This window comes from Mesoplodon bidens (assembly GCF_964165515.1).
Source record: "Mesoplodon bidens genome assembly, chromosome: 2".
NCBI classification, from domain to species: domain Eukaryota; kingdom Metazoa; phylum Chordata; class Mammalia; order Artiodactyla; family Ziphiidae; genus Mesoplodon; species Mesoplodon bidens.
The window spans coordinates 130,447,815-130,591,993 of record NC_138177.1 but is presented as its reverse complement, the minus strand read 5'-3'; the positions used below and the strand labels follow the sequence as shown (position 1 = coordinate 130,591,993).

The 144,179-nt window shown below is 43.0% G+C and overlaps 2 protein-coding genes and 2 pseudogenes across 7 annotated transcripts in view; 3 read left to right on the top strand and 1 right to left on the bottom strand.

Moving 5' to 3' along the window:
• Nucleotides 1–31,131: 31,131 nt before the first annotated feature.
• Nucleotides 31,132–31,860, top strand: LOC308611977 (CDP-diacylglycerol--inositol 3-phosphatidyltransferase-like; annotated as a pseudogene). The gene has a single exon. The product of its transcript is annotated as a CDP-diacylglycerol--inositol 3-phosphatidyltransferase-like (transcript).
• Nucleotides 31,861–43,012: 11,152 nt separating this feature from the next.
• Nucleotides 43,013–113,200, top strand: AK4 (adenylate kinase 4; the record flags this gene model as incomplete). 4 transcript variants are annotated; one of them, XM_081223878.1, is made up of 6 exons in its annotated part: nucleotides 43,048–43,198; nucleotides 43,668–43,939; nucleotides 76,729–76,848; nucleotides 105,340–105,512; nucleotides 108,775–108,893; nucleotides 111,516–113,198. In XM_081223878.1, the coding sequence occupies exons 2-6, from the start codon at nucleotides 43,795–43,797 to the stop codon at nucleotides 111,628–111,630; spliced, it is 672 nt and encodes a 223-aa protein (XP_081080004.1). In that variant the 5' UTR covers nucleotides 43,048–43,198; nucleotides 43,668–43,794. The 4 variants fall into 4 exon arrangements, with proteins under 4 accessions (XP_081080002.1, XP_081080001.1, XP_081080004.1 ...); XM_081223877.1 differs by having other exon boundaries at nucleotides 43,048–43,249; XM_081223876.1 differs by lacking the exon at nucleotides 76,729–76,848 and having other exon boundaries at nucleotides 43,013–43,198; nucleotides 111,516–113,200.
• Nucleotides 110,261–111,468, bottom strand: LOC308612657 (nuclear nucleic acid-binding protein C1D-like; annotated as a pseudogene). The gene is made up of 2 exons: nucleotides 111,434–111,468; nucleotides 110,261–110,722 (listed from the first exon to the last, which is right to left on the bottom strand). The product of its transcript is annotated as a nuclear nucleic acid-binding protein C1D-like (transcript).
• Nucleotides 113,201–142,395: 29,195 nt separating the features above from the next.
• DNAJC6 (DnaJ heat shock protein family (Hsp40) member C6) overlaps nucleotides 142,396–144,179 on the top strand; it is a 153,170-nt gene continuing 151,386 nt past the window's right edge. The window contains exon 1 of the mRNA XM_081225989.1: nucleotides 142,396–142,620. Coding sequence (XP_081082115.1) covers nucleotides 142,506–142,620 — 115 coding nt within the window. The 5' untranslated portion in view covers nucleotides 142,396–142,505. The remainder of the gene's footprint in view (nucleotides 142,621–144,179) is intronic.

Below are 144,179 nucleotides of genomic sequence, written 5' to 3'. Positions count from 1 at the left end.
AAATCTCTGTTAAGTCACTCAGTGTATGGCATTCTGTTCTGACTGCCCTCGAAAACTGATATACATATGATCTGGCCAGATGTGTATATGCATTTTAACACATACTTTTGTTGTTTTTATGTTTAAAAGTCTATACTTCATCCTGTAGAAATCAGGAACCATGTAGAGTTTTTGAGCAGAGTAGTGACAAGATCAGATCTCTGTTCTAAAAAGGGAATTCTGATGTCAACCAGGAGGCCAGACTGGAAAGAAGCTAGACATCTAATGAGAGGCGTTGACCTCAAGTGGAGGCTCATCCTCGGTCTAAAGTTTCAGAAATATCTGGAGGGTAATGCTGAGGGCAGGGGTGCATTAGTGAGCTCATGATGGGAAATGTATTTTGCACAGTTATACCCATAAGCCTGAATTTAAACTTTCATCACCGGCTAGACTAGCCTGGGTGGCAAAGAATTCTGGGGGAAGTTGTCTTCGCTTGTCTGTGAGATCCCTGAGTGTTGGACACCAGTCTCTTATAGAAAACTGGTGCATTTCTTTTTCAAATGTTTGCTCTTCTTTATTTGGTGACTTGTCAACTCAGATATCTGCTTGTTGTGCTGGAAAACTTACTTCCTTAGTGGGTAAAGAGATTTTACAAATCCAGCATGGAGGCAAAAGAATAATTTTGGACTTGAAATCAAGACCCCAGGGACACATACAGTGGAATACTATTCAGACTTAAAAAGAAGGCAATCCTGCCATATGCGACAACACAGATGAACCATGAGGATCTTATGCTAAGTGAAATAAGTCACTTGCAGAAAGACAAATACTATATGATTCTACTTATATGGGGGTATCTAAAATAGTCAAATTCATAGAATCAAAGAATGGAATGGTGGTTGCCAGGGGCTGGAAAGAGAGGGAAATGGGGAATTTAATCAACAGGTATTAAATTTATTTAAGCAAGATGAATGAGTTCTAAAGAATAAGTGCTATACAACCCCATGCCTACAGTCAGCAATAGTGTATTGTACACTTAGATCTCAGGTTAAATGTTCTTACCACAATAAAATTAAAAATTTTTAAGAAAATAGGGCTCAAACTCTGACTTGTTTAAAAGGCTGCTGAGGGAGACTTCCCTGGCGGTCCAGTGGTTGAGACTCTGCACTTCTAATGCAGGGGTCGTGGGTTTGATCCCTGGTTGGGGAACTAAGATCCCACATGCTGCGAAGTATGGCCAAAATAAATAAATAAAATAAAAATATAAAGCTGCTGATTTGCTTAGGGCTAAGGGCTTTTTCCTCCTCTGTGCCTTGATTTGCCCATCTGTAAAATGGAGAGACAAAGAAAACAAACAGTTATTCAATCCTCTTATGTCTGAGACACTATATACACATTATCCTATTCAGTACTCAGAATAAGTCTGTTAAATATTACTCCACATGTTTGGCAGATGAGAAAACCTTAGTTTGTCCAAGGAAGCAGTGTTTATACTCGGGTCTAAAGTTTCATGACCCATGCTTTCTAAGGTTCCTTCCAAGGCCAAAATGCTGTAATTCATGTGTGTCTGAAACGTTTTGGCTGAATAAACACTAATGACTAATCAAGCTGCAACAGTAAAGACAATAGATTCTCCAGTGATTACTAAGTGGCTATGGAAGAACCACTCACCCTGAAGGGAAACACAGTTTCTCACTGGAAGAGAATATAACAGATGAAAGGTGGCCAACAATCAATTTTTGAGCAGCAGATGTCATTTTCTTGGGTTGAAATTGTAGGAGCCTGGAATTTGGCAAGTGCTCTAGACATTATGAAGAATAAATGCTCTGAATCTCCAATGGTTTTAGTAGTGGAACAGGCATGTTAGATCCAGGTAAAGGGGCATCTTTTGAAGTTGCTGCTAAAAGGATCTCCTCCTCCACTGACATGAAGCAAAGGAGAATAATCCAGGTCTCCCAATTCCAAAGCTAGTGTTCTTTCATTGTCCTCAAGTAGCTTTATGCTCTGGTTGAGAAAACATGTATAACACATATCTGTTCAATTCTTCATTCACTGACTCAAAAGCACTTATTGGACAATTTCAATGTGTCAGCACAGAGTTGTATACAGAGATATAAAAGCAGAGTCTCTGTTACACTTGATTTTGTCCCTCCCAAATTCGTATGTTGAAGCCCTAACCCAGCACGTTAGAATGTAACACTGTTTGGACATAGGATCTTTTTTTTTTTTAACTTGGAGTATAGTTGATTTACAATGTTCTGTTAGTTTCAGGTGTACAGCAAAGTGAATCAGTTATACATATACTTATATCCACTCTTTTTTAGATTCTTTTCCCATAGAGGCCATTACAAAGTATTGAGTAGAGTTCCCTGTGCTGTACAGTAGGTCCTTATTAGTTATCTGTTTTATGTATAGTAGTGTGTACATGTCAATCCCAATCTCCCAATTTATCCCTCCTCCCCAACCCGTGATGTAGGGTCTTTAAGGAAATGATCATGTTAAAATGGGGCCCCTTGGGGACACCTATGACTGTCGTCCTACGAAGAAGAGATTAGGACACAGACACAACAGACAGAGAGATGATCACATGAAGACACAAGAAGATGGCCAACTGCAAGCCAGGGAGAGAGGCCTCCGAAGAAACCAACCCTGGGACTTCCCTGGTGGAGCAGTGGTTAAGACTCGTGCTCCCAGTGCAGGGGGCCCAGGTTCGATCCCTGGTCAGGGAACTAGATCCCACATGCATGCCACAACTAAGAGTCCGCATGCCACAACTAAGGATCCCGCATGCTGCAACTAAGGAGCCCATGTGCTGCAACTAAGACCCGGCACAACCAAATAAATAAATATTAAAAAAAAGAAGAAGAAGAAGAAACCAACCCTACTGACACCTTCATCTTCGCCTCCAGAATGGTGAGAAAATTAACTTCTGTTGTTTAAGCCACCTGGTGCTGGTATTTTGTTACAGCCACCCTAGCAGACTAATACAGTCTCCCTGCTTTGCAGAAGTTTCAGGGACAAAGCAGGCAGTAAGCCACAGAGGGGTGTCCAAGGAGGCACGGGAACACACAGGTGGGACTTCCTCCTCAGACTGCAGAGGGCGGGGGTCAGGAGACAATGCCCGGAGAAGCATCACTGCAGGCGAGTCCTCAAAGATGAGTAGGAGGTAACCAGGAGTCAACGTGGGCAGAGGTAGAGGGAGTCTTTGGAGACAAGAAAGAACATGGCACCTGCAGGGAATGGCAAGTCATTCAAAATGCAACGATAGGGCTTCCCTGGTGGCGCAGTGGTTGAGAATCCGCCTGCCAGTTCAGGGGACACGGGTTCGAGCCCTGGTCCGGGAAGATCCCACATGCCATGGAGCAACGAAGCCCATGCGCCACAACTACTGAGCCTGTGCTCTAGAGCCTGTGAGCCACGACTACTGAAGCCCATGCGTCTAGAGGCTGTGTTCCGCAACAAGAGAAGCCACCGCCATGAGAAGCCCGTGCACCGCAATGAAGAGTAGCCCCGCTCACTGCAACTAGAGAAAGCCTGCACACAGCAACGAAGAACCAACGCAGCCAAAAATAAATAAATAAATAAATATTTTAAAAAATTGCAATGATGGGAGAAAATACGAGTGCGATTGTGTGGTTCTGACCCAAGCACACTAGGAGTTCAGAGACAGGAGACATTATTAACAACAACAAGGATAATATCTTACATTTTTACAGCACTTTACAGTCTGTAAAACACTTTCTCAGGCCTTATCTCTCAGTGGCAACAGGAGAATTGAACCATTTCATACACGTGACAATGAGGGTTGAGAGGCTAAATGGCTTGGCTGCAGCTTTAGAGGAAGTTAGTGGCAGAGTCGAATCTAAAGCTCAGGGCAAAAAAATAAATAAATAAATAAAATAAAATAAAGCTCAGGGCTCTTTCTTCCCAAGTCCAAGTGGGATGTGGGGGTCAGAGGGCTCTTCGTCAAGCGCAGCTTATGCTTCCTTGTCTCTGACTTTGCTCATAGAGCTGCGCACAGGGTAGCCTGGGGACAGAGCAGCCCAGGTTTGGTGGGTCCTACTGGACAGGAAGGAGCTGGAGGAGAGCTCCACAGAATCCTAACACACCACCTCCTAGGGTGGAGACAAGAACGCTGATCTCTGCTCATCCTCTCACTCACTCTGTCTCTAATGAAAGGGTGTTTTAGTTCAAATGGAGACAAGAGTAATGGTGCCCACACCACCAGCTCTCCTGCCCTGCCTGCCTCTCAGGCAGGATGTTTTTAACTCCAGGGACCCCATCCAGGGATGGACATTGTGCAACATGGCAGGAGAATCCCCTTAGGGTTGATGTGCTAGAAAGGTGAGAGAACAGTAAAAATGTGCTAGGTGTTTTACAAATGCAAGAGAGTCTTCTTATCTGTTTGGAATGGATTGTGTTTAGGACCCTGGAAAGGGGAGAAGGAAGGGTTCTGAGCAGTCATTTCTCCCTCACTCTTTGCCTGCATCCGTGTAGCAGATGGTGTAGGTTCTCCTATTCCCCCATGTCCCTTGGTTTAACTGTTTCCATAGTTCTGGCCTGAATATCAACTGCCAGTGCCTGGGTCTCTTTGGAAGAGGGCATTCTCCAGATGCCGGTGACCACTGTGCCTTCACCTGCCACAGGCTGGGACTTCCAGGGAATTCATGCCTCCTGGGAACAGCTCTCCACCATAGTGTATTGTGATCTGGTGGATAAGCACCCCAGCTCCTTCCTCTCTTGTGGGGTAACTACACTGACTCCCAGAGATCTCCAGTCGAATGAAGCTCTGGTTGTCCATAGTGGTGACTTGCTTAATATCACAACAGTTAGTGGTGTCTGTTCCTTTCCTATCTCACTTCCCCACTCCTCTACCAGTGTCTCCAAGAATCACCTTCCAAACGGACCACTTGCACTCCGATCCTTGTCTCATGGTTTGCTTCTGGGGAAACCCAGCGAGGACCATGCTCCCTGTACAATGAGTTTTTTGCTGCTTTGGACATTGTGAAAGGGGATGGGGAGGACATTGTGAAAGGGGATGGCCTTCCTATGCCCTTACAAGCTAGGGAGATACAGACAAATCATTCATTCATTCATGCGTTCTTCACTCAGCAAGTACTTTTTTTTTTTTTTAATTTTATTTATTTATTTTTGGCTGTGTTGGGTCTTCGTTTCTGTGCAAGGGCTTTCTCTAGTTGTGGCGAGCGGGGGCCACTCTTCATCGTGATATGTGGGCTTCTCACTGTTGTGGCCTCTCTTGTTGCGGAGCACAGGCTCCAGATGCGCAGGCTCAGTAGTTGTGGCTCACGGACCTAGTTGCTCCGCGGCATGTGGGATCTTCCCAGACCAGGGCTCGAACCCGTGTCCCCTGCATTGGCAGGCAGATGCTCAACCACTGCACCACCAGGGAAGCCCAGCAAGTACTTATTAAGCACTGATCTCGTGCCAAGCACCATGCTGGGGGCCAGCTGGAAATCTCACCTCCTAGGGCTCTGAGGAATCATCCATCACCCACATCCTAGCTCACACACCCAGGCCAGCGCTACCTATATTGGAGGTGGGAGTGGTACCCGGAGAGGCTTCATGTGAAGGAGGTAGGGGCTCAAAAAGGGGAGGAGAAGACAGAGGTTCTGGGAGTCTGTCGGGGCGGGGAGGAGGGGCTGGCGAATGACATGAGTAAACGAAGGCCAGTGGGTGGGAATGAAATTCACTTCTGCAAGGGGCAAAGGCTCTGGGCAAGTACATACATGTGGGCTTGTTGAGTGCCTGATTCTTGGGGTCATTAACTGTCAGGGCTGAGAAGGGCCTCAGAGGTCACAGGCAGATCTCCCTCATTTGACTTCCCTGAAAACTGAGGACCAAAGAAGAGAAAATGATTTCCTCAGCCCTTTATGCTCTGAGTGTTCTTCCTCTTGAGAGAAATAGGCTAGATCAATGTTTCTTTAACCCTTTTTCATTAAAGCCCAGGAACCATTGTAGACATTTTTCCTAATTGCCCCCTCCAATGAAATCTTAATACCACAGGTATTTGTATATCTGTTATGTACTATACGTCTGTTTAAATGCTATATACATAAAAAGAGTAAGATTTTTTTCAACCTCCAAGAACCAATATTTGCCCCCTTGGGGGCGATATTGCCCTTGTTTAGAATGCGTGGAACAGAGAGACTAAATGTGGCCAGGTTTCCTAGGCCTTGAAATTCAGGCAAAGAAACTGGATTTGGTGCAGTAAGCAATAGGGAGCCATAGTAGGTTCTTGAGCAGGGGAGATGGAGTGAGGAAAGACGTGAAGAGTCTACCATACGTAACAGTATCTGTCAAACACTGGGTGCCAGCTGCTTTGCCAGCATTGTAGATGTCGTTAAGAAAAAGGCCAGGATTGACATATACACACTACTATACATAAAAGAGATAACTAATAAGGACCTACTGTGTAGCACAGGGAGCTCTACTCAATACTCTGTAATGGCCTACATGGGGAAAGAATCTAAAAAAGAGTGGATATATGTACATATACATGATAGATGTACATGTATAATCGATTCACTTTGCTTTACACCTGAAACTAACACAACATTGTATATCAACTATACCCCAATAAAATTTTTTTTAAAAAAGAAAAAGAAAAAGGCCAACTTGGCCTTCGTATGCCCTTACAAGCTAGGGAGAGACAGACAGTGTTAAATATACACACAATAATTATTTATTAGAGTTGTAATAAATGCTACAACCAGCTTTCTTTTTGTTTTGTTTAACCAACATTTATATACTCCTTGTTATGTCCCAGAAGCTATGCTAGGCACTAAATGAATATTAGCTCATTTAATCCAGTGAGAGAGGTATAGTTATTATACCCATTTTACAGATGGGGAAACTGAAGCACAGAAAGTGCCTTACCTCAAGGCACATGGCTTGTAAAGGTGGAGCTGAGATTCAATCCCAGACAGTCTGTCTCCAGAGTCAGTGTTCTAAATCACTATACTATGATCTGAAAAATATATTATATACATGTACACATGTGTAACTATAATTCAGGCCGAACGCAGTGCGAGGTGCCAGTATAGATTCGCAGACCTCTTGCCATAACTCTAATGGAGCCAAGGGCTGAAAGTTGGAGACTGGTGGACTAGAAGACTTTTAATGTCTGTTTGACTCTAAAGCTCACAAGCCCAGTAGAATTTGAAAAACGGGGTGAGAGTTAAGGCTCTCTCAACTTCAGCTTGTGTAACCAGAACAAGCTAGCTGATGTCTGGCTCCCTTCTCAGCAATGAGCAAAAGAGGTACACACCTCTGCATTATATGCAGAAGAAATGTAACACGGGGGCTATCGATAAGTTACATACATGAGTCTGCAGAAAAGGACATATGTGCCCTTGGACCTGAAACTGGTGAGGCAGTGAAACCAAAGACATGTGCTCATGCTTTACTATTCAGCCACCTCTGAACTTTTTCCTCAACCCTTCGACTGTTTCCAATGAATGAGATTTTAAAATGATAATTTTAGCTTACACAGGACTCATATACCTGCTATAGTCTGTAATTTTTTCGTAAATTAAAAAAAAAAAACTGTTTTCCCTAGGGGTCTTATCCTACTGCTCTAGAACGGCATCCAAGATACCAGTTTGAAGGACAATGAGCTAAACCCAGAAGAAATCCCTCTCCAAACCTATCTTCTTGTTGCTGTCCTGTCTGTTTACTTATTGAACACCTACTACATGCCAGGCACTATGCTGGGGGATGGAAATACAGAGATCAACAAATCGTAGCCCTGTCCTTTGGGGGCTCACAGATGAGTAGGGGAGACAGATAAGAACAGAGATCATTGCAATGCAGGAGATGTATATATATCATCTCTATATATCATACTCCAAGATGTTTTTATCCTATAGACTTTTGCATATGTCGTTCCCAGGGTCGAGAATGTGTTTCCATGGCATTTTGGCAGGCTGATTCCTGTGGGATAGAGCATAGAGCAGGAGCCCCTAACCTAGTAGAGGTACATCAGATTAGGCTTCCTGGAGAAGGAGGAATGTGTAGGCTGAGACTTAAAGGACTAACATTCAGCTTGGATGTCAATGTCTCTGATTAGTCTTCCTGACCTCATTGGCTGAGTGAGGTGTGCCTTTTTTGTACCGTTTAGCCTCTGGCTCAAACCCTTATTCAGGCAAATATATTTGTGACTGCTGAATAAATAACACTTATCAATATCTTGTAATTGCCTATAGACTAGTTATCTTCTCCATAGGACTGTGATCTCTCTGACAGAAAGGAACCTGTAGGATTTAGTTTTTATCTCCATCAATGAGGAGAGGTCTTGCTGAGAAAAATACTTATTAAATGATTGCAGATTCCAAGGTGGATGGAGGAGTGGATGGATGGATGGATGAGTGGTGGGTAGATGGGAGCATGGAGGAATGAGTAACAGCGCCCACATGGAGGTAAGTGGACAAGTTGGATGGGAGGGTCAATGACATTTTGATAGAAGTGATGACTGAGTTAGGCCCTAAAGAATAATCTGGTGCAGTGCTTTTCAAACTGTAGTGCATTTATGAGTCATCTGGGGATCTTGTTAAAATACAGTGATTCAGCAGGTCTGGGGAGAGGGGTACCACACTCTGCATTCCTGACAAGCCCCCGGTGGTACTGCTCCTTCTGGCCCTCAGACTGAACTGAGTACCAAGTAAGAGTTTGGGGATAGGAAAGAAGACAGGAAGAAGGGAAGATGATCCAGACAGGTGCAACTGTTGAGAGCGATGTTGGCTCTGCCCTGGTGCAAGCAGGGACCTCAGTGCGCACGCTGGGGAGGAAGATAGGGGAGAGGGGATGGCGTGGCACTGGTGGACACGCAGGACTGTTTGTGAGGGTATTGTTACCAAAAACTGGGTTCACCTCTTGGTGGGTGTTGAGCCAATAAACACAACCAAGCCAAAGATTGAGAGAAGGAAAGATTTGTTATTACTTGCCACAAGTAAGGAGAACACTGTGGATGTTTCCCAAAGTGGTGTCTCCCAACAGCAAAATTGGAGAAGTTTTAAGCATATTCATGAAAGGGCTTGAGCAGAGGAGAATTCAGCGTAGAACTGGGGCAAAAGTCTACAGATTCCATGTTTTAGTTGATTGAAGTCAGGAGGGTCAACATCATCATTTCGTCCTCCACCTGGGTGGGGTCCTTAGTTCCTGCAGAACTCAAAGGTATATTATTATGTATATCCCTTGAGGATCCAGGACCCTGCCCGAAGCCTGCACTATTGTTTCTTGACAGCTCCTCCCTTGTTCCTGCATTCCCTCTCTTCCCTTAAGATTATTAATTACTGAGACCTGTTCAAGGGCAAGCATTGTGGCCAGGCATAGATCACAAAATGGCTTAGGACAAAATGGGTCCTCTTATGTCAAGAAAGCCATTCCTGGGACTTCCCTGGTGGTCCAGTGGGTGAGACTCTGCGCTCCCAATGCAGGGGGACTGGGTCCGATCCTGGGTCGGAGAATTAGTTCCTGCATGCACGCCACAACGAAGATCCCGCACGCAGCAACGAAGATCCCACATGCAGCAACTAAGACCCGGCACAGCCAAAATAAATAAATAAATATTTTTTTAAAAAAAGAAAAGAAAAGAAAGCCATTCCTGGTTCTCTTTTTCCAGGAACCCCCCTAACCTATCTGTTTACAGTATGGGAAATTCATGCTTTCATGGAGACTCAAGAAGGCCAGAAGCAATGGACATAACACCCAAAGCTGAGATGAGGGAAAAGCAGGCTGAGAAGGGAACTAATATTTCTTGAATATCTCTGTATCTCTATCTGTATCCTGATCTATATCCATACCTGCATCTATCAGTCAAACTAATTTTGTCCTCACAACAGCCCTGAGAAGATGCAGAAAATGGAGACTGTTTCTTTTCCTCCCTTCCTTCCTCTCTTTCCTTCTCTCCTTTATTCCTTCCTTCCTACCCTTCCTCCCTTCCTCCTTCTCTCCCTTCCGCCCTTTCTCCCTGACTCTTCTCTCTCTCTCTCCCCTCTTTGCTCTCTGACTTGTTTATTGGTCTTTGTGCTTAAGTTGGTTAGCTCCCTACGGCATCCTTCTCTTATTGTGGCGTAGGTTGCAGATTCAATTCCTGTTGAAGGTCACACAGAAAAACCTTTTGTATTGTCTCAATTTATTTTATTGATCATAGGGAAAGAGAAACATGAATCTTAAGTATTGAAAATAAATATTATAATATTTGAAAATATATTGGACTAAAAAAAGAAAAAGAAAATGGAGATTCAGAAAGCTTAGGTTACTTGTTCCAGGTTTTACAACTAGTGACAAAGTTGGGATTCCAGCAAGGGCTAAGTAGGGTGTGAAGACCCAAACAAGTAGACGGAGGTTCAGAGAAGGGCTCTCAGCCCAGTGGGGAATTCAAATATAAATGAGAAATTTGCAGCCCTCAGGCAGTGGTAGAGGCCAGGTCAGTAGACTAGGAGTCTGAAAGGCTGGGATCTGAGGGTGGGCGAAAGCAGGAGCCCAGGGCTCTTAGCAAATTCAGGGAGCAGCCCAATTCCAGTTTCCCTGACTCCAGCAAAGCAAGGGCTGAAGTTAGAGGAGCCGCTTCTGTCTAGATGGCTAGAGGATTCCATGGTGAAACTCACAGGAGAAGTAGCAACCATGGAGAGGGAGGAGGCCTGGTGAAGACAAGGGAGAGGGAGTGAGGAATATTTTATTAACTTTGTAAACACAAGGATGGGAGAATCTAGAAGGGAAGGAAGAGCCTTACTTAACTTTTAACTATGTTCCTGTCTCTTGTCATAAATAAATCACAACCTTCTTGAGACATACATAGATTCTTTTCCATCTGCACAGTGCAAAGGCTCTCTCCACCCACGCCCATTCATTAATGTTAAATAGACACTACCCATCTAATCTCTGGCAACTTTCAACTAAGAAACGTCTAAAATATGTTTATTTAGGAATGAAATTGGTTCACTTCGTTTGTAATGAGCTCTGTTATTTCAATTCACTACATTATGACTCATTTAGTCCTTTTATCAGAAAAACTGAAGATATATTCAGAAATCAATATTATATACATAGCTGTACAAATTAGGAATAAGTAGGAACTTCCTAGGTAAACATAAAAATAAACAGCAATCGTCAAAAGTCAAAATGACAGTGTTTAGAGTGTGACCAATACACATGAGCCCCCCCCAAGTAGGATAGAGAACATGAGAAGTCAGTGATGAAGAGACGGGGACACCGGAAGAGTCATCTACATGGATAAAGAAATCATGAGAATAATGATGGAAACAGTGTCGGGGAGAGTCACAGAGAATCAGGAGCTAAGTCAGGGACCTGGGGTTGGTAGATGTCTGCAACCGGGAGGGCATTGGGCAGTGTGGTCTGATGATATGAGATTCACTGCTGGGGCTTGTAGGGTTCCTGAAAGGTCCTTTAATTCCTTTCACTCAGAGGTTGAAAACAGGGACCTAGTGACAAACAATTAGGATAGTTATATTTATTTTATTTAATAGGTATACAGTGCTTATTATGAATCAGGCATTGTTCTGAGCGCTTTTACAAATATGAAGCCATTGAGACCTATGAGACAGGTATTATTACTATCCCCATTTTACAGATGAGGCAACTTAGACATACAGAGAGCTTAGGTCACTGCTTGAACCTTAAGAAACATGTAAATCATTCAACTGAGACACAAAGGCCCAAAGAGGTGAAAATATTTGTGCAAAGCCAAAGAGTAGCAGGGAAGGAATAGAATTCCTGTCTTCCGAGTGTCAGCTTACTGCTTTTTAAGTGTAGCATCTTGCCCATTGCTCACATGTTAAGATTTTAGAAACAGTTGGGTCATTTCTGTGATGTCCTCTGCTGTCCTTTGTGGCTCTTCCAGACTTTGCAAATACCATTGGTGCACTTACACCATTGTCCTGCGAATATACCAGACTTCAAGCTGCTGGTGGGCAGCTACTATGTCTTTCTCATTTCTGTGTGGACAGCACTGAGCGTAGCACCCAGCTTATATGAAATGCTCTATAACATTTATTGAATAAGTGAATGGACTAAATCCCAGAAAGTCCATCCTAATTCTTTCTTGACTACTGGTGCTTTGTTGCCTTGGATTTATCTTTCTGAGACTGTGGAAGCCTGGAGGTATCTAGATGTCACCTGCCTTACCCGATGGCTCTCTGTGCCATCAGTGTTTCATGACTGCAGGCTGTGTGTTTCTTGTTCTGGGCCTGGCCCTATGCCAGGAGGTATCTCATTGATAGCTGGTCTGCAGAGCAGTCTTGATCTTCTATCTTTCCAGGTGTTTTAGTTCTTAGGTTTGTTTTATTCATAGAAGCACCAGGAGTTTCATATATTCTTCTTGGTCTCTGTTTTTCAGACTAAATGCAGTGTCCTTGAGTGATTAAGTTGCATATGTAATGTAAGAACTTAAGATAGAAATTTATTTTGAGTAAATTAACAATCTATCAGGCATTTCTTTTTAAATACAGTATTTCAGTTTCATTTTATTATTTTTATTTTTAAAATTTATTTATTTATTTATTTTTGGCTGCGTTGGGTCTTCGTTGCTGTGTGTGGGCTTTCTCTAGTTGCGGTGAGCAGGGGCTACTCTTTGTTGCACGGGCTTCTCATTGCAGTGGCTTCTCTTGTTGCAGAGCATGGGTTCTAGGCACACAGAGTTCAGTAGTTGTGGCTCACGAGATCAGTAGTTGTGGCATGTGGGCTGTAGAGTGCAGGCTCAGTAGTTGTGGCGCACGGGTGTAGTTGCTCCGTGGCACGTGGGATCTTCCCAGACCAAGGCTCGAACCCGTGTCCCCTGCATTGGCAGGCAGGTTCTTAACTACTGGGCTACCAGGGAAGCCCTATCAGGCATTTCTTATGTGTTAGGTACCTTGCATCCATGATCCCATTTAATCCTCAGAAAATTTCTATGGATAAGGTGTTACTATCTTCATTTTACAGATGTTGAAAATGGAGGTTCCAGGGACTTCCCTGGTGCCCAGTGGTTAAGATTCTGTGCCTCCACTGCAGGGGGCATGGGTTCATCCCTGGTCGGGGAACTAAGATACTGCATGCTGCACAGCCCAGCCAAAAAATAGGAAGAAAAAAAAAAGGACGTTCCAAACGGCTAACTGATGGAACCAAGATTATGCAGCCAGTAAATGGTAAAGCCCAGATATGTGTGTGGCCAAAAATTATGTTCTTTTTGCAATAGCATATTATCTCTACAGGGAAAAAATTAAAACCAATTTCACAAAAGTATCTGGGGAAGACCTGCCTGGTTATATGCTAGTACTTATTTATTTATTTATTTATGTTTTGGCTGCGTTGGGTCTTCGTTGCTGTGCGCAGGCTTTCTCTAGTTGCGGTGAGCAGGGGCTACTCTCTTCGTTACTGTGCGCAGGCTTCTCATTGCTGTGGCTTCTCTTGTTGTGGAGCATGGGCTCTAGGCACGCGGGCTTCAGTAGTTGTGGCATGCGGGCTCAGTAGTTGTGGCTCGTGGACTCTAGAGCACAGGTTCAGTAGTTGTGGCGCACGGGCTTAGTTGCTCCGTGGCATGTGGGATCTTCCCAGACTAGGGCTCGAACCCGTGTCCCCTGCATTGGCAGGTGGATTCTTAACCACTGTGCCACCAGGGAAGCCCCGTCAGTACTTTTTTACTTTTTTTTTTTTTGCCGTGCTGCGCAACATGCGGGATCATCTTCCCTGAGCCTGCGCCCTCTGCAGTGGAAGAGTGGAGTCTTAATCACTGGACTGGACCGCCAGGGGAGTCCAAGCCAGGAATTTTTTCAGAAATCCTCAGTGATTTGAGGGACAGTGAACTCCGGGTAAGTTGTCAGGCTTGGGCCTGGGGCGACTGTCTTAAAGCTAGCAGTGAGCTAGAGGGCATTAGCCAACTTTGACAGCATCCAGTGTGAGATGAGAGTCTTGCTCTATTTGGTGAGCAAGACAGATACATTCTCAGTCATCTGGAATTCACAACTGGGTAGATAGTTTTCTGTTTTTTGTTTTTTTTTCACTTCTGGCCATGACAATTAAATTGTGAAGCTGACAAGCAAGAGAGTGTAAAAACCAGGATAGTAAGAAACAGGAAGGAATAGTTGAAGGAACTAAGAAGAGATAACAGAGAAGAAGTAGAGATTAGATATATTCTGAGCAGTGCTTAAAGGGGTAAACATGACCAGCATAAACAGACGACAGCCAGCATGAAAAAAAAAAAAAAAAAAAAAAGAATGTCACCATAATTAGCAATGGACTGCCTCTAAAAATAGTGAGCCTCCCATTACTGGAGGTGTCCAAGCAGAGATTGTGATCACATTTCAGTGACATCATAAATAGAGGCAGTGTATCTGGGACAAAGAGCATAGAATCTGGAGATTGATGGCCTGGTCATAAAAATTTATTGGCAGTGTGACTTTGGAAATTTCCGTAGCCTGTTTCTACATCTGTAGGCTGGGAAAATGAAGCCCCTTCCTCCTAGGGATGTTGTGGGGATTATATCCAATGAAGAGCACATAGCTGATAATAAGCCCTCGGAAAATGGTGTCAAGTAGTATTAGTAGTAAGTATATCAGTAGAGGTGCAAGTTGATGGCCATTAAGTGCCTTCCAAATGTACTGATTCTGTGGTTCCATGTTTACCATAGAATATGCTCCCAAGTGAAATTTTATAAAAATGATTTCTGAAGGTCCACGATTCCTATTCAAGTACCCTGGCTGGGAGAGAGTGGTAGAAAAGGTAAGGGGCAGGAGCCTCTGCTTGTGGGCTCTCAAGTCCCCCAAAAGCTGCTGACCCAGTTCATTTAGTGAGGTAACAGAGAGAAAGGTCTAGTTCTTTGGGAGGATGTAAGTTTCCTTGCTGAACCAATCGTTTTTTTGCCCTGACTTTCTTTTGCACTTTATCTAACAATGGTCACTTGTGGCACTTCTCTAGGTCATTTGCATTTTAGGGAGAGGCACCTTCAAACTTGAAGGCAAAAAAGAGAAGAGAAAGAAAGAAAGAGAAAAGGAAAGAAGAGAAGATTTCTAATGGTGAAAATCAAGGCATGACCCAATGAACATGCTCCTGGTGTGAACAGCAAGAGCCCCAAGATCTTCCTGAATAAATAGGGCTCTCCCTGTAGGAAATGTGATCTGATTTTTCCTCTTCCTTTGCCATGGAAAAATTCCACTCCCACCACTAGCAACTGCTTTGGCAAAGAGCCAAGAAGCAATCGGGCTGCCTTTTGCTACTTTTCTCCTTCCCTAGAACACAGAGTTTGATGGGCCATTCCAGAGCCTGGGCTTCCATAGTCCTCAGTGCCCTCACTCAGCAGGCTGGTCAATTTAAAAAAAAGACTTATGCAGCCCAGCCAGAGGGTTTTAGCCTCTATTTTCCTTTCTTGTCCAGGTGAACTATTATAACAAGCTAACCAGGGAGACTTTAGGAGAAGTCAAAGGGATCCTGCTTGTTAAACTGTTTTTTAGGTTTAAAGCACCAGTTGAGGACTTTAAAGTGTGTGTATGTGTGTGTGCTTGGAAATTTTAGGTTTTCATTTTGAAGTAGTGACAGCTTGAGGCAACAAATCAAACAATACCACTGTGTAAAAGAGTCAGCAATATCCCCTTCTGCTTCATCTGCCAGTCCCCCACCTCCCATCATAACAAATGTGAACATTTTGGTACATATCTTTTCACATCCTTATCTATGCATATCATATATATATATATATGTATACACACATACATACACTGTACATATGTATGTATGTATATGCATATATATTCACCTATTTAGAGATTTTTCTCACACTTTTTTAAAACGGGACTTATAAACTCATAAAAATCACTTGCTTTTTTTTTTTTTTTTTTTTTTGCGGTACGCAGGCCTCTCACTGCTGTGGCCTCTTCTGGTGCGGAGCACAGGCTCCGGACGCACAGGCTCAGCGGCCATGGCTCACGGGCCCAGCAGCTCCGCAGCATGTGGCATCCTCGCAGACCGGGGCACGAACCCATGTCCCCTGCATCGGCAGGCGGACCCCCAACCACTGCACCACCAGGGAAGCCCCCAAAATCACTTGCTTTTTTCACCTATATTTCATTCAAACCCCTCCAGGTAAGTACATATAGATTGAACATATTTTTATGCATAATATCCATAGTTTGGATATACCATATTTTATTTATATATTCCCCTAGAATAAATGCCCAAGTGGTTTCTAGTGTTTTTGTCTTTTGCCACTTCAAATAACATTTTGCATAAAATATTCAGGTATCTATCTTCTTATTTATTCATACTTTTAGTTTAGTAGAAGAGATTTCGAATTTCTGGGTTCATCTGAAGATTTTAGATATTACCAGAGGGAAGGATTCAGTGCCTAGCAAAACACATAGTCCTTTGGCAACAGCTTTTTCCTCTTTGTTGGGAAAGGGGCCTAGAAAAATAATGTCCCTTTCTCTTCCTTCCCCACACCATTATTCTCCTGAAGTAGAATGAGCAGGGATAATATATCCTTTGTAATTCAGCAAGGAATAAGAATTACCAGTTTGCTGGGCTATTAGAGGATACAAGAGAAACCCAAATTAAACAACTGCATATTCCTCTAGTAAGTCTTTTGCTCCTTTTTTCTTCATGAAAAGGCAGATAATAAGAAAGAGGAGGCAGGGAAAGATTGTGCATAGCTGGGCTTTAATAGGCAAATAGTTAATGATGGCACCTGCAAGATCATTGCCTTATTCCTCGTTCAGGGTCTGAACGTATCTTTCTTCTCTTTGCAGACCAGAGGAGAGAGGGAGTGAGAAGAATGAGGTGAATCACAATAAAAAGTCCTCTTTTATTATTATTTTTGAGTTTTCTCATCCCAGACACATCAGAGCTCAAGGTTGGAAGGGGCCTTATGTCATCTGCTCTGCTCTTCCCAATGTATCTGGACTCATGTTGTTCCAGTTTCTACATTTCTCCTTAACACAGTTGTGTTTGGTTATTTCTTTCTTCCTCCCTTGGCCCTTCAAAAGTGCACTTATTGAATGCTTCCTGTGGGCTAGACCTCAACCTATGCTTTGGGGACAAAGAGGAAAGACACTGACCCTGGCCTCAAAGAGCTCACAAATAAGGGGGAGAAAAATCAGTAGGCTTAAAATTATAAGGGAATGGGTGCAAGTACGAAGGCAACACAGAACACAGAGAAGTACCTAACACAGCAATAGCCAGGAGGATGGGCAGTGACAAGAGGCTGGTAAGATTAAGTTTATGGAATAGAACTTTACCAGTGTAAACAGATAGGTTAGGGGGTCCCCAGAGAAAGAGAACCAGCAACGGCTTTCTTGACGTGAGAGAACCCATTTTGGCCTAAGACATTTTGTGATCTAAGCCTGGCCATAAAGCTTGCTCTTTAAAAAAAAAAAAAATTAATTAATTAATTAATTTGGTTGCACTGGATCTTAGTTGTGGTAGGCAGGATCCTTAGTTGTGGCTTGCAGGCTCCTTAGTTGTGGGATGCGAACTCTTATTTGCAGCATGCATGTGGGATCTAGTTCCCTGACCAGGGATCGAACCCAGGCCCCTTACATTGCTAGCTTGGAGTCTTTTTTAAAATTTATTTATTTATTTATTTATTTATTTATTTATTTATTTATTTATTTATGGCTGTGTTGGGTCCTTGTTGCTGCGTGCAGTCTTTCTCTAGTTGCAGTGAGCGGGGGCTACTCCTCATTGCAGTGTGTGGGCTTCTCATTGCAGTGGCCTCTCCTGTTGTGGAGCACAGGCTCTAGGCACGTGGGCTTCAGTAGTTGTGGCGCAAGGGCTTAGTTTTTCCGCGGCATGTGGGATCTTCCTGGACCAGGGCTCCAACCCATGTCCCCTGCATTGGCAGATGGATTCCTAACCACTGCACCACCAGGGAAGCCCCTCACAGTCTTAACTACTGCACCACCAGGGGAGTCCCCATAGTGCTTGCTCTTGAACAGGTCTCAGTAATCAAAGATCTTAAGGAAACAAAGGAATGTAGGAACAGAGAAAAGGCAAACAGTAATGCACTGATAAAGCAAGAGTCCTAGTTCCTCCTCTAGGGATGGATACACATAATAATATATCTTTGAGTTCTGCAGGAACTAAGGCCCCCACCCAGGTGGAGCATGGTGACTTCAGGCTGAGTACAAGATTTCTAGAATGCCACCCTGTTACCTCACCACCAACCAATCAGAAGAAAGTCTGCACACAGTGGAAGATAACAAAGATTCTGAACCCCTCCTCAAATGATTTTCCCTTTAAAAACTTTCATGGTCAAGCAGAATATTTGGAGTTGGTTTTGTTTTTGTTTTAATTAATTAATAAATTTGGTTGCTCCGTGTCTTAGTTGCAGCAGGCAGGCTCCTTAGCTATGGTTCACAGGCTCCTTAGTTGCAGCACGTGGGCTCCTTAGTTGCAGCTCACCAACTCCTTAGTTGTGCTATGCGAACTCTTAGTTGTGACATGCATGTGAGATCTAGTTCCCTGGCCAGGGATCAAACCTGGGCCCCCAGCATTGGGAGTGTGGGGTCTTAACCACTGAGCCACCAGGGAAGTCCTTGGAGTTGGCTTTTGGACATGAGTCTGCCTTCTCCCCAGGTTGTCAGCCTCCTGAATAAAGCAGCCTTTCCTTTCCAACCAACACTTGGCTCTCGAGCATTGGCTTTGGAGTGGTAAGTAGCTGAACCTGAGTTCGGTTTAACAGGTATGCAACTCAAGAGTTCAGAGAACTCAGTGACATGCTCAGTGATATCCATTCCCATCTATATTTTATGAACAGCTTTCTCAGCTCTTATATCCATAAAATCAAAAAATAGGAATCAAATTGGAATAGTCTTCTCTATTCTAGCAATAGTTTATATTAATCCATGGATTCATGAACTAATTGAAAAAACAAAAACACAACCAGCTCATTGAAAGATGGATTTCCAATACAACTTGCTTTTAATATGTAATAATTATTTATCAAAATTTCAATACGCATTTTAAAAATTATTTTATTTTATTTATTTATTTAGGCTGCATTGCGTCTCTGTTGCTGCGTGCGGGCTTTCTCTAGTTGCCGTGAGCGGGGGCTACTCTTTGTTGCGATGTGCAGGCTTCTCATTGCAGTGGCTTCTCCTGTTGCGGAGCACGGGCTCTAGGTGCGCAGGCTTCAGTAGTTGTGGCTTGCGGGCTCTGGAGCACAGGATCAGTAGTTGTGGTGCACAGGCTTAGTTGCTCTGCAGCATGTGGAATCTTCCTGGAGCAGGGCTTGAACCCATGTCCCCTGCATTGGCAGGCAGAATCTTAACCACTGTGCCACCAAAGAAGCCCTCAATATGCATTTTTAAAAGACCTGTGTGCAAGGGTGATCAACAAATGACTTTCATGCATAAAATAAATCACAGTAGAATACAATATTGGGGGAGAAGTGAAAAAGGGATATGAGTCCAAGAGCAGAAGGGAATAAAGCAAAACTTCTAGCCATTATAGACCTGTTCATGTATTTTTTAAAATAGATAATGTGGATGCAAACTCACTTTTGGTTTTAAATTCCACCAGATATATCTTAAAAAAGGATTCAGTTCTTCCTCTCAGTCCCATATTCAACCCAAGTTGGAAGAGGCCAGTCAGGTCTCAAAATGGAGGTAAATCTGCCCAGTTGACCCCAGCTAGACTCTACCTGCCTCCAGAGGGCCAGGGCCTGTTTCTAGAGAGGATGCCCTAAAGCCTGGTGCCCATCTAAAAGTAAAGAAAAAAGTTATTGGTGATATTAAAGAAGAATCAGAAGAATATAATTTGAGAGACTACTTTGAAAGCAATGGTAAGATTGAAACCATAGAAGTTATGGAAGACAAGCAGAGTGAAAGAGAGGATTTGCTTTTGTAATTTTTGATAATCATGAAACAGCTGATAAAATTGTTGTTCAGAAAGACTACATTATCTTTTTTATATATAAATTTATTTATTTTTGGCTGCGTTGGATCTTCGTTGCTGCGCATGGGCTTTCTCTAGTTGCGGCGAGCGGAGGCTACTCTTCGTTGTGGTACGCTGGCGTCTCATTGCGGTGGCTTCTCTTGTTGAGGAGCATGGGCTCTAGGCACACAGACTTCAGTAGCTGTGGCTCGTGGGCTCTAGAGCACAGCCTCAGTAGTTGTGGTGCATGGGCTTAGTAGCTCTGCAGCATGTGGGATCTTTCCAGCCCAGGGCTTGAACCCATGTCCCCTGCACTGGCAGGCGGATGCTTAACCACTGCACCACCAGGGAAGTCCCGAGACTACACTATTAATGAGCATAATTTTGAAGTGAAAAAGGATTTTTCTTAACAAGAAGCACAGTCTGCTGGATTACAAAGAGGTCATGGAGAGGATGTGGAACTTTAGGGGTCATGGAGGAACTTCAGCTATAGTGGTAATTTCAGGGGAGGCAACTATGATAATAGAAGTTGTGGGGCTTCCCTGGTGGCGCAGTGGTTGAGTCCGCCTGCCAATGCAGGGGACACGGGTTCGTGCCCTGGTCCAGGAAGATCCCACATGCCGCGGAGTGGCTGGGCCCGTGAGCCATGGCTGCTGAGCCTGCGTGTCCGGAGCCTGTGCTCTGCAACAGGAGAGGCCACAGCAGTGATAGGCCCGTGTACTGCAAAAAAAAAAAAAAAAAAAAAGAAGAAGAAGAAGAAGTGGTGGCAGCACAGGTGGTTACGAAGGGCATAATGGTAGATATGGAGATTTGTAGGTGATGGTGGCAACTATGGCAGATGGTAATAGAGGGGGGAGTGGACCAGGATGTGGAAACCAAGGTGGAGGATATGGTGGCAACACAGGTGGTTACGAAGGGCATAATGGTAGATATGGAGATTTGTAGGTGATGGTGGCAACTATGGCAGATGGTAATAGAGGGGGGAGTGGACCAGGATGTGGAAACCAAGGTGGAGGATATGGTGGCAACACAGGTGGTTACGAAGGGCATAATGGTAGATATGGAGATTTGTAGGTGATGGTGGCAACTATGGCAGATGGTAATAGAGGGGGGAGTGGACCAGGATGTGGAAACCAAGGTGGAGGATATGGTGGCAGTGGTGGAGTATATAATGGCTGCAATGAAGGAGAAAATTTTGGCAGTGGTAACTATGGTGGTGGTGGGAACTATGATTTTGGAAATTATAATGGACAACAGCAGTCAAATTATAGACCAACAAAGGGGGGCATTCCCTATGGTGGTGCTTATGGATATGAACGTAGTGGTAGAAGTAGTGGATATGGTAGTAGAAGGTTCTAAGAACTTGGCATAGAAGGGCTACAGTTTTAGCAGGAGAGAGAACAAGGAGTTGTCAGGAAAGTTGCGGATTACTTTGAGACAGTCGTCCCAAATGCATTAGAGGAACTACAGCAATCTGCCACAAAAGGAATAATTAATGACGATCATCCATAGTCAGAAAAGTTACTGCAGCTTAAATAGGAAACCCTTCTTGTTTAGGGCTGTCATAGTCAGTTGGCACAAAGGGCCATTAATGACTCATGCGATGTAGTGTCAATTAGATGTACATTCCTGAGATCTTTTACCGGTTGTAGCTTTTTCCTTTTCTTTTTCTTGCATCAGGCATATTGCCCTGATTTGCAAATTGTGGTAGTAGTACCAGACATTTTAAAAATAGGAAATTACAGCCTTTGCAGTGACTTCAACTAATGATAAAACCTTCTAGGTGTCAACGTGAAAAGGTACAAGGTGAATAAAAATACTTGAAGACCACAGGTATAGAGATAAGAGTGCAGAGGCTTTGCTGTGAGGAGGCATAGAGGCTGTTTGTCAGTTGTGTGTCCTTGGGTGAGTTACTTTACCTCTGTTCAGTTTCCTCCTCTGTGTATGCAATCCTTGTAGGAGGATTAAGTGAAATAAGACACATAAAAGAGTGTAGAACAGAGTAGATAATAAATAAATAGAACTTCCTTCCTTCTTACAACAATGCTTCAAGAAGGTATTGATTGCTTCATTCAACAGTTATTTTTAGCACCCACGTGTCTGTGACTATTCTAGGACCTGCAGATAGGGGCTGAATAAGGTAAACAAGGTCCCTAGAACATGGATAAGAGTGATCTCTTGGAGCCAGATTGTCTGGATTTGAATCCACTCTTTACTAGCTGTATAATCATTGACAGCTTATTTAATTTGTCTCCGTTTCATGACCTGCAAAACATGCATCATAACAGTACCTCAGAGGGTCGTTGTTTTGCATTGTAAAGGAGCTAGCAACGTGCCTGGCACACAGTAAACACTCAGTAAATTTTACCTATTAATGTGATTCTTCATGAAGCTTGAGGCTGATGTGGAGAGAAGGGGGGAGAGAATATTGGTCTGCATTTTATAGGTAAAGAAACTGAGGTTCAGAGAGGTTAAGTAAACTGCTCAAGTCAAATAGTTGGGTGAAGTCCTCTGTTCCATCAGATTTCAAAGCCTGCGTGCTCGGCTATTCCTGTCTAACCTAGTGGACTCTTTCATGGTCTGTCTTCTCCCGGACAGTCCCCTTTACAAATTCCATTGGTGGGGGCAGGAGTTTGAAAGATTTTTCAATGGGGGATGTAGAAAAATCCAAGAACACAATTTGTAAGCCTCCAGAGCTCTTCATTATCAGGTCTGTCCCCTGCAAAGTCTAGCTTCTGTCCCTTTGGATGAAAGAGAGCATCAAACAAGTCGTAAGGAAGGAACTCAGAATAAGTCTCAGGAAACATGCCATACGTGGAGGTGGTGATTGCCTTAGGTTCGATACAATATCAACACTGGCCTTTGTTTGTTTGTTTGCTTGTTTTAAATTTTGAAATGGTGCCATGTTACAGGCGCTTTCCTACATGATGAACATATCAGGTCAAATACAGTAGTCTCTGCCTCTTCACAGCATGCAGAGTCCCACAGGTGAAACCAGAAACCCTCCCACAATGAGCTGTATCCTACCATAATGATGATATGAAAAGCCAGCTGTAGGACTCCTGAGAAGGAGCGAGCTCTAGGGCCAAGCGAAACTCCAGAGGAGGCGGCATGCAAACTGGACCTTGAGGCATAAGTAGGTGCGTCCTAGTTAGAGAAGAGGAAGTAGAATATTCTGGGATCTGAGCAAAGATCTGAAGAGAGGGAAGGAGAGTTAGATGGAAGGGGCTGAGTGAGACACAATGTGCAGAAAGGAATTTGGTGGACAGGCAAGAGGATGCAGTGCCATGATGGCAGGGACTTTCCTTGCTCACTCTGATGCCTCAGATGGTGCCTGGCACATGGTTGGTACTCATTAATTACCTGTTGGCTAACTGAATGGTAAAACACGTACCTACTTCCAGTGATTCTGACTTGACTGATCAGGGAGAGGGCTGGGGCACTGGTATGTTTTAAAAACTCCCCAGGTGTTTCTAATGTGCTTCCAAGTTTAGTACTGAACTGAATGAATGACCTGAACCAGTGGAGCTGAGAAAATTTATCTTCCTAGTTTTCTGTGAGTCAGAAGCCTTACTCCTTGAAAACATTTTGGGTGAAGGTACAATAGTATTTTCCTGTTTTTTTGTTTGTTTGTTTGTTTTTTGTTGTTTTTTTTGCTGTACGCAGGCCTCTCACTGTTGTGGCCTCTCCCGTTGTGGAGCACAGGCTCCGGACGCGCAGGCTCAGCGGCCATGGCTCACGGGCCCAGCCGCTCCGCTGCATGTGGGATCTTCCCGGACCGGGGCACGAACCCGTGACCCCTGCATCGGCAGGCGGACTCTCAACCACTGCGCCACCAGGGAAACCCTATTTTCCTGTTTTATACAGGGGGAAATGTAAGCTGCCAAAAATTTGTTTAAAAAATAAGTCTGGCTGATACAGTAAAATATTAATGGTAGAATCTAGGTATACAGGTGGGTGTATAAAATTTTTCAATTTAGATGTTTTCAAATTTTTTCTTAATAAAATGTTGGAGAGGGGTTTTCCTAGTGGCACAGTGGTTGAGAGTCCGCCTGCCGATGCAGGGGACACGGGTTCGTGCCCCGGTCTGGGAAGATCCCACATGCTGCGGAGCGGCCAGGCCCGTGAACCATGGCCGCTGAGCCTGCGCGTCCTGAGCCTGTGCTCCGCAATGGGAGAGGGCACAACAGTGAGAGGCCCGCGTACCGCAAAAAAAAAAAAAATGTTGGAGAAAAATTAGCTTGAATCAGAGCTAAAACATGATAATTGAGTCTCAATGAGAAACTGACAGAAACCTGAGTGTCATTTAGTCCAGTATCCTATGAGGGGTCAGAGAGGAGCAGTAGAGGCCTCCCTGGTAGGAAACAGTGGTGCTGTGGTGGTGTGTTGGTCCACTTGGTTGGAGGAGAAGCCGGGGTCTCTGCTAAATGAACCCAGGGTGTTGATTCAGCTGGGTTCAAGTGACTTTAGGTAATTGGTGTGATGTTTCTGCACCTTAGTTTCCTCATCTGTTAAGTGAGAGTCATATTAATAGCTTTCTTAAGTACCAAACTCACAGAGCTGTTATGAGGATCAAATGATGTAAATGGTAGAAATCTAATAGTTTTCAAAGGCAGATACAAGGACTTTCCAAGAAATCTGACGATACAGATACTGTTAAGGGAATTAGTTTCTGGATCTTGGTTTCCATAAGTAATTCTGCTAGAAAGGATTTCTCTGAGGAAATGATGAGTGTTGAGGTGTTATGCCGGTTTTCCATTCCCAACTCCCCATGCAAAATCATCTTTATCCCATTTGATAAAATAAAAAGACATAGTTGGGCTTCCCTGGTGGCACAGTGGTTGAGAGTCCGCCTGCCGATGCAGGGGACACGGGTTCGTGCCCCGGTCGGGGAGGATCCCACATGCCGCAGAGCGGCTGGGCCCGTGAGCCATGGCCGCTGAGCCTGTGCGTCCGGAGCCTGTCCTCCGCAATGGGAGAGGCCACGGCAGTGAGAGGCCTGCGTACAGCAAAAAAAAAAAAAAAAAAAAAAAAGACATAGTTGTCCCCATCTTATTATGGTAGCTTGCACTGGGTGTAAAATCCTCCAGGCCTCCAAAGAGACTATTTAAAATACTAGGGTAGGCTAAGCCTCTTCTAATCCAGGCTGCCTGCACCCAAAGTCGGGCTTGTGTTTTTTCTTGACTTATGCCACATCCTGTGAAGAAGGAAATGTGGCCTCTGGGATGGACTATTTTGGCCCCGTTAGATGTTTTGAATCCAGTTACACTGTAGAGTAGGGACATGATGGCATTTTTCATTTAACAACCTCAACCTTTCCATCCCCTGACTATTGTCAAAGAATCTATCACTTCTGGAAATTCCCTGGCGGTCCAGTGGTTAGGACTCTGCACTTCCACTGCAGGGGGCATGGGTTCGACCCCTGGTCAGGGGAACTAAGATCCTGCATGTCATGCAGCGTGGCCAAAAAAGAATCTATCCCTTCTGACAGTCTTGTGACAGCAAACAAACAAATGGGGGTGGGGGAGGGGTGGGGAGTATTGATCAAAAATTTAAAAACTGAACAGCACTTTATAAACTTTATTTCATTCAGGAACAAATTTCTCAGCAAGATCCTCTCTCTCTTTGAATTCAGAAGTGAGATGGTTGTCATGAGAATGTGTCTTAATATATTTATTTGGATAGAAAAATGTAGTCAGATCTTTTTTGACAGAAAAACAATCTGATTTGGCTGGTTGGTTTGACAGTGAGGGTTGACTTTTCCAGTTAGATGTTAGGCAGATATTTCCATGAGCTAAAAATACAGCACCAAGAGTTTTGAATAAAATATGTTTAAATCACACTGTTTAAGCGAGAAAAATTCCTTGTCAAAATTTTTATTACCTAAGGTATTTTGAAATTAATGGTATTTTCATTTTCTAAACCTTTCTGAACATACCAGGTCAATCAAAATGCCTATAGGTGGAAAAGCAACAAGTCTGATTTAATAATTGTTTGATAATTCTTGAGAAAGCCCTTTTGATAAACTTCCCAGAAATCCAGAAAGTCATTGGCTTTCCCGACTGGATAACAAATGCTTTTGCAAGTCAGGTATTTTCTAATTCTTTGCTTGCAACAGAATTGAGGGAAGAATCGAGTTTCAGCTAATAGATAAAATGCATTTTAATGATAGATCACTCTGCAGTTTTTGGAATATAACTTGGAAGGAGTTCAAAGAACTGAATGCTATTGCTGCAACAAAACTCTACTCCCATCCTCTGATTTGTGTGGAAAAGTTTTCTTAACGCTTATGTCTATAAAACGGAAAATAGAGTGGAATTAATATTGAACATTATCTCAGCCTAGCAGTAACATTTATATGAGGTAATTTTTTAAGTATAATTTATCTTAGTAAGAGAGACATTTATAGTAAAATATTAATTTTATTAGTATAGCAGAGCTCTTGTCCCTCACCCATATCCCCTTAACCCTCCCATGAGATCACCGGCAGACAATTCCTATCATGCAGATGGCTTCCTGTGTTTTTCTGCTTGAGGGACGCCTCAGGAGCAACCTTCTACCAATGAAAACAAGCTAGTGGACTAATACCCCAGGACAGTTCTGAGCTGTGTTCTACACAGTCATTCAAAAAGTCCCTGTGAGGATGAGCTCCAGTTGCCTCTTGAGGTGATCCACTAATTCATGTATCGGGCTTTTTTCTCTTTCCATTTTTCACTTCTCTCCCTTACCATGCTTTCCAGGATCACCTCTCAAAAAAAAAGACTTACGCCCAATTCATTTACTCAGGATCTGGGAGAATCCCAAGTTAAGAAAGTCAGATTCTAAGGATACAATAGTGAGCTTTCATTATATGTATTTCATTATATGTATTATATTGCATGAAAATAGTAATGTAAGCTACACAAGGACAGATTTTTGTCCATTTTATTCACTGATATATCACAAACATCTAGAACAGTGCTTGAATCATAGCGTTTAATGAGTAGTAGTAATAGCTAATATTTATTGAGTGCTTAGTATGTGCTTGATATATGATTTTTTCAGAAAGCATTTAATCATCAAAAAAAATCTTATGATATAGCTATTATTATTATTATTCCCCTTTTGGATATAAAGGAATTAAGGTTAAACAATGGATCCATAGCACCCGTCTTGTAAATTGTGGATCCTGGTTTCTAACTAAGGTCCCTTTGATACTGGACCCCGTTCTTTTATAATTTTTTGTTTTTGCTTTGTTTGTTTTTTTTGTCATTTTTATATGTCTGACTCCTCCATTGGTCTTAAATTTTATGAAATGTAGGGTCCCTATTCAACTCTGCATCCCCAACACCTAGCCTAGAAGCTGGAATAAAGTAGGAACTCAGTAATGTTTGTTGAATGAATAAAATGAATAGTGGCTTATTTATACATATCTATGTTGAGGAAGAAAGGAAAAGGATGTATTCTGGATCCAGTTGGAGAAAAGCCTTGAATATAACCTGAGATATGGTCTACTTTAAGACAAGGTATTTTTAGGATGCTGCCATTTAAAACTCCCCTGAGGGGCTTCCCTGGTGGTGCAGTGGCTAAGAATCTGCCTGCCAATGCAGGGGACACGGGTTCAAACCCTGTCTGGGAAGATTCCACATGCTGCGGAGCAACTAAGCCCGTGTACCACAACTACTGAGCCTGCGCTCTAGAGCCCACGAGCCACAACTACTGAGCCCGCGAGCCTAGAGCCCGTGCTCTGCAACAAGAGAAGCCACCACCACAATGAGAAGCCCGTGCACTGCAACAAAGAGTAACCTCCGCTTGCCACAACTAGAGAAAGCCTGTGCGCAGCAACGAAGACCCAACACAGCCAAAAATAAAAAATAAAATAAATAAATTGTTTAAAAAAAAAAAACTCCCCTGAGATTTTGTTTTTCCCTTGACCGCACCCTGTGACATGGGGAACTTTCCCAACCAGGGATGGAACCCGCATCTCCTGCAGTGGAAGCTTGGAGTCTTAACCACTGGACCACCAGGGAAGTCCTCCACTGAGATTTTTGATTCCACCACCCATTCAACCAGGAGTCTATTTTGGCTAGTGTTTGGAACTGACTTCCTTGTTGAATTTTCCTTCATCTAAGAATTTAACCCATATCTCTTTCTTTCATTTAGAGGTTTCCTGGCAGAGGTATTTAAACCACTTCTGAACCTGAATTCCTTGTATCCGATAATCTGTGAGTCAATGAAAATGGGACTCTTTTGACCATTATTGTATTAAGTGCCTGGCATGCAGTTGGCACTCAATAAATGCTGTTAAATAAATGAAGGAGGCAGAATTAGAGAGTGGAAATTTTCTAGTTTCCAGTGATTATCCATGAACAATTTAAAAATATGTGTATCTTCAATGCTTTACATAAGTTAATACTTACTGGGTTTGTAAAAAAAGCAACTTCAAATTTATTTATTTATTATTTATTTATAACTTTAATTTATTTTTTTGGCTGCGTTGGGTCTTCGTTGCTGCATGTGGGCTTTCTCTAGTTGTGGTGAGTGGGGGCTGCTCTTCATTGCAGTGCGTGGGCTTCTCATTGCAGTGGCTTCTCTTGTTGTGGAACATGGGCTCTAGGCATGAGGGCTTCAGTAGTTGTGGCAGGTGGGCTCAGTAGTTGTGACTTGCAGGCTCTAGAGTGCAGGCTCAGTAGTTGTGGCTCAGGGGCTTAGTTGCTCTGTGGCATCTGGGAGCTTCCTGGGCCAGGGCTCGAACCTGTGTCCCCTGCATTGGCAGGCGGATTCTTAACCACTGCGCCACCAGGGAAGTCCCAACTCCAATTTTAGATAATGTGAAATTTTAGCAAAACGAATCTTAGTTCTTCAACTATGATGTGAAAATTGTAGCTTTTAAATTTTTCTGTGACTAAAATTAATATTTATTATGAATCTATATCAGGATGTTTTAACTGTGGGCAATAGAAAATATAACAAATTGACTTAAATAATAAAGAATTTATTGGCTAATGTAAGAGGACATCCAAAAGCAGGGAAGAATTCAGGGTTGGTGTATTGGTTGAATTATGTCATCAAGGACCAAGTTCTTTTCATCTTTCTGCTCTGTCATTCATGCTGTTGGCTTCAAACTCATTCTGGTCCCCCTCGTGACTGTAGGGTGGCTCTCAACAACAGTTGGGCTACAAAGATGTCTTGTTTCAATGAAAGATAGATTGGCTCCCATTGCTGACTGTAAACTTTCTCAGAAACTTCCATAAATTGCTTTTACTCATAATTGCTCAGAATTGGGTCACTTATCATTCTTGAATTAATTAATGGCAGGGGGCAGCTGAAATGCCCTTGGACCAATCAGGTATATCACTTGGGTCATGATCAGTTTCTCAAGTTTCATTGCTGGTCTTCAATTAGAGAGAGAGGGAATAGCTACTAGGGAGTCAAACACAGTGTCTAGACCAACCCTAGCTTATACCTAGGTTGTAAAAGCTTCATCTCAGTCAATTCAGTGTTGCTATGCTTTGCCCCAGTTTTGGTGGAGAGTGGGACTTTGGAAGTGCCATAACTTTGAGGAAGCATCCTGGTCTAGTTGTCACCCATCCACACCTGTTCTTGGTTTTGTTTTTTTGTTTTTTGGTGGGATCTTAGTTCCCAGACCAGGGATTGAACCCCTGGGCCCTCAGCACTGAGAGTGCAGAGTCCTAACCACTGGACTGCCTTGGAATTCTCCTGTTTACATCTGGTTTTCAACCACAGCTGACCCGTCCTCTTTCTCTTCCTCTCGCACCACTCTCTTTTGAGTAAACAGAAATACTCTGCTGAGGTGTGTTGGGAACTGTGTGGAGTATTTTCATGTCTGTCTGTCTAGTCAGGGATTTTAAACACAATGCCTGGGGACTTCCCTGGTGGTGCAGTGGTTAAGAATCCTCCCGCCCATGCAGAGGACAGGGGTTCGAGCCCTGGTCCGGGAAGATCCCACATGCCGCGGAGCAACTAAGCCCGTGTGCCACATGAGCCTGCACTCTAGAGCCCGCGAGCCACAACTACTGCAGCCTGTGTGCCTAGAGCCTGTGTTCTGCAACAAAGAGTAGCCCCCGCTCGCTGCAACTAGAGAAAGCCCACGCACAGCAACGAAGACCTAACTCAGCCAATAAATAAATAAATAAATAAATAAATAAATAAATTTTAAAAATTAAAAAAAATAAATACATAAATAAACTCAGTGCCTGTAGGGGAAAGTCAGTATAGTAGACCAGGAACAAGATTATAGGGAGTGAGGACTGGTGAACCTAGGAAGGGCATGCTCCATTCAAAGTCATTCAAAATCACATTGTTTAAAAACCCTGGGCTTGCCAAACAAGACCTGCTTGTGGACAAGATTCATTCTGTGATGCACTTCACTCTGGGGTTTTGCCATTTCTCTAGGTCCTACCTGGGGAAGCGGCTACACACCTTCCCTGCCTTTGGATCTTCCCAGTCTCTGTTGTCTCTTTCATCCTCCCTGCTGGGCTCAGTCCTGGGAAGTCAACAGGTAGGCAGGTAACCCCTTCTTTCCAGGAAATCATTTTCACTTAAATTCTCCTCTGACTCTCTCATCTTCCTAATCCAGGGGATTTTTCCAATTTCAGGATATGGGAAGTAGAAAGCTTTCTACCATTTGCAGACTTCTAAATCAATTGTATTTACTAAGCACAAGCATTTTTTCCCACTTCTTCTGGGGCCCTAGCCCAAAACTGAAAGCCAAGAAAAGACTCTTGGCTTCTCTCTTTCTGCTGCATTACCTTTCTTAAGATGATGGGCATAACATTCCTCAGCTGTTGCATAAAGAGGGAGAAGGATCGTGGGGTGAAATAGGGGAAAATGTTATCCTGCTATAGAAGAAATTGTGTCCATAACAAGGGAGCGTTCATCAGACTACACAGGGAATGTCTTGTATGTTGCTGTGTATCTCATCTTAGAAAGAATATATTTATCCACAAAGATCCAGGGAGGTAAAGGGATTCTGAATCACATTATATAAGTATCTAATCAATAAGACTTCTATACAGCATTCAGCATCCAAGGCTGAGGATGTAACAGTCAAGATAGGCTAGTTTATGCTGCGATAGTAAATGACCTCTGCTCCACGCACAGCTGGATTGGCCCATGCTCCAGCTGGCAGCGAGCTTTAACACCTGGGACCCGACTGGGTCAGCGGGGACCTGCGTGCAGTGGGCACGGCCAATGCACCGGGCTGGAGGGTGAGCCTTGTGCCCGGGGTGGGACACAGCCGACACCTCCAGATAAGGCCCAGGGTGGCCAGGGGACCTCCGGTGCCAGGTGAAAATATCTTCCTGTTTGCGTCTAACCTCATCGGTTATGGACAGATTGTCTTCACCATCATTTCTTTCTACTTCATGCTCTGCTGCCCCCCTCATGGCCTCCTCCTTCTACCTGTTCAGTGGACATCTGGACGCTTTTGATGGACACACTGCTCGAGTCCTTAATCAAGGGACCGGGTTTGGGGCCATGCTGGACATGCGGGCAGACTGCTGTTCTACAATGTGTCTGCTGGTCAACCTGGCCCTACTGTACCCTCATGCCACCCTTCTCTTCCAGCTCAACATGGGCTTGGATGTGGCCAGCCACAGGCTGCACCTCCACAGTTCTGTGGTCCGAGGCGGTGAAAGTCACAAGATGATTAACCTGTCTGGAAATCCAGTGCTTTGCACCTACTACACCTCCAGACCTGCTCTATTTATCCTGGGTGCTGGAAATGAGCCCTTCTACTGCCTTCTCCTCTGTCATGTTCTCTGTAATCCTGGGGACCAGTCCCTCCCCTGTGATCTCTCAAGGACCTTTAGTTGGCTTTGTGGGTCTTTTCCGAATGCGCCTCTGGATCACCACCTGATCACAGCCGCCTGCAACATGGCTGCCTTGGACGCAGCAGATCGTGCCAACAAGACGTGACCCTGGAACCCCCAGTCCCTGGCTGCCCACCAGCCCTGGGAGTCTCACTGTGCCACATGGCTCCCCTGTCCCTCCTAGGAGGTCCCAGGCTCACATCTTCCCAATGTGTCATCCAACCTGCTGGGAAGGGGGGCCAGCCTCTTTGGTGATGTCATGTTCTCCGTAATCCTGGGGACCAGTCCCACCCCTGTGATCTCCAGGGACCTGGACTTCAAATCAGGAAGGATGCTCAGGAGGGCCCATCCACACGGGCAGTGCTCCTGGGACCCCAAGAGAGCTGTCTGAGGACTGGGTATTGTCACACCCGCTGGCTCAGCCCTGGGATCTGGCTTGGCCTGAGACCTTAGGGACACTTGAGTGAGGGAGGTGGGGTAGGGGCCAGGTTTCCCAAAAGGCAGGGATTCAGACCTCTGCCCCTGGCTAGAGGAATCCTGTGGGTCTAATGGTCAGGAGAGAAGGGGCTGTTGAGATCCCCATTGCAATCTCCTCTGTCCTGGCTCTGAAAACCTTGATAATGAAGGTGGGAGTGTCACTGGAAAACAAACTAACAAACAAACAGAAAAACCCTCAAAAATCTTGGTGACTTACAAAATTAAAAATTTATTTCTTGCTCCTGTTACATGTCCATCACATTTCATTCTTTTCTAGGGAGATGGAGTCAGCTTTACTCTGGAACACACACCATTTGCTGACCATTTTGGCCAAGAGGAAATGGACAAGGGGAACCCTGACTCTTAAAGCAATTGCTAATATTTGCTAAAGCAAATCACATGGCCTGAGATGGCAAAATGAGGAGGGCTATTTCATGATGGGAAATCAGAATACTTCATGGACAGTTATATAATCTACCATGTAGGAAGTCCTGTATCATCTTCTTTGGGGGTCCTCTGTGGTTCATCTAAGAACCCCCAGGGATTTACATGGTTCAAAATGAGGTCTCATACAAGGCATAGTGATATTTAATACATATTAGCTGTTATTGTTATTATTATTAATATTTCATTAAGAAGGCAACATTCTATATGAGGATGAACAGGAGAAATTTCTGGTATTTTTTTTTAATTTAAGTGTAGTTAATTTACAATGTTGTGTTAGTTTCAAGTGCACAACAAAGTGATTCAGTTATTTGTGTATATATATTATTTTTCAGATTCTTTTCCATTATAGGTTGTTACAGGACATTAAGTATATTTCTCTGTGCTATACAGTAGGTCATTGCTTACCCATTTTATATATAGTAGTGTGTATAGATTAATCCCAAACTGCCAATTTATCTCTCACCCCCTTACCTCTGCTAACCCCTTTGGTAACTATAAATTTGTTTTCTATGTCTGTGAGTCTATTTCTCTGGTATTTCTTGCTTGAACAGCAAAAGACACACTGGTGTGCTAGTCTCCAGCAAGATACCATATTACATGAGGAATGGTTGAGTAATTCAGAATATTCAGCTCGAGGAAGAGAAGCCCCAGGTGGGACAATATGGCTGCCTTCAAATATATGAAAGTCTTTATGTGAAAACAAATTACACGAACAACGTGCAGGTCCTCAGGAGACAGCCCTGGTAGTGGAATAAATTTGTCTGGCGGGCTTAATTCTTCCAAGAACCTGCCTTTAGTGTCATGAAGCACAATGAGCTTTGTGGTGGTTGAAGAACCAATAATAATGAAACTTACACTTACATAGTCCTTAGTATATGCCAGGCATTGTTCCAAGTCTTTATATATACTAATTTAAGCTCAAAACAATCCTATGAGATAGGAACTATTATTTTCCCATTTTTTCAGGTGGAAAAAATGAAGTACAGATTAAGGAACTGCTAACGTCACACATCTGTAAGTGGTAGAGCCAATGACTGAACTTGCCAGTCTGTCTCTAGGGTCCATCCTCTTAACCCTTGTGCTATATTGCCTTTGTATAGTTGGAATTCACTTGGAAAGCCTTATTTAATCAGTCTTATAACTGGTCATCGAATTTCTGATCTTTGTTTCGCCTCTGGGTCTTCTGTGCAACTCTACAACAAGACACTTTAAAAAAAGTTGAAGTACAGTTGATATACAGTATTGTGTTTCAGGTGTACAGCAAAGTGATTCAGTTTTATCTATCTGTCTATCCATATATTTTTTTCACATTCTTTTCCATTATAGGTTATTACAAGATACTGAATATAGTTCCCTGTACTATACACTAGATCCTTTTTGTTAATCTATTTTAGGTATAGTAGTGTGTATCTGTTAACACCATACTCTTAATTTATCCAACCCCCTTTCCCCTTTGGTAACCATGTTTGTTTTCTATGTCTGTGGGACTGTTTCTGTTTTGTAAATAAATTCATTTGTATTATTTTTTAGATTCCAGTGATGTTATATAATATTTGTCTTTCTCTGTCTGACTTACTTCAGTTAATATGATATTCTCTAGGTCCATCCATGTTCCTGCAAATGGCAAGATTTCATTATTTTATGGCTGAGTAATATTCCATTGTATATATATACCACATCTTCTTTATCCATTCCTCTGTTAATGGACACTTAGGTTGCTTCCGTGTCTTGGCTACTGTAAATAATTCCGCTATGAACATTGGGGTGCATGTATCTTTTCAAATTAGATTTTTTCATCTTTTCCAGGTATATGCCCAGGAGTGGGATCGCTGGATCATAGGGTAGCTCTATTTTTAGTGTTCTTTTGTTTTTTGGCCATGCCCCACGGCTTGTGAGATCTTAGTTCCCTGGCCAGGGATTAAACATGGGCCCTTAGCCATGAGAGCATGGAGTTCTAACCACTGGACCGCCAGGGAGTTGCCTATTTTTAGTTTTTTAAGGAACCTCCACACTGTTCTCTATGGTGGCTGCACCAATTTACATTCCCACCAACAGTGCAAGAGTGTCCCCTTTTCTCCACATCCTCTCCAGCATTTACTGTTTGTAGACCTTTTAAATTATTTATTTATTTATTTATGGCTGTGTTGGGTCTTTGTTTCCGCGTGGGCTTTCTCTAGTTGTGGTGAGCGGGGGCTACTCTTTGTTGCGGCGTGTGGGCTTCTCATTGCAGTGGCTTCTCTTGTTGGGACCACGGGCTCTAGGTGTGTGGGCTTCAGTAGTTGTGGCATGTGGGCTCAGTAGTTGTGGCTCGTGGGCTCTAGAGCGCAGGCTCAGTAGTTGTGGCGCACGGGCTTAGTTGATCTACGGCATGTGGGATCTTCCTGGACCAGGGCTGGAACCCGTGTCCGCTGCATTGGCAGGTGGATTCTTAACCACTGTGCCACCAGGGAAGTCCCATGTAGACCTTTTGACGATGGCCACTCTGAACAGTGTGAGGTGATACCTCAGTGTAGTTTTGATTTGCATTTCTCTAATTATTAGCGATATTGAGCATGTTTACATGCACCTGGTGGCCATCTGTGGGTCTTCTGTGGAGAAATGTCTATTTAGGAGTTCTGCCCATTTTTTGATTGGGTTGTTTGCTGTTTTGATATTGAGTTGTATGAGCTGTTTCTATATTTTGGAAATTAGCCCCTTGTCAGTCCCATTGTTTGCAAATATTTTCTCCCAGTCCATAGGTAAGACACACCTTTTAAATTATACTCAATTTCTACCCATTTGGTTTGTCACTCAGAATGAGTGGTCTGTAGTGACCTCTCACACAGCTGGGGGGTCTGTGATGGAGGCTGGAGAGCTGGGAGCCAAGTTTGGAGTTGGTGTGTTAGAGAGGTGGCAGTGGTGGTGGGGGAGGGCAGCTGGAACTTGACTCTGGAGTTGGTAGGCTGGCCTGTGGTTATGGGGTGGAGAACAAAGTGAGAATGCCACTTGAGAGCCAGATCCACAGTGAGCCAAGCTCCAGTCAAAGGGGTCTGGCAGCAAGATCTGGGGCACAGCCATGATCTGGCAACAAGCTGGCAGCGGGAGGCTGACAGATGAACTGGCAGGTTCAGGAAGGAAGATGTAAGTTAAAACCTGCAGAGATTCCTGAGGCGGAGGGCCTAGTGGGAAGAACCTTTCATAGGACCCTGCTGGCCTCACCTAGCTGTTTAGTGAGTGAAGCCAGGTTGAACATAAGTGACTTTCTCCTTGCTGTTAGTATTTCTCTACAGAGCAGCAATCCAGTGCAAAGCCCTCCTGACAGAGTCTTAGGACCCTCTTCACTCAAGTACTGAGGAGACTGGGTAGTGTGTAGTGGTTATGTGCCTTGACCCTGATGCCTGGGTTCAAATCCCAGCTCTGGCTCAGTGACACTGGGGGATAAATTACCTAACCTCTTAGTGTCTTAGTTTCTTCATCTATAAAATAAAAAGATAACAGTGTTACTTCTGAATCAGCATAGCACAGTGACTAAAGAGCACTGTCTCTGGAGTCAGAATGCTTGATTTATGTCCTTAATCTTCCACTTATGTCTGTGGGACCTCGGGCAAGTTACCAGATGTCTTGCTCCAGGTTTAAGGTCTATAAAATGGACACAAAATAATAGGCACGTATGACATAGGGCTGTGACAAGAATTAAAATTATATATAACATAATAATAATATAATTATATATTATATTATATATATATACACACACATACAGAGAGAGAGAGAGAGAGAAAAACACTGGCAAATAGCAAATACTCAATAAATGTTAATTATAGTCTATACTGCCCATATCAGAAGACCAAACTCAGAGGGCTCCCACAAGCAAGATCCCCTTTACCCATCGAACCTGATGAGCAATACTTGGGCGGAATAAACTCAGTGTTCAGTTCCAGTCCCTTCATCCAGTTGGAGCAGGAAGAAAGTTGCACTCCCCCTGGCAGTCAAATTTAAACAGAGGAAAGACACAGTCAAAGGCATCCAAAGTAGAGACTTGCCTACTAATCCCAAGGCAACTCTAAGAAGAAGTGATTGTGGTTAGGAAGGTGGCGTGAAGAGTGAGAATGACACAGTTTGTTCATCCCCACGACCAGATGTGCAAATCAGAGCAAAGTTCTGAGCAAGATATCATCATTTTATCACTACATTTGGAGGGTAGAGCTTAACAGATCGTTACCTTGCTTTTTAGTGTTTCACAGTGAAAAGACCTAGGGTGGGAGCTCAACACCTTCATCTCCCGAGGAAGCACCTCTATCATAGACTGTTATTCCAGGAGCAATTTGTAAGTAGTCTTTCGCTCATGGAGAATAATAGGTCATGCCCGGTAAACATGAAGAATGTTGATTTCTTTCCTCCCAGTTCTTTTTTCTAACTGCTTGGGAACTTTTTTTTTTTTTTTTTTGTCTGAGAGCAAGCTTGTAAAAAAAATGCTGCTGCCTCTTTTCAATAACTGCTAAGATGTTACAGGTTAATAACCGTGTTAACTAGTAACATTTGGAGGTAAGATGATTCTTTCCCTTGTAAGAATGTGCTGTCACACATAATGGCATGTTAGTCCTCACCATTTATTCTTCTCTCAATACAACTGTCACTGAGTACAAGCTCACTCTACTCGCCGCATGACAGGCCAATAAATGGGGAGACAAGGTGTTGAGGCAAGGAATAGTGACTTTATTCAGAAAGCCGGGCATCTGAGAAGAGCGTCCTACAGTACCATCTTATCAGGGTGTGGATGATAGTTTCTTTTATAGAACGGAGAGGGGGAGGAGGTGAGGAGGGAAAGTAAAAGTAAAAAGGCCATAAGTCTTGCAAAATATCTCCTGGTTTGGTCAGCCTCAGGGAGGGGATGTGTTAATTTCTTGTTTCTTACAGCCATTCACAGGTGGGCAGGGTCAGAGCGTTTCCCTGAGAGCTGAACAAAGGCACTTTAGTTTAACATTCAGGCAGAGGGGCAGGTTCCCTGAGGCAGGTCATTTTGTATGCTTAAAGCTATAGACAGATTCCATATATATGTGTTAGCATACGGTATTTGTTTTTCTCTTTCTGATTTACTTCACTCTGTATGACAGACTCTAGGTCCATCACATATATATGGAATCTAAGAAAAAAAAAAAGGGTCATGAAGAACCTAGGGGCAAGACAGGAATAAAGACACAGACCTACTAGAGAATGGACTTGAGGATATGGGGAGGTGGAAGGGTAAGCTGTGACAAAGTGAGAGAGTGGCATGGACATATATACACTACCAAACGTAAAATAGATAGCTAGTGGGAAGCAGCCGCATAGCACAGGGAGATCAGGCCGGTGTTTTGTGACAACCTAGAGGGGTGGGATGGGGAGGATGGGAGGGAGGGAGATGCAAGAGGAAAGAGATATGGGAACATATGTATATGTATTACTGATTCACTTTGTTATAAAGCAGAAACTAACACACCATTGTAAAGCAATTATACTCCAATAAAGATGTTAAAAAAAAAAAGCTATAGACAGCATCCTTTTAGGGATTACAGCAACAAAAAGCAACGGAGAGCAAAGGTTAAAGTAAAAGAAACAGATCCAACATAGAGTCAGATTTTGTTCTTCCCTGTTACACAATCTTTTGGTGTCTTAAATATTTCATGAGTGCCTACAGGTAGAAAGGAGTCAGGCACTCTGGGGCTGATATCTTGTCCCTTCTTCCCATTATTTTACATCTTTCTTTTCCGAACCTTGCCATTTCCAAGTCACTAGCCTTTCTTCTGTCTGTGCAGAGACTTTATCCACTCTTCATTCACCTGTGAGTTAGTCAGTCAGTGATATTTACTCTCTATGTCTGGAATCGATACCTAACTCTGTGGAGGCCACGATATACAAGATGAAGCCATTTTGTAAGCAGATAGACTGGGGGGGCCCTGGAGAAAGAGAACCAGGAATGGCTTTCTTGACACAAGTGAACTCTTTGGCTTAAGCCATTTTGTGAACTCATTTTGGCCTAAGCCTAGCCAAAGTGGGTTTACAATGCTCGCCCTTGAACAGGTGTTGGTAATTAATGATCTTAAGGGAATAAAGGAATGCAGGAACAGAGAAGACGCAGTCCAAGGATAGTGCAGTGACAAAGCAGAGTTCTAGTTCCTCCTTAAGGGATATACATAATAATATATCTTTGACTTCTGCAGGAATTAAGACCCCCACCCAGGCGTAGGACAGGATGATGATGTTGACCCTTCTTACTTCAGTCAACTAAGACTTGGACTCTCTGGACCTTTGCCCCAATTTTATGCTGAATTCTACTTTACTCAAGACCCTTCTTGAATATGCATGTACCCTTAGCTTAAAACTTCCCCAGTTTGGCTGTTTGGGGAGACACTGCTTTGGGAAAGATCTCTGGTGTTCTTCTTACTTGCTGCAAGTAATAATAAATCCTTCCTTCTCCCAATCTTTGGCTTGGTTGTGTCTATTGACCGACACCCACCAAGAGGCAAACCCAGTTTTCGCGTAACAACTATGTTCAAGGAACCTATGGTCTATATTAAATACAACAGAAGTACGCATGAAATGATGATAGAAAGACAGTGATGGAGAATGATAGTGTGAAGAATGGGGGTGGGGTGGGGGCGTGAGGGTTAATGTTTGAAGTGAGAGCAGCATAGTATCTGTGAACTATGGTTGAAGTGGTCACATCATTTAAAAAAATCCTGGTGAGGTTATATGAAATTACATTTCAAGGGTACACTCTGAAGTAAGTGAAAGCATCCCTGATGAAGCAAGAGTTAATTTGATGTGGAGCTAGAGCTGATTCTAGGCGGTACATGGATCTGGCTTTAGATAATAATAACTTAAATGTTAAGAAAGTATTTCCTTTCTAATCCTATTTTTCAAATATATTTTAAAAAATTTATTTATTTATTTGTCTGTGCGGGTCTTAGTTGCAGCACGTGGCATCTTCGTTGCCATGTGCGGGATCTTCAGTTGTGGCATGTGGGATATTGCAGCAAGTGGGATCTAGTTCCCTGACCAGGGATCGAACCTGGGCCCCCTGCATTGGGAGCGTGGAGACCTAGCCACTGGACCACCAGGGAAGTCCCCCTTTTTATTTTGAGCTGTATGTTTATAGACAAACAGAAAGTCTCATTTAGATGTTGCATGTCTTTTTTTTGGTTTGTTTTTTGTTTTGGCTAACACTTGGTAAACAACACACTTACTTTTTTTTTTTTTAAACAAAGGTTAAGCTCAGAAACTCAAGAGGTAGATTTCAGCTGGAATTTGGTAACTTTATTTTATTTTTCTTGCATTTATTCTAGTGTATCCTTTTAGTTATGGTTAGTGAGTTATATATAGTTTCTTTTCTAAATAAATTATTTAAACAAATTGAGTCGATATAAAGAAACATGATAAGCAGATTAGAACCAAGGTGGTACAAGGTTATGGCAAAATTGTGAAAGTAGTATGGAAATGACTGAAGTTTAGTAAATAAGAGCACTATGCCTGGAATGAGAAAATCTGGGTTTGAGTCCCTGCAATACCACCAACTAGCTCTGTGACCTTGGGAAGTTCACCTAATCTCTCAGAACCTTAGTATTCTCGTCTGTAAAATAGGAAGAAGAATCTCTACACGACCTTCTTTGCAAGCTTGTGAGAATCTGATGAAGGAAGGTGTAAAGTGTGAACAAATGTTGACTTTATATTATGTGAAGCTGCAGAGAGGCAACATGGCTTGATGGTGAGTGTGTTAGGATGGGGAGGGAGATTTGCCAACATTTACAGAGTACTTACTATGGGCAAAATGCTGTCGATTTTTGAAAGTAGAAAAATGAATTCAATTTGGCCTTAGCCCTCAGAGTTTACTGTTTGTCTATGGACTAACACATAGATGTGTATTATTCTGTAGACTGTGATACATATTATAAATGGGTTTAAAACCCTAGGCAAAGGAAATGGGAAGAAGCTGATTACATGAGCATTTGTGATAAGAATAGCTACCATTATGGCCCTTCCAAGGGCTAGGGAGTCTGTTAGGTACTTTGTCATACTAGCTCATAACTCAGGACCTGAGATCAGAGAGGCTAAATAATTGTTCCATGGTTAATCATGGTGATGTTCATGAGTAAATACTTATTATATGCCCAGTCTTGTGCTAAATTCTCTTATACATTATTTCATTTAAGCCTTATTACAAGCCTGTGAGATAAGTCATATCTTCCTTTTACAGATAAGCAAACTAAGACTCACAGAGATCAGGAGGCTTGCAGTTAGTGAATGGTGCTGTTGCAGTTTAATCCTGGGGTGTCATTTGATTGCAAAACCCATTTCTTCCAATTCTACGGCTTCTAATCAGCGGCTGAGTTGTGGGACTGAGGATGGCTGTGCACAAGGAAGGTCCATTCAGGGCTCTTGAAATGTTAGGTTCTAATCTCAGCTGGCTTCTCTAAGTTTACTATGTCAAAACTCCTCTTTTGTTTCATAATATATGTTCCTAAACTCTTAAAGGACCAAGTCCTAGGACCATGTGAGTGGCTAATATGGCTGCATAACACCATAAGGTGATACTGGTGAAGACATTTCAAAACTAGGCAGAAGAACTGGGCGAGAGGGCAAGGTAGGCTATCTACATCTAGTTTGCGGGGGCTAGAGGCTCTCTTTCCTGTGGGAACTTACAGAATCAATTCTTGGTAAATGCAAGGGGACCTTGTGCTAAATCCAATCTCCTCAATTTAGAAAGAGAAGAAGTTAACAGCCAAAGGTCCCACAGCAGGCAGAGGAATGAGACCGCACAGCTCCCCTGTCTCAATGCTCATTTCCCAAGAGCAGTGGTTTTCAGTGTGCTCTCCAGATCAGCAGCCCTAGCACTACCTGGGAACTTGTTAGAAATGCCCACCTCAGAACCACAGAATCAGAGACGGTGGAGGTGGAGCTCAGCACTCTGTTTGAACAAGCCTTCCGAGTCGTTCTGATGCATGCTCAGGTTTGAGAATGACTGCAAAGTATCTGCTATATACTATACAGCACATGGCAGGAAGAACAGTGGAGATTTGTCATCCCCTCCAAACCCCCAGAAATTCTTCTCCCTCTTTGTTCCCAGGAGAAGGACTGAAGGGGCTTAGTGTAACAACCCCCGAGATCCACAGAACACTGAGATATTTTAGACAGGGGGATGAACCTATGGAACAAACACTGGCCTGGGGTTGGCAGCCTGGGTGTGCTCCCAGGTAGCCAGAGACAGGTGCTGTCTGGCCATCAGTGTGTGGAGGAGAAGGGCTGGGACCTGGGATACCATCAGGCTTCCCCAGCCCCAGTCCAACGCAGACAGAGCAGCCAGGAATCTAGAGAAGGCTCTTCTCCACACTGTCCCTCCGAGTCTGTGAGCCACGAGTTGGGCACACTCAGAACCCTGCAGTGGATTTCCCAAAGGCAGGAGGCAGGAGGCCTGTGGAAGGAGGGCAGAGGACCAGAGCCGGTGGGATGCAAAGGTGTATGGAAGGCACCCGTGTGCCCCTGCTGACGATTTTTTGCTTTATGTTGAAGGGACGATAATATCTGAGGTGGGGAGATAATGGAAATTGATTTGCACTTTAGCAGTATCTCTGGCAGCTGCATTACGGATGGATTGGCGGAAGCCGGAGACTTGTGGGCAGGCGGTTATCACGCTAAATCCGAGTGGGAAATGAAAGCTGTGTGTGGTGTGGGAACAGATTTCCCTGGGAACAGAGAATATGGATTGGGATATTTGGTTATGCCGGGGAGGCGAGGGAGGAGACAGCACCCACCGGGACTCAGTGAGTTGTAAACGTAGTGCCAAAGTCCTGGCTTCTGAATTCCTAGAACCAGTCGGCTACAAGATCCTGAGGGCTGGATGATGTCCCCCCTCCCCGCCCCACCTTTTCCTCCTAACCCAAGGAACCTGGGTTTTGGAGTCCGGCAGATGAGAGTTCAAAATTCCCGCTGGAATGTAACTTCCACCGGGGCAGGATTCTCTCTCTGGTTCACAGCTATATGCTGAGGGACTAAAACAGTGTCTGGCACATAGTAGGGGCTCAATAAACATTTGCTGAATGAATGAATCAATGAATGGCTATACTCCAAGCCTCCTCTCCTCCCTTGTGCATACCCTACTTGGAACGGGTGTTGCTGAAGGAAATCACCTAGCCGCGAACTTGACGCACAGTAGGCGCTCAACATGTTGTGTTTTTCCTTCCTCTCCACAGAAGACGGGTCCCCAGCCGACCGCAAAAGGGGTTTTTTTGTCCCTTGCGTCTTCTCCACCTGCCTTCGCCCCCGCGGGCCCCACGGGGTCTTGGGGAGCAAGTGGGCCGGGGAGGCGGGTGGGAGCGGAGCTACGGGGCGGGGAGAGGCGCGGGCGGACTGACAGGCGGCTAGCGCGGGGCCGCTCTCCCCGCTTACGTAAGGCGCGAGTCCCGCGCGGCCGGCCGGGGCTCCGAATGGGGGCGGGCGGAGGCGGCGCCGCCCAGCGGGATCCGGGCTGGAAGCCTTGCGGAGCGCCGCGTCCCGGCGGAGGTGTGTTTATTTGACTGCTCCGGGTGGAGAGGCGCCGAACTCCGGCTCCTCACAGCGGAGAGCGCATCCGTCAGCCCTCGGCGGAGGTGGGCGCTGGGCCGTCCGCGCGGGCGGCAGCCGCCGCGACTCCCCGGGAGGTGACAGCCGCCGGGGAGGGGCCGAGGCGCGAACCAAACGTTGCCCACGTGCGGGGACCCGGGTTGGGGCTCACTCCCCAGGCCTCCCGGGGCGTGGGCGACTGGAGGCGCGCCTGGAGTCACTGCCTAACCCGGCCCCCCCACTCGGGGGAGGCTGGCGTGGGGATGCTCTACTCTCTCCTCGGACGGGGCGTGGGGCGCGAGGTTTAGGAAGGGATCCCGGTGGGGCGGGCCGGGTGGACCTCTGAGACCCCGACGGCTGCCCCCGCCAGGGGCGGGCGCTCGGGCGTATGCCAGAATCGCAGCGTGGGGGCGAGGAGGGCGGGGAGGTGTAGCGTGGCGCTTACTCCGCCTTCTAGCCGCCCTGGCGCGGGGCGGAGGCGAGGGGTTGTCTCAAAAGTCTCTCCTTCCCCTGCAGGGGCGGCGGCAAGTCCCCGCGCGAGCCCAGGGTGTCAGAGGCTGAGGCAGAAGAAGCAAAGTTCCCGGGGCTTCTTCGAGGCCGCTGTCCGGGTTGCCAGTTCGGCCTCCCCCTCCTCGCCAAGGCAATGGCTTCCAAACTCCTGCGCGCGGTCATCCTTGGGCCGCCCGGCTCGGGCAAGGGCACCGTGTGCCAGAGGATCGCCGAGAACTTTGGCCTCCAGCATCTCTCCAGCGGCCACTTCTTGCGGGAGAACATCAAGGCCAACACGGGTGAGGACGTGCGGAGGCGAGGGGCGGGGTGAGCCGACGCGGGATCGGGTGAGGCTGGGAGGCGAAGGCGAAGGGCCGGCGAGGGGCCGGGTCTCTTCGGTCCCCGGGCGCCCTTCCCCCGCCCGCGTGTGGTAGTGCAGGCTCCTACGTGCCGGGGCGCATGCAGCCGGTGGCCCGCGGCCGTGCGGCTTAACCGCGCCAGGGAGGAGGCCGAGGCACGTTGGGAGGAGGGTGGGAGGTGCACGCGGCCCCTCTCTCCGCGCGGGCTTCTCTTGCTGTGGCGAGAAGCCGGTTACCACCCAGCTGAGGAGCGAGATCCAGGCAGCTGAAAGCCCCGAGCTTCCTCTCTCGCCCGGCTTCCTTAAGGCCAAGCCATCCCCGTCCCTCGGCCTCCTCCTACCCCGTCCACCGCGTCCCTGGTGACCCGAAGCGTCCCCTCCTCTCGCCCGAGCCCCCCGGGCCGAGCGCCGCCCACCTGTGGGAGTCGGGCGGGGCCGCGCGCTGGGGAACCTGTGGCGCCGCGGGGCTCGCAGCCGCGCGCTGCTCCAGCCCCTCCGCGCCGCCTGGGACCTCTGGGCAGAGCCCTGGGTGGCTTTGAAAGGCCTGTCTGTTCCCTGCCGCCTTCTAAGGTAAACTCTCACCACTAACTCCCCCCTCCGCTCCAAGCCGGGGCCTGGCCGTTAGGAGACAAGGAGGAGACGCGTTCTGATAAATTACATTTTGAATCCAGCTTCCCTGGAAATGGCTTCTTGAGAATGCCTCCTTTGGCTTGCGTGGTGAATTGGGGGCTATAGATCGCCTGCTCTCCTAGCCTTTCAGTACGGCCCTTCTCCCCTCTCCTCCCACCCCGCGTTCACACCAGTTCATAATGAATTGACATTCAAAGGCGAGAGGTAGCTGTGGTGCTGCTGCGAGGTATATACATGGCCCTTCTGGGATGCAGATGCTCACGGTTAGCAACTCCTTTATGAAAACTTGTTACTGCAAACGGGGTGCTTCACTGTGGCTTCTGTTCTCATCAGTGTCCTAGGTGGTTATGGCCTATTATGGGCTAATTATCCAGGGATGTTCATTACAGAAGCACAGATTAGTTTGGCGAGGTAGGTGGAGGACCGTGCTGGAAAACAGAAAGCCTGAAAGCGGGGAATTAAGATGTATCTCAAAGGCGGAGTTTTATTCATTATCTCTTAAGCAGGTTGTAAAAGCAAGCTTTTATTTTGATCTTCAAGAATCCTGTCACCCACCCTCAACATACACAAGGCCGAGTTCTCTGTACCAGACTGCACCTGGAATTTTCTCTTGCGGTTATTGTTACCACGATTGGGTCTATTTTAATTTTAATACCACATTCAAATGCATTTTATTCCTTCCGTGTTTGGAATGCAGTTTGGGCAGGGGGGAGAACTGTGTGAGAGGGAAGGCTGGCTCTCTACCCGAGGGTTCTGTGGTCAGGTGGGGCTTCTCGTGGTAGGCATAATGAGGGAGGAAACTGCTGGGTGGGAGCCCATTTTTCTGAATTCTCTATAGCAACTTGCTAACTTGTTTCTTCTGACATGAAGGGCTTCACACCATCCATCCTGGTTCTGGATTAGTGGCTCTTTCCATTCTTAAAGAGAATATGATGGGAAGTAGTTTATTTCTGCACTTTTTTAGGGGTTTTGAAAACTTTCCACTTGCTGTTTTCCCTTATTTTGTTCATTTTAACTTTCCTTTGTTCTGAATTTTAGTTTCCATTCTCTTTCAAATGCTTTCATTTCCCTCCCAGTGTTTCTCCCTGGAGTAAGAAGTGATTCTGCAATGTTTAAATTATCTTTTTCTGTTGGGAATCAAGTAGTTTATGCATGAACAATTAAAAAGCTTGATCAGGGAAAGAAGAAGAAGAAGAGGAGGAATAAAGGACAGTGATTCGTTTTGAAAGTGGCCTGTTTCTAGTGGACGTGGAGGGTGTTCTCTGATTATTTTTTCTCTCTCAGAAGGTCTGAGTCTTACCGACTCATTGCCTGGTAAATAAGAAAACATTCCACAGTATTTATTTTTCTGTTAGCTGCTGTTTGCTTTTCCCTAATTTCCTGGTAGAGAAGCACAAGGATCCCTCTGTAGGTACCCCTTTATAGCTGAAGGTTTGAAGGAGATGATGAAGCACAGCAAAACCCCAGGAAATAAAACCTTGGTAGGAATTTAAGTTGGAAAGTAGCTCAGGCCATCTGCTGCAGCCTGGATTGGGGCATACTCCTGTCCACGTGGTTTTCCTGCAGCCACTCCCTGGTGGCTCCTCGAGTGGCTCCTCCAGGGAAGGGCTGGCTACTCATTGCTTTTGGGCAGTCTTCCCTCACCTGCCCTGGCAGAATTCATCTCTTTCCTCTGCACATAGCTTGTGGATTCTGTTGCTGCAGTCACACACAGTTATGATGCAGTGCAGCAAATGTCTTCTAATTTATCCAGTAGAGACTTCCTGAGTACCTGCTATATATCAGTGTTCTAGGTGCTGGGGGCTCGAGTGATATTTTTTCTACCTTCACCATGTTCCAGTTTCCACTGAGAGACTTAAAGGACAGGGATCTGACAAATTGCCTAATGCATAAAAGGAGTTCAACAAGTCTGATGAAGGCACGGGTCATGGATTCTATCTACATTTTTCCCAGAAAGAATCAAACAGCCTCTAGCGATCAAGTCCATTTTGCTTAATTAGCTCTGTGATTTATGGTAAAAGTTTGTATTTACTGTGGATTTGAGATTAGCCTCATGACAGATGTCACCCATTGGCTCTGCCTAGTCTGCCTGGAGAAGTGCAGGCTGAGACTTATCAAATACCTTATTTGAAGACCCACCCCCAAGTCTTTGGCTCACATTTTCTTTAGCAAGTGAGTGAGTAAATAGATGGGAGAGTTCTCTTAGGTTGCCAGAAGCAGGTTCCTACACTCTGTCATAAAGAATATTAGCTTTCCTTGGGGCTTCCCTGGTGGCGCAGTGGTTAAGAATCCGCCTGCCAATGCAGGGGACATGGGTTTGAGCCCTGGTCCAGGAAGATCCCTCATGCCGCGGAGCAGCTAAACCCGTGCACCACAACTACTGAGCGCGCACGCCACAGCTACTGAAGTTCGTGCGCCTAGAGCTGGTGCTCCTCAACAAGAGAAGCCACTGCAGTGAGAAGCCCACGCACCGCAACAAAGAATAGCCCCCGCTCACTGCAACTAGAGGAAGCCCGCACAGCAACGAAGACCCAATGCAGCCAAAAATAAATAAAATAAATAAATTTATTTAAAAAAAAGAATATTAGCTTTTCTCTATGTGTGTGTGCGTGTGTTGTTTGCAAACATATGCATGAGCCTGTGTGTGGGCGCACACACAGGAACACACAGAGCTGGCACTCGGTAGTGAGTTCCATCAAAACATATTTAGTGGTAGCTTCTTTTGTTGAGTGATGGGTGACTGAAACTTCCTTCTGAAGGGTGTGAGAATCCTGTTTTAAGGGTTGTACTGGATCTACTATCTCAAGTGCAGGAAAATTGGAAAGTTTCCATTTGGAAGCATCCTGGACTTGAGAGAAAAGATGTTCAAGAACAAACCTGTTTCTGCTCTTAATATTAACTGCAGCTCTTGCTGAGGTTTGCAGATGGGACTGGCATTTCAAATTAGTCAATGGGCTGAGCCTCTCCTGAAAAGATGACCTAGTTCAGAGGGCTTAGGGTTTTTTTGTTTTTTGTTTTTTTATACTCATTAAGTATAAATGTGTGTCTTTTCTTACGTAAGAATGAAAACTTCTGAGAATTGGAGAAGTATTAAAGAGACTAATGTTCAACAATGTACCTAAAACAACTTTAAGTAGTTCACCTTTTTGTAGATCATACAAAGTCTTGGCTTATTCTGCAATATCTGGAGTATGGTATATTCCTTTTTTTTTTTTTTTTTTTCCCTAGCTTGGTGAGACTCGGGATGTAGCCCAGGTCAAGGGTCTGACCAGCTTGGAGGCGTCTGTCCAGTCTACAGGTCCACTTCCACATCCCCCTATTTTTTCTGGTTTCTTTGTCTGAGGGTTTTCACGTGTACTTCGGGAGAACTATTTGACTTGAATAAGGTGTCCCATGACAGTAAGACTGACTTTGTCACATGCACAGCTGAATCTGAGCATCCTTCCGGTGTGGTCATTTTTCTAAAGTAGCTTTTTCTGATCAAAGTCACGCCTTGTAGAAAATTTGGAAAACGTGAAGCTGTGGAAGAAACTGAAAAGGCAAGTGAAAATTACCCACAATTCCACCCCAACACTTGGAAATTCCAACAGAAGTTATTTTACTTTTTTTATTTTCTGTGTATTTGCCCCGCTACCGCCAACAAACTTGGTGTCCCATTAGTTGATAACTGTTCCCCCTCCCACTTAGGTATGTATTGTAAGCATTTTCCTGTGTTCTTAAAGCTTCTTCAAAAACATTTAAAATTTCTGTATTATAGTCCGTTCAGCAGATATTTTTTTGAGTATCTTTTGAGTACTCAGATATCCCTCTGTTCTTTTTTTTTTTTTCTTTTTTTGTCTGTGTCGGGTCTTCGTTGCTGCATGCAGGCTTTCTTCTAGTTGCAGCGAGCAGGGGCTACTCTTCATTGCAGTGTGCGGGCTTCTCATTGTCGTGGCTTCCCTTGTTGCAGATCACGGGCTCTAGGCACACGGGCTTCAGTAGTTGTGGCTCGTAGGCTCAGTAGTTGTGGCTCACGGGCTGTAGAGCACAGGCTCAGAAGTTGTGGCGCATGGGCTTAGTTGCTCTGCGGCATGTGGGATCTTCCCAGACCAGGGCTCGAACCTGTGTCCCCTGCATTGGCGGGTGGATTCTAACCCCTGCACCACCAGGGAAGTCCCTCCCTTTGTTCTTAGAGGTGAGAGTCCACAGCAAGGTGAGGGGATGTGGGCATTCAGGAGACAGGAGATAGCACATATGGAATAAGCAGCATAGTATTTGATAAAGGTGCCTGTTATGAAGGAAATGAAAAGGTGATGAGTTAGTGATGAGGCTAAGGTGATTATCCTAGGTTGTGTGATTAGCGAATGCCTCTCTGGGAGGTGAGTAACCACAGGGATAAACATATAATGATCCAGGAGCAGAGTGTTCCAGGGAGAAGGGACAGCAAGTGCGAAGGCCCTAAGGTGATACTAGCGTAGCTTGTTTGAGGAACAGAAAGACAGGGAATATGATTGGTGCCTGGTGAGCAAGGGGGATGTGGAAGGAAGTCATGTGGAGCCTTGAGGGTCCTGGGAAAGATTGGACTTTAAAGGCACTGGAAAGCTATTGAAGGGTTTTCTAGGACAGCAGCACGAGTGGATTGACCTTCTAAAAGTTGACTTGGGATTCTGTGTGAGGTGACAAGAGTGGTACCAGGGACACCAGGTGGATGAAGAGAGTGGACCGTGGCTTGGACTGGGTGGTGGTGGTGAGAAGTGAAGGGCTTTAGGGTGTGTATGAAAGCAGGGCTGACTGGACGGCATGAGTTGGCTCTGAGGGGTGATGGTGGCAAAACAGTGCACAGTGAGTCCTAGGATTTTGGCCTGAGCCTCTGTGTCAAATGTACCTTAGGGTTGAACTAGAGTCTGTCTAACCAGTGTGGTATGGAACATTTGGGTTATTTGCTGTTTAGTAATGCTCTTATGAACATCATTGTATGTAAACCATTGAGCAGATATCCTCTCCTTGGGATAGGTTACTAGGAATAAAATGACTGGATCAGAATAGTTTTTAAAAAAATATATTTTATTTGTTTAGTTTCACTGGGTCCTAGGTGCGGCAGCTGCGGCTTGCAGGCTCCTTAGTTGCAGCTCGCCAGCCCCTTAGTTGTAGCTCGCCAGCCCCTTAGTTGTGGCATGCAAATTTTTAGTTGTGGCATGCATGTGGGATCTAGTTCCCTGACCAGGGATCAAACCCAGGCTCCTGCATTGGGAGTGCAGAGTCTTAACCACTGTGCCACCAGGGAAGTCCCCAGAATAGTTTTTAAACCATAGGGTAATGAGAGGGTTTTTTTTTTTTTAACATGGACCATTTTTAAAGTCTTTATTGAATTTGTTACAATATTGCTTCTGTTTTATGTTTTGGTTTTTTGGCCCCAGGCATGTGGGAACTTAGCTCCCTGACCAGGGATCAAACCTGCACCCCCTGCATTGGAAGGTGAAATCTTAACCACTGGACTACCAGGGAAGTCCCACAAGAGTTTTAAACTTAGCTTACAAACATCCAGACAAGGTCTTGGTGTAAAGGTATCTAATAGGTGCTACTACTATATTCATGTAATTTTTGGCTTACTAAATATTTTATTTAAGTACAGGCATAGATACACATACATTTGTACCTATGGGTTTTTTTTTTCTGCCATGCCGCATGGCTTGTGGCACCTTAGTTCCCCAACCAGGGATTGAACCCCGGGCTCTCAGCAGTGAAAGTGTGGAGCCCTAACCACCAGACCACCAGGGAGTTCTCTGTACCTATGTATTTAAACTCTTTCCTTGTTTTTGTTTTTGTTTTTTTTTGCGGTACGCGGGCCTCTCACCGTTGTGGCCTCTCCCGTTGCGGAGCACAGGCTCTGGACGCGCAGGCTCAGTGGCCATGGCTCACGGGCCCAGCCGCTCCGCTGCATGTGGGATCTTCCTGGACCGGGTCACGAACCCGTGTCCCCTGCATCGGCAGGCGGACTCTCAACCACTGTGCCACCAGGGAAGCCCCTTTCCTTGTTTTTCTGATTATAGAAATAGTTTGTATTAAGTTATCAAAGGTTTAGAAATCCACGAAAGATAAGGAAGCAAAAAACTTGTAATTGCACTAACTGGGAGGAAAAAATACTGTTAATACTTTTTATATGCAGTATATCTTCCAGACTGTTTTCCAAGAATATATTATGTATTACTATTTTAAAAATTGCTTGTTTTATTTCACAATGTATCATTTAATATTTTACAGTGTCATTACAGTCTGTTCTTTAATGTGAGTTTAATGCTTTGTACTATTTCAATATAATTTTTATTCCACTCTTGATTTTTTGAAAAGGTAATACATGCAGATGGTAAAATTTTCAAATACACTAGGAGTGGAGTGGAAGATCTCTCTCCCATCCTGCCCTCTGGTTCCCCAGTTACTGTCCTCAGGGATACCTACTTTTTTACTTTTCTTGGATGTTCATCCAAGGAATTTGTGTATACATATGTCTCATGTATGTATAGTGGTGCCCCTTTTAAAAAAATGTACACATATATACTTTGTTTTGCCTTCTTTTTTTTTCAAAACTTTGAAGTATAGCTTCGACATTGGTTTCTACTAGCACTTATCAACCTACCACATTCTTTAAAAAAAGTCTGGATGCATAGTCTTATTCTACAACTGTACCATTGTTTCTTTAACCAACCATTCTCAGGTGTTTTGGTCTCAGGACCTTTTAACACATATAAAAATCACTGAGAACCCCAAAGAGCCTTTTTTTATACAGGTTCTCCCTGTAGATACTAACTGTATTAGAAATTAAAACTGAGAAAATTTAAAAATATTTACTAATTCATTAAAGCTAACAATAATAAACCCATTACATGTTAACACATGTCTATAAAAACATAACTATTTTCCAGAACATACGCCAATGAGAAAGAGTAGTTTTGTTACGAGTATTTGCAAATCTCTTATGTTTGGCTTAATAGAAGAAAGCTAGATTCTCACATCTGGTTCTTCACTCAGGCGGTGTGCTATTTTGTTTTGGTTAAAGTATTGGAAGAATATGTGTCTTCACCCAGATATGTAGTTAAAGGGGGAACTCACAGACTCCTGGAAGGGTCTCATGGACCCTCAGGGATCCTTGGACCATACTTTGAGAATGGCTGGTTTAACCAGTCCCCTGTTGATGCGAGGGTAGGTTATTTATAGTCTTTCAGTATACAAAGCATACTGGGCTGAATGTCCTGTAAATATGTCTTTCAACAAATGTTTGAGTGCCAGGCAGTGTTGGCTTATGGGACAGAAAGAGGTGAGACAAGGTCTATTCCCTGAAGGAGCTGCTAAGTTTATTGGGAGAGGCAGTCAGGCAAACAAGTATGAAGTCGTGAAAGGGTGCAAGATGTGCGTTTGTAGGTCCTGGGGACATTGGGAAGAGGCAGCCTACCCGGCATGTAGGAGGAGGTAGGGTTTGGGAAGGCTTTTTAGAGCTGGAGGAGACTCCTGAGCTGAGTTTTGACAAATGAGCCCATCTGCAAGGTGAGGAAAGGTGGTTGTTGCCACACAGAATCGGAACTCCCCCTCTAGAGCTTGTTTGTGGTTCACAGGGATCTTTTGTGTGCTTTTGTGGCTTGATCACACCTTGTATAATATCGTTTCAGACCTCATTCATCTCTTAGCTGTACGTACCATCCAAGGAAAGGGTTATTACACCTGCTCCAGATCACCTTTTCCAGTTTCCATTACTTGTGCTTACCTTTAAGATACATACACATATGGTACCGGGAAACCTTTAGTCTTCTGCTTCACGCTTCCTGGAACTCACGTGATGGCAACTGATCATGAAACTAGTAAACTGGGTACTAGACTATTAGCTATAAATCCACCCATTGCGAAGGGCATATAGAATTGCCTCTTTAACAGTCTGCCAAGTAAATTGTTACATGGTATTATATTATGCTAGTCTGCTCAGTAGCACTCTGTGTGGTCCATGTCGTGAGAAGATTTAAGACTCGGAAATTGTTTTTCTTGTAAAGTTTTAGACGGTATGCTTTCACAATGGATCAGATAATATCAACTACATATTGTCTTTTAGCAAACTAGATAGATACACATTTTTATTCATATATTTTTAAAGCAGGTAGTAGAGGCTTTGGATTACTCTGCCTTTTTCCCTCCACCACTTGATATTTAGTTCAGGTTGGCCTTTAAGACATAGTACAAAAGGTCTCATTTGTAGAGCTTCCTGCAGTCCAGTTAGATGGCTGATGTTATATTTTAACAGTCTCACTTCCAAGTTCCAAGAGTTCCAGTCTCACTTCCAAGTTCCAAGAGTTCTTGTACTGGTTAAACGACAGGTCCAGCAGCAAGCATCCCTTCCTTAGCCAGAAAGACTGATAGTATTGAAATAATGCAAAGTCAGTCCTGCTCATCAAATTCCCAAGAAGCTAGAAATCAACTATTTTCTGTACTAAAGCACTTTTTTTTTATTGACCAGCAACCTGTGACCCTGGCACTTTGTAATTCTTGTGACTGTAATTCTTGTGACTTGGTCATTGTAACTAATGTTTGCAGTGGGTCAAGCATGTGCTAGGCCCTGCAGGGGCTAATGTATGCACATTCTCTAGTCTACACACACATCTACAGGGCAGTTGAAATACATCATTTTACAAATAAAGAAATGGCCTCAGAGAGGTTGAGTTACTTACCTTAGGTTGAACAGTTAGTTAAATAGAGAAGCTAGCATTCAAACTTGGGACCATATGGCTGGGATTAAACTTTCCCATTATGTTGTGCTGCTATGCAGGTACTCCAGTAACTACTGAAAATCCACTTCATGTCTTAGAAATGCCACACTGGGACAGGAATGGCAGGGAACCTTTGCAGCTTAGTTCTCCACAAGTCCGCTGAGATTCATCTTTAAGGGTGACCTAGAGATATGTGGTTTGTTGTTGTTATCAGTCTGTCCTTAAAACATTAAAAAAAAATAAAAAATAAAAAAGGACCGACTTCCTCCTTTCTCCTAAATAAAGGGTCAGAAAAGGTCTGAAATAGAAACCATGTGTAATTGTGAGGAGGCAGAAATTGCTTCTCATCAAAATGGTAAGATTTCTGGAATAGTACCTGTACTTGTTTTTTTATTAGTTGTTTGACAAATGTTTCTGTGCCTGCGTTAGGTGGGGGGAGGCATGCACAAGTGCCCTTGAAGCATTTATGGTTTAAGATTCAAGTTCTCAGTTCCACGTTACAGTCCTATGAGTCATGGTGGGGTGTATGTGGGTGAAGTGTTGGTCACGGACACGGTCGGGGAGGGTGTTATGCAGAGGTACCTTTCTCCCATAATGCCTTTCACACTTCCATTAATTTCTCAGTCTATTTTCAGTCCCATCACTTCCATGAAGCTTTTCCACAGCTGTTGCAGCTACATGTCATTTTCTAACCTGGAATTTCTCTCCTACCCATCTGTACCTCTAACGTGGCATTTATTAATGACTCCCTGTAAGATGATCTATTTCATAACTTCACTTACAATCTTTCGCCACCTGAATAGTAAGTTCATTAGCGTCAGTTCAGCTCAACAGATGTTTTGATAGCCTATTAGGGCAGGAGGGACAAACCAAGGAAAAATAATCAAGATAACTTTGTACACCTTATGCCTTATAAGTACTATGAAGAAAATGTAATAGTACAATGACAGTGACTGGGAAGACCACTTGGGAGTGTGAAGTTGGAGGAGGGCTCTCTGAGGAGATGATGTATAAGCTGAGCTCTGAACATGCGTGTGGAAGCCAGGTATATGTAGACTTGGGCAGAGGGAAGATCATGTGACAAGACTGTAATATAGGAGTGAGCTTTCCATCAGTGGAGAAGAGAGGAGGCAGGTGTCTCAGGAACACCGTGAGTGTGGAGGAGATGGCAGAAAAGGAGGCTGGAGAGGTAGGCCTAGGGCCTTGCAGGCTGGCCAGGAGTTTGGGCTTCATTATAACTGGATGAGAAGTGATGGGGTTTGTTGTTGTTGTTTTTTTTCTTTTTGTTTACTTTTCATATATAACAGCTTTACTGAGATATAACTTGCATATAGTAAAGTTTATCCTTTTAGAGTGCACAAAGCAGTGCCTTTTAGTATATTTTATAGAGTTGTGCAACCATCACCACCATCCAATTTCAGACGAGATCGGGCGCGTTCAGGGTGGTATGGCCGTAGACACCACTATCTAATTTCAGAACATTTTCATTACCCCGGAAAGAAACCCTGTACCCATTAGCAGTCATTCCCCATTCCCCCCTCCCTCCAGGCCCTGATAATCACTAATCTACTTTCTGTTTGTATGCATTTGCCTTTTTTGATGTTTCATATAAATGGGCTCATACAATATGTGATTTTTTTGGAGCTGGCTTCTTTAACTTTGCATGTTTTCAAGATTCAACTATGTGGTAATATGATATGTATCAGTACTTCATTCCTTTTTATTGCATGATAATACTCTATTGGATGGCTATACCACATTTTGTTTATTCTCTCATTTGCTGATGGACACTTGGGTTGTTTCCTGCTATGAACATTGGTATACATGTTTTTGTGTGGACATATGTTTTCACCTCCCTTGGGTGTATACCTAGCAGTGGAATTGCTAAGTCATGTGGGAACAGTATGTTTAACATTTAGAGCAACTGCCAAATTATTTTCTAAAGCAGCTGCATCATTTCATATTCCCACCACCTATGAATTGAGTTTTCCAATGTTTTCACATCCTCACCAGTGCTTGTTATTGTCTTTTTCTTTTTTCTTTTAGCCTCCCTTGTGGGTGTGAAGTGGTGTCTCATTGTGGTTTTGATTTGCATTTCCTTAAGGACTAACAATGTTGAACATCTTTTCTTGTGCTTCTGACCATTTGTATGTCTTGTCTTCGTTGGAGAAATGTCTATTTAAATCCTTTACCAGTTTTTAAGATTGGCTTATTTGTGCTTTATTGCTGAGTTCTGTATATATTTTGGTTATAAGTCCCTTATTAGATATATGATTTGCATATATTGTCTCCCATTCTGTGAATTGTCTTTATCTTTTTGTTTGTGTTTTTGTTTTTCTTTGGCCACGCCATGTGGCTTGTGGGATCTTAGTTCCCCAACCAGGGATCAAACCTGGGCCCTCGTCAGTGAAAGCACTGGGTCTTAACCACTGGACCGCCAGGGAATTCCCTGTGAATTGTCTTTTTACTTTCTTTTTTTTAGAAATAAATTTATTTATTTATATATTTATTTTTTGGCTGCATTGGGTCTTTGTTGCTGTGCGTGGGCTTTCTTAGTTGCGGTGAGCAGGGGCTACTCTTCATAGCGGTATGCGGGCTTCTCATTGCGGGGGCTTCTCTTGTTGCGGAGCATGGGCTCTAGGCGCATGGGCTTCAGTAGTTGTGGTGCATGGGCTTAGTAGCTTTGTGGCATGTGGGATCTTCCGGGACTAGGGCTCGAACATGTGTCCCCTGCATTGACAGGCGATTCTTAACCACTGTGCCACCAGGGAAGTCCTACTTTCTTAATGGTGTCCTTGGAAGCATAAAAGTTTCGAATTTTGATGAAGTCCAGTTTACCTGTGTTCTTTTCTTCTTTTGCTGCTTGTGATTTTGGTGTTGTGGCTAACATACCATTGCCTCATCTAAGGTGAAGCCACTGTTTTTAAATATGGAATTGACAATCTGGTTCACATTTTTTTAAAATTAATTTTTATTGGAGTATAGTTGCTTTACATGATTCACATTTTTTAATAGATCACTCAGGCTGTTTGGAAACTGGACTGGATGGTTCTAGAGTGAAACTTCCAAAGACAGGTAAGAGGTTGTTACAGTATCCACAGACAAATGGGTAGACTTTAAACTTCAGTAAGTACTTGTTTTTGTTTTTTGTTTTTTGCGGTATGCGGGCCTCTCACTGTTGTGGCTTCTCCTGTTGCGGAGCGCAGGCTCAGTGGCCATGGCTCACGGGCCCAGCCGCTCCGCAGCATGTAGGACCTTCCTGGACCGGGGCACAAACCCGTGTCCCCTGCATCGGCAGGTGGACTCTCAACCACTGCGCCACCAGGGAAGCCCTTTTTTTTTCTTTCTTTCTTTCTTTTTTTTTTTTTAGTACTTGTTTAATCAAGGTATTCTAATAGCATCCTGTTAGTAGGAATAAAAAATGGTCTCCACCTTTAAGAAGTTCACAAGGTAGGGACTTCCCTGGTGGCGCAGTGGTTAAGAATCCACCTGCCAATACAGGGGACACAGGTTCAAGCCCTGGTCTGTGAAGATCCCACGGGCTGCTGAGCAACTAAGCCTGTGTGCCACAACTAATGAGCCTACGCTCTAGAGCCCATGAACCACAACTACTGAGCCTGCTTGCCACAACTACTGAAGCCCACGTGCCTAGAGTCCGTGCTCCACAAGAAGAGAAGCCACGGCAATGAGAAGCCTGCACACTGCAACAGAGTAGCCCCCGCTCGCCGCAACTAGAGAAAGCTGGCATGCAGCAACGAGGACCCAACACAGCCAAAAATAAATAGATAAATAAATTTATTAAAAAATAAAGAAATTCACAAGGTAAAACATATAGCCGATTAATTGTTTTATCAGGCAGATTTTACTGAATACTGTAAAAAAAAGAATGAAAATTCTATTATAAGAACAGTGAGGAGAGTTCATTTTTGTATCTCCAGTGTCTTAACATACAGTCGACGCGTAATAGTTGTTTCATTACACTTCTGGATGACAGAGTAACTGAAAGCTGTGACATTAGCGCTGGGTCTTGACAGATAGGTAAGGTACTGGCAGTTGGAAAAGTGGGAGCAGGGTGTTTTTGATGGAAAGATCATGTCTGGGAGTAGGTGATTAAGATTAAGCATACTTTGGTTGAAACCTAGAGTTGGGGAATTATAGGCAGTGAGGCTGGAAATATCCCTGGGGGCTTATATGTAACTCCAGGTTGAGTTTGTAACTAGGAAGACTGTGGGGAGTCAATGCCTTCCTCAAACTCCTTTAGTGGTTTGATTGTTTTTCATAGCAAAGTATGGGGTGGACTGTGATGGAGAGGAAGCCGAGCACAGCTAAGGTCGTGTCACAACTGTTTCGATCAGGTATACGGTAAAAGTAATGGAAAGAAGCGTTTGGGAGAAGTTGAGGTGGCGACGGCACTACCTGATGTGACTGTGTGTGGGAATGGTGGGCAAGGGCGTATCCAGCTGCAGCCCTTTGAAGTGCAAAATTTCAATGATTGTGGAGAAAAGTGGTCTCATTTAACAGAAGGAGGGCAGTCCATACCTGTGGGAAGTTCCATTTGGAAGTACCCATGCAGGTTTGGCATAGCAAGTAGTTGGCACGGAGGTTGGCTCCATGGCATAGAGGAAATATAGTTGGGCTTTGGAGTCATGCATACCTCGGGCTCGACCTCTATTAATTGTGTTGTCCTTCTATTTTCCTTTGAATTTGTCTTGTTTCCATTCTTGTCCAAACAAAAATACTTACATTAAAGTCACGTGTGTGCCTCTTTTGGAAGACTCCCTTAACGTAAAATTGCTTTGCTAACTTTACCTATTTGTCTGATTGGATAGATTTTTCTCAAGGTCTTTTAATATACAGGGTAGCTGGCATATCTGATTCAACTTTTGCTTTGCTTGGTTTTCCTAAATTCTAACACAACTGCTTCTGTATTTTTTCTCCTACATGACCCCTGTAGATCTTGGTAAAAATAACCCATGTGGTTTGCAGGAGAGCTATAAAATATTGATTGTATATATGAGTATAGTTTCCCAGTTTTCTTAAATGGTGACTATAAATACCAACCCAGGACATAATTTAGTTTTTCCAAGAGGGAGACTGATTTTCAACTTGCATTACTTCAGTGGGCTTAGTTTTTTTAAAATATGAAGGATACAGCTTGGAATGGGATGAAAGTGCAAAACCTTTTCATTGAGCTCATAGTTTTGTTTCAGCTTTCTAGGGTTCTTAGGAGCTAAACACTATGCATAACAATGACTATTAGTTTAATTATTTGTTCCATTTCTTAACATCTTAGAATTGGAAGGCATTTTAAGTCCTTCTGTCCAAGTGGCCATTCTGTGCTAGATCCCCTCTATAGAAGCTGACAGCCAACTTACAGGCTCTTTCATTGCTGGACAGGTCTAATTGTTGGAAGATTTTTTTTCCTTATACTGATATGAAAGCCAACTCCTTGAAACTGTCATCCACTTATCCAGCTTCAGTCTTTTGGTGTCACATAAATTAAACCCACTAGCTCTTCAGATAATTGAAAATAGTTGCTAGGCACCACTTCCCTGACTTAAGTTGCCTTTTTTTTCCCCAAGAGAAACAGCCCTAGTTCCCCCAGCCATTCTTCCCATGATACCATTTCTAGATTCTTTTGCAGCCTGATTTCACTATGACCCTTTTAATCTGCAATGGCCACCCTTCTGAACAACTGGCTAAATGTGGCAGGATCATTGTAGCTATGTTACCGGAAAGCCAGGTTCACCTCTTGGTGGGTGTCAAGCCAAAACACACAACCAAGGTGAAGAATGGGAGATGGAAGGACTTCTTATTACTTACAGCAAGTAATTTGGGATCTTTCCGAAAGCAGCGTCCCCAAACAGCAAAACTGGGGAAGTTTTAAGCTAAGGGGACATGCATATTCATAAAGGGGCTTGAGCAGAGGAGAATTCAGCTTAGAATTGGGGCAAAGGTCTAAGTCTTGGTTGATTGAAGCCTAGTGGGTCAACATCATCATCCTGTCCTCCACCTGGGTGGGGGGCTTTAGTTCCTGCAGAACTCAAATATGTATATTGTGCTGTGTATCCCTTGAGGAGGAAATAGGACTCTGCTTTATCACTGGACTATTGTTTGACTGCCTTTTCTCTGTTCTACATTCCTTTGTTCCCTTAAGATCATTGATTAGTGAGACCTGTTCGAGGGCAAGCACTGTGGCCAGGCTTAGATCACAAAATGGCTTAGGCCAAAATGGGTTCTCTCATGTCAAGAAAGCCATTCCTAGTTCTTTTTCTCCAGGACCTTCTAACCTATCTGCTTACAGTTATAATAGGTTTACTTCTGTATCCTACTCTAAATGAACATGTTATTTGGGAGTATTTCTGAACATTGTCCTGCAATGCACAGTGTAGTTCAAGGAGCCTTGTAAAGCTGACAGTATTTGAGGGTATGTACTAAGGTCATCTCAGACCTAAGTACAGACACCAGCTACTCCAGACTACTCAACTCTATAGTCCTGTCTTCAAGTGAGGGTCCAGAGATCCTCTCTCTTCCTTGGCTCCTTCTGAAGGTTAGAATAGCTAAAAAATTAGGGACAAATTAGAAAGATTCCAGGACGAATTCCAGATGGAATCAATCACTTAGCCTAAAGATTGCAGGACACGGATCAGCGACGAACAACTCATGACTAAATTTACCCAGATTGTCATTAATTATAGTTTCTTTGGATTGTTTTCCACATATTATTTTATGAAACCCAGGACTGTAGAGACTTAGGTTACTGAATGAGAGTTGGAGTGCCTGATGCACAGTGAGGCCAAGTGAACGGAAAAGTCGGAGTGTGGAGCAGGCAAAGTTTTATTGCAGGGTCAAGCATGGAGAATGGGTGGCTTGTGCACAAAAACCCCTGAACTTCCTGATGGCTTTTGGGGAAAGGTTTTTATAGGCAAAATTTGGGGTGAGGGCTGCAGGGTGTGTGACTTTCTTCTGATTGGTTGGTGGTGAGGTAACAGGGCGGTGCTCCAAGAATCTTGAGCTCAGCCTGAAGTTACCTTCCTCCACCTGGGTGGGGCCTTAGTTCCTGCAGAAGAACTCAAAGATATTGTTATGTATATCCCTTGAGGAGGAACCTGGATCCTGCTTTAATCCCTGCACTGTAGTTTCTTGATTGTTCCTCCTTTGTTTCTTCATTCCCTATTTCTCTGATTAGTAGCTGTTTGAATCTGCCCTTTGGAACTCAGGGAAGGTTTAGGAGGCTGAAGCCTTTATCCTGCAAGTAAGAAATGGGGACCTGGAAAGGCTTTTGTGCCCAGGAGCGCCCCACAGAGTCCTGCTCAGTTTCACTTATGCTAAATATTTTAGCGATGCAAAGCTCTGAGATGTAGTCTTTAAGAGTTTGGGCTCTGACCCACATAGCTGGGTTTGGAATCTGACTTGGCCACCCTACCTGTATGAACTTGGGTAAAGTAGCTAACCTAACCCTAAACTTTTTGTGTGTACTCATTTATAAATGAGAGTAATGGTAGAGCTACCTCACAGGGTTTCCTTGTGCATATTAAGTTAATATGAGTTGGCAGGGCTGAGGCTAGGATGAGATGAGCAAGGCACTCTCCTTGAGTAAAAAATTTAAAGGGGTGCCAAAAAATCAATAAACAAGATAAGTAGTAGTGTAATGCAGTAAAATGAACAAATACCAACATTTTAAATAAAGACCAGATCTGACAGGACTGAGATTAGGGTGAGGTGAGTGAGAATGAGTTGTGTGCAGGGTTGGATCCTCTTTAAAATTTTCATAGTTTTTCATCATGGATTTTTTGCCTTAATTTGATATTTGAAAACACTGGATTAAAATATCTATCTTGGTTACTAGAGCTTGTTTTCTCTTGTACCCTCTCCAATTTTTTGCCCAGGGTGAGTGCCCTGGTTGCAGGCAAATGTGTTGTGTGTTGACGTTTGTTTGTAGTTATTGCAGGGATGTTAGTTTTGTGGAGGAAATGCATTCTAAGAGCCCTGTGGAAGGATCACTTTCCCCAGCATAGATATTTCTGTTACGTTATCTCAGAGTGCCAGTCCAAATCTCGTAATCAAGGTCAGTTTTAGGTTTCCAAATGTCATGTTTCAAACACTGCTGAAGTTCACACCCCAGAGAATAAAAAATGCATGCACTGAGCTTATGTCTAGAGGAATCCAGCCAAACCAAACAGCACTGCAACATTGATTCTCCTCGATGGTGGGGATTGTGAAAGACGGATTGTGAAAGACGAACACAGACGGTGGCTGAGCCGGAGCTGGAACTACTGTTAGTCGGCATGAGATGTTCTAAGTGACAGAAGGCAGGACCCCACTGGGTGTTGGGAAGTGGTGTTTCTAGAAGTTGAATTATGGTGATAGAGTCTTTCTGTAATTCTGGTTCTGCTCCAGTTTGCCTTTAGTTATACAAGCCTGATTCTCTCTTTTTTTTAAAATTAATTTATTCTTGGCTGCATTGGGTCTTGGTTGCTGTGCAGGGGCTTTCTCTAGTTGCGGCGGGCGGGCACTACTCTTTGTTGCGGTGTGTGAGCTTCTCATTGTGGTGGCTTCTCTTGTTGCGGAGCACAGGCTCTAGGCGTGTGGGCTTCAGTAGTTGTGGCACACGGGCTCAGTAGTTGTGGCTTGTGGGCTCTAGAGTGCAGGCTCAGTAGTTGTGGCACATGAGCTTAGTTGCTCTGCGGAATGTGGGATCTTCCTGGACCAGGGCTGGAACCCTTGTCCCCTGCACTGGCAGGCGGATTCTTAACCACTGCGCCACAAGGGAAGCCCCAGGCCTGATTATAAACATGTCCTGCAAATCTTTTTCATAGTTAGTGACCAGTGAAGGGCAAAAAAAAAGCTGCAGAATGTTTTAAACCATTGCTCTTGACAGTCCAGATGTCACATAGGCAAGGCAAGCTCTCTGCTGGGTACCACCTATTGCAGTAGTCTTTCCTTCTTTCCTTATACAGGTTTATCCAATGTTGCTTTTCACACAAAGAGAAATAGTTGTTCTTAAAAGGTCACGTTGGGCTTCCCTGGTGGCGCAGTGGTTGGGAGTCCGTCTGCCGATGCAAAGGACACGGGTTCGTGCCCGGGTCCGTGGGGATCCCACGTGCCGCGGAGCGGCTGGGCCCGTGGGCCATGGCCGCTGTGCCTGCGCGTCCGGAGCCTGTGCTCCGCGGCGGGGGAGGCCGCAGCGGTGAGAGGCCCGCGTACCGCAAAAAAAAAAAAAAAAAAAAAAAAAAAAAAAAAAGGTCACGTGAACTGGGTGTTGTTGATGCTTTGTATAAAATACGTAAAGCTAAATAAACTAATAATCACCATAGCAGTTATCATTGGCTTTGATTAGGTTTAAATTTTCCTGCAGGTTTTCTCATTTTGTTTTTATATCCCAAAGAGTGGAATCCAGTTATACACTTGAGAAGTGGAATGAGTTAAAACATAACTTCATTTTGTTGGCTGCTGCCAGACAGTGCTGCTTTGCAGTGTCGAGGTGGCTCTATTGCATGAATTTGATCAGTTTTAGAGACTCCAGGTATCTTCTGGCTTAGCATTAAAAAAAAAAAGGGATGAGAAATTCTCGTCTCAAAAGAGTGTATGTCACCTTCTTTGTACCAATTTTTAGAGAACAGCTGTGGCAGCTGCTGAGCTATATATGTCTGCTTTGTTTTCCTTCTTTCATTTGGTGGGTGGAGAAAGTGTGGAAGTTTTAAGTTGAGTCTAAAATTGTATATCTGGTGGAGCATTCAATTTCATGTATATGCACATCTAGCAGAAGATGTAGAGACCTGAGTGTACATTCTACACTCAAGTGTAGTGTAGAATTCAGCTTCATCGAGGGGCCAGCAAACTAGTGGCACTTTCATTTACAAGGGAAACATCCTCAGTTATTGAGGAACTCCTTTTGGAATAGAGGCAACTAACTGTGGGCATACATTGTCCTAGCCTGAAAGGAATCCTTTGGTTTAATGGGCAGAGGTTTGTGTTTCCTGTTGGGTAATTTACCGGCTCATCTTCAGATTAGTTAGTGAGGTAAGACTTCCAGAGTCAGAGAATGAAATCCAGTGCTTTCTTCTCTTCCTCCTCATTACTTCTGCTTCTGGGCCAGCTTGGACTGAGTTTTAAAGAGATTTGCAAACCACAAATCCTGGTCATTAGTGTTGAGTCATTACGATGTGTGGCCTGGTAGTGACTGTGCTCAGGCATAGACGCGCTGTCATGGTGTGGGTGATGGGCGACCCTGGGGAACAGTCTGTGGCACTTGGCTGGTCCTCCAGCATTATCCGAAGACTCAGGTTCCCATCACCTGCTCGGTCAGTACACAGCATTTCACTCCACCATCTACGGTACTGGCCACTCTCTAATCACTCCTTTTTCAGATTTCACGCTTCCCTGGAATTCTTCACTTCTGCTTTTCAGTCTCTTAAGGGCTGCCGTTTTCTGCATTCCGCACTCCTTGTTGGACATTAATCTTCTTCTTCCAAAGGACTCCTAATCTAAGGTGGTGGTATTAAAGGTTTGGGGGTGATAAAGGTTAGAGTCTGGCATAAGCAACATCTTGACATGGCATATTATTATTATTTTTGGCCATGCCACGCAGCTTGTGGGATTTTAGTTCCCCGGTCGACCAGGGATCGAACCCGGACCCCCCTGCGGTGGAAGCATGGAGTCTTAACCCCTGGACCGCCAGGGAAGTCCCGACATGGCGTATTAGACCCCACTGTCTGAAAACCTGTCTGCCATTCCCTACACACCCCTTTATCCCTGCTGCCCCTCTCCTACCTTCGAGTTCAGTTTACCTTCCTGTTCTTTTCCCTCTGGAAATTTTGCTCTTTTTCTATCTACCAGCTTTCAATCATCCAAAACCTGTTGTTACTTTCTTATCCAGAGCAGTTTACCTTTTCAGCGTCTACCCCGCAGATAAATCCTAGTCCTACCTTTGCTGAGCCAAAAACTCATTAAATTGCTTTCCCTGAATGAAGTGTAGACATATGCTTTAAAACTTTAGTGTGTTTTTTAAATCTCATTAAATTTTAGATAAAAGTTTCTTATGTCCCCTCAAGTACTTCTAAGAAAGAGAAGAGTATTATTAAGACTCAGTTTCCCAGGACTTCCTTGGTGGCACAGTGGTTAAGAATCCGCCTGCCAATGCAGGGGACACGAGTTCAAGCCCTGGTCCGGGTAAGATCCCACATGCCGCGGAGCAACTAAGCCCGTGCGCCACAACTACTGAGCCTGCACTCTAGAGCCTGTGAGCCACAACTACTGAGCTCACATGCCACAACTACTGAAGCCCGTGTGCCTAGAGCCCATGCTCCACAACAAGAGAAGCCACCACACTGTAACAAAGAGTAGCCCCCGCTCACTGCAACTGGAGAAAGCCCCTGTGCAGCAACAAAGACCCAACACAGCCAAAAATAAATAAATTTATTTTTTAAAAAAAGGACTTAGTTTCCCTTTGCCTAGGACAGACCCTCAAGTGTCAGGGTTTATTTATTTTTTTCTTGCTACATTTTGCTTTTCTTCCTTTTTAAAAAATTCTATTTTTATTTGTTTACTTATTCAACTTTGAAAACCTCTTGAAGGCATCCTTTGCTCCCTGAGGCTTAGTTTAAGTCACTCATCTAGACCAGACCTGCAGTTGAGATGTTCTCAGTTCAGAAGGCGAGAGGGCAGATGGCTGAACAAAGGATGGCACTGTGGGAGGAATTGGGAGGAAGAGACTAGTTGCTTGAGGAAGTGGAGAAAGGCTTGGAGGCAGGGCCAGGGAATCCAGCACTTTCGGGCATGTAAGATACAGGCTCAGGGAACGCATCGCCTGGGAAGCTAAAGCACTTCGTATCTCCGTTTCTTCAACTATAAACCAAGGATAATAATGGTACTACTTCTGGGACTTCCCTGGAGGTCCAGTGGTTAGCACTCTGCGCTTCCACTGCAGGGGGCATGGGTTCAGTCCCTGGTGGGGGAACTAAGATCCCACATGCTGTGCGGCGTGGCCAAAAAAAAAAAAAAAAAAAAATGGTACTACGTCTTAGCCTTGTTGTAAAAATCAAATGAGATAATGCATGTAAATGGTTTGAGTAGGGCTTGGCCCAGTGTTTAATTTTTTTAATGTGACCCATAATAAGGTTGAAATAAATTTCTAGGCCCAAGACAGAACTGCTTCTGCTTGGTGTGCCACACCAGCAAACCGAAACTTAGGTAAGTTTCATGTCCATGTCAGTGTTCTGCTTGACCGTAAACGCGGTACATCCCAGTCAGCCAGTCCCCAAATGCCAAGCCAGCTCTAGGTCTTCTTACCCTAAACCAGATCGACCGACGATGTGGCCCCAGCCAATCAGATATCTTTTTCTTGTCTCTTCCTTGTTCTTTATTCTTTATCCTATAAAGGGCTTCCTGCTTTCTGCCCCATTTTGCAGTTCTCTGAAAGGAGACTGTCTACTTCATGAAGTGTTTAACGTTTATTTGTATTACCTAAATTGTCATCTTTAATCATTTTTTTAACAGTAGGAATTAGTAAAACCTTGCAATTAAGTATATACATACAAATACATAAAATGACATACATTTAAAAAATTTGTAATACTCTCCCTTTTTGTGTACAAAACACTTTTTAATTTCAAAACCAGAATTGTGATACTGACAGCAGTTTGACAACCACTGGTCCAGCACTTAATAAGTGTTTAATGACTGTTGCCTCTGGTATTTTCCCCCATTACACTCTATCTATCTGTCTGTCTGTCTGTCTTATCTATCTATTTTAAATTGACCTGCTTTTATTTTATTCATTTATTTTTATGGAGGTATAGTTGGCATACAACATTATATTAGTTTCAGGTGTACAACATAATGATATTTGTATATCTTATGAAAAGATCACAGTAAGTTTCGTTAACATCTGTCACATAGTTAACAGAATTAATTTTGTTAATTCTCATCTCTCTCGTGATGAGAACTTTTAAAATCTACTCTCTTAGCAACTTTTCAATATGCAGTACAGTATTATCAACTGTGGCTGCCATGCCGTACATTACATTCCCCATGACTGACTTATTTTACAACTGGAAGTTTATACCTTTTGACCCCCGTTACCCATTTTACACATCCCTCACCCCTTCCTCTGGCAACCACCAGTCTGTTCTCTGTGTCCATGAGCTTGGTTGGTTTTCTTTGATTTTTTTTTTTTTTTTTTTTAGGTTCCACATATAAGGGAGAGCATATGGTATTTGTCTTTCTCTGACTTCCTTCTCTACTTTTATTTATTTATTTATTTATTTATTTATTGGCTGTGTTGGGTCTTAGTTGCGGCATGTGGGATCTTCGTTGCAACGCGCGGGCTCTCTCGTTGTGGCACGTGGGCCTCAGTAGTTGCGGTGTGCGGGCTCTCTAGTTGTGACTCAGGTGTTCAGCCGTCGCTGTGCGCACAGGCTTAGTTGCCCCGCGGTGTGTGGGATCTCAGTTCCTGGAACAGGGATCGAACCTGCATCCCCGTTATTGGAAGATGGATTCTTAACCACTGGACCACCAGGGAAGTCCCTCTCTGACTTATTTCACTTAACATGATGCCCTGAAGGTCTATACCTTGCAAATGGCAAGATTTCCTTCTTTGTTATGGCTGAGTAATATTACGCTGTGTGTGTGTGTCTGTGTGTATATGAGTGTGTGTATGTATGTATGTAAGTATGTATTTCTCTCTCACATTTTCTTTATCCATTCATCTACTTATGTACCTTTAGGTTGTTTCCATATCTTGGCTATTGAACTGTAGTGAACATGGGGCTACGTAAGTCTTTTCAAGTTGGTGTTTTCATTTTCTTTGGATAAATACCCAGAGTGGAATTGCTGGATCATATGATAGTTCTATTTTTTTTTTTTTTTTTTTGCGGTACGCGGGCCTCTCACTGTTGTGGCCTCTTCCGTTGCGGAGCACAGGCTCTGGACGTGCAGGCTCAACGGCCATGGCTCACAGGCCCAGCCGCTCTGCGGCATGTGGGAACTTCCCGGACTGGGGCACGAACCCGTGTCCCCTGCATCGGCAGGCGGACTCTCAACCACTGCGCCACCAGGGAAGCCCGGTAGTTCTATTTTTGATTGTTTGCAGAACCTCCATACTGTTTTTCATATGAGTGCCCTCTGGTATTATTATTATTGTTGTTGTTGTTGTTGTCCTTGCTGGTGTTAAAGGATGATTGCGTGTTGGCCTTCTCAGTGGACCATGTGACCCCACTGGGAGCCCTAGCAAAAAGAGTGGTAGCATCAGCTGTTTCCCTCCTTCTCTTTCCCTTTGTTCGCAGGACTCTCTCCTACCAGCCATGGGAGGCTGGGGAACGTGTACCTCTTCGGTGTTCTTGGAGTAGTGCTTGACCAGAATATTGCCGGAAAGCTATGACAGAGGGAGGGAAAAGGGAGGGAGGCAGGGAGAGAGAAAAAAAGTCCCCCGTGGGCAGCAGTAGCAATCCATTCTGTTTGAGCAGATGGCACTGGAGGAAACAGCAGCTTCCCTTGTACAGATCTGCAGCCAAGATCCTGCCCAGAGAGGCAGCCGACAAGATGCCTGGTACAGCCAGATCCACACCCGGGATCTTCTGCAATGGGAAGGAGTTCCTTTTATGTTGCTTTAAAAGTGAAATTCCTCCCTGTCCTCTGAATGGGGCTAGTAGTTGGGTTGTGATACGGTTACAGGGGAGTTGAGAAAATCTAGAGAGCTTGTAAGATTTGAAGTATGATCCTACTCCTTGGAGCTGAAAGTGCCCGGTATGGTGGATGCCAAGGCAGACTTGCAGAACTCGAGCTTGAGGAGATGGTTAAATGCTCTGGGTCTAAAACTCATCTTTGATTTTTGTAAACCTTGTGGATCATTATTACTTGCCTTTCCCCATTTGTTCCCTTGCCCAGATTCTGTTGCCTTCATCCCAATCTGCTTTTTCTCCTTTGCTGCTTATGTAAGGCAGCGTGTGGTCCTTCTCCAGATGTTTGTGGTGTGTCTATAAATTCATGTGTTCCTATTCTAGGCCAAGAAAATATTCCCGACATAGGACATCCAAATTTTTTTTGGCTTAATGAAATTCCAGTATCTTTTTCTTTTCATGATTTATTTAAAGTCTTAAAATGAAGTTACTGTACAATTTGATTCTTTGAATCCGTGTGTGTGGGGGGGGGGGCGGTCACATAATTGACCTGCTAGTGGGATGAGAAAGGTTAAGGGTATTCCTTGTGCTTAGATATTGGATCACCTTCTTTCTCAGTAATGCTAGCCCCTACCCTATCCAAAGTCATGGCTTTTGTCCATGCATATTTTTATCTTGGCTATTACAGAAACACACCCACTGCCAACACATTTCTGGACCTAGGGTACAAAATTAGACTAAGTGAATGTAAATATCCAGTCTGGCTAGAGAGGAAAAAAAGCAAAGAGGCCAAACAAAGCATTGGCCCTTATTCCCAGGCAGACTGTCACGCCTGAGTTCTGGTCCGGACGCCACTCCTCACATCTAGAATGGGTGTAATGATCAGCGCCTTAGCTGCCCATGAAGGCAGGGAGACTCTCAGTCTCTGGGGTCCCTGTCCTCACCTCAGAGGTAGAGTCTTGGTGGTTGAAAGGATCCTGCTGTGGTTTCAGGCATACTGAGAAGCCAGCCCTCTGAGCCAAAAGCCAGGTACAGGAAATTGAAATTCCACCTCTGAGATGACAGAGGAAGAGTCCACCTCCCTCACGCAGATGAGGAAACTTGAGGCTGCGATAAGTGAAGGACATTGATGTGTTCAGTCCTGTGGGCAGAGACTTGGAGACAAACTTCAGATCAAGACTACAGATTCCCAGCCTGGTGGTAATTCATTGTAGCGTATTGGCTCTTTGCCTCATTATGAAGCCATTACAGTAGTTTTGAAAGGGTATTGTCCCTTGATAAAAATGCAGATATCAAGAGTAAATAAACTGTATGATCTCACTTATGTGGAATCTAAAAAACACAAAACAAAACAAAAAAACCTTGAGCTCATAGATACGGAAAACAGATTGGTGGTCAGCATATTGGTGGTCGCCAGAGGTGGGGGCTTTGGGGGATGAAAAGGTACAAACTTCAGTTATAAGAGTCCTGGGATGTCATGTGTAACATGGTGGCTATAGTTAATAATACTGTATTACGTGTTTGAATGTTGCTAAGAGAATATATCTTAAAAGTTCTCACCATAAGAAAAAAAGTTTGGGGACTTCCCTGGCCGTCCAGTGGTTAAGACTCCGTGCTTCCACTGCAGGGGGTGTGGGTTCGATCCATTCGTCAGGAAACTAAAATCCCACATGCTGTGTGGTGCAGCCGAAAGACAGCAAAGAAAAAAAAAAGTTTGTAACTGTGTATGGTGACAGATGTTAACTAGACTGATGGTGGTGATCATTTCAAAATATATGTGAATATCAAATCATTATGTTGTAGGCCTGAAACCGATGTAATGTTATATGTGAGTCATATCTCGATAGAAAAAAAGAAATCACATTACAAATTCTTTCATTTTAATCTCAGAATTAGTGGTAAAGAGATAAACATTTGTACTTTACATAAATTTGGGTTCAAATCTAAAAAGAAAAATAAATTTTTTTACTGTTAACGTCCTTTTGATGTAGGGAGTAATTGATTATATAGATCATGGATTTAAATAATTTTTCGCTGCAATTTCCTTTGGTTAAAACACAAATAATTATTGACCCCATGATGAGCTAATTTTTTTTTTTTTTTTTTTTTGCGGTACGCGGGCCTCTCACTGTTGTGGCCTCTCCTGTTGCAGAGCACAGGCTCCGGACGTGCAGGCTCAGCGGCCATGGCTTATGGGCCCAGCCGCTCTGCGGCATGTGGGATCTTCCCGGACCAGGGCACGAACCCGTGTCTCCTGCATCAGCAGGTGGACTCTCAACCACTGTGCCACCAGGGAAGCCCAAGCTAAATTTTTTACCCTGAGACTGAATGGCAGGGGAAAGGTTTTGAAGACAGGTGTGGTTCATGTGAAATCAGGAGAGACATGTGGTCAGTGACCTGATCCTGTTGGGCATCTTAGTCTGATGATGTCCAAAGGAACAAAGAACAAATAGGATTAAAGTCTTTATAGTTTCAAGGTTTTGCATTATTTTACAATAAATAAGTTATAAGTTTATCTCAGGTACCTTTTTACATTTTATTTATTTTATTATTATTATTATTATTATTATTATTTTTGGCTGCTTTGGGTCTTAGTTGCGGCTCAGGGGCTCCTCTTTAGTTGCGGCATGAGGGTGTTCTCTCTCTAGTTGTGGTGCGTGGGCTCTGTAGTTTGTGGCACGCAGGCTCGCTCGTTAAGGCGTGCGAGCTCAGTAGTTGTGGTGCGTGGGCTTAGTTGCTCCGTGTCATGTGGGATCTTAGTTCCCCGACCAGGGATCGAACCTGCATCCCCTGCATTGGAAGGCGGATTCTTTACCACTGGACCACCAGGGAAGTCCCAGAGCATACACTTTTTAATAATTATGTTCATGAGTCTGTCTCCACTCCTCGTTCTTGGAGGTGTTCTTATATTTGTATCTCTTGTGCCTTGCGTGTAGTAGATGCACAGAAAATTTTGGTTAGATGAGTGGCATGTTCCTGGGGAAGAGAGTTTTCACCTGTGGTTCTGAGTAATTGGAGTGACTCGAATACACTAGGGATAAAGTGGGAGGTCTCTGGTAGGATGCTGGCAGGGTCATTGCACAGCTGGTTGGAGGCCCATGCCACAAAACACCCTTGTCATTGTTGTCTTTATGCTGGCACTTTCTGGGCTAGTTATTGAAAAAAGTATTTGACAAAGAAAGACAAAAGACATATATTCAAATAAAATAAAAAGACCTCACTTGCCTTTGCTTAAAGTATTAATAGTAGTTGAGGTTTGGTTTCAAGAGACTTCCATTCCAGTAGTGGATTTTACCTGACTAAAGTTGATTATCTTTCTTAATCTCCACCTTTGTTAAAACAAATCTTTTTGTCTCCAGTGTCAAGAGATTGAGGGAGCCTGGTTGACTTTCTGTTAACTCTGGACTAGGATTTTAGGGATAACTCTTAAGTGGTCAGAGGTGAATTAGCTGGCAGGTTGAATATTTGACCAAATACCCTCATTTAGTTTGTGACCAATAGCCTATTTCTGCTTTAAAATATATTTATACGGAATTTTATTGACAACGTAAGAGCTTGTATAACGTAATGTGATAATTACTGCCTATTTAATTTTTTTGCCTGACAGAGTACAATTCCATAAAATTTTGCTTTTGAAAGCTTTCTGTGGCTGGCACCTGATCCCAGTGTTTAGGTTCTGAGCTCTGGGACAGGCCTCCTCTGAGGTTGGCACAGGGCCTGGCACATGGTAGTTGCTGAATAAATATCAACTGAGTGGGTATTAAGTGGATTCAGAGAGTATTTAAACCATAAAAACAACCACATCCCATATTCTCCACTTTCCCCTTAGTGAACAGTGTTTGCCATCTCCCCCCACTGCCCCATTTCAGTAATCTGTCTTTCACATATTGGACCTTTATGCATTTATTTCTTTTTGGAAGTCATTCAGTCTCTGGAATGTTTGAGCTGGCAGTTGTGAATATTTAGGGTGACTATAGAATGGATTTTGTGCCACCTACATATCTGTGAGTGTTTTCTCATGGTTTTTCTAAAGAAATGTTATTTGCTTAGTGGCTCTCCTAGTTATTTAGACAAAGGTATTTTTTTCTTTCTTTTTTATAAATTTATTTTATATTTGGGTCTTTTGCTGCGTGCAGGCTTTCTCTAGTGGCGGCAAGCGGGGGCTACTCTTCTTTGTGGTGCACGGGCTTCTCACTGTGGTGGCTTCTCTTGTTGCGGAGCATGGGCTCTAGGCACGCGGGCTTCAGTAGTTGTGGCACGCGGGCTCAGTAGTTGTGGCTCGTGTGCTCTAGAGCACAGGCTTAGTAGTTGTGGTGCATGGGCTTAGTTGCTCTGTGGCATGTGGGATCTTCCCAGGCCGGGGATCGAACCCGTGTCCCCTGCGTTGGCAGGTGGATTCTTAACCATTGCACCACAAGGGAAGTCCCGGTATTTTCTTTTTAATCAAGATAATTCAGATCGTGTGCCCCAAATCCTCCCCTTTTAGCAGTGGACAGTGTTTTGCCATATTTGCTGCCCAGAATACAATGATCTATGTCAGTCTGTTAAGGCGGATATGGACAACTTTAACGTGAAAGAACTGAGGTCAATAAAAATATCTTCCATAGCCTAGAAGCCTGAGTTTTGGAGAAATGACCAATTTAATAGGTACTTAAGTTCTGTGTTATCTTAAATTTTTCTACTTGTGGGATCTTCCTGGACCGGGGCACAAACCCATGTCCCCTGCATCGGCAGGTGCACTTTCAACCACTGCGCCACCTGGGAAGCCCCGAGAAGCCCATTTTGAGGTGATACTTAATCAGAGACCTGGATGCAGTGAGGGCTTGACCCATGTGAAATTCTGGAGGACAGTGTTCCCGGCAGAGGAAAGCACAGATGCAAAGGTCCTGGCGAGGGCACATGCTTATGATCTTCAGGAAAGTGGAAGGAGGCTGTTGTGTCTGGAATAAGATGGGCAATAAGGAGAGAAGTAGGAGAGGGGGTCAGAGAACTAGGGCCTAATCACACAGGGCCTTGGAGACCAAGGTGAGGACTTGGCTTATACTTTCAATGAGATGGGAAGTCATTGGAGGGTTACGATGGGCTTGCATTTTAAAAGGATCATTCTAGCTGCTGTACTTACTGCAAAGGAGCCATCTCGCATGCTACTGAGAAGTCAAGTAAGCTAAGAATTGAGAATTGGCTGTTTAGGTAATCTACTTATTTATTCTTTTGGTTCACTGATATGTGGAAGACCCCAGAAGCAATCTTTTGATTTTGTAGATGGTCAACGATTGGTATGGGTAAAGGACCCACTTTGATCTTAGCTATGAAATGGTTTATCAGTCTGTTGATTCTTTGACCAACTGTCTCCTCTTCACTATATAAAGATTTCTAAATTAGGTTTTGGGGTGTATCTAGCTGCTTCCTTCCTTTGGCTCAGCTTTCTGATAAGCCATGCACTCCTGTTAACTACCAGGGTGGTCCAGGGCCATCGCTGCACTTTTCTCTCCTCACAACGACATAGCCTGTTCTGCAGCATCCCCACAGCTTGCTCAAATTTGTTGACCAATAGTTACTGTTGCACTGTTATGTTTTGATCAGTTGTCTTGGATATGAGAGACACTGTGGAAGTAGAATTTCAAAATCTTCATGTTCAGTTAAGATATAAAAGTGGGAAAAATCAAGAAAATCAAGACAACTGTGCTTAACCTTAGGTGACATCCCCTTATCCATGGGGAATAGGTTCCAAGGCCCCCAGGTGATGCCTGAAACTACAGAGAGTACTGAACCCTATATATATATATATATATACACTATGTTTTTTCTCTATACATACATACCTAGGATAAAGTAATTTTGATAAAGTAATTTTATGGTAAAGTAATTTATAAATTAGGTAAAGTAAGAGATTAACAACAATAATTAATAAAATAGAACAATTATAACAATATACTGTACTAACAGTTACGTGAATGTGGTCTCAGAATATCTTATTGTACAAATTTAATGCATTTTTCATCTTAACTAAGCCCTTATCATGCACTGTGTTCATAACTTTCACAGTTTGAGGTTCGGCAGCAAAACTGGCATGAATTTCTTTTTCCTTCTTCGTAATTTCACGGATAGATTTGTTCTTACCATGTACCTTAGCAGCCTCAGCATACAATGTTTTTCCTTCCTCCTTAAGTCGAACTTTTACCTTTTTACTTCAAAGAAGTACTTTACAGCTTCTCTTCAGCACATCCAAATGGCCAGCATCACTACTCTTGCACTTTGTGTTATTATTATGTAAAATATGGTCACTTGAAGGTACTGAGACAGTTGATCTGATAACCAAGACAGCTACTAAGTGACTAACAGGTGGGATACTCTGGACCAAGGGATGATTCACATCCCAGGCTGGACGGAGTAGGACGGCAAGAGATTTCATCATGTTACTCAGAATGGCACCCCATTTAAAACTTACGAGTTGCTTATTTCTGGAATTTTCCATTTAATATTTTCAGACCGTGCTTGACCTTGGGTAACTGAATCCAAGAAAACTGTGGATAATGGGGGACTCCATTACTGAGGAGGCAGGAAACACTAGGGCAAGAGCAGAGTGGGAGGGGAATGTTGAGTTTGGACAGGGTAAATGTCAGAGGTGTCAGTGGAAGCCATTTAGGAGGGTCAGGAGATAATCAGAGGCCTTAGACGTATCATTTTTGATACTGTTCTTCATTAAATTACTGAATTCAGACATATCCTAATACCATAAATCCTCCATCTGAAGGGACCTAAAACATGAATTAAGCCCAATCCCCAATCCAGTTTTCAAAATCTCTCTATAATATCCCTTCCTGGGCAGTCTCCATTCAAACATTTCCTTAGGCAACTTTTCCTGTTCATTTATAATTCCTACTAGTCCTAATTCTAAGCCCTGAGGATTAAATAAATTAATGCCTTCCATGTGTCAAGTATCAGGTTATGGGTAAACTGTTGTCATGGCCTTCTCTGGTTCTTCTCTTTTCCAAACAAGACAATTCCTACTCATTACTGTTTCCTCATGGGATATTTGGAGCCAGTTCACATCTTGGTCTCTCACCTTGGAAGATGTGTATTTGTTGTTCATATGTACCTTAAAGTTTGGTGGATGGGACTAAAAACAGGGCTCTGGGGCTGGCCTGACCATTGCAGAGTAAACACCAAGCTTGTCAGTTACTCTGAGCGTTCTGTCTGACAGTGATTTTTCAGATGTAAAACGTATATACCTTACAGGTCTTACCGAAGAGAACTGAAAGCGTGCATTCACACAAAAACCTGTACACTGCAGCATTATTCAAAATATCCAAAGAGTGAAAATAATAGGATATGTCCGTACAATGGAATCATAATATTCAGCCATGAAAATGAATGAAGTACTGTAGGTGGTACAACGTGGATGCATCTTGAAAACATTATGCTAAGTAAAGGAACCAGGCACAAAAAACCACATAATGTGCTTCCATTTATGTGAAATGTGCAGAGTAGGCAAATCTATAGACAGAAAGTGGATTAGTAGAAGCCAGGGCCTAGAGGGAGGAGGGGATGGGGAGTGACTGCTAATAGGTACAAGGTTTCTTTCTGGGGTCATATAAATGTTCTGAAATTAGGTAATGGTGATGATTGCACGACACTGCGGAAGTATTAAAAAACCACTGAATTGTACACTTTAAGATGGTGAATGTTGTGGTGTGTGAATTATATCTCAGTAAAGCTGTCATTAAAAAAAATATGGGTATTACCTCCTGTCGAAAGTTGAGGATCTTAGGAATCAATGAAATAACATGTATAAGTGCCTGGGATAATATGTACTCTCAGTTAAGATTGCTATTGTTGCTCTTAAGGAAAGTAATACTGCTTAGAGATCAGTAACTGCAACTTTTAGTCACTGTTACATTTGTAGAATATTACCTGTTAAATCGTATGCAGTCAACAAATCCTTGTTGAATGAATGTGTTTTGTTCACATTCATGTTTAGCCACATATATGTTCTGTTTCTTGCACGTTACCGAATCTACATCATTGGGCCTAATTTTGAGATCCTTGTCCAGTGATGGGAACTCTTCACAGCCCACGTTTCAGTGTTGAAGTCAGAGTTGGGAGTATAGGCTCAGTCTGGGGAAGGAAGGGCTCTGCCTTAAATTCTAGGTGAAGGTGGAGGCTAAATGATTCTTGAGCTTTTTTACCTAGTAATGTAATTTTGCTATAATAAGAACTTAATTGGCCTGTCAGGAATATGTTTCTTCATGGTTCATTATCAGATCCCTGGAGAGCAGAGGACTTCATCTTGGTTAAAAAAAGAAATTCAGTTCCTAGAAATTTAGCAGATTTAAACTGCTAATTTGTTCTCCTGAACCCAACCTACAATTTCCACATATAAGAAATTGTTATTTTAAATTATGATATGAGCATTTTTTCTTTGAAAAAAATTTTAAAATTCACATCTTTTTATGAACTTGGCATTCCACTAATAACACTGCGTTGCTTCTACAACTGCGTCAGCAAGGTGCCATCTGCTTATCCTGAGGCTCATGAAAAGAAATAAACCGGTTGATGTTTGTGTCATCCAGCATTCTTTCTAGAAGAGCAGTGGAAAATTTTTCCTTTGGTCTCTAAGGAGTGGTTGTGCCTCTCAGCTTCCCCGTGCCATCAGGGAGGAATGAGAAAGAAGGCCAAACTGTCAGAAAAGAGTTTGTAAGTTTTTTTTTTTTGAAGCTTCTTTTTTGAGAGTGTCTTTTTCCTGTCTTTAATAGAAGTTGGTGATATGGCAAAGCAGTACATAGAGAAAAGTCTTTTGGTTCCAGATCACGTGATCACACGCCTCATGCTGTCAGAGCTGGAGAACAGGCGCGGCCAGCACTGGCTACTGGATGGTGAGTTGAACGTGTGGGTCCGATGGACCTCTGCCAAGAGTGGGTCATTGTCTCCTTGCACACTCCCATATTTCTTACAGGTTGCAAAATGCCCTTTTCCCCTAAACGTTCAGTCGTCTATTTAGACATATTCCAGTTTGGCAACGTGATAGAAACCTCACGTGGTGAAACCTTTTAATTCCTCTGTCTGCAGACCACCATCCCTAGAGCCGTCAGCTTGAAGCAAACCTTCACTGAATTCCTGTTATTGTTCCAGTTTTGATCGTGCCTTTGTTTCCATGACTAAGTCGTCATAAGTATGACTCATCTTAAATCAGAGGTTCTTTCATTCAAAATAGGCCACATAAATTAAAAGCATTAGTTATCATTTTTTACCTGTCAGATTAAAAAAGATAGAAAATCTGAAAACCTTTTATGGAGAGTATAGGAAGTAAGTATTCTTGAGAGGATAAAATGGGCAACCTTTGGAGGGCAGTTTAGCAGTCTTTATATTTTTTGATTCAGCGATTCCCTGCTTGATTTCTTGCCTAAAGATGTATGTTAAAGGATGTTTGTTTTCAGTGTTATTTGTAAATAGCAAGACACTGGTAACAACCTATCTATCGATCATAGGGTTGCCTTAAATTTTGGTATGTCCATTAACCAAATAATCTGTACCTCTGTGTTGATATGGATAGAGCTCTAAGATAAACTGCCGAGTGAAAAAAGCTAGTTGCAGTCTAGTTAATATCATATACTATTATCTCTTTAAAAATGGAGTCACAGTATAATATTACTATATGTACTTACAAACACATACATAAGCTGTCTTTGGAAGGATATAAAAAACTGATACTAGTGGTTGGCTCTGGGTAAGGATTAGGGTTGGGAGAGAGATTTACCTTTCACTGTATATACCCATTCCTATTGTTTGATTTTTAATATTTAAATGATACATAGGCCTGATTTTTTTTAAAAAACTCAGACAAATATCACGTGATACCACTTATATGTGGGACTAAAAAAATGATACAAAATCAACTTACTTACAAAACAGAAATAGACCCACAGACATAGAAAACAAACTTATGGTTACCAAAGGGGATAGCAGTGGGGAGGAGATAAATTAGGAGTTTGGGATTAACATATACACACTACTATATGTAAAATACGTAAACAACGTGGACCTACTGTATAGCACAGGCAACTATATTCGATATCTTGTATTAACCTATAATGGAAAAGAATATGAAAAAGTATATATATTCAGTTATACATATAACTGAATCACTTTGCTGTATACTTGAAACTAACACAACATTGTAAATTAACTATACTTCAGTTTTATAAAAATGGTTAAAAAAACCTCAGTCATTCCTATGAGACTTAACCCAGGAAGATGCATACAGATGCTCACACACAAAATACTGCACAATTTTGTACTTGAGGAAGCTGGAATTAAGAATCATCTACTTTTGGGCTTCCCTGGTGGTGCAGTGGTTGAGAATCTGCCTGCCAATGCAGGGGACACGGGTTTGAGCCCTGGTCTGGGAAGATCCCACATGCCGTGGAGCAACTAGCCCCGTGAGCCACAATTACTGAGCCTGCGCATCTGGAGCCTGTGCTCCGCAACAAGAGAGGCCGCGATAGTGAGAGGCCCGCGCACCGCGATGAGGAGTGGCCCCACTTGCCACAACTAGAGAAAGCCCTCGCACAGAAACGAAGAGCCAACACAGCCATAAATAAAAAAAAAAAAAAAAAAAAAAAAAGAATCATCTACTTTTAAGTTTTACCAGTATAAATCTTTTCATTTATTAAAGGAAAAAAATGGACTGGATGGATTATTTGTCTTACTCTCTTTTTTTTTGGCGGTACATGGGCCTCTCCCTGTTGTGGCCTCTCCCGATGCGGAGCACAGGCTCCGGACACGCAGGCTCAGCGGCTATGGCTCACGGGCCTAGTTGCTCCGCGGCATGTGGGATCTTCCCAGACTGGGGCACGAACCCGTGTCCCCTGCATCGGCAGGCGGACTCTCAACCACTGTGCCACCAGGGAAGCCCTGTCTTACTCCTTAATAGCAGGATTCCTTGGCAATGAAAATAAGAACTTGATGAATATACTGCTTTCTAGGTACAGAAAGGGTAGTGAGATTTATATATAAGAAACTTCTTTCCATGACAGAGTAGTTTTCCTTCAGTTCACACAATGCACTTTTTCCTATCTCAGCAAGTTGCGACAGCTGAAACTTTGATGTTTGCCAGCCACAGAGAAGCCAGAGTGAATTGTCCTACATTTTAACTGTCAGATTGCCTATATTTCTCCTAAAGTCTGGAGCCGTAAATCTCCATAATGACCAACATGTGGTAGAGTATTTATTCTATATTGGTGTTTCTCAAAGTGTGTAGTGGGCAGTGTTAGTAATGGCTAGACAAAAAAACAGACTTTGTAGTTAAATGTGTTTAGAAAATGTCAATTTAAATATTAAATGTTGCTTGAATTTACTGAGCACTTACTGTATGCCAAGTATTGTTCTGAGCATTTGATATTTATTATCTCATTCAATTCCTACAATAACCATATCAAGGTAGAGACTGTTATTTCCATTTATTGATGAGAAAACAGAAGCAAAGGAAGGTTCACTTGCCTATCCAAAGTTAGTAAGTCCAAAGTTAACCAATTTCTTAGGACTTTAATGAACCTTTAATATGATAATGTGATTTAACTCTTCATAGAAGGAAATGTCACAAGGCGTATATGACCATAGAATCTCCTGCCCTACCTATAACCTCTGGGATTTGTTCTATGGTCCATTCTTTGTGAACTCTACTATTCAACATTTATTCTTCACTTTGGAAGTGTTCTGAAAAGTTGACTATAGAGTAGGTCATATCTTTCTAGAATGCCTTCCATTTAAAAAAATCAGGACCTATGTTCTCATGGGGCTGGAGGGAACCAAGAGACTGAACTGAAAACTTTTGTCAAGAGAAAGGCTATAATGGCCCGTGGAAGGCATGTGTTTATCAGGCAGTAATGAATAAAGCTCCTACTGTGTGTCAGGCACTATAAGGTGCTGTTGATAAAGTGACAAGACACTTTCTGTATTCTTACAGGACTTATATTACAGTAGAGGAGTCAGGTGTGTAAAAAATTGACAGTATAATAAAATCATATACATGTGGTACACTGAGGAGACAAAGGAGAAAATTGTCGGTTCTATTGGTGGGAGGCAGGAGTGGAACAACTTTATGGAAAAAGAGATGAATAGAGAGATGTTCTGCAGGTTGACTAATGGGGGTTGGGAAGAAGGATTTTTTCAGCAGAGGCACAGTGTGAACTGGGTAAGAGAGGAATGACTTAGCCTAGTGTCTTCCTGGGCCTGCAAACAGAGAGGCAGGGGAAATCCTGGGGTGATGGACTTTGATTCTACGCAAAGATGGTGGAACTGGAAATTTTGGGCTATAGGGACCACCGAAGAGTTAAAAAGGGGAATAACACGATCGGATGTATTTGTGTTTCAGAAAGACTATTCTGTTAGCAGCAGAGCTATTAGATGCTGGGGTAGGGGAGGAGGTGGTGACTAGAAGCTGAGTAAGAGATTGTTAGCACAATTGGACCAAGAGACGTTGAAGGCCTGAATTTAAGCATCAGCAGTGAGATGGCGAGGAGGCACCGTTCCTGAAAGACTGCATTGAGGAGGAAGAATTGACAGGAGTGTGACTGATGTTAGGCACTGCAGCCCTGGGGTTTTCTTTGATCGCCTTCCCAGCTTTTGGAGTTTCTTGGCTGTCATCACCTTCCCTACACTTCTCCAGCTATGTTAATTTCTCCAGACTCTGAATATTTAACTCAAAAAAGTTAGTCCCCCACTACTTCTTCTTATGTGGGTGTTTGCCGGGACTGATAAACTTTAGCTCTGCCACCACCTAACAGTAATTTCTCTAGTTGAAATTCTTTAATGGTAAGGCTTCTCACCTTATAAAATAAACTTGTGTAGTTTTAAGTAAACTTAACTGTTTTAAAAAAGGATCATCTATGTTAAACTCCTTTGGGAAGGTGGTTAGTATAATAACCACTGATCCCAGTTAGAACCAGACTACCCCCTTTGAATCCCAGCTCTGCCATTGTCAGTGCCCTTGGGCAAGTTACCCGTAGGTCTCTGCATTTTTTTCCTCATGGAAAACAGAGATTACAAAAAGGATGAAGTAAGTGAATGTACGGAAAGTGCTTATATTTGCCATATAGTAAGTGCTATATGAGATTTTGTGATTTGTTGTACATAATAAGGTACAGGTCATGAATTTTTGTTTTTAGGTTATTACACGAAGTGTTAAGTTCAAAAATAGTTTAAAAATATTCAGCCACGTGAAGTTGGAAAAGTCAGCTTCAGTTGTGAAATGTTTTATGTATCTTTTCACTGCTTTGTTTTGCTATAACTTCCTGTCGGTGAGTAACTGAAGTTCTTTTACATCATAGGCCTGTTTTTAGTAAAGGACGTCAGTCTCCTAACTGATTTAGTTTGTATCTTTCTAAACACATCTGGTCACGGTTTCGGTTGTGATTTTTCTTTAAAGCTCTGGAATAAATCCATTTGGCAAAGTGAGGACCATCAAGAATGCTAAGTTCTGTGTTCAGTTTGAAACTCCTTATGTTCCAGGGCACGTGTTCTGCAGAGGACGTGCCTATGGAGTGTGCTAAAGGTGATTGCATGTGGAAAGGTCAAGAAAAGAATTCTGGATGACAGATGGCTCATCATCTTGGTCCATATGGCTGTAAACAGGCATCCTGCAAATGGTGGGTGGAAATACGTAGCATGGATGCAAACCAAGGGAACGCCAGGGGTGGCAGTGGATGGGCTTGGTGAGTGCTCTGTGGTTTGGTCAGCTATGTCCTTGCTAAAAACAGTTCAGCACCACCTTGCCTTCACAGTGTGCTTTTTAGTTGGATAAGAAACACTCTTTTATGTGTTAATATGTGTATATAAGTGTGGTTTTTCCCCTTTTTTTCTTTTTCTTTCTTTAATTTCTTTAGACGTTTAATGTGTGAGAGCGGTTTTCTGAAAATAATTTTAATTTTTAAGACAGATATTCAACCAGAGGAATGTCATGCACAAGCATTCTAATTTTGCTATGATGGTTTTGTTTGTTTTTTGTTTTTTAAAGAGGGTGTTTACTGCTTACTAGGTGATCTTAAGGTGAAGTAACTAGGGAACAATAACCAGCTCTTATAAATAACCAGCTCAAATACAAATTCTTCACATTTTAAAAAGCAGCTGGCAGTGAGATGGGGCGCGCAGTGAGATGGGGCGCATAGGGAGGTGTGTTAGGTAATAGATTTTTTTTTTTCGTTTCTAAACTTGGTTGCCAAAACCTGTGCATTTAAACAGTAACCTGCAAGTTCTCAGGCTCAGTCCCAATTTATCTCAAGATGTAACAGAATTGTCTGCCAGGTGACTTTAGGTGTCATCTAAATATTTAAATTTGTTGTCAAAGTTTGGTTTGACAGAAAGCAATCTTAAATTTTGGAATTATAAGTGGAATATAATTTAAGCCTTTTCATTGGAGATAAAGATAACTTTATAAGGAGAGTCATCATTCAGTCCATGGTTGTATATTCCATTTGATTCATTCTGAGCACTAGCTGGTGCTTTCTGTGGGTAATTCTGGGATTTATTGATTTATTTATTTTTAGCACAAGTCAGAGCCACTTCAGTGTGTGCCGTGTTTGTATGTGTTTGTTTTCCCTGAGAGGTGAATGATCTCAGACCTAAGATATTCCGGGATACATGCTCATTCAGAGCCCTTGGTATCCAAGTAAAAGGTGGATGCTGGGAAACCAGACTACAGATGCTGGAGCTACAATATCTTGTCCTGATTTTGCAAATGTGTTTTATCATACTGGACTGTACATAACTGCTCTGACCTTATCCCCTTCATACTTTTCTTTCTGAATCAGACCTCTGAATGGTTTTACATCCCACTGGGCAACATATGCCTACAGAAAAAAAGCTGACAATCCCGTGTCTTCTGAATCGCATCTTTTAAGAAATGCCAAGGGCAATTTTTTTCTGTTGCCCTTGTGAATGTAGGGTATGTTTCAAAAATAAAATGTATAATAGGTTTGTTTGGAAGGTCACTGAAGATATTCTCTTTGGAAAAAAAGAATCAGGCTTTCTTCTCGTGTGTGTGTGTGTGTGTGTGTGTGTGTGCGTTTAAGAGGGTGATAGATTATTTTACTCATTTACCTTCAGATGTGTTTTTTTTATTGAAGTATAGTTGATTTACAGTCTCAGCTGTACAGTAACATGACTCAGTTATACACATATAGACATTCTTTTTTTATATTCTTTTCCATTATGGTTTATCACAGGGTATTTAATTTAGTTCCCTGTGTTATACAGTAAGAGTACCTTTAGTTGTTTAGTCCTGAAAAATATTGTCAGATAACATTTGTATCTTCGATCACTGTTAAGGCAATATGTATACAGTCATACCTTGAACAGAAGGTTTGAAGCAATTGGAGTGACTGCTAAAGAATGGAGAGTCATAGACTTGATGGAACTTTGCTGGGTACAGTGGCAGTGTTCATGCCTGCCAAGCATGGACTGAACAATTGTAATCTCTGGTGCCTCACCAGGCTCATCCTTCTTGATGCGCTCATATGTATAGGAATGAATATGAAAATGAAAAAGATATGTATATGTACAGACACCAATACAGATATTAGAACTTAGCATTTCTTTTTTTTTTTTTACATCTTTATTGGAGTATAATTGCTTTACAATGGTGTGTTAGTTTCTGCTTTATAACAAAGTGAATCAGTTATACATATACATATGTTCCCATATCTCTTCCCTCTTGCGTCTCCCTCCCTCCCACCCTCCCTATCCCACCCCTCCAGGTGGTCACAAAGCTCCGAGCTGATCTCCCTGTGCTATGCGGCTGCTTCCCACTAGCTATCTACCTTACATTTGGTAGTGTATATATGTCCATGCCTCTCTCTCGCTTTGTCACAGCTTACCCTTTCCCCTCCCCATATCCTCAAGTCCATTCTCTAGTAGGTCTGTGTCTATTCCTGTCTTACCCCTAGGTTCTTCATGACTTTTTTTTTTCTTAAATTCCATATATATGTGTTAGCATACAGTATTTGTCTTTCTCTTTCTGACTTACTTCACTCTGTATGACAGGCTCTAGGTCTATCCACCTCATTACAAATAGCTCAATTTCGTTTCTTTTTATGGCTGAGTAATATTCCATTGTATATATGTGCCACATCTTCTTTATCCATTCATCCGATGATGGACACTTAGGTTGTTTCCATCTCCGGGCTATTGTGAATAGAGCTGCAATGAACATTTTGGTACATGTCTCTTTTTGAATTATGGTTTTCTCAGGGTATATATAGCCCAGTAGTGGGATTGCTGGGTCATATGGTAGTTCTATTTTTAGTTTTTTAAGGAACCTCCATACTGTTCTCCATAGTGGCTGTACCAATTCACATTCCCACCAGCAGTGCAAGAGTGTTGTTCCCTTTTCTCCACACCCTCTCCAGCATTTATTGTTTCTAGATTTTTTGATGATGGCCATTCTGACTGGTGTGAGATGATATCTCATTGTAGTTTTGATTTGCATTTCTCTAATGATTAGTGATGTTGAGCATTCTTTCATGTGTTTGTTGGCAGTCTGTATATCTTCTTTGGAGAAATGTCTATTTAGGTCTTCTGCCCATTTTTGGATTGGGTTGTTTGTTTTTTTGTTATTGAGCTGCATGAGCTGCTTATAAATTTTGGAGATTAATCCTTTGTCATTTGCTTCATTTGCAAATATTTTCTCCCATTCTGAGGGTTGTCTTTTGGTCTTGTTTATGGTTTCCTTTGCTGTGCAAAAGCTTTGAAGTTTCATTAGGTCCCATTTGTTTATTTTTGTTTTTATTTCCATTAGAACTTAGCATTTCAGTAATAAATTGCTGAGAAATTTAACAAAATTTAACAAAATGTTAAGTCTTTGTGAGGGTCATCTTTGGTTTCAATCACAGTATAAGAACTTTTTTTTTTAGACTTTTTATTGTATATTGGAGTATAGTTGATTAACAATGTATTAGTTTCAGGTGTACAGCAAAGTGATTCAGTTATACATATAGATGTATCTATTCTTTTTCAAATTCTTTTCCCATTTAGGTTATTACATAATATTGAGCAGAGTTCCTTGTGCTGTACACTAGGTTCTTGTTGGTTATCGATTTAAAATATAGCAGTGTGTACATGTCAATCCCAAACTTCCTAACTACCCCCCACCCCCACAACCCTTCCCCCCGGTAACCATAAGTTCAGAGAACTTGGTTTTTATTCCATGACTCTTCCTTTGTTCAGTGTCCTTGGTGTCTAAATGAGCTCAGAGTATGTGACTGAAAAACATGGTAAAACTCTGGATCTCTTCTTCATTTTGTTGGATTCTCTCCTGAGACCCTGTCCCTGTGTCCATTTCTGGTGGGTTTCTTCTGATTGATCTGACTGCTGCCCCAGGATGAGGAACAATCTTAATATAGTAGACAATCCTGACTTTGTTTAATTCGGTTTGTGTTTTCAGGGAATGACTAGATTTTAACATGTGAGCATTAAGGGCCATATGGGAACCATATATATACAGATACAGATATTTGAACATATCCTAGAAAAACTTGGTTCAGAGCTCAAAAAACAAATTGAGTATACATGATTTGTGTATCCCATCGATCCATCGGAGGAGGGAGTAGCATACTTCCTGACCTCATAGCCCAGGAGGAGCAAACGCTGCATTAAACAATCATAGTGTAGGATCTTGGGAGCACCAGTGAAGGGGGTGAGAGGGGAGAGGTAGCAAAGAGGAGAAAGTGACTGGCCCTCTCTTGGGGGCGAGGGAGGCAGCTATTAGGAAGGTTTCTGGGAGAAGGTGACACCAAGAGCAAAATTTGGAAAGTGGGAATAAAGCACATTGTAGATGGAGGGAACATCATGTACAAAAGGTACAGAGGCATGAGAAAAGAATCTAAAAAAGAGTGGATATATATCTATGTATAACTGATTCACTTTGCTGTACAGCAGAAACTAACACATTGTAAATCAACTATACTCCAATAAAAATTAATTTTAAAAAAAGGTATAGAGGCATGAAACAACAAGGTGTGTTCTGGAAACCACAAGTAGTTGGATAATCCTGGAGCTGAAAATATGAGCAGATGAGGCTGGAAAAGTGGATGGGGCCAAAAGTTAAACACTTCTTAAAATTCAAAAACAGGGAGTTGATTAAGTGTCAAAGTTAATATTATAAATGAGGTGGAAGGAAGTTAAAAATAAAATTTTAAACTGAGTTTGAGAGAGTGAATAATTTATATTTTAACTTTCCTTTCAACTAACATTTAAAAGTTAACTAGGGCTTCCCTGGTGGCACAGTGGTTGAGAGGCCACAACAGTGAGAGGCCTGTGTACCACAAAAAAAAAAAAAAAAAAAAAAGTTAGCTAAATTAAAAAAATTTTTAATTCAGACATACTTTAGGTATTGAAGTATGGTTTCCCTGTATTTGGGCCTGTCTTGTCGTACACTTTCAGATGCACTTAGCTCATTTGCTAATGCTACTTACTTAGAAGTCTGTAAAGTAAGGCACAGGATGAAACTAATTTTAGATGTTAGGAGAGGCTGCTTCCCTAATTTATGAAGCAGGTATCTTGGGAATTGGATAAACTAAGACAATTCATTGCAAAACCACATCCAAAGCTTATGAGGTATACTTTGCTAGTTTAATAATAAAACAATTATTGTACACTTACTATGCACAAAGTTCCATACTAAGAAAACAGTTATGTGGTGGAGAAAGCATGGACTTAGGAGTCAGGCCTTATTAGCTTGTAGTCTTGAGCAAGCAAATTTACCTTTCCTGGTTTCTTTTTTTCTCATCTGTAAAATAGGAGTATGTATGTCATAGGTTTGCAAGGATTGGTTAACAAATGTAAAACTTGTAGTGGAGTTCTGGAACACAGTAGGTGGTCAGATGTTAGATGTGTGTTCTTATTTTCAGTGTAAAGAAAATTTAATTGATAATTATTATTTAACATTTCAATAATAAACTGTTGAGAAACTTAATAAAAATAGTCATTCTAATAAATAAGGATCATCATTTTTACCCCTCACTAAGTAAACTTGGGTAAAGCCTAAGTAAGTAAAATCAGTCATCTTCCATTAAACCTTACCTAGTAAATATAAAACAAAACGGGATAAAACTCTCTTGATTTTCCTATTACTAATACGAAAACTCCAATTTTGGAAAGAAAAGAACAAGTTGATTAGGGATAAAAGTAGAAGGTGATGTGGAAAAATGCAGACAATTTATTTTATTTTATTTTATTTTTGGACCGTGCTGTGCTGCTTGCGGGATCTTAGTTCCCCAACCAGGGATTGAACCCAGGCCCTCGGCAGTGAAAGCGCCAAGTCCTAACCACTGGACTGCCAGGGAATTCCCACAGACGATTTAACTTCACCTTTTTTATACTGTTTTTATAGAAATTATACATGATCACTATAAAACACTCAGACCATATGGAAAAATGCAAAGAAAGGCAACAAATTGCCTAAAATCCCACTAGCCAGAAATAATCAGGGTTAACAATTGCAAACCATCATTGTAGATACCTCTGCATGCACATATGCAGATAAAAATCTGTAAGAATGATATCATCCTTTACATTCTTTAAAAAAGGCAATTAATTTTACTCAAATTTAATATAGCAAAAGCTAAAGTGAACCCTAAGGAATTATCACTGAATTTCAGATAAAACTTTCTTCATCACCAGGGATATTAATTCCTATGGGAGCCCCTTAAGAATATGAAAGATGGGACTTCCCTCGTGGCCCAGTGGTTAAGAATCCGCCTACCAGTGCAGGGGACATGGGTTCGAGCCCTGGTCTGGGAAGATCCCACATGCCGCGCAGCAACCAAGCCTGTGCACCACAACTACTGAGCCTGCGCTCTAGAGCATGCGAACCACAACTACTGAGCCCGCGAGCCACAACTACTGAAGCCCGCGCACCTAGAGGCCATGCTCTGCAACAGAAGAAGCCACCGCAATGAGAAGCGAAGAGTAGCCCCTGCTCACTGCCCGCTTGCAGCAACGAAGACCCAACGCAGCCAAAAATAAATAAAATAAAATAAATAAATTTATTTAAAAAAATATGAAAGGGCTTCCCTGGTGGTGCAGTGGTTGAGAGTCCACCTGCCGATGCAGGGGACACGGGTTCGTGCCCCTGTCCGGGAAGATCCCACATGCCGCAGAGCGGCTGGGCCCGTGAGCCATGGCCGCTGAGCCTGCGCGTCCGGAGCCTGTGCTCCGCAACGGGAGAGGCCACAACAGTGAGAGGCCCGCATACTCAAAAAAAAAAAAAAATATATATGAAAGACATTAGGAGATTGACAAATTTGTTGGTTTTTTTTTTAGTCTCACATTTCAAATTTAGAGAATATACTTATACTTCCTCCCATCTTCTCTCCCCTTCCAGTTTTTTTAGCTTTTATTGCTAAAATTTATTATAAATTTCTCTGTAACTTTAGTTTCCCATTTTTTTGGTCTTACAGTTAAGAAATTTTAATGAATTCTGTGCACTCATTTTTTCTCCACTACCACTTCTGTTAATTTTATTTTTATTAATCTTAGTTATGTCCCTGAATATACCAGAAACCATTGAATAGTACACTTTAAATGAGTGGCTTGTATGGTATATGATTTATATATGAGTAAAGCTGCACTACTTTTTAAAAAATTTTGTTGTATTGAAGTATAGTTGATTTACAATGTTGTGTTAATTTCTGCTGTACAGCAAAGTGATTCAGTTATACATACATATATATATAAATATAGATATATATATACACATACATACACATTCTCTTTTATTTTATTTTATTTCTTTTTAAATGTTTATTTATTTATTTATTTTGGCTGCACCAGGTCTTAGTTGCAGCATGCGGGATCTTCGCTGCAGCACGTAGGATCTTTCATTTGTGGCATTCGGACTTCTTAGTTGCAGCATGTGGGACATAGTTCCCTGACCAGGGATCAAACCCGGGCCCCCTGCATTGGGAGCATGGAGTCTCACCCACTGGACCACCAGGGAAGTCCCCTGTGCTTTTAAATGGTTGGGAAAAAATAGTATTTCGTGACATGGGAAAATGCCCTGAAATTCACACTTCGGCCTCCCTGAACAAAGCGTTCCCGCCACACAGCCATGCTGTTGGTGTGAGGCCTGGGGCTGCTTTTTCACCCCCACGGCAGAGGTGAGCACTGCCACAGAGACCACACGGCTCACAAAATTGAAACAGTCACTATCCAGTCCGCAGACCTGTGTCCTAGGACACACACGGAGAGTCTGGAGGTGGGGAGCCCATCAACCCCTGGTCGGCTGCTTGTGTGAGAGCAAAGCTGGGGATCTGATTTTGAGACGTGCTTCTCATTTTTATATAACAGGCGAGTCTACATAAATTGCATGAAATTTAAACAGTGAAATCATACTGTTAGGCCGCTCGGCTTGCAGGATCTTAGTTCTTAGGGCCATGGCAGTGAGAGCGCCAAGTCCTAACCACTGGACAACCCGGGAATTCCCTGTGAAATCATACTTTAAATGCACTAAGAGATCTCGCGCTTTATGAGAAACATGCTGAATTACTTTAACAAAGGAACCTGTTTTGTCCTAAAAGAATGCCTGGTGCTCATGGAGGGTGCAGGAGGGAGCCTGGGGGCCCGAGGAACCACCTGCCTGGCTTTCACTGCTGGGCCCACCAAGGGTGGGGGTGGGTAAGGATTACCTTCCATCTGCCCCCTGACACCCAGAATCTGCGAATGTGACCTTATTTAGAAAAGGATCTTTGCAGACAGATGTAATTAGTTAAGGATCTTGAGATGAGGTCCTCCTGGATGAGGGTGACCCTAAATCCAATGACCGCTGTCCATATGGAAGAGGAGAGAGAGACACAGGGGAGAAGCCACGTGAATATGGAGCCACAAGCCAGGGACGCCTGGGCCCTCAGCAGCTGGAAGAGGCAGGAAGGACCCTTGCTGGAGGCTCGGGAGGGAGCGCGGCCCTGCCGCACCTGGATTTCTGAATTCTGGCCTCAGAACTGGGACGGAGTAACTACTGTTCTAAGGCTCTCAGTCTGTGGTGCTTTGTTGCAGCCGCCCCAGGACACCAGAACAGGGATCGCCTCACTCTTCCCCTCCCCCGGCCCACGTCCGGAAGGGTTGGCGCAGGCCTGATCTGGATGGGAGGGTGCGGCGGGGGGCGGTGGTGACAGAGCTCCCCGCGCCCCCCGGGGCCTCGGGTGCCCCGGCAGGGAGTGGGTGGCGTGGGGCCCCCAAGTCAAAGCCGTGGCCCGTTGTGCGCTTCAAACAACCTGCCCAGCCCCGGCCGACGAGGCAAGAGCCGTGAGAGCCCGCGGTCAGCGGCCAGGCCCAGCACGGACAGGGCGGCCTTCCGAGTCACAGCGTGGGCACCGCAGTGTGGCCCGACACCAGGCTCCCGGAGACGACGGGTCAGGAGAGAGCTGGTGGGCGTGGATGGGTTGGGCTCAGAAGCGCCTGGGACCCGGGTCCTGGTGAACCCTCATGGCGCTGGCTCGGGAGAGGTGGGCAGAGGTGCGAGGTGGGAGCTAAGCAGGAGGGAGGTGCCCGCCTCCCCTTTAAACTATGAAGAAGTCAAGACGGACTAATTCTACAAATCCCCTGAGGGGCCCGGAAGCCCGGCGTCCTACGAGATGCGAGACCCCTCTCCTTGCCCGCGGGGTCGTGGGGTGGGGCGATTGCTGGGCAGCCCTCGGCAGACCGAGCCCCGAGCACTGAGAAATCCCGGGGCGCTCCTGAGAGCAAAGTGCACAAGTTGGGCTCTGCCTGTGCCCCTCCCTGCCAGAGGTGGGCCCCGGGGACCCTCCCCTCGGGACAGCCCAGCCGCTGTCACTGGGGCCCCTACCCCTGTCCAGCTCTCGGTCCTGGAAAAGTGCCGGCACGTGAACAGGGCACAGCTGGCTAAACGCTGGTCCTGATCAAAGCGGCTACATGGACACGGGTTCCACGACCCACCCCGGAGTCCTGGGCCGACCTACACACGTGGATGAAGGCTGCCCCCGACGGAACAAGAAACGGGAAGGAAAACAGGGCCGTCCAGTGCACAGAGGGACCTGTGTACCCCACCATCTGCTTCATAGATGCCTGTGGGGCTGAGACGCAAAGGAAAAGCTGGGGAGGGCCTGGGAGATGGGGGTCAGTGGAGGGAGACCCGCTGCAGCACATCACACACGTTCAGGGGAAGCTTCCTGTGGTTCTCACGGGGCTTCTGAAGGCCAACGAAGGCCACGGACGCAGGCCACGATGCCACCCGCCCCCGAGGCCCTACCTGCTGCGGACGTTCTTGGTGCGGATGGGCACCAGGAGGCTGAAGCTGGACCTGGCCGAGTGAAGAGAACAGTCGTCACGGGCCAGGGGGCTCGGGGGCCGGCCGGGGTCCGGGCTGCTGTGGGCCCGGAACAGTCTGGCCTGTAGCCGCACCTTGCAGTTCGCGTGATCCCAGTCCACCTTGTTTGCTGTCCGCAGGGCGACGCAGGCGACGTTGCCATCCATGGCGGGCAGTGGGCGCTGGGAAAGCAGGCTGGCCAGCTGGTGGATGCTCCCAGCTGAGGCCCCATCCCGGTGCAGGAGGTCCAAGAAAGTGCTGATCATTCCGGAAAGTTACCCCGCGAGCAGGGGCCTCCGCTGCCTGGGGCCCTGCGGGTTGTGGGGATCTCCTGCAGGGAGGTGCTCAGGCAGGGCGGGGAGCCACTGCGGGCCGGGATCCCGGGGGCCTCGTCCTGCGGGGAGCCCCCGGCGGGTCTGGCCGCATTCCTCGTGGCCAGGTCCTCACGGCTGGTTCGAAACCGCCTCTTCCTCCAGCCTTTCTCATCCAGGGACAGTGCTCGCTCCAGCCTGGGCCTCGGCGGCGGCGGCGGCTTCAGACTGAAGGGTCTCCCGCTGGCCTGTGGGTCCTCGTTGCTGACTTGCGCCGGGGTGTCCAGATGGAGCACTGGGCTCTTCTCGGGTCCCCAACGGTGGTCAGCGGCCGGGGACCCCGGGCGGGCGGCAAGGTTTTCATCAGTGTTTGGAAGCTGCCCCTTGAGCATCCTGCCTTCAGGCTGCAGGTGCCGCTGGGCGGCCTCTGAGTGCCCCAGGCTCGCCAACTTGGATGGCAGAGTCCAGGCACCAGCCCTCACACCCAGGGGCAGCCTGGCCGAACCGGGAGACGGCTCCTTCTGGGGCTGCCGGCGACGTGCAGTGTCAGGGATGCGTGGTCAGCCGTCACTGGGCAAGGCGCGGAGGAGAGAAAGGGCAGCAGCTCCCCCTCGGGCTGGGGTGGTCCAGCTGGAGTAGAGCCAGCTGCTGCATGGCTGGGAGCCCTGATGGTCAGGAGTCCCCGGCAAGTCCCTCTGGGTGCTGCCCGCTCCCCAACCCCACGGGCTTCGGCGGCCGCTCCCCGGCAACCGGCGGGCAGGGTGGCCCACATTCTCTTTTAAAAAATTTTCATTGGAGTATAGTTGATTTAAAATGTTGTGTTAGTTTCTGCTGTATAGCAGAGTGAATCAGTTATACATATACATATATGCACTCTTTTAAAAATTCTTTTTCCATATAGGTCATTACGGAGTATTGAGAAGAGTTCCCTGTGCTATACAGTAGGTCCTTATTAGTTATCTGTTTTATATATAGTGGTGTGTATGTGTCAATCCCAATCTCCCAATTTATTCCCCCCGCCCCTTACCACCCCCTGGTAACCATAAGTTTGTTTTCTACATCTGTGACTCTATTTCTGTTTTGTAATTAACTTCACTTGTACTACTTTTTAACACAACTTTGCCGTTCATCACTTGCTTGACTGGATTTTGTTGAATCCCTCTCTCCTCTCCTCTCCCACCCTCCTTGCAGAACAGCTCATGAGGGGCTATATTCCATGAGTTTTTGAGTTTGAAAATATCTCCTTATTGTTCAACAGTTGAGCTGACTGTGATATTCTTGAGGGGTCCTTGTGTCCTTTGCAGCCATGCTTCATCATCTTCTGGCCTGGATTATTGCTCTGTAGAAGCCTAAGGCCAGTCTGACTTTTTTCCCTTTTGTGAATATGATTATTTTGTCCTGTATAGACTTCCTGACGAATTGTTTCTTCATACTTTAAATAAGTAGAATCTCTCTATTGGTTTTGTTTTTCCTCTTATATATAGTGTGTCCTTTTAATCTCCAATTCACTTCTTTCCTTTCAGGGAAGTTCCCCTGTATTATGTCATTTTTTTGGTCCATCTGTTCAGTTTTTCTATTTCAAGAATGCCAGTTATATTGGATGCTATGTTGAATATTCTTTGTCATTATCGTATTTTGTTTAAATTTTTCTTACAGCTGTGTTTCCTTTTGCCTTCAAACATGTTCAGAACAGAGGAGAGCAAAACTTTATTTATATTCCATAGCTGCTTTATAATTTCTTTACCTTTTGTTGCCATGCATGCTATGCTGTAGGGCCTTTGCACTTACTATGCCCTCTGCCTGCGATGCCCTGGCTCCTGAGATCCATGTGGATTGCTGCATTCGCATCTCTACTCAGGTATCCCCTCCTCAGTGAATCCTTCGTGTACCATCCTATCTACCCATGTCATTCTTTCTTCTTACCTTATAATCACATGACATTAGATATTTATCTGCAAATTTGGTGTTGTGTACCTTCCTCATGCTCCCACCCCCAATGAAGTCTTCAGAAAGCAGAGATTATATCTGTGTTGTTCATGGTTGTATTGCCTACCACTGTGTTTGCTGTGTAGAAAAGGCTTATAAGTATATGTCTGATTATAGAGAGGTCTGGCCCACAGCCTGTAGCTAAGCCTACATAGGGGATACTTGGGGTAAAAATGTGGGCCCTGGTGAAATCATTTACAAATCCAAATCCCTTCTGTCTCAATTGAGACACAGTGGGGCCAATTTTCCCCTAATTTGTTTCTAGAGACTTATGTTCAAAGAATGAGCAAGCAGAATTCTTAAACAGAAGAGCCTTTAAGCAAAGGATTTGCAGATGATGGCTACTGCCTCAGTGCAATACCCATTTTCCCTTACTGGGAAAAGGGCTCAGTGCTGTTAGAATAAGCTGTTTAAGAGCAAAGGTTTTAAGTTAGTAGTTGTCCTCTATGCCCTTAAACAGGAAAAATCCTTAAGCTGATGCCAGAGGATGTCCACGCCATTTGGGAATCTCCCCAAGAATGCCTACCTAATAGAAATTCTTTAATTTCAATAAGCCAGTTTGAAGATCCAAACTTGTGGTTTAAAGCCAAATGTTCTATATCTTGTATTTATCAGTGGGTCACTAAGTAGTGATTATAGCATATCTCGGTTTTTAAATCATTTACTACTAACCTATATAAGCTCTTTGAGAGCCGTACCCATTTATTACAAATCTCTTAAACTCGAGGATGTATAACAGGATCAAGTGTCCCTGGAAGGTTTCAGTGAGCAGGAATTAGTCCCTCGAGCTCTCTTGTCATAGTGGGAAATGTGGAGCTCACAGAGTGACGGGAGGTAGCATAAGCTCCGTTTGCCAACATCTGGAGCACAGCTGCTTCTTAATCTTTTCACCATCTGTTAATAAAAACTGGCTGAAAAGGAATATGGACGTCTTAGATACACATACAAATAAATATTGAATAAACAGATAAGATATAAGAGAGAAAAGGCCTTCACAAAACAGATTTTGATGGTGATTAAGTTAAAACTAAGGCTTCTGGTGGGTGGTGTGAATGGTCTGCATGCCCCACTGGGTTAGGGAAGACCATGGAAGAATAACTGACTGCTTTCAACTTTAATCCTTCAGTGATTAATTGTGATGAACAATCTGTAACCTGGTTCTTGTTTTTCTAACAACTGGGAAGAGATGGGTGGTCAGAAGCCACCATGTTGGCCCCAGATCTTAATGGCAGTAGGAAGGGGGTCTGATGTTGCTTGGCCTTTTCACAAGCTGCCCATCCCAGGCAGATGTTGAAAGTTGCCCTTCAGAACTGCCCTTTTATTTCCATCAAGTGGAGGGCTTGCTTTTCTGCCTGGGAATGTGGTGGTGGACTCTGGCTCTGTGCCCTTCCTCTGGAGTGAATGCACTCCAAATTAGAAAAACAAACGTCCTAGTTCCCTCTTGCCCTCCACTGCCTGAGCTTGTTGCTGTGGCACCTCCTGCTTCAGCTGCCCTCCCTCAGGCTCTTGGCATGGCTGACAGGAGTCGGTGCCAAGGCCCAGTGTCCAGCACTGCTGGGAACATAATACCAGTCAAGACTTTAGTGACATCTCCCTGCACCTGGTAAATCTTTTGGGGAGTTTTTAAAAACAGGCTGTAAGGCACCATAAGTAGTGATGCACCATGGTAGCTTCTGGGAGACTGTATAAAATTTCAGCTTTCAACGTGGATTGGCTGTTTGAACAGGACAGAGCAGCTTTTCTAGGCCAGGTTATGAGATGAGATAGGGATACCATGAGGTAGGTTTTCCATACTCCTGATCAGAAACCATGCAGTGGAACAGTGTCATATGTGTAGTTAAAGGGAGGAAAGCAAGCTTTCCATGCTTAAATATGATCTTTATTTTACTTTACCTGTTGGCCTTTCTGGTTTCCTCAACAATGGAATGTATTCACTGGGAATAGGCTGTCTAAGGAGGCTGGAATACTGCTAGTCATTTAAAAGCATGTCTTTCAGGATTAGTTTTAGTAAAAATAAAAGCATACCATAATTGTTGCACTTCTTTAAGTGGAAAAATTATTAATGCTGCCACCTGTTGACAGAATTTGAGTGTGCATCAGCCCATTTGGTTAGTAGCCTCTGCCCGCCAAGAATACCATATCCACATGAGATCTGACTGTATCCTGGGCATTTCAGGAATAAACACAGCCCCAGCCCTCAGGGATCTTGTAATTTTAATAGGCTCCATGAGCAAGCATATTTAAAGAAGAATAAATATCCACAGCTAGAGTGGCAGGTTCTCCTTGGACCTGCTAGTGTAATCATAGCCTGCCTCGTCTAAATCACTTAATTAAGAGACGATAATCTCTTGGTTAGAATGTATTTAAATACTTTGCATATGCACTGAAATACTTTCATGTTCAGAATGGCTATTCCTATTTAGATACAGATTTTCTGTTACAAGACTTCCATGGGATCATGGTTTAACATTCCATACATTAGCTAATTATTTGTTTCCTTCCAAATCCCAGTAGCCTAGCAATTCAGAATACCAACGAGTTGAATCTCATACCAAGAGTAGATCTCTATCAGAGAACTTGGATCAGTGGATATCAAATGGTAGCTAAATGTATTCTAGAGCAAAATGCCCACATTTACCCCACCCCCCAAGTCAATATGAACATCTCATGTCCTGATACAGGGGCATCTTGTTTTTTTTTTTTTTTTTTTTTTTTTTTTTTCTTTTTGCGGTATGTGGGCCTCTCACTGCTGTGGCCTCTCCCATTGCGGAGCACAGGCTCCGGACGCGCAGGCCCAGCGGCCATGGCTCACGGGCCCAGCCGCTCCGCGGCATGTGGGATCCTCCCAGACCGGGGCACGAACCCGCGTCCCCCGCATCGGCAGGCGGACTCTCAACCACTGCGCCACCAGGGAGGCCCGGGGCATCTTGTTTGACAGGTTTCAAGTAGTCTTCATACTCTGCCCCTCTGACATTATGTTCTTTTTAAAAAATATGTATGGCTGGATAATAACGCTTTTTAAAAAACGGTTTAAAATGTGCTGGTCACATTGCACCTCTTCTGACATTCTCTTCTTGGCAGCTGATTGATGTGAGAATTACAAACGAATTACTTTGGGACTTCCCTGGTGGCACAGTGGTTAAGAATCTGCCTGCCAGTGCAGGGGACACGGGTTCGATCCCTCATCCGGGAAGATCCCACGTGCGGGGGAGCAACTAAGCCCGTGTGCCACAACTACTGAGCCTGCTCTCTAGGGCCCGTGAGCCACAACTACTGAGCCTGTGCACCACATCTACTGAAGCCCGCGCACCTAGAGCCTGTGCTTCACAACAAAGGAAGCCACCGCAATGAGAAGACCACACACCACAATGAAGAGTAACCCCCGCTCGCCAAAACTAGAGAAAGCCCATACAGCAACGAAGACCCAACGCAACCATAAATAAATAAAATAAACAACAGACATTTATAAAAACAAACAAAGAAACAAACAAATGAATTACTTTGAGGATTTACTCAGCCCAACTTGAGACACTGTTGTAAATCAGTTCAAGGAATTCTGGAGCTATCATGCTGCCTTTTATTTTTTTTTATTTTTGGCTGTGTTGGGTCTTCGTTGCTGTGCGTGCGTTTTCTCTAGTTGCAGCGAGCAGGGGCTACTCTTTGTTGCAGTGTGCGGGCTTCTCATTGTCGTGGCTTCTCTTGTTGCAGATCACGGGCTCTAGGCATGAGGGCTTCAGTAGTTGTGGCTCTCGGGCTCTAGAGCTCAGGCTCAGTAGTTGTGGCGAATGAGCTTAGTTGCACCGCGGCATGTGGGATCTTCCCGGGCCGGGGATCGAACCCGTGTCCCCTGCATTGGCAGGTGGATTCTTAACCACTACGCCACCAGGGAAGCCCCTCTCTTCTGTTTTTGAGGTGACTCATTTCTCCCACGTGAAAGCATCCTGTTGGGTGATTGTGGTGGTGATGGTATTATTCTGTCTCCCTACCACCTCTTTCATACTTTTATAAAAACCCAAGCTTGTCTTCATCCTTCACGTCCTTCTTACTGTCAAACTTGCTACTTGTCTTTCGACCTCCAGCTCCACGTGGTTTTCATTTTCCCGCATTTTCCACTCCTTCTCCAGCACTTTGCCCTGGGCCAGCCACCATGCTGGGATTTACATATAGTAATTTTTTGAATCAGGTGTCATCATTCTTAAAGGTACAGAAAGGTTAGGTAACCAGCGTCACAAAGTGAGAAAACCATAGGTGAACCGCCAACCGAGGAAGTTTGTCTCCAGAGTCTATATTCATTCTCAGAGTCTATACTTGCCATGCTGTTTTTCCCTAGTCATGTGTTTAATGGTGTGTGCAATGATATTCATTGGAGTATACTGGAAACCGTTTAGATGTCCAGAAGTAGGGGGATTGGTTAAATTATGACACATCCAAACTAAGGAGTACTCTGCAGGTATTAAAGAGAGTGAGGGAGCGATGTGTACTATGTATAAAAAATCTTCAAGATATATTAACAGAAAAAAGCAAGATGCAGAATATTTATTATGAATATGTGGGAACAGAATCTGGCGAGTCTGTGCCTGCAACACTAGACCAGGCAGAACCCCTGAAGCCACCAGGATTTGGGTTTCTCAAGTCATTTTGTAAGCTGACTGCTCTGGTTGCCAGCAGCAGGCAGGCACTGCTTCCCATCTGAGAATTTGCTTCTCATAGTATGCAGTTTTCTGTTTCAGAAGGAAGACAGGTACATGGTGTGTGATTCTGAAGTTAGATAGCACTTGGTTCCTGGTTCTAGGTTCCTCGGTTATTACACATATGGTCTTGGGCAAGTCACTTAACTTTTCCGAGCCTCAGCTTTTATAACTTTAAAATGCGGATGATGCTCACCTGGCAGAATTGTGACTTTTGAGATATTTATTAATTCATTCAACAAATATTTATTCAGCATCTACTATATGCCAGGCACTGTATTAGGCAGTAAGGATATGGCAGCAAATAACTTTAAAAGTCCTGCCCTCATTTCGCTTACATTCTGGTGGGAATAAAATAAAACTCAGGAAATAAGTCACAGACAGAAAGTGATGCAGAGAAAAAAAGACAAAGAATGAAGGGTGAATGGGGAGCCAGTGGTGGGCTGGTTAGAGAAGCCCTCACTAACAGACCTGCTTCGAGCCAAGGCTTGTGAAGCTGAGGGCATACCTGGACATCTGGAGTGAGAGCCTTCTAAGCAGAGGGGACGTGAACTGTAAATGTCTTAAGCAGGAGTGAGCCTGCCTGCTTGAGAACAGCAAGGATGTCAGTGATGGGCAGGGAGATGAGGAGAGAGGGAGAGAGAGAAGAATCAGGAATGAGAGCAAGCCTTTGCCGGCTACTGCAGAGTTTTGGTTTTTCTGTTGCATGTAATATATCTGGCACATTGAGGATGCTCGACAAATAGTAACCATGGTGATGAGGGTGTTACCGTGATGCTCTGCTCTTTTGGTTGAGGAAAGATAGATGGGGCGACATTTAGGATTCTTTTAAGTACCCCCGCCCTTTATACCCCTGGAACAACAGCATAGTAGAATAGAAAGAGCACTTGAAAGACCAGAGACCCGATGTTAAATCCAAGTTCCTCTGTTGACCCTCGCTGAAGGCAAACATACTCATCTATCCAACAGAGGGTGATAATTCCTGCTCTGCCGACCTCCTAGGGTTGATGTGAAGAATGAAATAAGTAAACTTATGTAAGTACTTTGTAAACAGTAGACTAAAAATACATGTGAAGCATAAAGGCTTTGTTTGCTGAGTTATTATTGGAACCTGGAAACCATCTAGTCCAGCTTCTAGAGTTTCATCGTCTGTGTGAATATTTCTAGAAATGGGGTGCCCTAGAAAAGGACTACAGAGCCATACCTTTCTCGGTTTAGGTTCTGTTACAGTTAGTGCAGCCTGCATGTGGATTAGTTCCTTGCAGCAAGTTGTGTCCCATTGCCACCACAAGGCACACCTGTACTACCAGCAGCTTGAGGCTGAATCTTTGTGCTGAATCTACCAGTCTTCTGAATTTTAACCTAAATTAAAGCTCATCATGATAAGGTATTGAACTGGATCAGGAAAGTAAATTTAAAGAGCTTTATTATCTAAAAATGAGGTGATGAAAGGGGCAAACATAACTAGAGCGGGAAGGTTATTGCCGTCCTGGCTATGCTGTGCCCGGGCTCTAAGCTGTGCTTGGGTTGAGTTCCCTGGTGACTGGGTGGGACCAGAATGTGGAGTCTGTGTGCTGAACTGTAATTGTGGCAGAGAGCAAAGAGCACCAGTGACCCCCAACACTCTTAGAAAATCTCAGAAAAGGAATTAAATATGGGTCTGAATGTGAGAGCCCAGTAGGTTGGCACTGCCCAGCATATTTTTGAAATCTGTTCCTTGTGAATTCAGCTTATTTTGTACACAGTTGCATTTCCCACTCATTCTTCCAGAGGCCCCCAAAGTTCAGAAGCAGTTCTAGGGGAGCTGAGCAGACAGGCTTCTGAACCTCATTAGACAAGGAAACTTTAACCAATAATATTTGAGCTTTTATTTGTTGAAGGAATTGTTATATTCTGTTTTAGAGCTGCCTCTTCTTTCTTACGGCTTTTTTCAGCTCTCAACCTCTACCCAAAGGATAAAGAACAATGTGTTCTTGTCAGGGTAGTGACTAGTGATGCTGGAACACAAGGCGCCAGGGACTGTGGCTGAGAATTGAGGTCTTCAAGTGATTGCTAAAATTCTTTGTGCATACTCATCAATAAAAATGTTGTCTACATCTTCAATATATGGATATTTATGTATAAATATATAAATACATACAATTTTATTAATTTATTAATTGTATGTATGTATTATATGTATGTATTATATATTAAATATATATTTAACATAATTATTATATTAAATAATATGTTAATAAGTAATAATAATGTTAATAAAATAATATTAAATTATATTATTTTATTTAAAATAAATAATAAAATATAAAAAATAATAAAATGTTATAAATATATATATAAAATATAAAAAAATAATAAAATGTTAATAATAAACATATTATTTTAACATATAATATATACATATAATTATATATTATATGTATGTATTATATATATATTATATATGTGTGTATATAACTGGTAAAATGGACCCTCCAAAATAGAAGATTAAAAAGAATGAGAGGGTTTCCCTGGTGGCGCAGTGGCTGGGAGTCCGCCTGCCGATGCAGGGGACACGGGTTCGTGCCCCAGTCCGGGAAGATCCCACATGCCGCGGAGCGGCTGGGCCTGTGAGCCATGGCCACTGAGCCTGTGCGTCCGGAGCCTGTGCTCTGCGGCGGGAGGGGCCACAACAGTGAGAGGCCCGCGTACCTCAAAAAAAAAAAAAAAAAGAATGAGAAAAAAAACAATAGGAGTTCTGTTTCTTTCTTTCTGTACTCTAAAGAGGGTGTCTTTGGAAGCTACTGCTTCAGAAGATGCCTTTTCCTTGAAACTGGATTTGAGGAGAGAGCAAAGATGGATTTGAGATTGTTTTGGCTGCAGGCATCTTTCTAATTCCAGTTGTCATCTTGAAGCTTCAATGAGGAGTAGGTTATACAGGGAAAGGCAGGACCTGGCCATTAGTGGGAGAGTGCCTTTATGTGAAAGGCTTAGTGCCCTCACTTTATTGGTGTTTCAATGTAGATTGTACTGGGCACAGTACCAGGAGATAACAAGGGGAGCGAGACACGTCTTAAATCCCCACCTCAGGAAGCTCATCTTCTAGGGCAGACTCTGGTGCGTGGTGTAGGCTGAAGTGGACTAAGACTTGGCATAGTGCCTGGGCCTGCTGCCAAAGTGCTCACTCCAGCATCCCCAGCCTGACCTACAGTGAGCTGTTGGGAGGAGGGAGACAGAGGAAAGAACCTGGCTGAGGGTGTGTGTAGTATTCAAAAGGGAATTTGGTGGGAAATAATTTGGTGTGGTTTTATCTGGACTCTCCTAAGACCCCTTCCCTGTCCCCCAGTCTGTGTAGCCATAGATAGAATTGAGCCATGAGCGCCCACATGGGTCCAAATCTTGCTCCTTGGTGACCCAGATAGCATTACATTATTATTTTACCTGATACCTGTCACATATATGGGGCTCCAGAGTACACTCAAATGCTATGAAACCCCAATTCTAAAAGTCAGTCTGTTTTTGAACTTCATAATAATCAAAAGAGAAGTTGCTTAATGAATCAATTTTAAAGTAATCAAGCCATTCCATAATAGAGGGTTAAATATAGACTTTACAGAGCTCAAGAGTCATATAATTTCATGGAATTATTTACAAATAAGGCAGACTAATAAAAGAAGTATATTCACTTAATAGAAAACTAGAAGGGGACTTCGCTGGTGGTTCAGTGGTTAAAAATCCGCCTTCTAATGCAGGGGACGCGGGTTCAATCCCTGGTCGGGGAACTAAGATCCCCCGTGCTGCAGTGCAACTAAGCCCGCACGCCGCAACTACTGAGCCCGTGCACTCTAGACCCCGCGTGCCATAACTAGAGAGAAGCCTGCGTGCTGCAGCGAAGATCCCGCATGCCGCAACTAAGACCCAACACAGACAAATAAGTTAAATAAACAAACAAACAAACAAATAAATAAATAAGGAAGAACAGTAGAAGACAACTACCCTAGTGTTTGCCCACTGTGTACCAGGCGTTGCTGCCTTCCAGAGCTAAGGCCAAGGTGTCTACATTGTACTTGATCTTAGGCAGGTATGATTTGACCTTTTACTTCCCCAGATACCAAGCAGTCATAATCTGATCGGACAGAAATTATGTTGAGATTTGAAAAAAATCTAGTTAGTTTATTTAAAGGCTATATTGTTTTCTATTGTGAAGATACTGTATCTCAGTTCCTATCGCAGAAGCACCCTGAACATACTTCCAAGCATAATCTCCCAACACGCGGGTGCCTTTATGTGAAGGGTATGCTTAGCCAGTGTGGGAGGAAGGAGGGGATACAGCCGAGTGGCTATTGGCACAAGAGCCTAGGCTGCAAGGTTAGAAATACCTATTTCTCTGATGAAGCCAGCCTGAATGCAAGAGAGATCACAAGAGGACAGCAAATGAGGATGCGAAAGCAGTTTCTTCTGATGCTGGCTGTAATGTTGGAACAGCTCGTTTGCCTGGTGGAAGCATGTGTTTAGCTTAGGTTGGGCACATGATAGCCGATGAACTTAGATGTGCTCTGCAAGATAAGCCTCTCCTCACCTCTGTTTGAACTGACTCTGTCTTTCCTTGTCATAAGAATAGAGTTGAAATGTGCCCTGGGTTTGGGTCTCTCTGTTCTTGTATCCCTTTGCAAAGAGATGCCACTTAGTCTCTTAAGAGATTCTGCAATAAACAACACCAAAATTTAGAAACTTGGGCCATTGGATAATTTCCCTTACTGGAGAAATTAGAAAAGAAGCTCCAGGGGATGCCTAGAACAAACTATCTGTAGCGAAAATCCAGTTTTATTTGTTTCCCCAATCCACTGCACAGCAATCTTTTTTGCCAAATACAAATTACTGGAAAAATTAAAAGAAAAAAACCCAATAAATTCAAGCCCAAATTTTAGATTCAACAGAGTTAAAATTACTCTGTGGAATTGCTATAAAATTCCTAAATGTTTTTTTCTCATTTCTGTACTTACTGTGACCAGGGCTTACATTGGACTGCAAACCAGATGTTGAGTTTAGTAAGATACAGGGAATAGATAATTTCTGATGGAACTTGCAAAGACACTTAGATACAAAGTACTGTAAGCAAGTTCATCAGGGCATAAACTTTGGAAATAGCTACAAGGCCCTATACTAAGTTGCTCATCTGTGTTAATTTTTTAGGAGCTGAAGGGTATAACAATGATCAAGACAGAAAAAGTCCCTTTTCTCAGAGTGAGATAGGGATAGAAAATAAGCATAAATACTTGGAAATTATTCATGTAATAAATAATAGAAAATAAAGAGTAATGAGATAGATAGTGTAAGGGGAATGGGACTATTTTAAGTATACTAGTGTAAGAAGTCTCCCTGAGGAAGTTACATTTATGCATATATCTCAAATGATAAGGAGTCATATTCAGAGACCTGCAGGAAGAACATTTTAGGCAGAGGACAACAAATGCAAAGGCCCTGAGGCAGAGGTATCTGACACTACAAAGATAGAAAAGAGCTAGTGAAGAGAACAGTACTGAAAGTAAGTTGATGTGGCCAAAGTCAACCTTGGGCATCATGTCATGTGATACTGAACAAAAGAAGAATAAATTATGGAAGTGTAGATAAGGAAAATGGTGTCATGGGTTGCCCAAAGGTGAAGTTGTGGGAACAGGTGAGTTGGGTTGCAGCTGGGGAACATGCAAGACCAAGCAAAATCAGAAATATCCAGAGTGCTGGTGTATGGAGAGGAGGAGAAGAGGGGCCTATTTCTGTGTGCAGAAGATGATGGATGAGGACCCTGGGAGGAATGGGCTTTGGAGGAAAGGGCCTGGCCTCACAGGCAATAAGGAAGGCATTGAAGGCAGCAGAGGTTGGTACCTGGAGCGGGGGCATAGAGACTCATAGAGACAGCGTTGGGTGGGTTTTGTCACATTGAATGCAACAAACACTCTGAAATCACCTTGGCATTCAAACGACTTGGAGATTTCAACACAGAGGGCAGCACATTCATGTTTGAATAACTGACTTCCTGTAATAGGAAAAAGAGTTCTTTGGTAAGTGTTTTAGGGCCATGAAGAGTCATCTTTACAGTGTCTTCTTGATACCTCCAATGATGAAAGGGTGGAGATGGTCTGGTTTCCTTATCTGAAGTGATTTAAGTTTGTCTTCTGAATATTGCACCTCCTATGATACTTTCTTTCCTGCTATCCATCCACCCAGCTCTTTTACCTAACTAAGATTTAAAGGACATTTTTTTAAAAAGTGATAATTGGATACAGTAAGGTTGACAACTTGACAAACTATTTAGGAACAAGATACTACTGTGTACCATCCCAGCCAAACCTGGGGTTACATTTAAAGCAGGTCAATCCTTGGTGGGGGGGAGGGGAAATATATATATATAAAATTTGGGGTCAACTAACTGCAAAAAAGAAAGTGATGCCCATGAGTCCAAATTTCATTTGCAGTTTATTTTCCAACATTTAGAAAAGTAGGGTGAATTTATAAGTTTTGCAGTATCCAGATAGTTTCAAAAGCACCAGTTCTTTTTGAGATTGGAATTTTGCCCACCTTGTTACTAAGGTGCAGGCTCAAATGAAGGTCTGAGTGAAGGATCCTACTTTAATTGATTTAGACTTAAAAAATATTTGTGTGTATATATAGAGGTATCCTAAGAATAATATGCTCATACGCTGTTAGAACTAAAAGGACACAAATAAAATTTGCCCCTTTGATTCTTTAACAGAAGAAGAAATGGAGGTGTTATAACTTGCCCAAGGTCACACAGGTAGTTAAGAGCAGAGCTGAGACTAGAGCTGGGACTAGCCTAGTGATGTTTAGCACTTATTGCTTTTATCATGTGACTCCTTAACCTTTCATATTCCAAATGCTAAAGCTAGGTTGTAAAGTAGCATATTTTCTTCTAGTATTAAATTTATAGACGTAGATATAAATTCCTGATTAAATCTCCTTTCTGGGTAGTGTATGTGCAGATTTGATTATTCTGTCTCTGAAAATATTTCAACAACTAATTGAATTGGGAAGTGTCTCACATTTGATGTGTTTTGTTTTGGCATTTAGGTTTTCCTAGAACATTAGTTCAGGCCGAAGCCTTGGACAAAATATGTGACCTGGACCTAGTGATCACTTTGAACATTCCATTTGAAACGCTCAAAGATCGTCTCAGCCGACGCTGGATTCACCCTCCTAGTGGGAGGGTATATAACCTGGACTTCAACCCGCCTCATGTACATGTAAGAATATACAAAATACTTTCACATATTGACAAGAAAGAGGTAAAACATTTCAGTTGAAAAGTGGGGGAACAATATGAATAGGCTGTTCCAAAAAGAGCAAATATACATAGCCAGCAAATATTTTAAAATTCTCATTCACTAGTAGTGAAGGGATGTAAATTAACATTTACAACATTTATTGCTGGTTGGGATCTGGGAAAATGATATTCTTACCTGTATTAGGTATATGAAATATTAACAGTCTTTTAGAAGAGCAACCGAGCAACCTACATTAAAACTTTTAAATACATATTTCACTCAACCCACTTCTGGGAGTACAGTCTATGGAAATGTAAGCACTTTCAGGTCAGGTCATGTACATGATGAGGCTTATTTCCATGTTGTTTGTAGTGGGGAAAATAAAACAAAACTTGAAAAGAAAATGAATATTCATCTATGTGGATGATTAAATAAATTTGAGAATATCCACATTTTGGAAAATCATGTATAAGGTTAAAAAAAAAAAGAGAGGCATAGTAGTACATTCTTTGGCCCGGAGAAATATTTCCCCTGGGTACTGTTGAATGAGAAAAGCAAATAGCAGAATGATTACATTTTTCTAAAACCGTGACCGCCCTTCTTCTTCTTCTTTTTTTTTTTTGGCTTGCCCTGCATGGCTTATGGGATCTTAGTTCCCCAAACAGAGATTGAACCCACCCCTCAGCAGTGAAAGCACAGAGTCCTAACCACTGGACTGCCAGGGAATTCCCTGTGACCACTGTTCTTTATGTATATCTGTTTACACGTCTATAAGTGCTCTCTAGCTTCATAGGAGTAGTGATAAAGATATAAAGGAACTATCCTGGGCTGGCCAATGGTTGAGGCTGGGACAGAATAAGGAACAGGGTTAGAGTGAGTGGGGTCATGTGAGTGGTGGGAGTGCGGAGGAGGGACTAGAGGACTAAAGGCATGAAAGATTGCCCTTAAAAAGAAGTTCAGGCTTCCCTGGTGGCGCAGTGGTTGAGAGTCCGCCTGCCGAGGCAGGGGACACAGGTTCGTGCCCCGGTCTGGGAGGATCCCACATGCCACGGAGCGGCTGGGCCCGTGAGCCGTGGCCTCTGAGCCTGCGCGTCCAGAACCTGTGCTCCGCAGTGGGAGGGGCCGCAACAGTGAGAGGCCCGTATACAGAAAAAAAAAAAATAAAATAAAAAGTTCAAAATATAACATCTATACATCAGCATAAGATTAAATACATGTAAAGGTATATGTTTAAAGAAACTTTTGACAAATTCATTTAAAGAGTAACTGTTCTTTCTGTTAAAGACATGAATTAGTTCAATCTGATAATTCTTCAGTTATTTGGTGGTAGATACTATTACTTGTTCTTATCCAAATGTGGAAGGGGTGGCTATTGTGTCTTATTGTGTTAATGTTTATGGAATAGGCTAGACTTGAATATAGATAGAGTCAGTAATAACTATAGAAAACTACTTCAAGGGGTTAAGGATGCCTTCCTGGCTCTGTAAGTCTTCATTAAGTCCTGATGAGTCTTTTTCATTTGGGCTAAGCACTGGTCTCCTTTTCAAGTTTTCTTTTTAAAATGTAAGTAGTTCTGGAAGTCCTTTATTAGAGCCCTTCCTCCATTCCATCCCCAAAAGCTAGTATGGGAAAAAAAATGTACAGGGAGGAAAATAGGGTTCTGAACTTGCATTGGAGTCTAACACAAAAGCTTCATATTTTGGCTCTGCCTAGACCTGCTGATGCAGACTCTCCCAAAATTTGAGAAGCTTTAACACTGAGTTGGTTTCTAAAGACTGGGTATCCCTAAAAGAGCACCTGCAATTACAGTGCTATTTCCAAAGATAGCAGTAAAAGTGCTACTCTGGGCTAAGTCAACCAGCTGTTGTGGCCAAGCTGCCCCAGGAGAGATTCTGATGTCCTATTCTGCTCTTTCTGGAAGCAGTTGCTGTTATCTCCTGATGCTCTGAAGTCCTGGAAATGGCTTCTGAACTTTGCAGCAGTAAGTAAAATAAAGGAGAGGGAACTATAGGTGATGTACAGCTTTCTCCCATGCCCATCTCTCATGTTTTGTTAGGGTAACAGCCCTGGAATACCCATGTGATAATTGTGGCTCACCAATAAATCCTAAGTGTAAGTTATGTACCTAAGGCCCTGAGCTATAATAAAATTTTAGTGAATTTCAAACTTACAGCCAGTTTCAGACTATCCCGTTGAGTTGCCTGAGCCTTTTGATTCTGCTTTAGCCTACCTTTTGACAGATTTATTTCTTGTTACTCTCTCCCCTGGTAGGCAATAGCCATGGACATGGGTGACAAAATTCTCATGTGTCCATTTTGCTATTTGTAAGTAGGTGGTATGGCTCCTGAAGTTAAAATATATTGAAAATCAAATTTTCTAAAATTGCAGTTTTTCAGCTCTCAGAATGTTTGTTCCTGATTATCATGGGTATAATGATTCATGCCTATTCTACCTTCAGATGTCATTATTTAATTTAGTAAAATAACCTGAGTAAGTTTAATCTCAGAAGAGCTACATGACAGAATTTGAAAGCTAGCAGAGACAGGACTGAAATACCTCCTCCTCAATTAAGTGTTTTCCCTAAGGAAACCGTTTGGTTCTTTGAGATACTTATTTTCCATATTATGAACTCAGGCTTTAGAAAGGCAGCTAGTTTTAGGAATATTTAGAGGGCTAGAGTGACACTGTCTAATGGCTGTTTGGTGTTGGGGGAGACAGCATGGAATTTTGAACTGTGAGTTGAAGGTATCATTTATCAGAACCACTGGAACATGTTTGGAAAGACCTGAGAAGTTAATAAAGATTTAATGTCAGCTCTTATGAAAACAGCTTAACATATTGTTATGAACGCTATTTCTTTTTCAACTACCTTTACCATTACTATTGTACCCCAGGCCTAAATCACCACGGGGTAGGAATCAAAGGTAAATAATATGGTTTTGCCCAGGAAATTTTTTTCTTTTTTTTTTTTTTTTGGCGGTACACGGGCCTCTCACTGTTGTGGCCTCTCTCGTTGCGGAGTACAGGCTCCAGACGTGCAGGCTCAGCGGCCAAGGCTCACGGGCCCAGCCACTCCGCGGCATGGGGGATCTTCCCGGACCAGGGCACGAACCCATGTCCCCTGCATCGGCAGGCGGACTCTCAACCACTGCACCACCAGGGAAGCCCCAGGAAAGTTTTATTTAACCTATGGAATAGCCCAACTGTTGGCCATACTAACTGGTTTCTCTGGTATTTGTAGGGGATCGATGACATCACTGGTGAACCATTGGTACAGCAGGAGGATGACAAACCTGAAGCAGTTGCTGCCAGACTTAGACAGTACAAGGATGTGGCCAAACCAGTCATTGAATTATACAAGTGAGTGTGCTTCAGTGTTTCCGTGGCAGATGGCCAGCCAGAAAGGTGTGACTCCTCATGGGAAGGACATTGGGCTGCAGTGGGGTAGTGTTTCTTTAAGTTTGATAAACCCAAAAGGCCCAGTACCTCTCAGATGAAAGTCAGATGAAATGCTGGCATTGTATGTGGGAGAGAATGCCTGGTATTTTTATGCTGAAACTCTTATAAGGACCGAAACCTGATCATCTCTGTCTGCTTGACTGTAAAACTGCATCTAGACTTTTCATTTTTCTCTTAAGGGACTGAAATAATGGCTTACATTTTGATACTCCCATATGTAAATATCTGACTTGGATAGAAGATTAGAAGTGACTTTTGGCCCTGACATGTCTGGAGGGTGTTTAAACAAAGAAGAGCTAAAACTGCAGATTGCAAATTCACATGGCTACAGAGGCCAGGCAGTTATTGGAAATGAGTGTCAAACCTTGTGGGGGACTTGTCAAGCTGGGCTGTTGAGTGACAGTTGAACTGGACAGCTTCCTCTGTTTCTCCAGCCAATTATCACCCCAGGAACACTCAGGCTCAGTGTGACCAGTGATCCCTGTTTTTCAAGAGAAGCAGAAATCAGGCTCTCTCTGTGGAAGAAAATCCCAATTTTTATTTTTATTTTTTTTTCAAATTTTTTATTTTTTTACACAACATTTACAGCTTTATTGATAGGGTATAGCCATTATGCCAAAATTCAGCCATCATTATACAACCTCATTTCCCATCTAAAATAAATGAGAATATATTTTACTTTAAATGGGACGTACTGGCAAAGTGCCAAGAATTAAAGACTAACCTTAAAGTCTTAATTTCATACTTCAAATATCACAAAAAGCAGTGATTCCCAAAACCATGAAAGCATAATGAAATAACTACACAGAGAAAAAGGACATTTAACTCATTTCATGCTTTCTTAATTTTATATAGTGAAAATGGACATATTTATAACTTCAGCATACTTCATAAAATCATTATTCATCAGAAATAGACAAATGTTTACAAAGAACATTTAATATAAATTTCATAGTTGCTTATAAAAAGGCACTTGAAAGATTGACCTGTATAAAGAAATGAGTCTTGTCAAGAGATGGTAAACTATAAATATAAAATATACCACAATGTTAAAAACCTCATAGTGTTCTATAGGAAAATCTCTAAAGATAACTTAATCTTTCGGGGGAAAAAAGTATTTAGCATTACAGATTTAAAATGCAAATTTTATATATGAATTCAATAAGGAATACATTTAAACCTTACATTGCCACATAATCATCATCTATTTTGTGGAAAACAATAAAAATTATGTACTTTTTGAACATGTGTACATCAAAACCAAAAGGTTAATTTTTACTTTTTCCTTTATTGGCAACTTTGATGCATTTTTAGGTTTTGGTTCCCAGAGGGCGTTTTTTACAAATCTTGAAGCCACCCCCCCTGTCCAGCTTGCCAGCCTTTTTCTTGTCTGTTATTTCCTTGACTCTGTTCATGTATACTCTGATTCTTTCTAATTCTTGCTTTACTGGATGTTCCTTAGGATTGATTCCCTGAGTTGCCAAATAAACCCAAAACACTGAATTTAATGTGTAAGTAGAAACTAAATCCACTTCTCGCTTGTTCAAATGGGTCCAACTTCTGCAACAACCCAACTCATTTCTAGAAACAGACGTCATGGTCTTCAGCATCTCATCCACAGCACCAGTGGAATTCTCAAACGTTGATAAATACCATGAATTTCTACAGGATAGTCTTCATTAATTTCTTCGCCTGCCACTATGACCAACTCGCGGGCCTTCCACCCCTGCCTACCTGAAACAAGTCAGCGGCGGTGATGTCAGTGGTGCACCGGCTCTCCCCAGTTTTTATATTGGCAACAAGTTAAAAAAAGTTTAACCGCATGGAAGCCAAACAAACCCTATATGTGGACTGCATTCAGGACAGCAGTGTACAGCCTCTGCTATAATCAATTTCTGACCTTGTACCCCCCAAATAAGTTAGCAACCCTGTAGATATGACATTTCTGATCATATTATTAGGACACATCTTGTATTTCATGATCTATTGTTATAAGTAATAAAGGTTTTAGAGTAGCAAAGATTGTCAGTGATTTGCTTTTTAATGTGTATGTTGAGGCAGATTTGGGGTTGTCCCTATAATGTTATCTTTGATATGAATTTATTTTTTTAAGGTTTTCTTTGTTTCTGATGTGGACCATTTTTAAAGTCTTTATTGAATTTGTTACAATATTGCTTCTGTTTTACGTTTTGGTTTTTGTGCCTCGAAGCATGTGGGATCTTAGCTCCCTGACCAGGGATCAGACCCGCACCCCCCAGCATTGGAAGGCGAAGTCTTAACCACTGGACCACCAGGGAAGTCCCCTTTAATATGTTTTTAAAGGGGAGAAGAAAAGGTGTCACGATGGCAAGCTTGCCAGAATTAGTGGGCGTGTTGATACATTTGTAGGGGCTGTTTTGGCGCTCAGTGATGTGTGATATAGACAATGAGATTGTGCTTACATTATGCCCAGGATCTTCTTCTGCTCTAATATCATGTCAGAAGGAAACCTAAAATGCTTTGTATGTTGGCCTTGTTTTTCAGGAGCCGAGGAGTACTCCACCAATTTTCCGGAACGGAGACTAACAAAATCTGGCCCTATGTTTACACACTTTTCTCGAACAAGATCACACCTATTCAGTCCAAAGAAGCCTACTGAGCCCGTCCAGTGGAAGAACCAGGAAGATATGGTCATCCATTCAATTGTATGTGTAGTGTTGGTGCCATGTCCCAATTAGCAGCTAGCTGAGATAGCTTGCAGCATCTTTTCTAGTTTAAATGGTGAACTGCTATGAAAACTAATGAATAGAAAGAGTTAATGAAGAGGCTCTTCTCTGCCTTTCTCAAAGAGGGGCTACCTGCACATGTTTAAGATGTCCCTGCACATGTCTCAAGTCCTTCACAAGAAAGAAAGCAAGTACAGGCTGGATTTCAAGTGGTGTATAACCCAAGCTCTAGCTGATTTTCGACAGCCATGTTGTTGCCGTAGTGGCCTTTTCACATGTGATGGTGGTGGTCCCTGGTTCTCCCCAGCCCCCAAAGGCTGTTGAACCATAACACCAGGAGGCCTGAGAATGCCAAGGGCTATAGCTGCCTTTGTCCCAGGTTCTCTGGTATGTGCCCTCCTGGTGACAGTGAGATAGAAGCTAAGCTCTCGGTGGTTGCTTCTCTGGCCTTGAGTCACTCTCCACAATTCATTTTTCACAATTCATTTTTTCTCTTAGGAATGACGCCTTCTCTCTGCATCCATACTCCATAGAATCTCTCCTTTCCAGTCATCCTGGAATGAAAGGATTTGGCTTTTACTACTTTTATTAGACATCTGTTTTCTCTCTTCCTAGACTATTAAGTAATACAGATTGTTACTGCTTTTATCCCTCTCAAATTCCTTTCTAAGAGCTGAGAGCTAGGGGACTGTGTTGAATCTCTTTATGCACTAGGAACTGAGCTATGTGGAGGGTCTATTTAAACTGCTGGTCTGACTCTCATGGGTTGACACTGCTCCTTTCTTTTATTGTGGCAAAATAAAACCCTCAGAGTCTTTAGGGAACCCTCAAAAACTGGCAAATATTCACCTCCATAAATGTTAAAAGATCATATCATATCTTATGTATGGAAGTAAATAAGACCATATGGAATTACTGGACTAAATGAATAGTTTAGCTTATTAGTCAAGACAAAAAAATGTATTTTGAAAATGCTGCTAAATATTGATGCTGACAGTGTTTTTCTCCTGTGAGTGACCCAAGCATATTATAAATAGTTGGTGAAGGGAATGGAGCCTGTGGGGTTGAGGAAAACGTTGCACTAGCCATGCCTAGACTAATGATGACAGGTTTACGATTATGGGATTTGACAAAAATGGTAATTTTTTATTCTATTCCAAAGATGCTTTCTATAGGGTGGCTATTAAGTCTAGAAATATAGATCATACCATTTTGTCATTCACTGAAATGTAGTATCAGTAAACCATTTATTTAAGGATTTGCCTGGTTTCCAGACTTGGTGGCCATCTTTTTTTTTTTTTTTTTTTTTTTTTTTTTTTTTTTCTTTTTGCGGTATGCGGGCCTCTCACTGCTGTGGCCTCTCCCGTTGCGGAGCACAGGCTCCGGATGCGCAGGCCCAGCGGCCATGGCTCACGGGCCCAGCCGCTCCGCGGCATATGGGATCCTCCCAGACCGGGGCACGAACCCGTATCCCCTGCATCGGCAGGCGGACTCTCAACCACTGCGCCACCAGGGAGGCCCGGTGGCCATCTTTTATAATTCTTGCTCTCCTCTGGGAAGGACAATGAAATTTATTCCTGTTGCCTTAAAAATAGATATTCCTCTTCATGCATCGTGATTGTCCCCAGGGAGGGTCCTTTACTATTCCTGGGAGTGACTTTTGTCTAACTCTTCATACTGGTGAGAAAACAAAAGAAGCCTATTTCAGCATAGTTGGTGTTGAAACACATTATTTATTTTCCGAAGATGTCGCAGTGAATCCACAGTCAATTCACTGACCCGTGGATTCCGTACGGTAGCCGTACATCTTCCTTACAAATACTGCCCCCCACTCTTGCCAGTCTCTCTCCCTTTGTCCCTTCATGTGAATGTTCTTTGGCTACCTTAGTGGAAACACAGACCAGTTTCCTCCTTATCCTCTGAATCAAAGTGAAAGAAGATTATTTACTTTTTAGGTTGATGCCTTTAAAATGCCCAGTTCAGGTATTTGAAACATCAGTGCATGATAGTGACTTTTTAGAAGACTTGTGTTTGAATGCCAGTTGATGGGGATAGGGTGAAAATCAGACATGCAGATACATCTCAGGTTTCCTGGGGAATCGGGCAAAGAAAAACAAGTCTGCTATGAGGAAAGTTGCTTCTGCCATGGAGACAATTTCCACAAAGTGGGAAAAGTAGAAAGTTACGGTTATTATATGGATCATTCAGAAGAGGAAAGTGTGTGCTTTTTTGGAAGCAGAAAAATCTTCAGACCTCTTTCTTCACTTCTCTCCATGTTTAGCAGATGTTCCAGTGTAACCACTGGCTGTGGAGTTTTTGAAAGAGGCATGGGAAACGGCCTAGGCGACCCGTGATTCCATACACTCTGCTCCTCCATCCTTCCCTCCCTTCTCCCTTCCAGCAAAATAGACGCTTAGTGCCAGTGTCAGAGCCACTCAGTGTGTCTCAACACTGTGCTGTTTCTGAGGTTGCCCTGCAGTTGAGGGCAATCACCTTTGCTAGGTGAGACCAATAAAAGCCAAACACTGTTTCTGTGGGCTTTGAAAGATGATGCTTGTTTCATGTTCAGTGGCCTAAAAAATCTGTTTCTGGTTTCCTTCAACAAAGTCTAGTTTTTTCCTTCAGTGATTTTGTAAAAAAAATAAAATTTTCTTGAAAATATTTTGACAAAGGTAAAATTAAAGAGATATCTTTCTTTAGTTTTCCTTCTACTGCCACACATGAGGTTCCATTACAGTTAGGCAAAAAGAGTAGTTTGGCTGGTTTCTAAGATTCCTACGTGGCCCCACCTTCTGTGATTCTAGCCGGCTCTGCGTTCAGTTTGCTTTCCACTCTCCTGACCGGCTTCCCACTTACTTGGAACTGGAAAATATTGCTGTGTTTAATACACTCTAACACTAAAGCAAGCATATAATAGGTACCATTTATCGAAGGCCCACTGAGTGCTATGTACAGTTTTAGGACCCTTACAAACATCTCATTTACTCTTTCCAGCATCCTTTGAGATAGGCACGATTCCATGTTTGTAAACAAAGAAGGCGAGGGTCAGAAAAGTAAAGCCTCTTGCCCTGGCTCCTGCTGCCAACGCACAGTGTAGACAGGCCTCAAAGCCAGGTTTTCCTGACTCTGTTCCTGGATGTTAACTACCTGTGTCCTGTCCCAAGCAAGGCAGGGCACTGAGCTGCTTGGTTTTGCTTATATTTCCAGGTGGCCTCACGTCAAAACTAGCGGAGTTCACTATGGTGACATTCAGCTCGGTATGGGACTGTTTTGTTTTTTTTTTTAACTTTTGCTTAAGCAAAGGAAGCTGCTAGAGGAGAGTCTGAGCCCTTGATCCTCCATAGCTACTCATTTATAAGTAAAGTGAAAGGCTGTCAAAGTAGGCTTGGGTCCAGGCTAATCTGTGGCAGAGGCAAGCTCATGGTCTTCACCTACCCTTTCAGTGTCCATGGCATTGTGCCCCTGAAGGGACCTTGATGCTTGAGCCACCCTAGCCGTGGTGCTCACACACAGGCCTGGACTCCTGCGAATTCACCAGACACTACTCCCTTTGCTTCCCTGACATCAGAACAAATCCCTCCCACCCTGAGACAAGGCCCTGATAGTAACTGATCTTCCCTAGAGGGCTAGCAGGTGAACAAATGGTGACGGAGCCCCTAATATAGGGTCATCCTTGACTTTCATACTATCTTCCCCATATGACATTACACATTAACATGATCCTGAATGCCAAATCCATACCTTTGCCCGCCCTCTGATGTGGTGGCAGTGCTTATCATGCACAGTTCTGGCAGAAATGGGATATTGGCTTCCTGTCTCACCTTCCTTCCACAGGGTCACTCCTGGCATCCTCCAGCAGCCCAGCTTCACCCAGGCTGTGCCCCTCCCTTTGGTAGGGAAGGGGAAAAGGTAAGAATAGGCATAGGTGACAGAGGATTCTTGGGAGAGAGGTGATGGTGTGGCCTTTTCTGCCATTATTAAGTTGTTGACAGGATAAATTTAGATAGAAAGATGCCTCTATAAACCCATAAATAGGGTTTTTGTAAAATTTAGTTCACTGGGACCTGAGTTCAATATCTGACTTTGGCTATTTGTTTAAAGAGGTCTTACCATCTGCTGGGGGTGGGGAGTGTCTTTGCCCAAATCATAAAGTCAGCAGATTGCCAAATATGTTAAGGTATCAGCATATTCTTGGTAGTTACTGTTTATTGGTACTCGGTGCTAAGTGTGCTGCATCCATTGTGTAATTAAATCCTCCACAATGACCCTATGTAATAGATAGTATTATCTCAATGATCTTGCCTCCTTGTATTTAAAAATTGAAATACTCCTGTCTACTTAACCTTTTCCTTTATCTATAGGGATTAATCAGGAAATTCAAAAAGGCCTTTTTTGTACGTTTCTGTAGTTCGAGCTCCCTGTTCTCATGAATAGGTAAAACAATATATTTGCTCCCACCTGGAATCCTTGCTTTTGGCTCTGGTGCTGAGACAGGAAATGGGCACTGGGTGGGTCCTGGTGGTAGTTGCACACTGTATATACAGAGGGCATGTGTCTCATCTGTACTCTGCTGGGTCACAGGATCTCGGGAGGCATTCGTATCTACCTGATGAATTTCATTTCTTTTCATTTAATAGACGATATCTTTTCTCGCTGCAGTAGTTTTACCAGAAAGGCAATTCATAAGACAGAGGGGTATTCGTAGCATGAATTGCTTTCTCTCTATTACCCTCCATTTTCAGTACTCCTTGTCTATTTGGTGCTTCAAAAGAAGAACCCAGTAGCAGAGACTTCTTTTAATAAGGGAATGTGGTCTGGTCATAAGTTATCATCCCTTTCCATAAATAACAGACCCAGTCTGGTTTCCAGATGAAAAATGTGCAAGACCCAGGTGTCGGGGAACCATGAAGCTGTATTTCAACTATGAGGAAAAATCTGCTTCCTGCATCTGTTGAGACATAATTACAATTGTTGAGAAATGCCATACCTTATCTTTCTTTTAACAAATTGCACAGTTCTTGCCAAAATAAATGCCATTATCTGTATGCTTCAGGGAATTCCCTAAATTGGGCTGTGTGTGTGTGTGTGTGTGTGTGTGTGTGTGTGTGTGAGTGTGAGAGAGAGAGAGAGAGAATATTCATTCCTTCTTTGGTGATAATTAGGCTATTCCAGAAAGCACAGTGTTAATTCTTGAAATAAAAGATTTCCTGTTTAAACACATGTCAAAGAGCAGCGCACCTTAAAGATTCTCCCTGGGGTTGATGTGTGTCTAACTTCATTTCATAAAACCTTTCTTTTCTTCATTTAAAGCTTTGGATATAAAGTCAGAAATGTGTTAAATAAAAACAATGTTTTGTGTTTAATTTAGAGAAGAATAAAGGGAAGAAAAACAAAAACTCAGTCTTTATGTAAGCTACAGGGTGTCAGGGCTTAGAGGGCTTTTCTAGTTTTATGAGAATTTATACTACTGATTTTTATATGTTCTTGTTTTTGAGATGAATAGATCTTGGGAAATTGTTGAGTTACAATGACATTTCACTATGATCCCTCTCGAGCTTAAATCAGTTCTCTAACCTAATGACAACTTGTCTCTGGTTTACTGTCCTGTGAGATGTCAGCTCCATTTTCCCAGAAGTCGTGTGTTTACGATGAGTCAGTGCTTTTCCTCAGTGTGAAAGTTGTCGGCCCTCTTGGTTTCGGTGTATGTGCTTAATTCAAAGATTCTAAACCTGTAGTCTAATCTGTACATGCTCTCTTAACTGTTAATTGTGTTATTGATTTTATCTTGCTTGAAGATTGATTCATACTTTTTAATTTGATAGAAATAAAGTTTTTTTTTCCCGCTTATAACTAGTGAGTTCCTTTAACATTTCTGTAGCTTTTTACACTTGGCAAAATACACATCTTCACAGAGATTCTCATTTATGCCACTGTGCAGCCACCCCATTGTCAACAGTGTTTTCTCCAATTTGTAGATGGGGAAAACAAGGAACGTGGTGTTCACAGGATAAGGCGACAGTTGGTGGCAGAGTGAGACCCTGAAACCAAGAGTTATGACCCCCAGTCTCATTTTCTTGTCTGTTCATCATGTTGCCTTACTTTGTTTACCCTCAAGCTCCTTATTTTCCAGCACTTTATTGACATATTTTCATGGACCGTCTTTAGTTGATTCTTAAAACAGCTGGATGATGTGAGCAGATCCCATCATCACATCCTACACAGATCACATCCTACAGATTAGGAGACTGGATCAGAATATGTGGAATACGTGACTCTAAAGTCCTAGAGTCCCGGCTTACTCAGCAGAAGCAGAACCCCCAGGCCTGTCTGGTGGGAGCTTGAGGCATGGAGGAAATACAGCCTCTGCAGGAGAAGCTCCAGGTGGCAGGGAGAGGGGCAAATGCCCTGGCTTCTCCCAACCTCATCTTCTCCTGTCTCCTAAAGGGGCCTTCCGTTAGCTGCAGCCAGTCAGAAGCCAGCTGACACAGGAGCCTGGGGAGCGTGTTCTCCAGGTTTCCAAGGCCCTGAAAGGTGAACTGGACATGATGGCAATGTGGGAGATTGTTTTAAAGTTCAAACCATTCACCTTTCAGGAGGATTTTACATCTCTGCCCCATTGGCGTCATGCTTGGGTATGTGATGTGCTTTAGCCACTGGACTGTGAACAGAAATGAAGGTGCCACTTCTGAGCAGAAGCCTTAGGAGCCAGAGCATGGGCACCCATCTCTGTAATGAGACTGGCAGCCTTATGGTGCTTTTCTTTTACCTGAATCCTGAGGTAAAGACTTGGAGCAGGGATGCAGCCAATCCATGATGGACGAGTAGTGTGCATGAAAAACAAACCTTTATTTTTATAAGCCACTAAGATTTGGGTGGAGTTTGGTACCATAGCATAATTCATCCCAAGCTGACTGATAGAAATGGGTCCAAGATGAGTATGTCATACAGTTATAACTTTCTCTTATCAACACTATTAGGCTGTGGGGCTGCAAAGATGAATAAGACCCAGTTTTTGTCCTTGACTTCCTTACAGTCTCCTGGAGGGGATGGACACAATTAAATAACTACACATAACTGTTGGAGTTAATCACTGGATTACACTTGACAGAATATAGGTGGAGTGACTCTTGGCTGGCTAAGCAGAAACCAAGGGAGAGTTAATATTTGAGTTGAGTGATGCAGGAAAGAGGGAACGCAGGCCAAGGGGATGAGATGTGTATCGAAGTATAAGCATGTATGCCAGGTGGAGGCCAGGACTGGGGAGATAAAAGTAAGATCAAGTTGCATTGACCTGGTCTTAAAATTTGCAATAGACAGTACAGATTCTGCTGGGAAGTGACTTATCCGATTTGCATGATAAAATTGTAATTGTACTACAGGTCTGAACTAAGATGTAGGGTTCACTAAAAAGGAATGGTTGGATTATAATGAATGCCTCCAGGGCAGAGTTAAATGCCTCCAAGGGAGAAGTCAGGAACAAAAATGAGTGAAACGAGAGTGAGGGGAGGTGGTGTGGGGGACACTGCTTTTGCTGAAAGGGAGCCACTGTGTGAAATCTTTGCTTTTTAATTAATTTTTATTGGAGTAGAGTTGCCTTACAATGTCGTGTTAGCTTCTACTGCACAGCAAAATGAATCAGCCATACATAGATATATATTCCCTTGAAATCTTATTTTTAAATATTGGCAATTTAAAGGTTAGAAAACATTGCACGGGCCAAGCAGCATATCATTTTAAGCTGGTGTGGGACTTCTGGATCAGAGGCACTCAGGAGGTAGGAATGAGGGTCTTAGTCTAGAGATCTATGAAGTGAGGGGGTAGGATATGTAAGGGTAAGGCACTATGAAGGGGACGATTTTCTAATTTTGATGACCAAAAGAAATGCATAGTTATATAGAATTTTGCTTTATCAGAGAACACCACCTGCTTAAATAAATCACTTGGGTTTTTTCTCCCAGAGTTCAACTGGGTATGATTTTCCCCATATTCAATTCAGCCACTGAATATGTAAGCAACCAATAATTAAACGAAAACCATACCCATACGTGAGGGAACCTTCCTAAACTAGTTATGTTGTATATGCATTTTATATATGTGTGTGTAAATAGAATTATATATGTATATGTGTGTACATATATGCATATGTTACAGAAGATAACAGTTACAGTTTACTGAAGATTTACTTTGTGGTGACAGGCAATGGGCCAAGCATTGTGTACCAGTTATAGATGATGAACCTCAGGCTTAGAGAAATTAAATAATTTGCTCAAGACCACCTACTCAGTAAGTGGTAGAATGAAGACTTCAACTCCAGTGCTCACTTATGATTATTCAGCTGTTCTTCCTCATTGTGACTCTTACTACCCAAAGACCCAGAAGGACCACAGTTAAGGGCCCTGAAATCAAGGCATCTTTGGCCTTGGGTAGGACTTGCAGGAGTCAGGGTGGAGAGCCTTGCCACTTGGAGGTGACTAGGACCTGAGCAGTGTTGAGTTTCTCCTGTAACCAGCTTTCCTCCTAGTCAGGATCCTAGCGCCAGTCCCTTTAACAAGGCAAGAAGACCTCCCATGGAGAGATTAGGTCTCATATCCCATCAGGCGTTGCCGTCTTGCACCCCCCCCCATTCTAAGTCCATGCACCCTGAGAAAATGATTCCCTGCCGAGGAGAAATCAGGGATACAAAAAGGAATGGTCCATATCCAGATTAGTCAAGACAGATCAGCCACTCTCTTCACAGTAATGGCCCAAATACACTGACCACTCTAGATCCACTATGTTATATTCCATCAACCACCCTGGGTGCACTGACCACCTCAGACTACTCTGGACATGTTGACCTCCAAGATGTACCCTGGGCACATTGATCATATGCACTCAGCACAATATGGAAGCCTTCTATCAGCCCAGCAGGGTCAGGGAGAAGGGGGTACAGGCTAATATTGCTTAAAGACCTGAATGAACCATCTTCCATATTTTATCTATATATATATATAAAAAACTGCTGTGTTTCCCCCATATGAAGCCAATAAAACAGCCCAATTATTTAGTGTTCATATGAAAACCTTACCTAAAAATTTATAAATGTTGGTATTTATCAATAGAGGTTAGATGGTGAGGGCTCTTTGAAAATGACATGCCTCAATCTTACTGTTTCTACATGTCTTCCCCAAACTATAGAGATCAAGGAAAGCAAACAAAATCACAATTAACTCACCACATAACACAATTAAATCTACCACATAACCAGGAAACAGAAGACTGCAAACTCTCATTGCATTTGAGTGGAGAAATAAATATCTGTAATTAGTAGCATGGAGCCCATGTGGAAATGGAGAGTGAAGCAGGGATTATTTGGAAAAAGGAGAGTGCAGTGGCATCCCAGAGAGTCCCACACTAAGTGGAAAAATACTGAGAACAGCCATGCTGGATTAGAGACCTCACTAATGGGGGACGGAAGGGGCTTGAAGGTACATGGGTCTAAATGTTTCTAAACATGTATGAAGAGGTGTAGCTTCTGGGAGAGATCAAGAAGCTTGGAAGGAGGAGATATCTCTTGGAGAGTTAGTGACGAAGACGGAAGAATAAAGAAGTTGGTGGAAATTAAGTTTTTCTAAACTCTCCCTAATCATCCTCCCTTATCCCACAGAGCCTCTTCGTTAAGAATTGTATTTCACTGTACCAACTGAAGAGGGGACTCTTGAACTAAGAAACTAGTAAGTCACTCAAATCCTTCAACCCTATCCGTAGAAACATCTGGTCCAGAAAATTCCAAAGGTCTTGAAAATGAACAGGTGAAAGCAGACAACATCCACACAAAGTAACTTTCAAAAGGAAATAGAGAATCAAAAATCTTCAGCTGATGAAAACACCCAAGACCCAAACTTAAACCAGAAGAAACTGTAGTACAATACTCCAACATGAATCATATGTTGTTAGACAAGGCATAAAAGTTATGAAAAAACATCACAAATCAGTAATTCACAAATGCAAAAGAGAAGTGGGCAGAAAAAAAGGTGTGGAATAAGAATTGACTGAATGCAGAAAAGAAAGTGATTGAAATGACAATGATCTGCAAAATGAGGACTAAATTACAAGCTGTAGAAGAGGGAATAGATTCAACAAAGTATACAAAGGAGATATGGAAAAGTGAAATGAAAATTCCCATGAGGATGAAACAAAATAAGAAAAAGTGAAAAGCTCAGAAAGAAAATAATGGCTATAGAAGATAGATAAAGAAGACCTCATACACCTATAACTGATTCTGTAAAGAAGAAAAACAAATAATAAAGCCAATGTTTAAAGCTATAATTCAATAAAAACTTACCAATAAATAAATAAATAAATCCTGAATCTATATATTGAAAAGGACACTGTATATTGAAAGTTACACCATGGAACTTTGAAAATTGACTCAGAATAGTCAACTTTAAGACATATTCTTGTATGTCCAGGAAAACTCCTCTAAGCCTTCAGGCAAAAAGACCAAGTGATTCAATGTACAATCCAAACCAACAATAGCACAGTATTTTCAAGGAAAGAAAGTGTGAACCAAGGATTTCATATCTAGCCAAGCTGACCTTCAGTTATCAAGGAGATGTGGCAAAAAAAAAAAAAGAAGGTTTATAGTTGATGACTCTGAGTGAAGGGCACCAGGGGTAGTATTCTTTTAACTTTTCTACAGATGGGAAAAATTTTAATTACTAAGTTGCAAAAAAATTTTAACTTTAAAAATGTATTGACTATTTTGAGTATTTACTGATTTCCTAATTCCTCCCTCTCCCCAACCCCTGGTAACCACTAATCTACTTTCTGTCTATGGATTTGCCTGTTCTGGACATTCCATATAAATGGAACAATATATGTGGCCTTTTTTGCTTGGCTTTTTCACTTAGCATCATGTTTTTAAGGTTCATCCATGTTGTAGCATGGATCAGTACTTCATTCCTTTTCATGGATGAATAATATTCTATTATATAGGATATACCATATTTTGTTAATCCAGTCATCATTTGGGTTGTTTCCACTTTTTGGCTATTATGAATAACGCTGCTATGAACATTTGTGTACAAGTTTTTGTGTGGACATACGTTTTTAATTCCCTTGATTATATACTTAAAACTTAAGTTCCTGGGACAAATGTATGGATACCAAGGGAGAAAGGGGGCGGTGGGATGAATTGGGAGATTGGGATTGACATATATACATTATTGATACATGTATAAAATAGATAACTAATGAGAACCTACTGTATAGCACAGGGAACTCCACTCAGTGCTCTGTGGTGACCTAAATGAGAAGGAAATCCAAAAAATAGGGCATATATGTATACGTACAGCTGATTCACTTTGCTGTACAGTATAAACTAACACAATATTGTAAAGCAACTACACTCCAATAAAAAAAAAAGAATTAAGTTCCTGGGTCATATGGTAACCCTATGTTTAACTTTTTAAGGAATGGCCAAGCTGTTTTCCAAAGTGGCTGTTACCATTTTACATTCTCACCAGCAATGAGTTCCAGTGGGTTCCAATTTCTTCACAGTCTTGCCAACACTTGCTATTGTGTCTTTTTTATTATAGCTATTCTTGTGGATGTGATCTTATTGTGATTTTGATTTACATTTCCCTAATGATGTCAAGCCTCTTTCCACATTTCATTATTGGCCATTTGTACGTCTTCTTTGAAGAAATGTCTAAATAATTTGCCCATTTAAAAACTGGGTTATTTGTCTTCTTATTGTTGAGTTGTAAGAGTTCTTTATATACTGCATACTAGACTGTAATCAGTTATAAGATTTCTAATATTTTCTCCCATTGTATGGGTTGTTTTATTCACCTTTTTTGATAGTGTCTTTTGAAGCACAACAGTTTTTAATTTTGATGAAGTGCAATTTACCTAATTTTTCTTTTGTTGTTTGTGTTTTGGTGTCATATCTAAGAAACCATTACCTAATCCACAGTTCAAAAAGATTCATCCCTATGTTTTCTTCTAAGAATTTTATAATTCTTACATTTAGGTCTTTGATGTAAATATTATGAGTTAATTTATGTATATGGCATAAGGTAGGGGCTCCAATTCCTCTGCATGTGGATATGCAATTGTCCAGCAACATTTGTTGGAATGACTATTCTTTCTTGGTTGAGTTGTCTTCATACCTTTGTTGAAAATGAACTGACTATAGATATATGGTTTTATTTCTGGACTCAATTCTCTCCTATTGATCTATATGTCTATCCTTATGCTAGTACTACACAATCTTTTTTTATTTTTTTATTTTTATTTTTTTTGCTGTATGCAGGCCTCTCACTGTTGTGGCCTCTCCCGTTGCGGAGCACAGGCTCCGGACGCGCAGGCTCAGCTGCCATGGCTCACGGGCCTAGCCACTCCGCGGCATGTGGGATCCTCCCGGACCGGGGCACGAACCCGTGTCCCCTGCATCGGCAGGCGGACTCTCAACCACTGCGCCACCAGGGAAGCCCTCTTTTTTTTAATTTTTAAAAAATTTATTTATTTTATTTAATTTTGGCTGTGTTGGATCTTCATTGCCACGCATGGGCTTTCTCTAGTTGCAGTGAGTGAGCAGGGGCTACTCTTTGTTGTGGTGCACAGGCTTCTCATTTGCGGTGGCTTCTCTTGTTGCGGAGCATGGGCTATAGACGTGTAGTGGTTGTGGCGTGTGTGCTCAGTAGTTGTAGCTCACGTGCTCTGGAGCACAGACTCAGTAGTTGTGGCACATGGGCTTAGTTGCTCTGCGGCATGTGGGATCTTCCCAGACCAGGGCTTGAACCCGTGTCCCCTGCAATGGCAGGTGGATTCTTAACCACTGCACCACCAGGGAAGCCCACTACACAGTCTTTTTTTTTTTCTGTACCTAAAATTAAATTCTGTTTTGAGAACCATTCCTCCCAGGTCATAGAAACTTTTTATTTATTTATTTTTTTACACAGCGGGTTCTTATTAGTTATCCATTTTATACATATTAGTTATACATGTCAATCCCAATCTCCCAATTCATCCCCCCTACCCCCCCACTGCTTTCCTCCCTTCGTGTCCATACATTTGTTCTCTATATCTGTGTCTCTATTTCTGCTTTGCAAACCGGTTCAACACAGTCTTTTTTTTTTTTTTTTTTTTTTTTTTTTTTTTGCGGTACGCGGGCCTCCCACTGTTGTGGCCTCTCCCGTTGCGGAGCACAGGCTCCGGACGCGCAGGCTCAGCGGCCATGGCTCACGGGCCCAGCCGCTCCGCGGCATGTGGGATCTTCCCGGACCGGGGCACGAACCCGCGTCCCCTGCATCCCCCTGCATCGGCAGGCGGACTCTCAACTACTGCGCCACCAGGGAAGCCCTCAACACAGTCTTGATTACTATAGATTTGCAGTACATTTTGAAATAGAAAATGTGAGTCTCTAAACTATTTTTTTGTTTCTTTAATTTTTATTGGAGTATAGTTGATGAGTCTCCAACTTTGATCTTCTCTTTCAGGAATGTTTTGGCTCTTCTGGGTCCCTTGAATTTCCATTTGAATTTTAGGATCAGCTTTTCAATTTCTGCAAAAAATGACATCTGGGATTTTGCTAGAGATTGTATTTAATCTGTAGATCCATTGGGAGTGTATGGCCATATAAACAATATTAAGTCTTTCAATCCATGACCATGTGATGCATTTCTATTTATTTAATTCTTCTCCAATTTCTTTCACTGATATTTTGTAGCTTTTGGTGTACAAGTCTTTTGCTATTTTTAAAAAAATTATTGCTAAGTATTTTATTCTTAATGTTATTGTAACATTGGAATTGTTTTCTTAATTTCATTTTCAGATTGTTTTTTGCTAGTACAGCTATACAGTTGATTTTTGTATATTGGCGTTGTGTACCGACATCTTGCTAAATGCCTTTTTTAGCTCTAATAATTATTCTTTCTCACGTTCAAATCATCCCAAATTTGGCAAGTAGGATCCTTTTCAAGTTGTTCTTGTTTCTTTTTGACATGGCTCCATTGGTGACTGAACACTTACTTGATCGTTGGCATAAGATTTCACAGTGTCATCTTGTACTTTCCCTTCTAAGACCTGGAATTAGTCATTTCTTCACAGAGCTCTGGTCTCTTTTAGTGGGGTAGTAGGGTATTTAGAAACCACCAAGATCTTGGCACCATGTATGCTCATTGTTATTGTGGTGACATTAGATAGAATTAAGAAATATATAAATTTTAAGTTATAAGTTCATACTGATATTTCTAATTCCAATTTAATCATTACAGAGTTTTTCCATACCCTCTTTTATTTTATACCTTTCTTCTCAGACTGAAAATCTTATTTCCTATTCACATTAATATATTTATTTATTTGCTTTATCCCAGTGCTACTCCCAGTGTTATATAAATCAACTCATTTTGTTCTTCAGAAATTAGGAAGTTTTTCTTCTAAAAAAATTGCTAGTCCAGTTCAATAGTGTGCTTAGAGGCCTAGTTGATTTACATCTGGTTCTAGCTCCTTATTTTCTTGAAGACCACCAGCAGTTGGCTGACTGGCAGTTGGCTGTTGATTTTTGTATGTTAGCTTTATTTTCTGCTATCTTAAGGAATTCCTTTATTATTTCTTTGTTATAGTATTGATTCTGTTGGGTCTTTCATGTATAATATCTGTACATAGAAATAGTTTTACTTATTTTCCACTTTTTAGTTCTAGTTGTTTTCTCTTGACTGACTGCATTGGCTGATATTTCCAATACAGTGTTAAGCAGTAGTGGAGACAATGGCAACCTTATCTTGTTTCTAGCCTTAGACTCATGTTTCTCCATAAATAAGGCTGCTTAAATTTCCTTCATTTCAAAAGTTAGTTATGTTCCTTTCATTGATTCTTTCCTAAGAAGTTTTAATTATGTATCTATGTCATATTCCATCGATTTATGTTTTTGTCTTTATTATCTCCTTCCTTGTGCTTTCTTGGTTCAGTTTGTTGGGTTTGTTTTTTTTTCCTAGCTGTTTAAGTTGAGAATTTAATTCATTTATACTCATTCTATTATTTTTATACATGTTTAAATTTTTTGGTGTGATTTCTACTTTATGGAACTTTTGAATATTCTTTTGTGAAGTTTTGTGACTCTCCATGAATTCTTTTTTTTTTTTTTTTTTTTTGCGGTACGCGGGCCTCTCACTGTTGTGGCCTCTCCCATTGCGGAGCACAGGCTCCGGACGCGCAGGCTCAGCAGCCATGACTCACGGGCCCAGCTGCTCCGCGGCATGTGGGATCTTCCGGACCGGGGCACAAACCCGTGTCCCCTGCATCGGCAGGCTGACTCTCAACCACTGCGCCACCAGGGCAGCCCTCTCCATGAATTCTTGAAAAGAAGATATATTCTCTATTATTGCATATCTGCATTTAAGTTATGTACAACTATAAATGAGTTCTGTTATTAAATTCATTTAAGTGTTGCATCTGAGAAAAATGAGGTTGTTAATCAGGATTACATTACAATATATTAACATAAGATTCTACTCGAAATCTGGTTTGGCTAACCACTGTTGTTTTGTTAGAAGTTTGTACTTGCTCAGTTCCTAAGGTGGGATATGCCAGTTGGCCAAAGCTGGAAAGAGGAAGAAAATTTCATATTTTACAACTACCCTGAAGTGAACAATGAAAAACATTTTTAACTATCAAACTCTCAAGAATTAAAAATACTGATGATATTCAGGATTGTGAGGTTATAATGTAAAGGGAAACATATACTGTCGCAGGATATACAAGTTGATAGAGTGACTTTGGAGGGCAAGTTGCTAGTATATGTCAATATTAAAAATTTACATGTCCTTTGATTCTATATACTATTTATTTTAAGGAGTTCTTCCTACAGAAATACATATGTGCACAAAGTTATATACATAAGAATGTACATTGAAGTCTTGGTTGAAACAGCAAATCTAGAAACAACCTAAATATCTTACACTAAGGATATGGTTAAGTAATAAATAATAAATCATACTCTATCTTTATGTGGAACACTATGTATTGGAAAAATTGTCAGATATATTCTTAATGAAAAATATAAACAATATGTAGTTTATGATTCCATTTATGTAAAAAATTGTGTGTGTGTGTGTGTATGTGTGTGATGGATAGTAAGTCCATAACTCAGGTGTACAAGACATAGAACTTTTTTGTTTTGGCCCACACCTCATGGCTTGTGTTATCTTAGTTCCCCAACCAGGGATTGAACCTGAGCCCTTGGCAGTGAAAGCGCCAAGTCCTAACCACTGGACCACCAGAGGATTCCGAAATAGAACTTTAAAAAATTTTTATAATTTTCTCTTATAATTTGGTCTAATTTCTGTTTCTAATCCTCAACACATCAACCTTGTATATATACTCTCAATGAATTTGAAGTTTCTCATTCCTTTTCTCCAGGGTTGCATCTGAGTTCCAAGGAACTGGGAGATGGGATAGCAATTGGTCCCTCTGATACTAGAGGTCCTCTGTCAACACAAGCATCTGCCAAGATATCCATCTTCGTGATTCTTGGTCATCAGTCACATAGGTGTTTCCATCCTGTCAGCTCAAGATGTTATTCCTGCTTCTTCTCCATCTTGCCCATGGGCACAGAAATCATTCTTCAGGCCCAGGACTCGTTTTGCTGATCCTTTTCCCTACCACGGCACTGGAACGTCTGAGAGACTGTCTACGGGCAACGTCTCAGGATGCTGCCTCAGGGACAGGCTGCCAAGCCCCTCATTCCAGGACCCTCCAAAATCTACATCTTCACCTCTTTCTTTCAGACTCCCTATTCCCCTCCTCCCAGGGAAATATCCAAGGGTGAGGAGAAGATGAGTGGGCCATCCCTCTGTCCTCAAATCCTCTACTTTTCTTACTTATCATGTGTATAAACTAAGATTCATCCTCATTCCCGGGGTTTCAGACTTTGGACAACCAGAGCCAGGGGAAGACCCATACAGCCATCATACTTGTTTTTTTTTGTTGTTTGTTTGTTTTTCTAATAAATTTATTTATTTATTCATTTTTGGCTGCATTGGGTCTTTGTTGCTGCGCACGGGCTTTCTTTTTAGTTGCAGCAAGCGGGGGCTACTCTTCATTGCTGTGCGCAGGCCTCTCATTAAGGTGGCTTCTCTTGTTGCGGAGCATGGGCTCTAGGCATGCAGGCTTCAGTAGTTGTGGCACATGGGCTTAGTTGCTCCACGGCATGTGGGATCTTCCCGAACCAGGGCTCAAACCCGTGTCCCCTGCATTGGCAGGTGGATTCTTAACCACTGAGCCACCAGGGAATTCCCTCTCATACTTGTTTATCTCATCCTTCTCTCAACGAGCACAAAAGAGCCAAGGTGTTTGAATTGGAGAGTTACAGCAAGAAAGGAATTTGGTTAATATTCCTAAATATTTTCTTTATTTTTTAAATTTATTTTTATATTTTGCAAAATTTTTGGCTGTGATGGGTCTTCATTGCCGTGTGTGGGCTTTCTGTAGTTGTGGTGAGTGGGGGCTACTCTTTGTTGCAGTGCACGGGCTTCTCATTGCAGTGGCTTCTCTGGTTGTGGAGTATGGGCTCTAGGCATGCGGGCTTCAGTCGTTGCAACACGTGGGCTCAGTAGTTGTGGCGCACGGGCTTAGTTGCTCCATGGCATGTAGGATCTTCCTGGAGCAGGGCTCGAACCCGTGTCCCCTGCACTGGCAGACGGATTCTTAACCACTGCGCCACCAGGTAAGTCCCTCTAAATATTTTCTAGTGATATTTTTTACTCATATTTATTCATATGTGGAAATGTAGAAGAAAGGTCTGGAAAGGTATATGTCAAACAGTTAACAGTTGCTGCCTCTGGGGAAGGCTGTGAAGAGTAGGGAGCTGCAACCCTGCTGCATGCCTGATGGGAGAAAGAGAATGACATTTGGGAACCCACTAACGACTCCACACACTCCAAACTAGAGGTTTAGAAAAAGTGACATTAGGAGATACTCCTTTTTTCCCTCCTTGTTTGCTGACTCTTTACAAGCAGAGTGGGTGTCACCTCTCATTCATCGCCTCCTAATGGATAGGATTAATAAATAATGGATTCATCTAATGAGTTTCTGATCTATATTTAATTTCCAGTTGGAATCTTTAGTGGACCCCAAAACCCTATTTTATCTATGTTGTTTCAAATTCCTGTGATGAACTTTGTTTTTGTCACCAAAGCTGTTAAGGAGTAGTAAAGTAAACGAATGCATTCTCAGCTTCATCCTGCTTGACAGTCTTTGGTTCAAATGTAAAGAGGAAGACCTAAAAGGAGGAAGGGGGAAAGCAAAGGGTCAGGATCCAATAAAACACATAGTCCCAGGACAAGATACCTGCAAAGATTAGTGGAAGGGGAAACAGATCCATGTATTTGGAGAAAGGTCACACCTGTCTTTTTGTTTATAGGCCTCTGTTCTTGGCCTAGGATGCTTCAGTGATTTAGTGGAAGTAAAATTATATTAATTAGATTTATAGCTGGGAGGGATTGCCTTCTGGATAAAAGACTCAAGATTCAAAAGACCTTGAGGCTAGGTCAAAACAACAAAATGCAATTTAATGGAAATGAATGCCAAGTCCTACATTTAGGTTTAAAACCTTCAGTTGCAGAGTATAGAATGGGAGGAACTTGACTTGATAACAATTTTATGAAAAACAATTCTGAGATTTTAGATAACTATACACTAGCCTAATCTAAGGTTTAAAACTCCTCCACCCCGTAAAAAACAACTAATAGGATCTTCGCTCCTATAACAGGAATATAGTTTTGTGTTCAGATTAATGGAGGAGTTATATTGTACTCAGCATTGGAAATATTTCCAGATATATTGTTAACAAAAATTATGAACAAAATGTAAACTATGATACCATTTATGTAAAAAAAAGTGTGTGTGTATGTGTGTAGTGGATATGAACTAAGTCTTATATTTAATTTTCAAAATTCAGTTTCAGATTTCAGGTTATAAAGTAAACCTTCAAAAATGATTTTTTTTTTCTTGGCTGCATTGGGTCTTTGTTGCTGGGTGTGGGCTTTTCTCTAGTTGTGGCAAGCAGGCGCTACTCGTCGTTGCGGTGCACAGGCTTCTCATGGGGGTGGCTTCTCTTGTTGTGGAACACAGGCTCTAGGTGCGCAGCCTTCAGTAGTTGCAGCGTGTGGGCTCAGTAGTTGTGGTGCACGGATTCAGTAGTTGTGGCACACAGGCTTAGTTGCTCTGTGGCATGTGGAATCTTCCTGGACCAGGGATCGAACCTGTGTCCCCTGCATTGGCAGGCAGATTCTTAACCACTGCGCCACCAGGGAAGTCCCAAAATGAATTTTTTAAATGTTAAAAAATTATTAAGTGAATCCCTTGGCATGGCCATGTATCTTGATAGACACTGAATATAGAGTGTTTGGGCAATACCTGAAGTACTTGGGGAGGTTCTGGGTTCTACTTTTTAGAAAGCCATTTTGAAAGAAGAAAATATTCAGAAGAGAGTGAAAAGGAGAAGCCGCAGAAGGGCGGTAGGTAGGTGAAAGACCTGGGGCTGAGTGTGGGGAGGGGACAAGAGGGCATATTCTTCAGATATCTAATGAGCAGCCCAAGGCAGAGCTAAGACTGGTGACTAAATGCTATAAAGACAATAGATCTATGATCAATACAAAGAAGGCCTATAACAGTTATTACTATCCCACAATGAATAAGGCTGCGTGCCCTTCCCACTGTGTTCCCTGTCAACTGGGAAGATGATGATGATGTGAACAGTAATGGTTACCATTTATTGAGTATTTACTAAGTGTTTTTCATATATTATCTCATTTAATACCCACAACAGTGCTATGAGGCTGAGAGAGCTTAAGTAACTTACCCAAGGTTTGATTGCCTACCCACAAACCCACAAAAAATGGAATAGTCCAGTGCACCCGTATTTCAAACACTTTTTGTTCTAGTCTTCTAAGACTTTTTTAGCAAAATGGTAGTTCAGCCTATTTCAACATCCAGCAGAGAGTCTGACAACAGTTGATGCTCAGTGTGCATTAGTTGAATGAGAAATAGTAATCTATGAATGGGAATGAAGCACTGTGTAATAAGGATGGGCTTTGGAATGAAATGCACTCTGCCATGGTTACAGATCTTGAGATGAGCCCAAGAGACACAAAGCGTGTTTCTAGAGCAGCACTGTCCAATAGAATTTTCTGCAACAATAGAATTGTTCTTTAATTATTCTGTTAATATAGTAGCCACTAGCCATATGTGGCAATTGAGCAGTTGAAATGTGACTAGTTCAACCGAGGAACTGACTTTTAAATTATTCTATTAAAGTTTATTAATTAAATTTAAATGCAAATAGCCACATGTGTCTAGTGGATACTGTATTGAACAACATTAACTCTAGAAACTGATTTTCCTTGCATTTCCTGCACTTGACCACAAGAGGGGTGAACTGTGTGAGGAGGGTGCACAAGGCTAATGATTGTGCTGAGTTAGATGTAGTCAGCGTGCCCTGGGCTCATCCGGAGGGCGTATCAGGCTGGCTGAGGAGTCACAGGCAGCATCAGCAAAATTCACTTCTCAGAGCCGCAGGAACTTTGAACCCATTGGTAGGATGTCCAGGTGGCCCCCAGGCAGATCAGCCAGAGTGAAGAACTAAACTAAACTCCATAGGGAAGAACTCATGGCTGATAGGATGTGCAAGCTGCTAACGGGGCAGGACCATCTCTCTATCCCCCGGGGGTCATGCCTTCCAAAGTTCATGGGTCACCAAATTCACGTGGAGAAAACAAAGATCAAGATGGCTTCCAGAATTTTAGGGGACTTTACTGACCTCTTAGTGCATGCCATAGCTTCCCCCAACCCCAGAGGAATCTCAAATCCATATCTTTCCTGTTTCACTTTGTGCCACCTTTTCCATTGCTCACCAAGCTTCACCCATGCAGGTCTTCTCTGTTCCTGCCCAGAATGCACCAAATCTCAGCAGATCATAGTGACTAAGAGTACAAACTCTGGAGCCAGATCGCTGGAGTGCAAATCCTTCCTTTGCCGTTTATTAGTAACTTATTAACATTTCTTTGCCTCAGTTTATTCACTTGTAAAATGAAAATAATAATAGTACTTACCTCATTGTGTTGCTGAAAGGGTTAAATGTGTGACTTTATGTAATGTACTTAGATCACTACCTGACATATGTTAAGTATTATAAAAGTGTTGGGGGCTTCCCTGGTGGCGCAGTGGTTGAGAGTCTGCCTGCCGATGCAGGGGACACGGGTTCGTGCCCCATTCTGGGAAGATCCCACCTGCCGCAGTAACGGCTGGGCCCGTGAGCCATGGCCGCTGAGCCTGCGTGTCCGGAGCCTGTGTTCCGCAACGGGAGAGGCCCCAACAGTGAGAGGCACGCATACCGCAAAAAATAAAAAAATAAAAAATAAAATGTTGGTTAGTATTATCAGTAATAGTAGTCCTCCTACATTAAGATTTGTTTCCTATATCTTATATATTTTTCGCCTGGGCAACTGGTCATCCTGCAGGTCTTGAAGTCCATTCATTTTCTCAGGGAGATGTTTCCCTTTCAGTGAGCTTAGTCACCGCCCTCCTCCACCCCCACCATTATATGTTCTAACAGTGCTGGTATGCTGGGCTTTTCCTTCATGGCACTTATTCCACTTGCATGATTATCTGTTTGGGTAATTGGTTATTTAATGTCTTTCTCCTCCATTAGACTATAAGCTCCTTGAGTAGAAGAACCACAGTTGTTCAGTTGTTTTGTTCAGAGTTATATCCTAAGGGACTAGTGGGATATTTGTTCAGAGTAGTTGTTTAATGAAAGAAAGAATTCATGAAAAAAAAAAGAAAGAGTTCATGAAAAAAAAGAAAGAATTCATGGAGGCATGTCAGCATCACAGGATAAGGCAGTGTAATATTTCAAGCCAAGCTCACAGAAGCAAACCCTCTCAAATATTCAAACTGTCAAAAGTCTTCTCCATTTTGTAACACCTTTTACTATCCACCCAGTTCAGTTCTCTCCATCATCATTAATGACCCACAGTTGAAAATAAGAAGCAGAGGTAGTTTTTCATGGAAGAGGGAAATGTAAACCAGCAAATGTAATTGAGAGAAATTTGTCCTTAGAGGTTACATCCAATGATCTTATTTGCTTTTTGTGGCCCCTTGGGAGATGTTGATATGCAGCTCCAGCTAATCTTCCTTGGAAGTGTCCATCTGGTATCATGTCACCAGGGATACCACTCAGAATTAGATATTTCTGCCCCAGTATGCAGTCTCTTTAGGTGTATTAGTAAGAGTATTCTGACTGCTGTAATAAACAACTGCAGAATCTCAATTCTGGACATGACAGAGGTGTTTCTTGCTCACACTGCAGTCCAATGAGATTGATGGGGAAGCAGGAGAGATTTGTTTCATGCAGTCATTCAGGGACCCAGGCTCCCTCCATCTGAAAGCTCCACCATACTTCTGGGCTTCAAAATCAGTACCTGGATCTTCAGCTTTCAGTCAGCTGATATGTGAAGAAAGAGAGCTTGGAGGGTTATGTGAAAAGTTTCAGAGGCCAGGCTTCTGAGTGGCTTGCATCATTGTTCCCCATTCCCTTGGCCAGACTCAGTCACATGGCCATGACCAACTGCAAGTTAGGCTGGAAAAGTAGTCTAGCTGTGTGCCCAGGAAGAAGAGAAACATGGATATTGGTGAGCACCAGCCATCTCTGTCACAAAAGCAAATTAATACTATGATAACAAAGATACACAGCAAACAAAGGAGGGGTTAAAAACTCCAATTTTAACTATAATTATACCTCAACCGAAAAAAAAAAAAGGGGGAGTATGTACACATTCTAAGGTTTAAAAGCATGCCGGCTTTCCCTGAAGGCATTACACCGCAATACTAAGTATTGCAAAGGCACTCTCCAGGAGAACAAAAGATGTGAGGATTGCAGACCCAGCTGGTGAGACTGGTTTGAAATGGCCACTGCTCTCCCATGCGGCTGCAGCTGAGTCCCTAGTAGAACCCACCTTATTTCCATTTTCCTATTACCACTCATTTTAAAGCCTCACCAACAGAGTCAGCTTTTTCAGTTGGCCTAAAACTTGGCACTTATTTTTTTCTTTCTTATTATACAAGTTAAGATTCACACACAGAAAGCTTGAAAAAAAGAAAAGAATTAGAAAGACATGAAGAAAAAAATCATCTATCATTACACAATTGGACTGTCATTTTCAAAAAAGTCTCTGACAAGGAGATTGAAGACAGGAGGAGGGACCCCCAAATCACCCTCCCTCAGCCCCCATCAGCCATTCCCATGGCCTTGTCCTTCTCTACTTTGAAGGCTCCCCAACTATGTGTCTGTAGATAACCACTCACCCTGTATTTCATTTTCCCTCCGTCAAAGCCTACAGTTAAACTCTGAGCCATGAGGCCAACATTTCCAGAAAGATCCCTTGCCCTTTGATAGATTTTCCAGGCTCCACACAATAGTTCTTCTCTAATAGAAAAGAGAGGAATACAAAAACCTTTTGTTACAGCATGTTCTGTGTCATTTAAAAAGGGAGGGTGAGGATTAGCATAATTTGAACATTTGCTTTATGCCAGACGAGCCTAGATGCTTTGTAAATGTAATCTCACATTTCATCTTCAGCGTGCCCCTTTGAGACAGATATGAATTTCCCTATTTTGCAGAGGAGAAAACTAAGGCACACGGAGGCTAGTAACTTGCCAAGGGTTGCCCAGGAGTGATCAATTCTGTGACTTTAATCACTCTTCTCCACTGCTCCTAAATCCCAGATAACATAAGGGAAGACAGGGAAGGAGGATTTCTGGAAAAGCTCCTTGGAAGTGAGGGATGTCTGGGCTATGTGGGGCTGCACATTGAGGTACAGGTCAGAAAACATTTTCTGAAATGCCTGCAGAGGCTGTTTCTTCTCCTAGGCATCCATCCCCTTGGTTCCAGCTTCCGTCTGGTGGCCCAACCTCCGGGCTGCTGTAACGCCTTCTCCTTCTGCCCTTCCAGCCTAGAGTGGTAGTGACTTTTTGCTATGACTCTTCTCTGTACTGCCTCATGATCACCACTCCCTTGCAATAAAGTCCCTTTGTTCTGATGTAAACCGCAAACAGAATAAGAATACATTTAATGAGAATGTCTACTTTGCCAAGTCTGTGCCGAGTGCAGAGAATCCTGTGATTAATAAGCCAGGTGTCAGATGCAAAAATGGGAGCTCTAGTCTATGGAGGAAAGACAGATTTTTAAGCACTTATTTTCAATACAATATGAACTTCAGAACTTGAGACTGAAAAATAAGTTTAAAGAGTGGAGTGGAGACTCCACTGAGTTGTTTCCTGTACTAATAATAGTCCTACTGGCTTTGCCATTGGGGTAACGTGAAACAGCATCCAGTGGTTCCAAAGGCACCTGAGCTGCCTTTAGGTTATACAGTTCAGTTTACATTCTGGAACTTTCTGTAAGGGAGGGTGAGTAACAGGACACCTCAGGCGTAAAAGAAGACAGACATGGAATTAAATCATGAAGTTTGAAGGATGTGATCTTCACCAATTATCAACTGTCCCATTTTTCTCTCTCTTGAGACACGTGCAAACACACACACACACACACAATTTATTTATTCATTGTGAAAGAAGATGCCATTCTTTTTTATCTGTATCTCTAAATGGACATAGTATTATAATAAGCTCCTTTGTTTAATTTAGCCTACTTGATTCTTTACATATGATAGTAAAACTTATCACAACCCTGTGAGGTAGGTACTATTTACTATCTCCATTTTACAGATGGGGAAACTGAGATTTAGGGAAGTTAGGCAAGTTGGATAAGGTCACACAGTGAGTGACAGAGCCAGGATTCACACAGCTCTGCCTAGCTGGAAAACCTAGGTCCTTTCTATTAGCCCCCTCGCACACTGCACACACGCAGACTCACACACACACACACACACACACAGTCTTGTATCTCATTGACTTTGAGCACTGCCATTTTTGAATTTCTGGACTTAGCTTTGTAAACAAAATGACATGAATGGAATTCAGAGTTTGGGGAGTCTTTTTTTTGTCCTATGCCCGATATTTGTTTTGCACTTTTGACATTTGAAAAGAAATTCCATGTTGCTAGTGCTCATGAATGTGCCTCAGGGCACTTGCATGTTTCTACTTGGGTAGAAGATCTTCTCTCAGGTTGCATTCTTTTCCCATGGGCTCCAGGGACTGCTGGGAAGGCTTGCCACTGGATCTGCCTGGAGCAGGCTGTAACCGTGGGAGTCAGAGACTTCTCGCTGGTTTCAGCTCCAAGCTGGAGGGGTGCCATGAAATCACATGATGCTTGGACTAAAAGGGCAAGCTGAAGAATGTCTCTCTCATCCCACCCTGACCAGTGACGTCTAAGCAGTGAGCAAATGCGCCCCTCCAAGAAGCTACTGTAATCCACTGGATATACCAAACAATAGAAGAAAAGGTGAGTCTCTAAGCCAGGCCCACTGGGGTTACTGATACGTAACAGTATTCCAAAACTAGTGAGAGTTAGGACATGCAGGGAAGGATGGTGGGAAACCCTGGAAGGAAACTTCTAGGTCATGTGGTTAAATCCCATTCATTAATGGGAGTGGAGGTCGTGGTGATTAAACTAGTAAGCCAGGAGGGGAAGGGACATAACTAATATTTTGCAGATGGTCCTGGTAACCAGGATTCAATTTTAGGTATCCTAACCCCAAGGCCAAGTAAGAAGTCCCAGGAACAGAGGGCAACCCTTGGCTAGGGTAAGAGTTGCTGGCATGTGGCTGCTATTTCTGAGTAGCTTTGTTAATTAGATTGTTTCTTCTAAGGGTCTGTTTCTTTAGACGTCAGTCTAGATGGCATGGAGAATTAAGGCTGGTGTAGAAGAGAATGTAGCTTATTGCTGATAGAGAGGACACCTCTCAATTTCCACCCTCTTCCTGGTATCTCCCATTCCCCTTCTTTTTTTTTTATAAATTTATTTATTTATTTTTGGCTGTGTTGGGTCTTCGTTTCTGTGCGAGGGCTTTCTCTAGTTGAGGTGAGCGGGGGCCACTCTTCATCGCGGTGCGCGGGCCTCTCACTATCTCGGCCTCTCTTGTTGCGGAGCACAGGCTCCAGACGCGCAGGCTCAGTAGTTGTGGCTCACGGGCCCAGTTGCTCCGCGGCATGTGGGATCTTCCCAGACCAGGGCTCGAACCCGTGTCCCCTGCATTGGCAGGCAGATTCTCAACCACTGTGCCACCAGGGAAGCCCCATTCCCCTTCTTTATTTCATATTTATATCTTCCTATTCTTTTTGGATTAGAGAAAGAACAAAATAGGTCTGTCCCATAATTACTTTTAGAGTATCACTTATCTAGACCCCCAAGGGACTCATTCCAAACAGGAGAGTAGTTTAGCACTCCCTGGCTGACCTGGGTCTCCATGCTCCTCTGACCTTTCCGAGTCCTCCATGTCTCCGCCCTGGAACCTGGCAGATGGTCCTTGGTCTCCCACAGTGAGCCAGCCGTCACAAGAAAGCTGAGTGTAGCCTTGAAGGCGTGGGCCTCGGCGGAATCTTGGCTCAAGCACGATTTAGATATTAGAGTGAACTATATGAAATTGCAGACCTGTGGCTTTTTAAAAATTAAACTGTTAATTTTAAAATAACTGTAGATTCACATGCAGCTGTAAAAAATAATACAGAGATCCTATGTACAGCTTTACACATTCCCCCTAGTGGGAACACTGTGCAAAACTATAGTCTAATATCACAACCAGTATGTAGACATTGATACAGAACAGTTTGATCACCACAGGCCTTTCCTGTTGTACTTTTATAGCCATGCTCATCTCCCTCCTCCCTGGCAACCACTATCTTTCTTTTTTTCAATAAGTCTATTTATTTATTTTTTATTTATTTGGCTGCATTGGGCCTTAGCTGTGGCACACGGAATCTTCATTGTGGTGCACGGGTTTCCCTCTAGTTGTGGTGCACGGGCTCCAGTGGGCACGGGCTTAGTAGTTGCGACGCATGGGCTTAGTTGCCCCACGGCATGTGGGATCTTAGTTTCCCCGCCAGGAATCGAACCCGCGTCCCCTGCATTCCAAGGTGGATTCTTATCCACTGGACCACCAGGGAAGTCCCACTATCTGTTTTTGATTTATATAATTTTTGCCATTTCAAGAATACTATATAAATGGAATCATATAGTACGTAACTTTTGGGATTGGCTTTTTTCACTCAACATAATTCCCTGGAGATTCATATAGTTTGTTGCCTGTAACAATAGCTTTGTTACTTTTCATTGCTTAGTATTCCATGGTAGGGATATACCACGGCTTGTTTAACCATTCACCCAAAGGACATCTGTGTTGTTTCCAGTTTGGGGCTACTACAAATAAAGCTACTATAAACATTGCTGTATAGGTTTTTGTGTGAACATAAGTTTTCATTTTTTTCTGGGATAAGTACCCAACAGTGCCATTGTTGGGTCTTATGGTAGTTGTGTTTAGTTTTATAAGAAACTGCTAAACTCTTTTCCAGAGTGGCTGTACCATTTACATTCCTACCAGCAATGTGTAAATGATCCAGTTTCTCCCTCTGCATTCTCACCAGCATTTGGTGTTGTCACTATTTTTCATTTTAGCCATTCTGAGGTATGCAGTAATATCTCATTGTGGTTTTAATTTGTATTTCCTTAATAGCTAATGATGCTGAATATCTTTTCATGTGCTTATTTGATATCTGTATGTCCATCCTCTTTAGTGAAATATCTGCTCATGTCTTTTGCACATTTTCTAATTGGATTATTTTTAATGTTGAGTTTTATGAATTCTTTATATATTATAAATACTAGTCCTTTGTCAGATAAGTATTTTTGCCCATTTTGTAGCTTGTATTTTCATCCTCTTAAAAGGGTCTTTCACAGAGCAAAAGTATTGAATTTTGATAAAGTCCAATTTACCAACATTTTTCTCTTATGGATCATGCTTTTGGTGACAACTCTTTGCATAGCTCAAGATCCTAGAGGATTTTCTCTTATTATTTTCTGTAGGATAACATAGAATAAAATAACATGATCCATTTTTCTAGATTTTTGTATAAGGTTTGAGGTTTAAGTCAAGGTTAATTTTTTTTTGCCAATGTATGTCCAATTGATTCAGCATCATTTGTTGAAACAGCTGTCTTTCCTCCATTGAACTGCTTTTGCACCTTTGGCAAAAATCAATTGGGTATATGTGTGCAGGTCTGTTTCTGGGTTCTTTATTAATCTATGCATCTATCCCACTGCCAAGACCACACTGTTTTGATAACTATAGCTGTATAGTAGGCCTTAATATCAGGTACAGTCTTCCCACTTTATTTTCTTTTTTCTATGAAACTTAAAGGTTTTTTTAATAAGCTTTTCAGTTGGGAATAAATTGAAAACTTACAGAAAAGTTGCAAGAATAAGAATAGTACAAAACACACCCATATATTCTTTGTCCAGATCCACCTATTACTATGATTTTGCTGTATTTGCTTTATCATTTGCTTCCCCCTCTCCCCAAACATATATATGAAACTTCTTTTGTAAATCATTTGAAGGTAAATTAAATGCATCATGACCCTTTACTCCTAAATACCTCGGTGTGTATTTTCTAAAAATAGGGATATTTTCTTAGATAACCACAGTATAGTTATCAACTTCAACAGTTTATCACTGACACTTATTTAATCATATATATATATTTAAATTGACCTAGTAATGTCCCTTAGAGTCTTTTTTTCAAAACTCCAACACAGTCCATTCTAGAGTCAGGTATTACTGTTAGTTGTCATATCTCTTTAGCCTCCTTTAGTCTAGAACACCTCCACAGCCTTTCTTCATCTTTTTAAGAAAATAATTAATTAATTAATTTTAATTTTTGGCTGTGTTGGGTCTTTGTTGCTGCGCGCGGGCTTCTTTCTAGTTGTGGTGAGTGGGGGCTACTCTTTATTGTGTGCTGACTTCTCATTGCAGTGGCTTCTCTTGTTGCCGGAGCATGGGCTCTAGGCACACGGGCTTCAGTAGTTGTGGCTCGTGGGCTTCAATAGCTGTGGCACGTGGGCTCTAGAGCGCAGGCTCAGTAGTTGTGGCACGCGGGCTTAGTTGCTCCGCGGCACGTGGGATCTTCCCGGACCAGGAACTGAACCCGTGTCCCCTGCATTGGCAGGTGGATTCTTAACCACTGCACCACCAGGGAAGTCCCTGTTCATCTTTTATATCATTGACATTTTTAGCGAATATAACATCCCTGCCCTGACGCCCCCTCCCCCATACCCTAGTTTTCATAGTAAAGTCCTCATTTGGGGTTTAACTTATATTTCTCCATGATTAGATTCAGGTTGTGCATTTTTGGACAGAATATTACAAAGGTGATGTGTCTCTCAGTGTATCATCTGGATGCACTGGATTATCATCTCCCTCCATTGGTGATTTAAATTTTGATCATCTGGTGAAACTGTCATATGATGAATTGAGCCTTTTGTTTGAACCTACAAAAATGGTAGTTTCATGATTCAGCCGAACATATAAGCTTTATATGGGTTTATGTAGGTAACCTGACCTCTCTGATACTCAGTTTCCCCCATCTGTTAAGTGAGGATATTAATAATTTCTCTCCCATGAGTATCATTGGGAGAGTTAAATAAGGTAATGTACGTAAAATCCGGCACATGAGAGGCACTCCATAAATGTTAGCTATTATTATTGCAGTCAGGCAGTGTTAAGGGATCGTGGTTTTGCTCTTCCTCTCCGACTCTCAAATACAGGCAAAATCACGACAGAGACAAAGTGGTGGGGGCTGGGCCACCTCAGCTCTGACATTTTGGTTTCCTCATCTGGAGAATGGGAAACACCTCCTACCCCACAGGGCTGCTGTGAGGTTTCATGGCATATGTGTAAAAGTGCCTGCACATAGAATAGGTTCTTAAAAAAAAAAAAAAAAAGGCTTCCCTGGTGGCGCAGTGGTTAAGAATCCGCCTGCCAATGCAGGGGACACGGGTTCGAGCCCTGGTCTGGGAAGATCCCACATGCAGCAGAGCAACGAAGCCCGTGAGCCACAACTACTGGAGCCCCGTGCACCACAACAAGAGAAGCCACCGCAATGAGAAGCCCTCGTACCACAATGAAGAGTGGCCCCCCTCTCAGCAACTAGAGAAAGCCCCAGCGCAGCAACGAAGACCCAATGCAGCCAAAAATAAATTTTAAAAAAAGTGATTCTTAATCTGTTGCATGAGGAAAACAGGAATATCTATCAGACTTAAAAAAAAAATCCAACATAATGTGGAATCATTCTGAGGCAGTAGAAAGGGATGAAAAAAATATAGCTGGAGCCCAGGATTTGGATATCGGCATAATTCAGCGGCTGTGTGATCTCTGGGCAGATTACTTCACGTTTCGGAGCTTCAATTTTATCATTTGTAATTTGGGGATAAAAATCAGTGCACATCCCAGGGGGGTTCGTGTTAATTAATGATGCCTAGCAGTAGTTGGGCACTCCGTCGACATCTCCGGAACGAAAGGTGAAAGACTAAAGCATTCACCTGTGAGCTGCCAGGGGCTGAACGCTCCCCCGGCTGGCGCATCCCTGCAGCGTCCCCGCCTCGGTCGGCCGCACCCGCAGGCTCAGCGCGAGCGAGGTCCCCACCCTCCCCGCCCCGCATCCGGCCGCAAGCTCCTCCCCCCGCGGCCGCGTCTTCCCCGGCGACTGCCTGGCACCTGGTAGTAGCGCGGCGGCCGGGGAAGCGGGAGGCGATCCTCGGACGGCGGCGGGCGGCGGGCGGCGGGCGGCAGGGGAGGGGCGCGGGCGCACAGATGGGAGCAACTGAGAAGAGCGGCAAGAAGAGCCGGAGGCTGTTTTCTTCGCTGCGGCCGTGGAAGGCAACCCGGCGGCTGTGGCGGACGCGCTCGGCTTCCAAGGCGGCGCAGGGTGAGTGTGGGCGCGGCCGCGGGACCTGTTACCACGAGCGGCGGGCGCCGGCCTCCCGCTGAAGCGGGGCCGCGGTGGCTCCGGCCGCTGCCGTAGGCGGCATCTCCCGCTGGGTTCTTGGCCCCCGGGGGCCGCGGGCGGGGGCCGCGCCGCCTGGACGTCTGGCCCTGCCTGGGAGACCCTCCTCCCTGACCCTCGGCCGCGGGGAGTACACCAGTCCCCAAGCTCCCCCGGGGCCGCTCTACAACAGTCCCTTCTTCCCCCTCCACCCGTTAAGCATCTCCCCTTGGCCCAGGTGGTTGCAGCTTGTTAATTTCCCGCACAAGTCCCTGTCTGTCCGTTTGGCTCTGGACAGAGGGAATCCGGGGTGCCTCGGGAAAACATTTGCATCCCCCTCCCCCCAAAACCTGGCCAGCACCTGCAATGCAGTATCCGTTGGGGGATTTAATCCGCACCCAAGTCTGCCTTGGAGGTCCTCCCCATCTGGACCCACCCCCTTTCCAACCTATCTGTTATCTTGTAAGCTCTAGTCATAATTAACTATTTCCCAGACACATTCCACCCTATCCTCACCAGGGCCTTAACTCACATTTATTCAGTCACTGACTCACTGCATTCATTCATTCCATAATTTTTATCGAGCTCCCCTGTGTGTCAGGGCCCAGGAGTGAACGAGATAGGCAAGGCCGCAGCTCATGGAACTACTTCTAAAGGGGGAAACAGACGTTACACACATCAAATAGGTAAAAGTCTCCATTGCAGATTGCTCTGTGTGCTTGGAAGGAATCAAATCGTCTGCTGGGAGAGGAAAAAAGGTAGAGGGGCCCTAGCGTACTTGGGGGGTGGACATGGAAGGCGTCTCTGCGGCCATGCAATTACAGCTGAGCCTGAAGACTGATTCGGAGTTACTCCAGCATGGAGCCAGGGGAGAGCTTCCTGCCAGAGGCAATAGCAGGTGGAAAGGTTCTCAGTGTGCCTGAGCTAAGCAAGGGGAAAGTGAGGCAGGCAGGGCCTGGGTCAGGGTCTGGATAGTATATGATGAGGAGTTTGGATTTTATTCCAGGTGAGCTGGGAAGCCACTAACATGTTCTGAGCACAGGGACGTGACACGATCTGCTGGCTCATTGCCTTCTATCTGCAGTGACCATGCCTTGGTCTCTCAGCCTGGCCAATTCCTACCCGTCCGTTAGGACTAGCACAAATGCATCTCCTCTCTGAAGCCTTTCCTGGGGTATGTGCCACCTGTAACCTCTCTGCTGGTGTTTCATCAGCCATAGGGCATTTGTCACTGTTCGTCTGCTATTATAGATTCCATGTGGGCAGGTTCTCATCCACTTCATCTTTGAATCCTCCACCAGGCTAAGTCAGAGCTGGGTACTTTGTAGATACCTGTCTGCTTGTGTGTGTTTGTGTGTGTGCATGTGTGTGTGTGTGTGTCTATGTCTGTCTGTCTGTCTGTGTGTCCTATCATGTCCTTTTTGTCTGTTTCCATCATCTGAGGGTTCTTCAGAGGCTGACATGCCTTGAGTTTTAAAATGGCCGACCTGAGCCAGGGCAGA